This window comes from Acanthopagrus latus, chromosome 17 (assembly GCF_904848185.1).
Source record: "Acanthopagrus latus isolate v.2019 chromosome 17, fAcaLat1.1, whole genome shotgun sequence".
Classification (NCBI taxonomy): Eukaryota; Metazoa; Chordata; class Actinopteri; order Spariformes; family Sparidae; genus Acanthopagrus; species Acanthopagrus latus.
The window spans coordinates 4,717,119-4,839,014 of record NC_051055.1 but is presented as its reverse complement, the minus strand read 5'-3'; the positions used below and the strand labels follow the sequence as shown (position 1 = coordinate 4,839,014).

At 40.0% G+C, this 121,896-nt stretch overlaps 5 protein-coding genes and 1 long non-coding RNA gene across 8 annotated transcripts; 2 read left to right on the top strand and 4 right to left on the bottom strand.

The window, feature by feature from the left end:
• The first annotated feature begins 1,388 nt into the window (after positions 1-1,388).
• zdhhc3a (zinc finger DHHC-type palmitoyltransferase 3a) lies at positions 1,389-22,329 on the top strand. 3 transcript variants are annotated; one of them, XM_037074510.1, is made up of 7 exons: positions 1,389-1,601; positions 5,219-5,639; positions 5,859-5,983; positions 6,224-6,320; positions 6,524-6,605; positions 8,494-8,624; positions 15,286-18,288. In XM_037074510.1, exons 2-7 carry the CDS (start codon positions 5,298-5,300, stop codon positions 15,442-15,444), a joined length of 936 nt encoding a protein of 311 aa, XP_036930405.1. In that variant the 5' UTR covers positions 1,389-1,601; positions 5,219-5,297; the 3' UTR covers positions 15,445-18,288. The 3 variants fall into 3 exon arrangements, with proteins under 3 accessions (XP_036930405.1, XP_036930402.1, XP_036930403.1); XM_037074508.1 differs by lacking the exon at positions 15,286-18,288 and adding an exon at positions 21,534-21,882 and having other exon boundaries at positions 1,390-1,601; XM_037074507.1 differs by lacking the exons at positions 8,494-8,624; positions 15,286-18,288 and adding an exon at positions 21,534-22,329.
• Positions 22,330-23,941: 1,612 nt separating this feature from the next.
• Positions 23,942-28,102, bottom strand: tmem42a (transmembrane protein 42a). Its single transcript, XM_037074524.1, has 3 exons — positions 27,713-28,102; positions 24,721-24,867; positions 23,942-24,489 (listed from the first exon to the last, which is right to left on the bottom strand). The coding sequence occupies exons 1-3, from the start codon at positions 27,872-27,874 to the stop codon at positions 24,346-24,348; spliced, it is 453 nt and encodes a 150-aa protein (XP_036930419.1). The 5' UTR covers positions 27,875-28,102; the 3' UTR covers positions 23,942-24,345.
• A 154-nt stretch (positions 28,103-28,256) lies between these two features.
• On the top strand, positions 28,257-31,000 carry kiaa1143 (KIAA1143 ortholog). The gene is made up of 3 exons (XM_037074523.1): positions 28,257-28,474; positions 28,715-28,862; positions 29,047-31,000. The coding sequence occupies exons 1-3, from the start codon at positions 28,361-28,363 to the stop codon at positions 29,280-29,282; spliced, it is 498 nt and encodes a 165-aa protein (XP_036930418.1). The 5' UTR covers positions 28,257-28,360; the 3' UTR covers positions 29,283-31,000.
• A 1,883-nt stretch (positions 31,001-32,883) lies between these two features.
• LOC119006118 (dolichyl-diphosphooligosaccharide--protein glycosyltransferase subunit STT3B-like) lies at positions 32,884-84,616 on the bottom strand. Its single transcript, XM_037074497.1, has 16 exons — positions 83,364-84,616; positions 60,005-60,113; positions 58,473-58,760; positions 57,770-57,835; positions 55,377-55,476; positions 52,546-52,644; positions 51,810-51,956; positions 50,013-50,061; positions 48,993-49,147; positions 45,032-45,243; positions 43,389-43,576; positions 41,481-41,652; positions 40,476-40,649; positions 39,285-39,398; positions 38,978-39,187; positions 32,884-35,987 (listed from the first exon to the last, which is right to left on the bottom strand). Exons 1-16 carry the CDS (start codon positions 83,648-83,650, stop codon positions 35,907-35,909), a joined length of 2,451 nt encoding a protein of 816 aa, XP_036930392.1. The 5' UTR covers positions 83,651-84,616; the 3' UTR covers positions 32,884-35,906.
• LOC119006135 lies at positions 77,188-78,709 on the bottom strand. The gene is made up of 2 exons (XR_005070685.1): positions 78,578-78,709; positions 77,188-78,076 (listed from the first exon to the last, which is right to left on the bottom strand). It is a non-coding gene; the product is annotated as an uncharacterized LOC119006135 (long non-coding RNA).
• Positions 84,617-91,336: 6,720 nt separating the features above from the next.
• LOC119005685 (potassium voltage-gated channel subfamily G member 2-like) lies at positions 91,337-93,266 on the bottom strand. Its single transcript, XM_037073545.1, has 2 exons — positions 92,535-93,266; positions 91,337-92,212 (listed from the first exon to the last, which is right to left on the bottom strand). Exons 1-2 carry the CDS (start codon positions 93,264-93,266, stop codon positions 91,337-91,339), a joined length of 1,608 nt encoding a protein of 535 aa, XP_036929440.1.
• Positions 93,267-121,896: the final 28,630 nt, after the last annotated feature.

The following is a 121,896-nucleotide window of genomic DNA, read 5'->3' as shown; positions in this document are numbered from 1 at the left end:
AAAACACATGGTGAAGGACTTACAGTTCGGGGGCCATAAAAAGAGAACCACTGGTTTAAGATGTAGTTTCAGTAAAATTCAAGATATTTAGTTGAATCAACAGCTGTTTAGTGATACTGACAACCATTATAATTCAATTTGATTTCTTTACATTTGAAGAGTACTTTAAAGAATCAGTTCTTCATTTCCCACAAGAAACAGCAGTAGCTGCTCCTATTGGTGCTACTTTGTTCTGGCATTTGCACAAAGACATCGTGTTAACCAATTGACGATGATTTGATAAAAAGTATTAAAGTTTGATAAAGACTGTATTCTACCGACCTTTATCATGGTTAGCATGGTAGTTTTTCAGTTATTGTGAAAAAAAGAACCATGACTTCTCTCAAAATGTATTGAAGACAAATAGCGCATTTCCATAACTATAAAAAAGAAGAGTCTCAGGAGGGTTCTACCTCTCAAACAATGCATACTAGGACGTCTGCCAATGTGTTGATAATGTTTCTTTAAAAAAAAAATAAAAAATAAAAAATTCTATATATTTCTATTTCTTGATTGAACTCTGTACATTACAGTCATCCAACATTTAAGTCAAAAGACTTTAAGTTAAAGTTAAAATAACTAACTGGTCTGAATGTATATATCAATTCTGTCATCACTTTTTATAGTGTAATGGTGAATTTTGTTAGACTGTGAGAATGAAACAAGAGACCATTGGAACAACATTGGTAACTGGAACACATCAGCCATGATGCCCATTGCCGTGTTGACCCATAAGTACTCATTAATCATTATTACATTATTACATGAATACTCAGTAATGCAATGCACTGACAGACAGACATATCACCTGGCAAAATACTCATAATAGCTTCTGTGGCTGTAAGTGTCACTGGGACCACATTTTGCCATGATGACACACAAACACACACACACACACACACACACACACACACACACACACACACACACACGGTGAAATGCTGGTTACTTTTCAGAGTATCTGCTGCCAGGTGCCTCTTAGCACTTAAATGTTATCTTTGTAATTCTGTACACTCAAAGGAAAGGGCTCAAACATTGACTTTAAGTATTTTAATTACATGTAATTATATTTCTTAAGTGTAAATGGTCATGTGTAATGCAAGTTTTTCATCATGAGGAGGAGTCAATGTTTACAAGTACTAAATGTTTCAGGCTAAATATTAATATCAATTTGTTCAAAGTAAGTTTAACTATTTTCTTTAAGTAGCTTTAGTTTAGCAAACTAGACTATGTATTTGCGTATGTCACATAAGAGATAGATAGATAGATAGATAGATAGATAGATAGATAGGTAGATCCTTGAAACTTTGTGTTTATGCCATTGGCTCACTACTTTACGTCACGACGTCTTGTTGTTGGTGGAGGTGGAGGGCAGGAACAGGGCATCGAAGGGGAGCTAATGAGCAGCAGCATCACCGAGAGTATCCGAAAGGTGCTCGCGTTGCAGGTGAAATTAGACGGGATATTATGATAACTGATGTAAAGGGAAGGCCGACAGACACCCGGGGGCTTCTACCGCTTTACAGCTAACGGGAAGGACGCTGACAGGAACATGAAAACAGGTTAGTAAATGCTCAGTCTGAAACGTTCGCTAGCAGCTAGCGCAGGCTAATGGACTCACGCTAGTTAATGTGTATCGGCTCGTGATGATTTTCGTGTGGTTGCAGTATCATATAGGCCTATAAGCTGTTTAACCCGACAGACCGCTGGCGTGGGCGGATTTTTTAACCGAATTTTAGTAGCCGCTAAAAGATTAGCTTACCTGGCTAAAGATAACGCTGTTACCGTGTTTAGCAAGCAGTGAGATGGACACTGTACCACTATATGAAATTGCTGGAAACCAGTGACTGGCTGCTAAAGGCAGTCCATGCTCACTTGTATATTTGTTAATGTATACGTATTAATGTATTTGATTTATATTGCATCTCATATTGCGAATTAACTTGGACTGACATTACAATATTTTCTTGTTGGGTCAAAGTGTGTTAAGTGTTAAGTGTATTGTTGTGACAAGCACAGACTGCAGGTCACGGTTTACCACATTTTAGTGACCTCCCCATTTACTCAGTCATCTCTCATACAGCTGCAGGTGCTGTGACACTGAGTCAGACCACACTGCTCACTGCTGTGTTTAACCTTCCAGTTGATGCACCTATGACATCCCAACACATACAACCCCACTTTCACCCCTGGCTCCAGATTGCGTAGGACTCTTGAGGTTCTTATCCCCTGGGTGTTTTTCTTACACCTCAAGATAAAGTTATCGAAAGGATGTTTATGTGTTCGTTAAGTAGTTGGACCTGTTTTACTGTAGAACAGGAAAGTTCAGTTTCAGTCAGCATTTCCTGTGGAGATATTTTCATCCTCCTTCTTCGTCATGCTGCCCACTTTACTTCAGGTGTAGCACTTTATACATGCAATGTTCAGACAAGTACACAGCAGTGTGCCAGCCACTACTTTAATTTGCAGGTCAACTTCGAGTTGAGAAAATTCCAAGATTATTTAAGATGAAAACTTTCTGTGGGTAGTAAATGAAAGAAGAATAAGAAATGATATTGTGGCGATTTTTTTAGGGATGGGTGGTGGTACTTTTCCAAAATATTAATGCAACAAGATTTTTGATTTATGATCCACATAGCTGATGATTGAATCAACAGTAAAGTAGATATAATGACAAAACTAAAGGCAAATGTTAGAATAGCAAGAACATGGTCTGATAGTTTCAGCCTCTTACTGTAATGCAGCTGTTAAGACCAGGAAAAGACAAAACCTATACCGTATTACTATTTAACAATATTCAAAATGTAAGACATTAAGTGGTCTCATACCATTATAATGATATGATATTAATGATATTTCCCCTGTCTGAGTGAAAGGGTTACTTTCTCAGACTGTATTTAAAATGTTATATGCTGATAAAAAAGCAAACCTGTTACTATATCATAAGCAGACTTTATTGAAAATAGAAATTTTATATATATATATATACACACATAATAAAGCATTCAGTCATGCATTCATATATTGTAGTACGATGTTCACCATCATTGATACGTAAAGGTGTGCCAGGTGTTTCACGTCACGTAGGCTACAAGGAACGACACCAGTTGAAGTAAACACAAGCAGTAGGCAGCCTGAAGGCGAGTGATGATGGGTACCTCTTATTTTACCTAAATTGTTTCCACTTTTCTCTCACTTGCGTCTTTGTCCCCGCACTCTGAAGATTTGTAGAGACACACGAGGGCCATGGGAGGAGAGAGGACCAAGGAAATGTGTTTTAACAGAACTGAGATGTTTTTCCTCCTTTTCCTGTCAGTGGGCTTCATCAGCTGTCCATCATGTCAGATGGATAATGACAAAAATGCCATTATCTATACATTTTTTATATTATAACATGGAACTCAAATTGTTGAGATTTAAATAATGAATAAAATTAAACTGATGTGCTGTATGCGTAATTGTGCACAGCTCTATTAACGTAGAGATCCACCTGTCATTTCTTATAGTGCAGGTGGTGATGATGATGTTTTACTCCTTAATGAAATGTATCACTTGCACATCTAATATTAATCACAGTGTTTAGTTTTATGACAGATTTTTCCATGCTGTCCATGGATAAACCTGCAATTTGTGCATCACTACCATGATAAAAGCAAATGTGTTACTGCAGTTTAAACTGTAAACAGCTCAGACATTTATGTGATTTACGTTAAAGGGACAATAGTTTAGATTGTGATTGTGACTTGATTCACAGATGGCCTAGAATAAAGATAATTTCTTAGTTAGTACTAAGTTAGTACCTTGCTTTATTTCATCTACTGCCTGTGCCCTACATTATAACCTATCCTTTATACCTGTATAGATATCTTCGAAGCAGATGGCAAACACTTTGGCTGGATGATCACTTTATTTTTTCTGATCAGTCTGATCCACTCCAGCGTCCGTATATAACTAAGGGGGGGTGTTGGTTGGTAAAAAGACTTCTGTGAAGGTCACTGCTGGGTGTCCTTGCTCATTGTTCCTCTGACATCACTGCCACCACCTGATTACGTGTCATTATTTCACGAGTTGGGAAATGCGTCAGAATATTGCGTGTTCACCTGGTTGATAAGTTTAGATCAAAGCCGAGCTGAGATGATAAAAACATGCATTTACCTCAGTTGACCCGGGTGTAAATGTAGAGCATACACATTCCCATTGCCCACAAAAGCCTGATCTTAGTGGGTTTAAGTGGGATTTTTATTTATTTACCATTAAAAAATAACCAGGCAGGAGGAGACTTGATAAACTTATCAAGAAGGCCAGCTCCATCCTGGGATGCCCTCTTCACCCAGTGCGGGTGGTGGGAGAGAGCAGCATGATGGAGAAGCTGTCATTGCTGCTGGTGAAGGAGTCCACCCCCTGCAGGTCACTATCTCAGCACTGGGCAGCTCCTTCAGCAACAGACTGATACACCCCAAGTGTGAAGGAGAGGTATCTAAGTCCTTCCTCCCTGCTGCTGTCAGACTGTACAACCAGCACTGCTCCCTATAGACCTCACTGTGCAATACAACGTTACAAAAGTAATTTCTGGTTTGCACTATCTGGTCATTTTTTAAGACCCATATTTATTATTTGTATTTGTAAATAACAATTCACTGCCACTCTGTTTGATATATACAAATAAAGATGATATTGTACAAAATTAACATGTAATTATAGTCTATTCTGTTTCATAACTTTTTAATTATATTTCTTATTTTTTACCATTGTTATTGTTTTTGTAATATTCTGTCCTTTTGGCTGCTGTGGCAAACAAATTTCCCTGTTTGTGGGACAATAAAGGAATACTGATTCTGATTAGAAAAGGGCTATTGGTTAGAACTGAAGAGGCCTCTTGGGTGAGAGGTGAAACATCTTCAAGTAAGTGAACAAATCCAGTTGCCTACAATACAGCACTCAGAACTACCATGACCTGGATGTATGAGAACCTTCATCAAGAGACAATGATTTTACAGTTTGATGGTAGTTTAGGTATTCTTTGTTTCAGGTGAAGTTGCCAATCTCCTCTGTTAAACACTAGGTGAAACCTTGGGTTCTTTTGTTGGTGGAGTGAATTTTTAGTTTCAAGAGATGATAAAGTGCTTATCCAGAGAACCAAACTGTTGACTTGCCTCTAAGCTGTGACCATCTCCTCTAGCATGCGGTGACTGAGACTGAGGCCAAAAGTGGGTCCTGTGGTGGCAGAAGCAGCAGCAGGCAACAAGCTTAGATGAAGGATGAAGAGCCCAGTGCACAGATGCAGGGATGTGGAGCACAGTCGTGGGCAGGGTGGAGTCGGGGCAGGAACCAACTGTCTGCAGGCAGAACAGCGCATCCCTATCTCCAAAGACGTCATCACTTCTTCCTCTGCCTCCGCCATGTGGTTCATCAGGGACGCCTGTGGCATTATGTGCGCTGTTATCACCTGGCTGCTGGTGTTTTACGCAGAGTTTGTGGTGCTGTTTGTGATGCTGCTGCCCTCCAAGAATCTGACGTACAGCATTGTGAATGGGACGCTGTTCAACTTTCTGGCCTTTCTTGCCCTCGCCTCACACCTCAGGGCCATGTGCACCGACCCCGTAAGTCAGACTTGTTTGGTATTTCAAGCAAATTCTCTTGCTTACGTCTTATGTCATGCAGACCAGTTTAGCGTATTAAGCTTGATACAGTTCTGGTTAATGGAGCTTCACTTTCATAAAATTGTATGTAGTATGTTTAGCCTCTGCTTACTTGTTTCGTTATGGTGATTAATGACCCAAATTACACTGAATATACTGTGTGGTCATGTTTCTTGCTAGGGGGCAGTGCCCAAAGGGAATGCTACAAAGGAATACATAGAAAGCCTTCAGCTGAAACCAGGGCAGGTGGTCTACAAATGTCCCAAGTGTTGCAGCATCAAGCCTGATAGAGCACACCACTGCAGGTAGGACAAAAAGGACATGGACTTCTCACAATCCTGCACTTCCAGCTGCAGTGTTTTGGTGCAGTGAAAGAGTCAGACTGTAAATTCTGACTCTTGTCAATTTGTGCTTCTCCGAGAACTTAGTGCTACTGGTCTTGTTTTTTTGCACCATTGTTGTTGCTATTTGATGGTTGGTACAATGTTCATTTTAGTTGAATCCACTCCCTTTCCTTCACACTTAACTTGCAGTCTCTCTCACAGTGTTTGCAAACGCTGCATACGGAAGATGGACCACCACTGCCCCTGGGTTAATAACTGTGTTGGGGAGAACAACCAAAAGTACTTTGTGCTTTTCACAGTAAGTTCACCACAAGTCCGAGTCTCTCATAATGTGGATGACTTTCATATTCTAAATTGAAAAAGATTGCTAATGACCTATTTTCAACCTTTTGACAATAAGAGGTGCAGATGAGAAGGAATCCTCAGTGGGTAACTCTGTTCGCAGTGAATGTTTGTGGTGAATGGTTGGTCATTGTGTCCCTTTTTTTTCTTTTTACCTAGATGTACATTGCACTCATCTCTCTTCACGCTTTGGTCATGGTGATCTTCCATTTCCTTAACTGCTTTGAAGATGATTGGACAAGTAAGTGTTTGTTTTGTCTAAACCTCTGCAGCCCTACATTACCTATACTTGTGTAAAGAAAAGTCTTTCCTCTAGTACTCAAAACTGGAGGCTAAACTGACAGTCATCCTTTGAAATGTTTTTTTATTGAGATGAACATTTTCTGTCAGTGACATAAAATGATATACTATGATCCAGTGTTTCCCCTGGGGTGCTTGTAGCAGCAGAGGTGTCACATGCGCATAATTCTTTTTTGTAGGTTCACAAAGTGCGACGTCTGCAAGGTTTCTGTATCTGCCAGAATCATAATGGCTTTAAGTACATATGAGGTTTCATGAGCCAATTTTCAAACTCATCTTAAAATACAAACATGCAGATGCAAGCTTTGGAGGGGACAGTGTCAAAACATGATGGTTTTCTTAAGAGAAATTCCTTAAGGAACACCATAGAAAATGTCATGGTGCCCCTCAGGCACAGTAGGCAGGCCTCCAGGATGAAGATAAATCTGTGCATGATGAATACCTACCCTCTTTGTATCAACTTGGATCAACCAAATGTTGTTTATTCTACAAACTATTGTTAACATGTGTTTTCCATATACATGATTGTGTTTACTGTAACAGAACTGTAGAAGACGCATGTGAAGTTGCAGGACAGTTTTTTTTTTTGTTTGTTTTTTTACCCTTTTGCAGTGTGCAGCATTGCTTGCTTCAGTTTTGACATTTAACAGATGCTTGCTTTAATTGTTGAGCTGACATATTCAGGTAAGCACAAGTTCTTTGTTTGTATGCTTAATGCTTCACTTATAAGTGTATTTGTGTGTGTGAAAGGTCTGGATTTGAAGCATCAGCAGTGTAAAAACAACAACTTTTGCTTCTATGATGCTATACTGAGTGTGTGAAATAATGTAATGTTAGTTTTCTAAAATTATAAGATCGCGTCCTCTCTTTTCCGCTATATGGATTCTTGCGATGTGTTAATTGACCTGTAGCTAGGCTATATGAAGCAGCTAAAGGCCGGCTATATATGTAGGGCAAAATAATAATGTTATAATATTGTTAAATAATAACCCCCCCCCCGTTAAATCAGAATCAGAATCAGAATCAGAAAAAGCTTTATTGCCAAGTACGATTTTACACATACGAGGAATTTGTTGTGTTGATGTTGGTGCATGCATCAAATGACTATTAAGTGAAAATGTAACAAATTAACAATATAAACTAAATAATTTTAGCGCGGAGGTGCGCTTCTGCTGGCTGCATTTAGGGGAAACACTGGCCTCATTTAATATAATATAATAGAAAATAATAAAATACAATACTCATGGGTATGAATAAAATGTGTGCAATCAGATTGTTGCCTCATTGATGCATAAACAGTGTTGTTTGCCTACCCGCTGCTAAAACTAGTGATAAAAGTCACCCAGATGACAACATTGAAACTTCAACAGTAAGTCTAGAAGGAGACTTGAAATACTCAGTACATTTACATTATGTTTGAAAATGTTGTACTATTGTGTTAAACCGCCAGATTTAACTACACTTTTAAAGTCCATGTAAGCACATTAGTCCGACTGAAATCATGTTAAATTAAATTCGGACTAACGCACCCCGATAATGTGGTTGGAAGTCGATTTACTCTTTCATGTATCTAAATGTAATCTGGTAATCATTACTACTCAACAATCCAATCTAAACCTCCTGATCCTCAAGATGCACTAGCCTTCCTGGTGGCAGTTGGACATACTTGTGGACACAATTGCTTTGACACTTTGCATCCTCGCTAGTAGTGCTGCTGTAGACACTTACCAGTGGAGTCATTTCTTTACACGTAGTGTATAGCACTTCCTCATATAGCCCTCTCTCTTTGCCCCTTCACATCTCTCCCTCCATGTCCCTTAATTCCCTAGAGTGCAGTTCCTTTTCTCCTCCAGCAACAGTCATCCTCCTTATACTCCTGTGCTTTGAGGGTCTCCTCTTCCTCATCTTCACCTCTGTGATGTTCGGCACCCAGGTCCACTCCATTTGTACCGACGAGACAGTAAGTGATCCATTTAGTGACCAACAGTCCTTTTACTTTCTTTTTGTTTAACAACTTCCTTCTGCTCTTCTCCCTGCTACTGCCTCCCTTTGCATTTTAACACTAGCATCTTTGACCACCTGCTTCTAATCCAAACCGTTCACACTAAACAAGTGACGACTCATTCTGCTGAAGATAATAGTAGTTAGTAAATTATGTGCAAGTATGTACAGTGACTGGAGACATTGCCTGAAAAGTAACTGCCAAATTCAACATTTTAAAGGTGAATTGGTGGTGTCTGTGTAGCATTCACAGTGCTGATGGTAAGACCAGTAGTTCCGCAGAGCAACAAAATGTTAAATGTGTGGATGGTAGAAGCACAATGGTTGTGTAATCAAATTTTTCCAACTTTCCAAACGTTGCTGGACTGAATGGCCAAAATTATGATAGTGAAACTAGTAATTTGGTGGAGGTTTGGGCGCCAAGAAGAATTTATCCACAATTCTACAGACACTTTCAGAAGAGGCATATAATACTCCTTTCATACAGAAGATTCAAGTCTTCTTAACACACATTCAGTGTAACTTGGAGTTGGAACCTTATGAGACAACGTCAAAATCTCTTTATTGTCCAAATATGTAAGTTTGTATATCTCTCTAATGTTTATTTTTATTTTGGGGGGGATGGTTTTGACTAATTGTTGTTTACAAGTCTGTATCATTTAATTATAACAGACACACCATGGTCTGAAGGATATGATTGTTGTTGAGCAATTCAGAAAAGACCACAGATGTGGGTTTGACCTGTCAGTGAGTTGAGCATAACTTAGAGCATAGTAGACATTCAGTTCAGTCTCTCCCAGGCTGTTCCACTCAAAGTTACTACTCACTTTACCCACCAAGGTATTTGGTCTTTAGCTGATTCTCTTATCTTGGCTGTTACCTCAAAAGCACAATGTTTGACCCCAGTGTAAAAACAAAGTGTTCTGTAACCAATTATTTTAATTTTTTTTATATAAATGTTTTTGGAACCTGATGAGATTAGTTAACTACAGTTGTAAGCAAAAGTTTTTATATATATATATATATATATATATATATATATATATATATATATATATATATATATATATATATATATATATATATATATATATATATATATATATATATATATATATATATATATATATATATATATATATAACTTTTGTAAGGTAAGGTTATCCAAAACTGATAAATAATATACATTTCAGAATTATAAAAATGGCCTTCTTCTGGGAACAAGAAATGGGTAAACAACTTAAGGCTGTTCTGCAGCAATGGAGGTTGATCAAGCTTTGAAAGTTGGTGCTACCAATTCTTACAGGTGCCCCAACTTGTCTTGATTATTTACAACCCCCTCTGTCTGCATAAAGTAGTGTTGGAACACACCGTGGTACCATACCCTCATACCCAGTTTTGTACTGCAGAAAGTATTGTGTTGGTATTAAAATGGCGAGATAAAGGCAATTAACAATGGAAGAGAGACAGACCAACATAACACTGAGGTCTGGCAGACCCAAAGCCACAACAGAATCAGAAGACAAATTTCTGAGTGTCAACAGCTTGCGTGATAGGCAGCTCACAGGACAATAGCTTCAAGCACAGCTTTATAGCGATTGTAGTAAACAAGTCTCAGTTTCAACTGGGAAGAGAAGACTCTGAGTTGCAGGTTTGACAGGTCGAGTTGCAGTAAAAAAGCCATTGCTAAGTCGTCAGAATAAGAAAAAGAGGCAATGAAACAGCCAATGGTTGAACAAGGAATGGAAGAAGGTGTTTGTTACAGCCAACCTAATGGAAAAACTCGCAGAGAGGGTGTGACATATTTAAAAGGATGTGCAGACATCACATAAATGGTTGAACCATTTGTAAGTTTTATTGTGAAATCAAAAGAACAACAAATAAACTACATACCACAAAAAGGCTTGAGATCCCGGCTGAAATAAACAAAGGGGAAGTCACTGAACCAGCCACACAGTGGGCCGTTGCACCTTGCTATCCCTTCTAAACTAAGGGAGAAAAATTAATCTAGCCTTAAATTAGCCAAAGAAAACTGAAAACTTGACAACTGGTGATCTCCAAACCAAACTACAAGCAAACTAACAAAACAAAGCACTGAAAATCAGGTGGGGAAAAAGGCAAGAAGGAGACAAATGGAAAAATATCCCGCTTTCTGATGTGAGCTGGGCAGTGGCTCCAGAGAGAGTGAGACTTCCACTCAATCCTCCTTTAATGCTGTCATCAGGTAATTAATAATACCTGGAGAGATGTGTCTTCCTTACAGATAAAAACACTGACAAAGGTGCCAAAGAGCAAAGGGAGAGAGACAGAACAGGCAGAGGGAGAGAAAAAACAACCAGTACGGGCTCACATGTAACAGTGTTATGGACTGCTGAATCGAGATTTGAGATCTTTGGTTTATCAGGCAGGATTTTTGTACGCCATAGAGTAGGCGAAAGGATGGTTCCTCAGGAAGCCTGATGATCTGGGGGTGTTTTGCTGGAACCAGGGTCAGTGACTTGTACAGAGTTAGAGGCACCCTGAACCATGTGGATGCGCCATGCCGTACCCACTGATAAGTGCTTAGTTGGTCAGGGGTTCATCCTACAGCAAGATAATGACCCAAAACTTAAGTCCAAGCTATGCCAGAACTACCTAAGGTAAAAAGAACAAGATGGTAAGCTTGAAAACATGTAGTGGGCAGCACAATCTCCAGACTTAAACCCCATTGAGCTGGTAGTGGATGAACTTGACAGAAGATTGAAAGCAAAGCAACCTACAAGTGTCACACATTTATGGCAGCTTCTGCAACAGAGTTGGGAACTTTCTGAAGAAAATTTAATTTCCATTGTAGAAAGAACACCACGAAGGTGGCTACTTTGATGAGTCAAAAATGTAGAATACATTTTGGTCTATAAATTGATTCCATGATTTCTTTTTTAACTTGAATTGTTTATTTGTTCTATGCTTTCATTTCAGAGTACAATGAAACATTATACTACATATATTTCAATTAAAAACTGCTGCTAAAACTTTTGACCAGTAGTGTACAAATCTATTACAAAAACATTCATGAAGTTTGGTTCAATAACTACTTTATTATAAGTCTTCTGTACAGCAACTTGAAAAATTACATTAGGTGATTTTGTAAAGTTGTATCAATCAAATGTTCTTTGCAGCATGACCTCTTAACTTCCTCTCAGTGATTCTGATTGATAACGGCTGGTGACTTTTCTTGGCCCATTTAAATAGGGCTTGTTTGATGCGCCCAGTAGACTCAGACACAAATACTACAGTGGGATGGTCTTAGCAGCTCAGTATTGATCTGAAAAAGTGCATTGTTGACCAAGTCAGGCTGTAACAGCCATTTCAAAGCAGTTACAGGTCCCTAGATCAACTGTGCAAACAATTGTAAGTTTAAAGTGCATGGCACAGTTGTGTCACTGCTATCATCAGGAAGAAAACTCAGAGTATCACCTGCTACTGAGAGAAAATTCATCAGGATGGTCAAAAAACATCAAAAGTCAAGTCCACAATAAATTAGAGTTGCTCGAATGTCCACAGTGTCCACAATCATGGATGTTATGCATTGCCGTGGGCTGAGAAACTGTCGTACAAGAAAGAAGCCCTTGCTCCAGACATGGCACCTTAATGGAAGTTTGCTGCTGATCACATGGTAAAAGAAAAATCCATCCGTAGGAAAACTCTGAGGTCACATGAAACAAAAATGTAGTTGTTTTGCTATGTTTTCCAGTGAGATGCAACATGTTTGGAGGCGTGAAGGGAAAGCCTTTAACTGAAAGGTCACCACGCCTATTGTTGGTGCTGGTAGCATAATGCTGTGGAGCTGTTTTGCTGCCAGTGGATCTGTTGCTCTAAAGAAAGTAAATGGAACAATGAAGAAGGAGGATTATCTCCAAATATTTAATGAAAAACCTAAAATCATCAGCCAGAAGATTGTGTCTTTGGTGCCGTGAATGGACAATGATCCCAAACACAGATCAGTTGTAAAGGAACAGCAAAATCAGGCTCGACTTGAGATTTTGGAATGGCCTTCCCTGAGTCCTGACTTGAACCCCATCAAGAAAATCCGGACTGTGCTGAAGGAACATATCTGTGCCTGGAAGCTAACAAATTTACACTACTCAAATTTACACTACTCAAAATGTAGGGACATTGGGATATGGTAACGTATATGCATGTGCTGGATATGCAATAGTGGTGTGCATCTCTCCCTCATAAGACGATCCGATACGTATCTAGATACAGGGGCTACAGTATGATTCAGGGAGGATTGTTTTTTATAATTGAACAATGTAATTCCAATTCGATAGGGTTCAATCCAGTCTGGGTATGATGCAGTACAATCTGACCACAATTCAGTATCCTCATTGACTGCACAGGTTTTACCATGATGTCTCACCAGGTGAAGGCCAACATTTGTTATGCTACCACTGTACTTAAACACTGTTCTACAGGGCTTCCGAACGGCCCTCCAAAGTAGTCTGCATATCAATGTAGTTTTATGTTTAACTTTAAAGCCAATTTCCGATTCATATTGGACAATTTCTTCACCTGTTATGCAATTAAAGTCAAATGAAATATGTTGCATTATTTTTGGGGTCCAAAATTATTCACAGAATTAAATTTAAGATATGTCACTGAATAAATAATCAAGAGGAACACTAAAATATCCCAATAACCCTTACAAATTTTCAGTAGTGTAGCTGAACTTTAGTGGTGGTTAAAATCAGCCAGAGCTTGACCACAAGCTTGTGGATGGCTATTAAAAGCAGCTAATTAAGGGTGCAAATGACCATGGGACATTTAACAAAATGTCAAGAATTAATGTATGTATACTTTCGAACCAGCAGATTTGGTCACATTTTCTTAAGACCCATAATAAACTGAATATTGAACCAAACTTAAAGTTTTCTGTCTCTGAGAAAGAGTTGTAGAAATCATGGTAACTCAAGACCACCTTTACATACATGCATGATCTTTACGTGTAGGTAAACTTTTGTTCATGTGTATATATGATGATGCTGCTTATGGTTTATATCAGTTATGTTTGAAGACAGTAAAACTGGTGCCAATTGAGTGCAGTTTAATTATATATACACTGATCATGGATAACATTATGACCACCTGCCTAATATTGTCTTGGTCCCCCTTTTGCCCTAAACTGCCCTGATGCTAGCAGCAGATCTATGTCCAGTAAGTTGCGAGGTGGGGCCTCCATGGATTGGACGTGTTTGTCCTGCACATCCCACAGATGCTTGGTAGGATTGAGATCTGGGAAATTTGGAGACCAAGTCAACACCACCAACTCGTTGTTGAGCTCCTTAAACCATTCCTGAACCATTTTTGCTCTGTGGCACGGTGGTAGACAGGGGTCAGCATGGGCGGCTATGCAGCCCCATATACGCAACAAACTGCAATGCACTGTGTATTCTGACATCTTTATATCAGAACCAGCATTAACTTCTTCAGCACCTGGAGCAACAGTGAGTAGCTCATGTGTTGGATCAGACCACACGGACCAGCCTTCGCTCCCCTCATGCATCAGTGAGCCTTGGTTGTACATGACCCAGGTGATGGGTCATGTACAACCTGCAGAGCTGCAGTTTTGGAGATGCTCTGACCCAGTCGTCTAACCATCACAATTTGGCCCTTGTCAAACTCGCTCAAATTCTTACGCTTGCCCATTTTTTCTGCTTCCAGCACATCAACTTTGAGGCTAATATGTTCACTTGCTGCCTTTATATATTGCACCCACTGAAAGGTGCCTTGAGGAAGAGATAATTAGTGTTATTCAATTCACCTGTCAGTGGTCATAATGCTATGCTTGATCGATGTATATACCCCATGGTAAAGCTAATTAAATAACCAATTTTTACTACTGCATGTCATCAACAATGTTTCATGGAAGGCTTCCTTTAAAAAATGCATGCTTGCTGATGTCTGTGAGTGCCTGCACCTTTGTATTTAGTTGTTGAAAACTTTCAAAAGAATGTTCATGTTGCCTACTGCCACTTTAATACATGTCATTAATAAGGCACAAACATATCTATTTAGCCATTAATATCCACCAAAATACTGACTTTGTGTAACCTAAGTTTGTTTGCTGGTGTCATCACTTGTGTAGTCTCTACATCAGTGTCATATGGTAGTAGGGAAAGTATTCATTTTAATCTGCAGGAAAAACTGAGGCTGCAGCAAAAAGTGAAAGCTTCTGATGATGATTTTATCAGCTTTGTGCAAGAGGTAGTGAGTGTGCAAAACCACCAGTGATGAACTTGATGCAAATGCATTTTCCCAGAAAGGTAAATGTGTCAGTGTATCAGTAGAAGAAGGAATCAGTATCCCACCTATGTAGTTTGGTGCTGTCCTACAATCATTCTCTTGGTGTACCTGTGCAGCTCACTAGACCAAACTCTTTTTTCCTGCTTTGAACTTCTTTTTGTCTGCAACTCAAGGTCAGATATTTATGAGACTTCTGATCATTTCATGTCGGAGACATGTAGAGGACTGTACAACACAGGGATATTTTTAGAAATAAGTATTTGTAAATTGATTTGTGTCTTCTGACCGGGTCACAAAAGTCCACCAACTGAAGTTTGGTTGTCTCTCGTTTTCAGGGCATAGAGCAGTTGAAAAAGGAAGAGAGAAGATGGGCTAAAAAAACTAAGTGGATGAACATGAGGGCAGTATTTGGACACCCTTTCTCCTTATTGTGGTTTAGTCCCTTCTCCACCCCTGACCATGGGAAGGCTGAGACCTACCAATATGTGGTGTAGGCTCAGCACGGGAAATGAGATGGTTGGGGTCAAAACTAAAGTGGGAAGCCCTGTCCAGCCCCACAGAGCTCACCTTTGGCAGTCTGCTACTCCCAAAGCTGAACGTGATTTACACTGTATCCCCCACGCTAGCCATGGACGGCTTTCCACCTGCTTTTTGTGTTACCAACTAAGTGCGATATACGTTTATTTCTGTGTTGCCTTGAGTGAGTGGAGTTGCAGAGAAAAAGAAAACACCTTGAGTTTGTGAATCCTGTTTGCAAACACTGTGATGTATCTGTTTTTCTGAACTTCTTCTCTTACTGTTTTTGTATCAAAAGCCTTCTCTTTTCTTGCTCTGTATACTCTTGCTTTACTGTAAGGGTTAGTTCTGTTTACTCCCTGAAAACATGTTTTCATTTTCCTGCAGTGATAAAGCTGGCCACACTGATACTTTTTCGTTTTAGGTGTTGAGGATTTCAGCTACCACTGAAACCCCAACCACATCATTACAATCGGAGAGATTATACATTAATTTAAGGCTCCCACTAATAACTATTTTTTTATAAATAATTTTATGATATATCTATTATTTTCTAAAATGCCAGATAATAGTAAAAGAGTGCCCATCACGTGTTCCCAGATCTCAAAGTAATGTGCTTATTATTTAACCAACAGTCCAAAACCCAAAGATATTTAATTCACTGTCATAATAAACTAAGGAATCCAATAAACATTCACATATAAGGACCTGTAAACTGTAAAGTTACTTCAAGGGGCAAACTGTAAGATATGGCCAGAATTTTAGAAAAACATTCTAAAAAACACTGAAAGAATGAAATGGTTGGTCAAAAATGTCTGTGTACTGTGTTGCAATGTTTACCGAAGTTAGCATGCAAGCCCTGGCCCACCCTGTCTCCCAATACCCAGTATATCCCCTATATGCATCTAGTAGCAACACACCTCCACTGCTGAAATGTGACTGCCAGTGCTGGATTACACAGTACTGGCAGTTGCTGCTACACATTTTAGTAAAGCGTAGAAAAGGAAAGAACTTACAACTATAGCTAAATTGTATTTTTTCTTGCTACTGACACTTCACGTCCAGACTAATTCACACAAACAAGTATACCATTGAGCACATAACCATTCAACTTTACTGAATGTGTCAGCTCAACATTTCAAACAAAAAGCATTGGGTAAATTATATTACTGAAGCACACAATACTGAACACTGAGCCCCGATCATTATTCTTGCAGATGGGGAAGAAAACTGCCCTTCAATCTCACGAGTTGTGCCTAACGTTACAGTAAATGCAGTCATATGTCAGACAAGCAAGGGTTAACAATAATTTGTGAAATAAACATCATTTGGAAGATTTAAAAAAGATTTTAAAAAGGTTCCAGCTAGAATGTATGCACAAATCGTTACGTTGCAGAAGCTTCAGTCTCCACAATCAATTTTCTCTCTATTCTTCTATCTTCTACTTCTATTTGACGACACCTATCATAACCTACATGATGCTAGTCCATGCTAATATCGATGCTGTCACTAATCCATGCTAGTGATGTTTTTCTTGCCAGAAAGGCAGTCTGGTTGAAATAGGGGTGTCACGATCTCGACTGTTAGTCAAATATCGATCAAAATGACATTATGATTCTTGACCTTCGAAATCAAAGGTGGAATCAAGGATTTAGGCACGGCCCCAGTGTCATGTCTGGCAGACATGCCAGGAGGGGGAAAAAACTCACACACAGCATGTTGTTGCTCAGCGAGTTAACATCACCTCCTCTTACATGAAACTGCAGACAGTTTTAATACACCATGGCAACTGCTGATAAAGGAGACACCTCAGCTGAACTCAAACCCTCCTACTTCTCTGATACCAACAGTGTGGAAATATTTTGCATTCCTGGTGAGTAATGTTAATAACGTTTGTTTTTTTTGACAATAATACCACAGTTTATAAGCTATGCTATGCGCATGTAGCATACACGTCCAGAGGCAACACGGCAAATATAGCAGAACATCTCCGTAGGTATGGTAAAGAAATAGACTTAACTGAGAAAACAACACTGTTAACAAGTCAACCTTTCCGTCCCTCACATAGAGCTGAACATCCACAAAATTTAAAGCAATAACCAGCACTATGGGGCTATTTGTAGCATCACACATGCCACCTTATTCAGTGGTGGACAACCTTGGATGTAATCATGCTATGAAATGCCCTGAAGGTCACATCTTACCAAAAAGGTGCCCTCCATGTGTGATGATGTGAAGGAAGAAGTTATTAGAGGTCTGAGCAGTGCAGATTTAGTGGCCTTTAGTGGACCTCCAGAATGACAAGATCTTCACAACACAACATCAAGCATGCACTCTTCAAATCTGCTGTAAAGAGTGCACACTGCAGTTACAAGAAAGAGTCACTAGATGGCAGATACCGTCTATGACTTCTCTCCTTATGTTTACAGTTAGTTTCCAATTGACTGGTGAAGTTATTGTAACATTTATATTGTTGATCAATTATTTAAATCTGACAATAAGGCACAAATAATTGAGATTATATCACTACACTTTATAGACTATCTATATAAGAAAAAATAAGAAAAAAATAAATGATTTGTCATGGCATAAAACCAACGATCCTATACTAGACAAGTCTAAAAATGGCACAGACGTCTGTGCAACAAGAAAAAAACAAAACAAAGAAAAGAAGGAGATTCAAATTGAATTATGATCTTAAAAAAAAATAAAAATCAATTTGAGGTTCTGGAGAATCGTGACACCCCTAGGTTGCAATGGTAATGACTACATATGACTATTAACCATGTTCTCAGTCTCTCAGAAAGTTGACTTTTTAGACAGGAAGAAACATTACTGGAGGTGGGCTCTGAATGGTGCCAAATATAGCATGTAGAGAAACAGTTTAACAACATTATTGTGGATTTATGGTCAGTAATGATACTGAGGTTGGTAACCCTTATTCAGACATTATTCACAGCAGACATTTTGACTTGTCATTGCGGGAAAAGCACAGGTGAAACAATTTCAGTTAATGATGACTCAGTTTCATTAGATGTCTGCAAACGCCATGACAGTTAATCCAAACTAGGACCCTTAAACTAGCACACATGGATGGAGTATAGTCTTTTTTAATATTACCAATTGCAAAAAGTTTATTAAGACATGCAAGTTTCCTGCATTGTAGGTGGGTGATTAGTAGGCCCCTTCCTCTGTTTAAAGATGGTTGTTCCAGTTTGACATAGATGGATTATTTTAAGCCTCTTTCAAACCATCTGTCCTCTCTGGCCAAGATGTTTACATTGTCATCCTTAAAGGCCACACGTGACCTTGTTCCTTCAGATGTAAGTGGACAGCAGAGTCTTGACCTGAGGAACTGGCTCACCTATGTTGTGCCATTTGCATATGGATGGGTTTTTTCCCCAATGTACAAATCTGTGCAGTCCTGGCTGCATTGAACAGCAAAAACTACATCACTCCACCCCAAGGACAAATCACCCAGGTATAAGCAGCAACATCTTGGCAAGAGAGGACTGAGATGGTTTGATAGAGGCAGAAATTAATCTAGAATTTCAGACTGGAATGACCATCTTTGAACAGAGGAGTTGGCCTACGACACTACCTATCACCCACCTACAGTGAGTTCCCTCGCCAGCCGGCTTAATACCCATTCACACCTGGACCGTCCAAGCCCCAATGACTAAAAAATGAATGCTGGTTGAGTGAACAACTTACGTATAGCCTAAACGACCTTGTAAGGACATACCCACACAGGGTTTATCACTTACAACTCCCCTCCAGTTAGTTAGAAAGCTAGAACAAACAACCAACCCTGATTCATGGAGGCCCTGTCCCCAACATGCAGGACCCAAAGGATCCACTAAAAACATCTCAATGCCAGACACAACAGAACACCCTTAGATGTATTATGACCGTGCTTTAACGTGTCCGAGTGGTTTTGGCTGTACAAGGGGAACCTGCACCAGTAGGTGGTTTTAATGTTGAGGCTGATGGAGGAAATGTTTGATTGCCCATAGTTAAAATGTGTGCATGAAGACTTGTTAGTGAAACGGCTCCTGCGCTCTAAACTCCTGATTATTTGGGAAGCTTTTAAAAATAAATTCTAAAAAACAGACAGTGATTAGCACTGCACTAGCTTTAAAATGCTCTCTATTGGAGAAAACATATAAAATCCTGAGTCAAATGGAAACACTGTATGAAAAATGTGCCAATGCATACATCTTATCATGAAGTAGCCAGATATTGGATGTATTGTATTTGTGCGCTTTTCCAGATGACTGCAAAGCATTAAAGTATAAACTCTCATCATTGACATTTAGACATGTACTTCTGTAAAAAGGCTAACTCACACTTTGTATTTATAATTTGGGATTTTCTTCTGTGTGAATTGCTCTGTTCTGAATTGTGCATTTTATTCTTTTACTCTTTGTTGACATGATATTTTGTGTATCCTTTGTTATCTGAATGCATGGTACAGGTGAAGGCTAGTTTAGTGATGTATGTGAAACATTGCTGGTATGATGGTGGCAAGTCTCACTGGTGAAAGTGATGGTGGAGATGATTTGTTTTTTACAGAAATTTAAATTCTTTCTAAATATTCTGAAGATATTTCAGCACATGCACAGAGAATAAATACTTCTCAGTTGCAATGCAAAAACTGTTTGCTTGCTTTTTTTTTTAGTGTATTTATCTGTGTTTGTGCCTCTCATTTATTTATGTTCAGATATTGTTTAAAGGTGCAACATGTAAGAATTTTAAACATTAGAAAATTAACAAAAACTATATTTTAAGAAAACACGGTGTTGACATTATGTCAAAGACATTTTGCACTGTTGCAGAGATGTCAGCATGCTAGCTGGCTAGCCCATGTAGAGAACAGCTCAGGCCACCAGTTATGACCTCCGATACATTTGTTGATTATAGGGATTAAAAGTAAGTCTGTTTTTGAGCACTATGTCAAGGATCAAGAAATTATGGAATGATGAAGATGCTTTCATGTGACTCGTGAAGTTGTTTGGAAATATGTACTTTGAGTTATTATTACTCAACCCTAACCTTAACCCTAACCCTCCTTTGATTCAGGGCCTGGGAAAATTGTCCCAGTGGTCCCCTGCTGAGATAACTAGCTAGTGACAGCTACAGGTAACAACAGTTAGTGGTCACTCTGGTGATGCGCTGCCCCTTTTTTTTTTTTAGTTTGACAGGTGGCCAATTCTCACATATTGCACCTTTTTTAAGAAAAGGTATCCACTTCCCCTGCATACAGTCCTCTCACAGCCGCTCTTCTTTTCTTTCATTCTGTTCCCACTTTACTGTCTGTAAATCAGCGACTTTTCCAATCGGTGTTCTCTCCACACTCATGCATTTGCTTTGGTTGATTACTTGTTCTGCCAAAAGCTTTCTGAAGCAGACAACTCTTTATAATCTTGAGGAGAGGTAAGCTTGTAACATTAACTGTCCCATCAGGCTTAACGTAACACAAGCATGCAGATTTCAATCTGAAGGCCAAAGTGCGCTTCATGCCTTTTTTTTTGCCGTTTGAGATTCAACCAAACATTATGAATGAATGAGTGAGCTCCTTGTGTATCACGATGCATGCACCGTTTTATTCAGTTGATGTGTTTGCTTCTTCCACAGGTGTCATTCTTTATTTTTAAAGTGCATGTTAGTCATTATGTTTAGTGTTCTAGGAAATTTTGGGCATGTCTCTCGGGGGGGAAAAAAAAAAAATAAAAAACTAATAGAAAAGTATTAAAGGATATACTCACACTAAGACATGTAACCTCTTCACCATTCATATGGGAAATTCCTATTCTATTAAGCTACACTTGAAAAATCTGAATCTGTCCATTAATATAAATCTGAAGGCATTTTTTGTCCTGACATTTTTTATTCTGATTTCAAGAGACATATGCCCAAAGATCAAAACCATGGTATCGTTGCAGTTTTATAGTCATCAACTTTGTGTCATAGTTGTGATTGATATTGCATGTAGAATATGGTAGACTTCAGCCTCTTTTGCCTCAGCTCCTTTCACCTCAGACCAACACTGTTGTGTCCTCTGCAGGGAATCGAGCGTCTGAAGGGGGAGACAGGAAAGTGGGGAAAGGCGCCGTGCCGAGAGGCCATGCAGATGGCGTTCGGCGGCCCGTTATCTCTGTCCTGGTGCAGCCCCTTCTCAGGGCTGAGCTGCAAGAAGAGCCCGCCAGAGCACATCAGCATCCCACAGGGGGAGATCATCGACGAGGATGTCATAGAGATTCCCCTGGAGTAATGCTGCCTGCAGCCAGGAAGACCAGTCAACAAGAAAGTAAAGACCTTCGCCATTTGTGGACAGAAGCCTTCATTTTGGCTTTTTTAATTATGAAAATCAGAATTGGAATCAGAATTTGCATTTACTGCAGCCGAACCTGCAGTAATTTACTGAAATAATGATGTAATGGAACTAGCTGGTGAATTGAAAGAAACTGAAAGGACTCAGCGCTCCTGTTAGCACAACCCAAGTGTTTGCTACTGGAAGTAAGGAGAGGATGGATAGTGCATTGTGTCATTGAGCTATCTCAGGAGACCAGTAACAGTAGCACTAATGTGACACTTGAAGCTTGAGCTGTTTGCTTCCAACCACTTTGCTCTCTCTGATGCCTTTTTGTAAGGATTTAAATCCACTCTGTGCCTTATCTGTGTTGATGAGCAAATGCTCATATGGGGGGAAAACACACCCTGTGATAAACTGTTCGAGTACTCCTCTGTGCAAATGTGGCTGTCAGTGTCTGTATCTGCAGCTGCTGTTTTCATCTTCATGACTGTATATATGAATATATACATATATTAATGGAAAACACACACACACACACACACACACACACACACACACACACACACACACACACATATATATATATATATATATATATATATATATATATATATATATATATATATATATATATATATATATATATATATATATATATATATATATATATATATATATAAACTAAGCTGCGGGATAAGGGCTTTTGACTGCTAAACAGGTGCTGGATATCATAGGACCATTCATGTATTATCATGTTTACATTGTCTAAACACAGTTTCATTATTCTGTTGATTCCATTTTTTTAAATTCTAAAATAAATGAAAATATTCCATCCCTTTACAATAAGAACTGCATTGTCATTGTTTTTGCTGTTAATGATCAAAGAGACAGCATTGCAACAGTCGCACTTTAGTTTTACAAAGTCATCTGAACAGTTGTACCCGACATACAGACACTTAACAGAGGAACTCTTATCAGCCTGTCCTGAGCTGATGTTACACAGGTTGAGTCTGACATTTCTAGTTAGTAAGACTATACCGACTTAAATGCTTTAAACCATATAATATTAAACATTAAACTAAATATTTGAAACAATTTCAGTCCACACTTTCCAAAGTATTGACACCAGCCCTTTTCACACACATTGCCGCATTTTTGCTGCATTTCGCCAATTCACTGCCATTATTTCTTCTCACAGAGCCAAGCAACTTTGCCGTAAAGACGAATCCCTGTGTTATTCACATAGAAAGCCGGCGCTGAGGAGCCTAAAGAGCCATGATGGTACACGTCATGATGATGATGTCTGTTTCTTTCAAGGTGTTTCCCAGGTGTCATATGGATGCTGATATAATATGTATGTATATAATAAGTTATGTTTTTTGTTCTAAATTAGCTTTTGCTGATGACAGATGCAGGAAATGTGAAGAGTTGGAAGGACAGACGCTTCTCTGCATATTACTGTGGTACATTTTTCCTCATAAGTTGCATACAGTTACAGTTACTACGTTACTTTTGTTTGGTCTTGTAACGTTGCTTTGTGGGACATTTCTCTTTATTCTGGTAAGTGAAGGACCTGTGTAGTTATCAGACTGTCCGACCGACACACCCTCGATACACGCAGCCGGGTTATCCATTCACACTGGTTTGGTTCGCCACTACTGCGCCCCTGATACTACCTCCAGAGGCGGATCAGCGCCGGAGTGGAATATCACCCCTCGCTGCCTCTGAAACTTTCACACAGAGGATGATGCAGAATATTGGCGCAGGATCTCCGCATGCAAACAGCAGTGTGAATGGGGCTGCTGATATCAGCTGTGCTTTCTCACCCTCTCCTGTCTCTGATGGCAAGTCAACACACACACACACACACACACACACCGCTGCCTATGTCAACATGGACCCACCTTCTCCCACTCTTCTATAGGGCACCCTCTAGGGTCAAATGGTAGACAAAAAACTGGTTCTGGAAATCTGTGGGGAACCGAAAAGTAACCCGTGGGAACTGATTCACAATCCCTGTCCACAGATTTTACCCTCCTCTGTTCCTCAGCGTATGGATCGCTTGTGTTTGACCACATCCACGCAGTAAGGTCAGATTTTATGGAGCGTATTGCTGCCACACAAGAAAAAAAAAAAAGTAAAGGTAAAGAATCACATTATAGCGTCGAAAACTTTATTGTACAAAAATAAGTTTCACATTCTAACATGATGATTTATATTGTTATTTATCTCATTTATATGATTTGATTTCTTTGAGTTCTTCTACATGCTTGGGTTGAGTCAGGGCAAGATTTTGCTGTTATTGAGAACGACCAAGTGGGATTTCGATGCTACCAACACTCTCTCAGTGAGGACAAAATAAAGATAAATCAGTGCACGTTCATAGAGAAGCCTGGATTGGTCCCTGGGACTGATGGTGCTGAATCCACCATGAGCACTGTGCAAAGCAGTCTGCAGTTTTAACTGCACTTCACATAAGACATGTTGCTCCACAGGAGTGTTGCCACAGGTTGTCATGACTGTGACTTAAGAACAGCCGCTGCCCTCTCGTGATGAGCCTGCATCACTTGTCCTTTGTGCCGTCCTCCTGTGGAAACGTCTGAGGTAAGGATCCGTGAAGTACGAGCAGTCCACACAGAGTGAGAGAGATGCCCATCCACCACAGAGCTGCGTGGGCCTCGCCGAAAATCACTCTCCCCAGGATGGCCTGGACACAAACGAACAGACTCGCTGACAAACAAAGACACATACGCCTGAATGTTCTAAGTGCTGATTTGTAGGCAAATTGACTTATTTCAGTTTCTTGATGTGGGTTTCAACTCAACCAAGAGGCTTCCTCTGTTCTGGAGTGAACAGAGTGAACTGAAGAAGCCTCTTGGATGAGAGGTGACATGTCTTAAGACACACTAGAAGCATGATGGAGGACACCAGAGCTTACTGAGGAGATGAAGTTGGATGCAGTGGTAGTGACAGTGGCCCTGGCTGAAGAAGAGCAGTGTCGGAGAGCCTTGGAGAAGAAGGTCCACATGACAGCATTACATGTGAACAGCAGGCCTCCACAGAGCAGCCGCAGGGGGAGGTGGAGCTGCAAACACACACAGCTGACGTGAGCAAGCAGCAGCTGGACAGGTAGCTCAACTGTTCTTAAGTTATTTTGCTCCATTATTTAGTAATGCACATGGTCGACTGTATGAACTGAATATTGCCAAGACTATATTCTAAGGTTTTAAAAAGCTGACATTAAATGTGCATTGCTGGCTGCAAAAGTGAAATAACAAGAATCAAGAATAAGAATAAACAACGAGAATAAAATGTGAAAGGGTTTTAAAATATACTATCCATTTGGAGCTTACTTGAATTGTTGGCTTGAATTTCCTGAAAGAATTATTGTGGGAAAGAGTCAATTACTATGAACAGGACTGTAAAATTGAATACATTTCATAATGTATTAGAAATGGGGAACATTTCTTTAAATGGAGTTTCTGTTTACAGTCTTTACATGTGTACAGAAGTGGTAGAAGATGAAAGTACATCAAGTTCAGGGAATTTAATTTAAATGTTAATTTAAATGTACAGAGAGCAGGATGAAGAGAAGGAAGTGAAAGAATGGGGAAGAGTAGGATGAGGAGGACAGACGAGGGGAGGAGAACAAGGGAATAGGACAAAGTAGATAAAAAGAAAAGAGGAGATTAAGGAAGAGGAGCAAACAGACAAGTTGGAGTTGACTGAAGGCAAACAGTGTGTGTATGAGTGTGTGTGAGAGACAGACAGACAGAAAGACAGACAGGTGTGTCTGTGACAGGAAGACAGAAGAAACAGAGAGAGAGAGAAAACCTGAAACAGATCAGCTGAACTGTGATGTAATATATGTACACTGAGCTACGGAACTGAGAGTAATATTTTGTCCAGACACACAGAACAGGATGACATCACCTATATGCCGTTTCAAGTTTCAAGTTTCAAACCTCCAGAGCTCAACGAAGAACAGGCTTAACAGGTATCAGACAGAGAGAACAAAGCTTTACAGCCAGTAAATAACTCAACTCTATACACACATTCTGACATATACAACCCCCCCCCCCCCCAAAAAAAAAATATTCACAATGAAGGACTTATACAAGCAAAAACAATAACATGCAGAGTCCTACTGACCTTTGACATCTTCACACTTATTTAAAGCAAAAACCAACTTCCAGCTTCATGGTAACTGTGCCAGTGTGCAATATAAAAGGGAACTCACTCGTTCACTTTTTCATAAAGCATGAAACTTGGAACACTTGTACTTGGAACACACCCTGTCATTCAGCCATTGCAAAAAATGTCATGCAACCCATAACTGAATTCTGTATTATGCATCATAGCTCCTAACCAAACACGACACAGAAAAGCTGAGGAGCCTATGTTGTGATGGTCAAGGATTACAATGATACAATATGCAGCATCGTAAACAGTTCAGGTGGAGAGGTAATGCTGAATTCTGTAGCATTGCGAGAAAGAAACTTGAGACAATCTTGCCATGGGAACACACCAGTAATGCTTCCAATTAACATGTTGTTCCATGAGTCATTCGCTACTGAGTCATTACGACATTATTACATAAGTTCTCAGTAATCGTGGGTCAAAACTCATCCATCTTCAAACTCAGCCTTCATTTTGATCTCAACTACACAGCTGTGAAGTTACACAACTGTATCTTGCACAGTGATGGTGCTATGACACTGAATATATGGGTTCACGGACAGACAGACAGACAGACGGACAGACAGACAGACAGGCCTGGTAAGTACTCAGAACAGCTTCTGTGGCTGGTTCCCACGACAGTAACTGTCCAGGAGAACACACACACACACACACACACACACACACACACACACACACACACACAAGCCTGTACCTAACAGATTGGGTTGCTCTGTAGGCGTAATTTTGTTGAGAAGGCTGAAGTAATCAGCATTCCTGATCACATACTTGTCAAGGAGGAAGAGGGCTAAATCAGGACTGGTATAGAATCCTTTAAAATCCTGCAACTCTTTCACAAACAATGAGATACCATCTTGTGACTGATCACACCAGAACAAGGAATGTACAACAACAAACATCCTCAGGTCAAGACTCTGCTGTCCACTTACATCCGAAGGAGAGAAATCATTCCTTTGAGGACAACAATGTTAAAATCTTGTCCAGAGAAGACAGCCTGAAAGAGGAGTAAAACAATCTATCTAGCAACCCACACAAAGGTCAACAACTCACAAGTGGCCCTAACGACTCTGTAACTCAGAGTTCAAACATCCTTAATGACTCTGTAAGGACACTCCCACACAGAGTCTAAAAGCCTGCAAATACCCTACAGTTAGTTAGAAGTGAAGAAGCCTAATCGTCGTCTTGCACTGTTCACATCTCAGCAGGTCTCCAGATTTACCGAGCCTCATGTTTTAACTCAGCCACACACCGTCCATACGCAAGCTGCTATGGTCATACTGGGGGCCAGTGGTAGCCCGATGATCCCTGGACCAGCAGCACTTACCCCATCCTTATATCCACCACTGAGGTGCCCTTGAGCAGGGCCCTTAACCCCAACGCCAGTGGTGGACAGATGATACTGGGTTGTACTGTGGCTGTGAGACAGTGCCCTAAATAAATCAAGGCTAAAATACATATTGAATATTGTTCTACCCCTTACAGTCACTGTGTTAACAGGGTTTATGAAGAGAGAGAGAGAGAGGTTCCTACCTAAAAGCGCCTCAGTGCACCTGCTCAGAAAAAAACATGTTCGCTGCAAGCAGGAGACTGAATGGCAAGTCTGCGAACTTCAGAAGCAACTGCAGCAGATTTAACATGTAAGAGTACTTTAGAGAAGACACATAGAGTCGACTCTCTGAGCCTTGTATTGAGCAAGTGTAACGTTAATGCAGCATTGACAAGTTCCTCACCCAGTCACAGGTTGCACTCGGACTGTGTGTTGGAGTCCAGCCGCTGAACCCGGACTCACACATGTCTCTCAGGTAGTCTGCACCGAGCGACAGCTTGGCAGACAGAGATGCAGCGGCACCCAGAAAGCCCGCTAACAACGCGTAAAAAGTCCCTGATATCATATTTGAGGAGCCCCGAAGACATTGTAGTGACGCAATGCCGTAACCCCACTGGGCAACTGCGTCAGGCGTAAGACAATCGATATGGACCGTGGTAGAACTTTTCAAAATAAAAACCTGCTTGTCGAAGATTTGACAGCAGCTCCCTATATATTCCCTATATACTTGGTCAAAATTAATTTCTCGTAGTCTAAACCTACCATTTGAGTACACGTGTTGCCACTTTCGGTTGTTGGCAAGAAGCTGCTTATTATTGGCTCGATCAATTGCAAAGTTTTTACTTTGAAAGCAAAATCCTTTCCGCGTTCACATCTTCCCCATCTTGACTTCCCTTTCTTCGCTTGACCAATAGCAGCACGAGCTCCTTAAATCACGTGACTCGCGGCGGCGCATTTTAATGACGTCTGTTGTGTTTTGGTGCTATGTCCATCGAGTACCTCTTTAGACCCGCGATTCATTGAGTGTTTTTTGTTCTGTTAAGCATTTGCAATGAATAAGAATAAGGCCAGAGGCGTGTCATGGGTGAAACCAGAGGAACCGTCCTTTCTGAAGAAGTTTAAGAGTGATGTTGGTTACAAAGAAGGACCGACTGTCGACACCAAGGTATGATGGTTGGCTAGTTTGGCTAATCGGGTAAGCTAGCCAGAAGGCCGGATCCCCGGTAACTTTCCTTAAGAAGAATTAACACTAGCTAACGTTTGCCCGCTTTATGTTAAGTTATTTGAAGGGTGTAAGTTACCGTCTTTTGATTAAAAAAAACACTTTTGATAAAAGGGAACACGGTGTCAATGTGGCCGACTTGTAAATAAACCCTTTCGTCTATGTTTCGTATCCCCCTCTCAGCGCCAGGAGATGCCAACATTGGACGATGACAGCGGAAGTGATCGAGAGGATGAGTTACCTCAAGTTGTGGTCCTAAAAAGTGGAGACCTGACCGCAGAAGACGTGAAGAAGATAAAGGGCAAACTGCCTACTGGAGGCGCAGAGAAAGGTACAGCTAAGAGGGCCTCTTTGTTTCACTACACATGTGGAGATGTGTAATTCAGTTACACGTTTTAAACGCATCACTGCTGATAAACGTGGGATCTTTACTAAAATTCAGATTATCATCATTTAGCTAAAACGAGAGAAATCTGAAACAACCTGCCAAATTCATCATCCATTCCTTTCCACAGACGATGAAGCTCCTCCTGATGGGAAAATCTTGTTCAAGAAACCAGCCAAGCGCTCCTCCTCTGACAAATTCCAGGGCATCACCGCCAGCTCCAGCAAAAAGAAGAAGAGTGACAGAGGAGACAAGGAGGAGGAGGAGGATGAGGAGAAGAAGCAGAAGGAGGTGAATACTGGAAAGAAAGTAAAAAATAATAGCCTTCTGTCATTTGGAGGGGATGAGGAGGAAGAGGAGGATTAAATGTTACTGATGAGATGTAGGACTCATTAACTTCTGTGACAGAAAGGGATTAAAGTGATGTTTGAACTTTTAATGGTATTTTTTTTTTATTTTCCATAATATTGACAAATGTCAATGAACAGTGTATTCTATACAGACACTGTCCCGAGTTCATCAACTGTGTGCAGCCTGTTCATTCTGTAGCTCACAGTGCCAGTGTTTTTGTATTTTTTAATGTTTTTAGTCCACTGACTGCAGATAGCATTAGTCCAACTGTGATGTTATTGATGACTGTTCCATTAATTTTAGTAGACACTGAAAATCAACTTGCAGAAATAGAGATGAACATCTTGATTCCCATTTTTTTTGTGTGCTGTGTATGTGAAGGAGCAGAGGCATGACTTAAGGTTTAATTCCACCAATTTAACTCATTAAAGTGATAATTGCAGGTCCTGGACAGCACCACTGCATATACGAGAAGGGTCGAGGTACAAAGCTCTTTGTGGCTAAATTTGCTAAATTGCCTCCAGTGTTTGATGCATTTTGGGTAATGTAGGTGCCAGGGTTAGAATGAAAAAACTTTCTGCCTTAATGAGCTCTGTCTGAAAATATAATCCTTAAAATAAACAGAAAGCCTGTGCAGTTGTTGACTAAAATACTGTGTAATCTGACCATTTGCAGCATTTAAAATGTCTCATCTTACATTACATTATGGAGTAATGTCAAAATTGATTGTTGACCAACTTCCAACAATCTTAGTCTCTGCACATTTTGAGACTCCATTATTGAAATATTAAGCAATAACATGAAAGTTGACCCTCAGTACTATTAATGAATGGACACTGATATAAATACCGTTGGTGAATCTCAGATGTAGGCGATTAATCGCTAATGGGCTAAAAAAAATAAAATTAAGCACACCAGTCTGGTTCTCTGTTTAGTCCTTTTTCATTAAAGATATGACAAGAGAACATGAGCAGTAGTTAATGAGACAGTAAAGAAGTAAGAACCCAGGCATTTCTGCTGGCAGAACACAGGAGCAAAGTTGTAGCTTTTATTTGTCATGTGAATGTGCTCATCAAAATGTTTGGTTGGTACTCAGTGTAGCACAAACTATGCAACTTACTCTGATCAGTGGAAATCAGGCAAAAACAGGTGCAGAAACAGGACAAATTATTAGTTGAAATGAAATTATTGGTTGTTTGTGCCAAGTTTTACACAGAACAGTCACGTCCTCGTTATGGAGATTTTTTTTTCCCCCATGTAATGAAAAATGTAAAGTTGAGGTCTCCTCTGGTCAGATCCAGAGGACGGTAACCACCTTTTGATTAGGATATTTCCTGTGTTTTGGGTTGCTTTAGGAAACGGTAATTAAATTATTTCTATCAAAAAAGACCACAGTTGGAGGTCAATGACCACATGATTCAGGAACACCCGTCTCTCATATGTGCCAAGATCCCCCCTACTTGTGTTCATTTTTATCTCTGTGGTGTCGTCACAACTGTTAGTGTGTTTGCATGATTGAAGTAATCAGCGCATTCAATGATGTATTGGATGTATGAATATATTCTAGCTTCGACAAAGGAGCTGTAACAGTGTATGTACAAACGATGCATTCTTGTCAATGCAGTTGTATCATTTAAAAATGTGATTTGTTTTTTTTTTTATTTTGTGCATTTTTAGAGAATGGTTGTAACTGTAACATTTGAAATATAAAATATTAAATCGACTGTACGCCATCCTGTATGGAAAGCTTGTTGTTTCTCATGTGTTTACATCAGCTGCTTGGTTTATGACCAAATACTTGTAAAAAAAAAATAATGACAAGACTATTGCGTACTAAAGGTTTACTGCTAATAAGCAAATGTTGGCATGTTCACATGCAGGGATGCTTCTCTATATATTTTCAGAGTGGCCCTTTATTGTGGCCACCTGTGCAATATTCCTGCTGTCTAATCAGCATGTTGATATGCCACACCTGTGAGGTGGGATGGATTATCTCAGCAGAGGAGAAGTGCTCACTAACACACATTTAGACAGATGAGCAATACTTGAGAGAAATGGATCTTTTGTGTATATAGAAAAAGTTTTAGATCTTTGAGTTCAGCTCATGAAAAATGGGAGCAAAAGCAAAAGTGTTGCATTTATAATTTTGTTCAGGGTATTTACAGGGTACTCCATAGGGTTGTGCTCTTACCACTGTACAGTCAGATTATACTAAGGGCTTTATCATAGGCAACTGGACTTATTTCTGTTTCTTGAGTTTGGTGAAACAAGTGAACTCTGCCACGTTAATGTTGCTGATGAAGGTTCTCAGTCATCCAGGTCCTGGTAGTTCTAAGTGCTGTATCATAGGCAGCTGGACTTGTTTCAGTTTCCTGAAGAAGTTTCACCTCTCATCCAAGAGGCTTCTGCAGTTCTAACCAACTGGAGGGGAGTTCCAGGCTTTTAGACTCTGTGTGGGAGTGTCCTTATAGAGTCACTGAGGACACGTGTCATCTCTGAGTTTCAGAGTCGTTAGGGCCACTTGTTGGTCTTTGACCCAACAGGCCTTCATGTGAGCCCAGGTGTGAATGGTTGTTAAACTGTCTTGGGAGGAAGCTCAGTACTGCATTGTAGGTGGGTGAAAGGTAATGTCTTAGGCCACCTCCTCTGTTCAAGGACGGTCGTTCCTGTCTTCTCTGGCTAAAATGTTTACATTGTTGTCCTCACAGGAACAATTTTTGACAGGTCCAGTTTGGGTGGCCACAGGTTTTAAGTGCTCCCCTGATGTGCTTCTGTTCCTTCTCCTCCCCCTCTGTCTTTGTGGGCATGGTCTCAGCCTAAAGGTTTAGGGTTCTGATGACCTCAGCTTGAGCTCCACTGGGTGATGAGGGTCAAACAGCAAGTGTTGATCTGTGTGAAGGTTTTCTGTACACCTCAATGTTGAAGCTTCTGTCTTCTTCAGTGTGTACTGTACAGTCACCATTTCAATCGCTTCTTGGGTGGGAATGCATATAAAAAAAACTCCAGTGTTATTTCTCTCACCTTGTTGTTGAAATTCAGTTTTTTACATGGTGTTGAGTGTTACCAACCAAAGGAGCTAAGGTACTGGCTAGATGCTTGGATGTTATAAGTATCTGAGATGATGCTGTTTTGAAATGTCTTCTGTCTTCAAGAAACTGAAACAAGTCCAGTTGCCTATGATAAATCACTTTGTATTATCAGGACCTGGATAACTGAGAACCTTCATCAACATATAGTCAGATTGTTTTCTATTCACACTCTGAATATTGTCTTTTTAGTATTAGGAAAGATGTATTTTAAAGGTGTGTGAGGAGAACTGTAGTTGTAGATTGCAACCAGCTTAACACTCCTGGGCTCATGCTCCCCAATGGTAAAAGCACAAAAGTTCACTCTGTTTAGTCAGTGTCTGGTTTGTTTGTTCTGGGCCACTGTAAAAACATGATGGACTCTATGATTATACACTAACAAAACATAATTATGAATATTACTGTATGCTCAACTATCGCTAAATCCACCTAAATCGTAGACACACTGGACCTTTGAATGTACAGTAATTACGTGTAATTAGTAATACGTATATTACGAACATAGTTATGTGAGCTAAAAACAGTGAAACTGTTATTTCAACCTCTTTATTCAAAAAGCCATATTTCATTCTCATACCTGCATCCAGATCATTACAATTGATGGAAGAAACTTTGACTTAGAAAATCAAAAAATAAAATCCTTGCATTTTGCGATAGGAAACTACGCCTGCTGTAGTCAACGCAGCTTCCATTGTCTATGTAATAAATAAACTCATTGGCTCTGTCGAGCTCTGGAAATGATATTATTCTTTTAGTTTTTTCTGTTAAGGCCAATGCTGTCTGGAACTGCTTAAATTGGCATTCTTGTGACAAAAACAACTGAATCAAAGTTGGCTCACGCAGAATGGATACGTTTCATGTCTTCAAGAAACAAGAGTAAGGCAGATTAAATCAAAGAGAACAAGGAAACAAATTCCACTCAAATCATTATAAATCACACACTGAAAGAAACAGTCACCTTTATGCCACTAACCAGTGCATGACACAACTAAAAAAAAAAAAAGAAAAAAGAAAAAAGGAAATTCAGCCAATTACAAATAAGCAGTAGAGTGTAATGTTTTAACCCTCTGAATGTCCCCTTCCTGTGTTTGGAAACATGAATCCTCCTCGTCCTGACAGCTCAGAGGACGCCATAAAGTCCTCTCTGAATTTCACGATAACAATCAGGAGCCGAGTGTGATGCTGTCACTGTACCTGTGAAGAGGACGAGCAGGCTGTATCTACAGAGTGCAGTGGAACATTTGACAGATGAGTGTTAACGACACACTGCTGCTTTCCGTTCAGATTGTTTTTGACTGTAACAGTGTTTTAAAAGCTCCTGAAAGGGTTTCATATCTGATAAGAACAGTGCTAAACGTCAAATGGCTTCAATGGAAACACTCGCAGACACCCCCTGTTAGCGTATTCTACTAGCAACAAAAAATACGTACATGGGCCCAATTATTTCAAAGTGGTAGTGTCTCCCAAATGAATCAGATCCAGTAGCGCTCTACCCGATTCAGTCCAGTTTACCTTCAGGCTGTTTAGTAAACACTGCACACATATGTATTACACTGCTTCTTGTCTCTACATTCATTTTCCCACCCTGAGGCTCAGAAATCCATGTGCATGCATTCCCTTGGGGACATTGTGTGTGAGTAACGTATTCATACATTAATCACCATCATCATCATCATCATCATCAGTGATAACATGTAGACCTGGGGCTCGTGTCTTGGCTTCCCTACCGCATCTTAAACCAAGATATTTTCATACACACGTTTTACCCTCTGAGCTGGTCTGTTCAGTGTGGCTCTACAGTGTTACACAGCTTAAACATTAAATTGGGTTTATCATAACTTGATAACTATCTCCAGAGTTAAGCCATCGTTTCTATCGTTTATGATAATACTGTACCCATTTCAGTTAATGCTGAAATCTGGGAACACAGTGACATCAAAATGACATGAAAAACACAACAGCCTTGCTGCTCACACACCTTTCATGTTCTGTCTCTTCGGAGTCCTCCAGCTTAAAGGAAGTGCAGTACTACGTTTCTGGAAGAGCCTTTTAATTTGAGGAAAAACTGAAAGCGAGTGCATCTTAAATTGAAATATTCCTGGGATATTAATTTTGACAAGTTTTTATATAAAGTCCCCAAACTGATCAATTGATGATACAAATTAGCTGCAGATTAATTTAACAGTTAACACTTGGAGAAACCAGTTGAATCATTGCAGCTCTAATTTGCACAACTACAGCAAGTAAAGTGATCAAGTTGAACCATGAATTAGTGATCGATGTTTACAACAGACAGTTTGGTAATAAAGAGACAGTTTGCCTTTGTTAGTGTCTAACCTGGAGGCTTCTTTAAAACTGGTCCGACTTCCTGACTGTTTCTTCTCCTGATGTTGCTGTGTGTCCAGGTCTCAGCATTTACCTTGGTGAGTAAAGTGTGATTATTACTAATAGAATAAGTTGTAATGGACATTTCCTTTCACATAGTCTGGTTCTAAAGAGATATGTTAGGTTGTATGAAAAGTGGTGGCTTCTCCTTGTTGGCATGTGTTCATGCATGCTGCTGATAATAATGGATTCTAATGAGATTGTAAAGGAAAACAGGCTACTGAGAATCTTCCAACACCAGGTCCTTTCAAAAGCATCTAAGCACAAACTCATACATCTGAAAGGTACTGCCTCTGACTGCAGGTTAACAATAAAAAAGCAGGTACACTTCTGTTTCCATTTAACTGAATTTTGAAGAGAAGTGAATAAACTCCAACAAGGGGAAAACACCACTTCACCCTAACATCTCTCTTAACCTCTTTTTGAGCAGGTCTGGGGTTTCAGTATGAACTGGGGACATGGTAGAACCGTGGTGTATTCATGTTATTTTATATCTGAATGACAGAAGCAGTCCCGAACTGAATCCCTGGATTGAGGACAGCTAGTCTCTTTTGCTCTCTGTCTCCAATCATGTTCAAGTCCAAAAAGAAAAGCGGGTCAAAGGTCACAGTTCTTCAGCTTAAAACCACTGTGCGGAGGCCAACATCTCCCATTCTCTGCCTCCTTGACCCTGTTCATCAGGTCAGCTGAGGTTCAACACTTCCCCCAGGCGATAGCAAGTATCCTACGAAGAAGGAAGGGTCATAACGTCACACGATGTCACTTTGGGGCCAGACCCTCTGAAGTGTGGTCTTTCATTTCCAGGAGGCATTCTTTCATCAGAAATCATACTAGATATGTCAGGGTTTAGTGTGTTTCTCCATGCATCTCATTGACTTCAATACAGCTATCACCACAGTCTGGCCCCAAAGCAAGACTGTACAACATAATGACCCTTCCATCTTTTAGAGGTTCCTTGGGTGTTAATAACTTTTCCAGCCTGGACCTCCAGGTGAGTACACGTGGGATGACAGGGCCCTGGAGAACCTCTGGTGTTCCTTATTCATCTTGATTGGTGGATTTACCGTTGCTGCTTGTTTTTTTTTGTTGTTTTTTTTTATTTAAAGTTTTGTGTTTAAGATTTTTTCTTCCTCCCATCCTCAAAGTGCCTCTGTTGGTGGTGGACTCTCTATAAAGATTTGTTGGTCAGTTTCCTGCCCTTCTTGAGAGAAAGCTTGTTCTTGATGTATCCCCGCTTCCTCTTGGCTGTCTGCAGAGAGAAAAATGAGTAAAAATCCAGCCTTGCATTGACAGTCTTCATTAAGTGTTAATCTCACAAACATTTCTATATCCAACATTGGCAGGCCCCCTTACCAAAAGTTTACAAAGGTTTAGCTGCAGAAAAAAACACATGATTAGATATCTTAAATTGTTATTCCAAATTGAGTCTAAATGAAAGCTGTGAAACACATCATGGTCTGGCAATGGCATAAACTATTTTTGTAAGAGAACTCAACTGATTCGTATGGGATCACCCCCAACAGTTTCACAAGCATGAGAGCTGCGGATTATTGCAAAATGTAACCGTTATAATCTGGAATATAGTTTTAGTGCCAGTGTTTTGGAAAGACAGATGAGACATGTGCGCTGTGTTTTACTCTGAAGCCCAATGAGTGCCCTCACTCTGCTTCCACTGAGTAAAATCCCATTGGCTGTGCTGGGTACTTTCAGTAGTCTAAGTTACCTAACATACAATACTGAGCTATTAAATTAATAGACAGATTCATGTTTTTTTTTTTTTTAACATTTCTTTTAACATTAACATTAAGACATGTAGGGGGAAAGTGAATCTCCAAGCCATCTGTGGATGGAACACACAGGCCTACTCCCACATTAGTGAGATGTCTGACCCTGGTGGGTAGTACACAATTAATCTATCTTTGGATGGATGGAGGTTATAGGCAGATGGTCATATCAGACTCAGTCTCAGTCTTGACCTGTATCCCCCCATCTTAAGATTTTTTGAAAAAGCCTTCCATTCTGTCATACAGCTGAATGGCATGTGTATTGCCACCTTGCATAGAACTGTTAAGTTTGTTTAGCTCAGCCAAAATGTCAGTAAGATATGCAAGTTTGGTGACCCAGACATTGTCACTGGTAGTGCAGTGTGTTCTCTCTCAGCAGCACAGAGATTAGAGGTGAATTTGCAAAGCACTCTTCTTTACCATATTGACAACTTTGACAACCAAGTCCATGCACTCATGTCTTTGGCAACAAGTGACACCCTGTGTAGCATGCAGTGCATCCATATCACTTGTGGAGCCACATCCTTTACAAGCGCAATAGATCCACTTTCTAAACCAGCCATGGTTCACAGCACAGCACAATACATTTTGCCCATGGAGTCACATATTCTTTGAAAAAAAAACAACTGCTTTTAAGATTTCAGAACCAGATGTGCATTCAGGAAGTTCCTCCTGCATTTCATTTTCATTTTCATTGCCATCTAGTCAATACGGTGAGCAATGGTTGTGTCCAACACTAGAATAGTTTTCAATTTATTAATGTCGATATCATTGCCATACATTGTGTAAATGTGTCAATTGTTGAAGGCGTTAATAAGTCCTCTCCAAGTGTGTATGGCTGTTTCTTCTGGACAATCCGAAGAGCAACTTAAAAAGAGCATTTCAGAGCTCACCAACTTTGGCTGATTTCTCATCAATGTCTGTTTACCTTGGAGGGATTTGAGACTTGTTTGGAAGTCTTCAACAGGTTTGTCTTTTAAGTGGCTGTGGGTTGTCTCCAAGTGATGCTGCAGCTTGGATGGCTTCATAGATTCATTTGACAACACAGTAGAGCAAATGACACACTGATAATTTGATGCCATCTGTCTCCTTGAAGGTAAATCCAAACTTCAGATAATCATCTGTATATTTTCGTGTCTCCTCTCATTTGCGCTTTTCCTTATCAGCTGCTACATCAGCAGCAGGTGCCGCTTCGCTACTTGCATTTTTGCCAGTGGTTTCTGAGGTGGAGGGTATCTCTCTTGTGCTTGTGGAGTTTTTTAGTTGAGTTACAAAACGATCCATTTTTGCTCATTAAAATGTCCATACATGTGGCACAATAAGATACTGGCCGCAGTAGTTGGCTGTTGTGGATAGAAGCTGCAGCGTTTTAACACAAGTCTCGTGCTGTGAGTGAACCGGTGCCCAGCTTGAGAGCTCCTGTATGTCGCTGAATGTGTGCATTTCTGATCAAAGATAACAACATCTGCCTCCATTTATCCATTTATACGTTGGCTTTAAATTGGGGAAAAAAATATCAAAAATTTTCTAATCAACCAAAAATTGAACAACACCCCTGCAGTACCAAATGACGCAGACCCCCTGTTGAAGACCTCTGCCTTAAACTTCCAGCTTCAAATGAATGAAAGGTGCCCCACACAGATTCCACAGTGTCACTGCAGAGAAGGCTAGCCTTTACGCCACCTTTGCTTGTTCACATTCGCTGAGTATTTGTAAATGAATGGATGCTGTTATAATGTGTTGTGAATGAGATACCGGCCCACCGTGGAGAGTGACAAAGATACGTTTTTTACTCTAAATTACAAAATAATATTGCTTTGACTAATAAATCATTTTTATATTTCAAAAAGAAGTAGTTTATATGCAAAGGAGGGCAAGAAAGGCAAAACTGTAGTGAACTAAACTATTCTACAGTTCCAGTAAGATTTGTTTTAACAGAACTAGATTTTTTTTTCCGTTCTCTCTGAAGCCTTGTTGAACTGAATTGCAGATTGCAATCATGTAGCTATTCATCAGCTATAATTCATAACATTGGTGTACAAACGATAATATAGATTTCCTATCTCAAACTGATCATTTGGTGGTCCGATACATCGTGCATCACTACTATTGACAGTCCCTACATTGGCTTGTCTACTTAGAAATCACTAGAGGTGCCAGACTGCAATATCAGATCATGAGGTTAACAGCTTTCAAACACTAGTCTGGAGGGGAGATACCCAATATTACCACAAGAACCGGGACAGTGTTTATTCAGGTATGATAAGATAATCAGATTCAATTATTTTGTTTACATTTTCCCCAGATAGTACACACAGTTAACTTGGCTGTAAGTTCAAATGAGTTCTGACTGGATAACATAAAACAAACACAGCTGCTGTGACTTAACAGTTGTTTGTCCACTGAGACTGACTCTAGTCTAGTGCCAGTGATGGACAAGACACAATCTACTTACCTTTTTGGAGGTGTACTTCTGCTTAGTGGTGTCAGTGCCTCGCAGCTTGTGCTCCAAGCGGTCTCTGTTCTCCAGCTTTTTGACCTTATAAATCCTGACCAACCAGTGCTCTGAGGTGAAGGCCTCCTCCAGGTGCTTCAGCTTTATGTCCTTGTTGCCAATCTCGGCATTGCGTGTTCGGTCGAAGCCAGGTGGAGTCCGGAAGTCCAACTGAACAGAATATGAAGACAGATAAATTTGTCTGCAGTCAATTATTTTGTCGGCTAGCAAGGTATACAGTCCATAAGGATTATTAATGATGACATACCTGCATTTCTCCAAAGCGATAGTAAGACATCTTGTACATAAGGCAGTTGAGGAGGGTGGGGGAACCAGCTTTGTCCACTCTGAACTCTCCTTGCGGGGTGAAGTAGTCACTTTCCTGGGTTGACAGGAAAGGACATGCAAGTCAGCTCACACACACTTCGATTCATGACTTAAGTTAATTTTCGGGGGAAATAGCCTAAAGCATTATTGGTTACTGATCCATTGATTTTCCTCAGTGTCCCTCTCTTTGAGGGCATATCAAACATTTGTACGAAGACATCCCACCATCTCTGCAGTAAATATTTAACAGCTGCAGCAAATTTTACCTTCTATTGGTTTTTCCTGATAGAAGGTACCTACTACAGTGACTGAGATAAAGTGTGAAAGTCTCAGATGCGACAAGGGGAGGCATTTTGCTGTGCGTATGATGTCCCTCCAGAGGTAGTATCAGTGGCACAGCATTGATGCACCTCACCTGTGTGAATGGAAAAGCCAGCGGCGCGGAGTGGGAGCATAAAGAGAAATGTCCCACAAAGCAACGTTACAGGACCAAACAACATTAATGTGGTAACTGGTAATGTCTTCGGCAACTCTGGCAAAAATACCGCACTTATACGTGGAGAAGTGTCAGTCACCCTTTCTGTCCTACTGACTCTTGCTCACATTTCTGCCCCAAAAACAGCATCTGTCCCCAGCAAAAAGACTTTAACTCACAAGTGTTTGTCTCCTTCCACTATTGTGATGTTGTATTGACAGTCTTGAAAACAATCACCGCTACAGTCAGCCCTCCCAACCGAGACTTCAGTGAACTTTCCCCTTGAAAACAGCCTCCCTCCCCGAGAGGGAGAGAGTCATACGGCATCCTTTTTACTGATGTGATTATGAAATTATGTAATTTAGAGAAGAAAAACGTAACCTTGTCACTTTCCAGGATGTTTAGTGATTGATTATAAACTGTCAGCGGGTACATGTTTAGATTAACTGGAGGACACCAGGGAAACACGTTAAAAAAAACCACAGACGTCATCATCATGACGTGTACCGTCACACCTCTTTTGGATCTGCAGCACCAGCTTGCTATGTGAATTACATCGCAGTTATTTGGCTCTGTACGAACAGACAGAGGTGGAAAATTGGTGAACCGTTGCTGCGGTGATAATGCAGCGGCTAGAGTGTGGGACGTCTCTCTCACCCTGATGTCTCTGGGGTGCTCCCCCTCTGCGATGCGCACCATCCACAGGAACTTGTTGATGTCATCACCTGAGTAGCCAATCACACCTCCAAAGATGATCAGGACATAGTCAACATCCAATGACCTCATGATTTCATAGGCTGCAGACTCATTGGATGACATAGCTTTACCCACCTGTAGGAAGACAAAGAGTACATGGTTTTATAATGTACTTCCATTCAATAGAACACACATATAAAACTGCAGAATATTACAGGGCCAACATACTGATTTTACACACCAATATCAGTTTAATTCTGTTCAGCTTGTAAAAACATCTCCGCTTGGGCTTGATTTACTAGCCTGGAAAGGGTATCGCAAAGAGACCCAATCGAGTTGCATTAAAATGATATTTTGAAAAATGATCTTCTCTTTGCTTCACAGAACTTTATAGCGAGCTCCTGCTGGACTCTAGTAGTCCAGCAGACAAACACAGTCGGAGACTAGCTGTTGAATGAAGTGGAACATTTAGCAGCTAAAGAGACAGATATTCCCCTGAGGAAATGATAGAGACTACAAGTAGTGGAGAGGGTAGAGACTGGATTTACATCCATTAAGTGGCCAAAAACACAACTCCAACTGAATGGTACAGTTGAATGTACCAGTAAGTGCTAGATGTATAAATATGTTGATGTTTTGTCCACTACTTCTTTCACTATCTGCTTTGTATCACAGGATTAAAACAAATTTTTTTCGCACTGTTTTGTTATTTAGCTTTTAAAAAGAATTTAAATCCTCATTAATGCTATTCTGTCAACCATCCCAAGCCTTATCCAGGAGCACAGGAGACATTATACATCATTTTCACAGGCTGAGTAATAATAAAGTTCGCTTTTACTGTAAAAGGATCTTTGTGTGTAAAATCATGGGAGTGCCTCTTTATGCAAAGGTTGTTTTGATTAAATCAGCTGTCATAAAACAGAGGTTAAGTGTAGTGAAGAGTGTAACAGGTCCAGCAGCTCTCACCAGTGCTATGTGACTGTTGTTCCATGTGTTGTTGTCCACCAACGTTGTTCTATTTGCCATGCCGGCTATCTGGTAGCCATAGTCCCACCAGGACATCACTCTAGCATGCTCGTCTGTGTTCTGCCTCAGCCAATAGTAGGCCTCCCTGAAGTCATCAAGGATGTTACGGGAGCTGGATGAGAAAGATATAGAAGAGCAAGGTGATGACACAGTGGGAGCTGTAAGGTAAATCATTGATATGTAACCTGTAAAGTATGTACTATTCTGTAAATATTAGACCAAGACTCACACCGAAGTATATACTTTGTTAGCAGGCATTGCTATACTATTCTAAAAACAGTAAAACTCCTCAATGAAACCCATATCAATGTGCCCTACACGGTCACTTCACTCAAATTACAAAAACATATGCATGTTAGTGGAAGGAGAGGGACAAATAATAGTTTGATTCTATTTGAATTTTGCCATGAACTACACATATGATTTTTTCCATTTAAAAAGACAATTTTTCAAGTCAATGAAGTCATAGTTTGTCATAAAACTAGGAAAATATATGACTGTGAAAATACCTAATAATAAAAACTACACACCAAGCTGTCATGTTAATGACATCGTCTCATTAAACAGTCAACAAAACCCGCAACTTAACATTGTAAAGTTGATCCTTTCATTAGCAGCTGACAAAAATGAAGAACTCTCCTTTTACATGACTGCAGTTAGGCAGTATGGCCAGTTTTATTTAGACTTTCATCGATTTTGGTCCTTTTCTGAGCCAAGATGGCAGCCATCTTGATGTTAGTGGCGTGTGTTGAGTGAGGCAACGTAGTGCACTGAGCGGATAATGCAAAATATATTACTTTATGACAAACTGCGACTTTACTGACTTGGAAAATTATCTTTTAAATTAACGTCATATGTCATATCTGAGCCCCCCTATAGGGTCCAGGGTCCACCTATTCCGTCCTCACAAAATCTTGTGGGAAACACTGTGACATGTTACCCATCTCTGAGACAGTTGAAGTACTACTTGACAGCAGAAAAGTTCTTCTTGAGGAAGACAAAACCTGCATTACATTTTTTGTTTGATGCCTTTCACTTTTTATATTTAGTATATCATGCTGCAAAATTTTGTGCGATATCTGTCGCAAGGAGTATCAGTGTGGATCTGCTGTGCCAGGAAGGCTTGGGCAAGATTTAAACAGCCTATATTCATCTGCAGCATAAAGAAAACAACTTAAACCAACAGTAGACCTTCAGAGTTAACTTTTTTTAATATATATTAACACAGAAAAAAGATGCAAATCCATCTGCCAGGTAGGAGAAATTGCCTTTTATGCATCTGTGACCAGGGGGCCCAAAGTCTTATAATCCTCTTAAACTTGTGGTACTGAAAAAGGCCTTTGCTTCAATGGAAAGTAATTCTACTGAAAAGTGATGACAACACAGTCTCTGGATTATTGGGAACTCATTTTCAGGAAAAGACTCAACTGTTTTTCAATGCCATTTTTCAGTGCTGCGATGAGTGAAAAAAAACACTGCTTTACAGTGGAGGCAGAAATCTCAGAGATGTGTTCAGTATGTCAAAACCTGGCCAAAGCTTCATACTTTGCTACATACCACAGAAGTAGGGCAAAATAATTAATTACATTGGACTGATCCTCCAAAGCGCTGCCAACCTTACAAGAATTCCATTAGCATGGCTGTCAGTGGTTACTGTTCTCAGTTGGTATAAATGTTGCTTAACTTGTTGTGTATAACACAACAGAGCTGTAAAAAAGAATTAATTTAGTTTTGGTTTGTATAAAAATGTATTATTATCATACTAGTATTGTTAAAACTGCATTCTGGTAAAACCTTAGTTCATGTGACACATGGGAAATGTGTCAAAATGTGTTGTATAATTCTTACCCATCATGGTTGTATGATGCCAGCACCACACTGGGGCTGGAGTAGGCATTGCTGGTGACCCAGGTGCAGTGGACGGCAAACATCATGAGCAGCATCAACATCAGCATGGTGACTATGGACTTGATGTTGGGGCCGAGGCCCTCCTCAGCTTTCTCCTGCTCCAATACGTGTTTACGTACCTTGCCTGCCTGCAGGGGACAGCACACAACAACAAGACACTGTTTAGTAAGGTTACTGAAACTCTAGACGACAAGAGTGCTGAGAAAAATGAACTAATGATATACTGGAAGGCTGTTAATTGTGCCTGTTGAGTGAATTTTTGGGTGGACAATTAAAGCGAAACCTTTGTATAAAAGCAAAATTCCGATGAAAATGCACCTTCATGTTAAGTCACATTTGGAGATTGATACTTCTCACTGGCAGGACGGCGGTGAGCAGAACAAACGTCTGCTAACGTGAGTAGTTCAAAAAACATTCTTTTTAGTAAACTCTGTGTACACAAACAATGTTTTCAATGCTTGAGTTCATGCATAGACACCCTTGTGATACCACGAGTAAAGTTTGATGTTGTGTCGAGCCTTCTTAGTGTTTTAAAAAAAAAAGCGATTTTGATGCTACTGTAAAAGTGCCCCTTGCACTGAGAAAATGAGCTTGACTGAAAACGAAAATATGGTAAATCTTAAAAGTGCCTCTCTCGTTGTAATTATGCTTTTACACGAGGCTTTGACTCATATACATTCACACTGCATTTTGGCAAGAATTTCACTTTAAGGACTTTGTAGACTGGTGCAAGCAGAACCACCTCCAGCTCAATGCCAGGAAGACCAAAGAGCTTTTTGTCGCTTTCTGCAGGCACAGACAAACCTGCATACAGGTGAACATCCTGGGAACAGACGTTGAGATGGTGACATCTTACAAGTACCTGGGAGTTCACCTGAACAATAAACTGGACTGATCACACTGCAGCAACGTATAAGAAGGTCAGAGCAGACTCCATCTGCTGAGGAAGCTCAGGTACTTTGGAGTGCAGGGGGCACTCCTGACTTCTTTCTATGACTCTGTGGTGGCATCAACCATTTTCTATGGAGTAGTCTGCTGGAGCAGCAGCATCTCAGCTGCAGGGAGGACGAGACTTGACAAACTTATCAAGAAGGCCAGCTCCATCCTGGGATGACCTCTTGACCCAGTGCAGGTGGTGGGAGAGAGCAGGATGATGGAGAAGCTGTCATTGCTGCTGGTGCAGGACACTATCTCAGCACTGGGCAGCTCCTTCAGCAACAGACTGATACACCCCGAGCGTGTGAAGGAGAGGTATCATGGGTCCTTCCTCCCTGCTGCTGTCAGACTCTACAATCAGCACTGCTCCCTCTAGACCTCACATGTTTGCTATGACATAAAAAAACTCTACACACACATTTTTTTTTCTGGACCATTGTCATACTCATATTTATGATTCATTAACAACAACACACTGCTTACAATTACACTGTTCACAGTGTAAAGTATTATGTATATACAATGTATATGAGTCTATTTCGAACCTTTTTATTATATTCTTTGTTTTACTATAAATTTTGTATGTAATGAAAATATTTTTCTAAATATAAAAAAATGGGTATAGATTCTCTCTGATGACTGCTCACCTTGTCGTAGAGGTTCCCAGCATTCTTCCTGTCGTCCTCGTCACTGCTGTCCTCTGCAGGCGGGCTCTGCCTCTTCATGTCATCTCCCAGGTAGTGTTCAAAGACGCTTGAGAAGGCGACTGCCGACAGCATGCACACCACCGGAGTCAGAGTGAGCATCAGACGCACCATTACGCCAGCAAAATATACAGCGCTGATGGCATACAGGGCCACTGGTGTGAGAGAAGCAAAAAGGGAAAGAGAGAGATGAGGAGGTTACAGGTGACCAGGAGGTTTGATCCAAGCTTGACGAGTTCAGTTTGATTAGAATCTAAACTCATTTTTTCAGTTTACTTTCATTTAATGCTGTTGAGTCATACTACAGGTGCACTGCCTCTCTTCTCTGTCTACAACAGGTGGCAGCAACCTGAAATCCTGTATAAATACTTGGCTACAGGTCAAGGTAGATCTCATTGGCAGGTGGGACTGGGGTTGAAAATTCAACAGCAGTGAGAAAAGGGGCACATTTTTCTGTTAGTTCTGCAAGTGTGGCTGGCTTAATGGCATTTTTTTAGCAGAACTGAGATCAAAGAGCTTGGTGAAACAAGCAGGAGGCAATAGGTAAACAGCCAGACAGGAAGAGCATAAAAATGCAAGGCAGAGGAGAAACAGGGACATGAAAGGGGGTTCTTTCAGCCAAGGGAGGGCAGCAGAAGGCTGGACTTTATGTTGGCAAATAGAGCCTGACCCTGATATTATTAGCCAATTTCAGCTCATCAAAGATACATCATATTGGTGTTTATGTGTCACCTCATTAGTAACAAGAAGCTGAATTATAGAAGTGCCAAGGATGTGTTTTGAAAGGATGTTTTCAGTTGAAAATAATTCAGAAGCCCTTTCCTGTGAAAGATCAGTCTAACAATTACTATGAATTAGTCATTAATGATAATACAATCAAATGTAATGATGTAATTATCATTAGACATAATTTCATTGAGTGTTCAACTATTTATCATCATGGTTCTGATTTAAATCTTAAATCTAAGGTTCACAGACTGCATTTTTATGTTATTTTTCTTATCTCAACTTACATATATTTTGTTTTATTTCATTTTGACACTAATCAAATTTCCAGTGAAGCTTACTGACTCTTACTGTGTTTGTCTGGTCAAGAGGTGTTTTCGGAGAGATTTTATATGCAGTTTGCATAGTGCTGCAGTGATAGTCAACTTGCCTATTCTGATTTTTCTGTTTTTGTAGTACACTATATTACCAAAAGTATTCGCTCACCTGCCTTTACTCATTCTATGAACTGAAGTGCCATCCCATTCCTAACTCATAGAATTCAATATGATGTCGGTCCACCTTTTGCAGCTATTACAGCTTCAACTCTTCTGGGAAGACTGTCCACAAGGTTGAGGAGAGTGTTTATAGGAATTTTTGACCATTCTTCCAAAAGCGCATTGGTGAGGTCACACACTGATGTTGGTCGAGAAGGCCTGGCTCTCAGTCTCCGCTCTAATTCATCCCAAAGGTGTTCTGTCGGGTTCAGGTCAGGACTCTGTGCAGGCCAGTCAAGTTCATCCACACCAGACTCTGTCATCCACGTCTTTATGGACCTTGCTTTGTGCACTGGTGCACAGTCATGTTGGAAGAGGAAGGGGCCCGCTCCAAACTGTTCCCACAAGGTTGGGAGCATGGAATTGTCCAAAATGTTTTGGTATCCTGAAGCATTCAATGTTCCTTTCACTGGAACTAAGGGGCCAAGCCCAGCTCCTGAAAAACAACCCCATACCATAATTCCTCCTCCACCAAATTTCACAGTTGGCACAATGCAATCTGAAATGTACCGTTCTCCTGGCAACCTCCAAACCCAGACTCGTCCATCAGATTGCCAGATGGAAAAGCGTGATTCATCACTCCAGAGAACGCGTCTCCACTGCTCTAGAGGCCAGTGACGGCGTGCTTTACACCACTGCATCCGACGCCTTGCATTGCACTTGGTGATGTGTGGCTTGGCTGCAGCTGCTCGGCCATGGAAACCCATTCCATGAAGCTCTCTGCGTACTGTACTTGGGCTAATCTGAAGGTCACATGAAGTTTGTAGCTCTCTAGCAATTGACTGTGCAGAAAGTCGGCGACCTCTTTGCACTATGCGCTTCAGCATCCGCTGACCCCTCTCCGTCACTTTACGTGGCCTACCACTTCGTGGCTGAGTTGCTGTTGTTCCCAAACGCTTCCATTTTGTTATAATAGAGCTGACAGTTGACTGTGGAATATTTAGGAGCGAGGAAATTTCACGACTGTTAGACCTTCATCACAGTCTATCAAAAGTGAGTTATAAACATCACAAATACAACACACAAGTATATATAACTATTACAAATGAAATAACATTCATACTGTACATTGTAACAAATACTACAACTGAAAAGAAAGTAGTGAGTGATGGGCAAGGGCAATAACTGTCTTAAGCATATAAGTAGTAAAAAACACATTCATTTCATAATACATTTCTAGCATGAAGCATAATAGAAGAACATTTTTTATGGCATTTTCTATGTTAAATCAGTCCACTAAAACAGTAGTTCATGAGATATGACCAAGTAATAGTGCACATTGCCGAGTTCCCAAATGACTGTGAACATGCACACAGCCATAAATAAATGTGTCAGCTGTTACTGCAACCACCACAGTGCAGTTTTATTGGACAGTGTTCTGGATAAGGGACAGCCTAATTGACATGACTGGACTGATTCAAACTGTAACAAGATGAACGGAGAAAGAAAAAACAGAAGAACATGGACAGCCAAACCGATTTCACTGGCTGATGTTTTAGATTAAAATATTCACACGCTCACTGACACAAAAATCCCTTCTTAAAGTAAATCCCATAATGATGATCTGACTGTGGCATCCTTAGAGTGAGACAGTATTGTCAGGTCATAAAACTGACTTGCTGGCTGTATCATAGTTATCACAGGAAAATAATTAACTCATCAAATTTATAGAATATGCAGGAATCAAAACATTATATAAAGATACAAATAGACAGGCTCTTCTGAAAACATCTTTGCTTCAAAATGTCAAATGCTTTCATAACCAAACAGGGAATGGTCAAACCATCTAGATCCTTGGTCATTTTAAAGACACTATATTAGTGGTCAACCAAGTGACATTATCTGAAAAAAAATATTCTTCATCAATAGCAATATTCTTTTGTTACATTTGTGAGGAACTGTGCATGTGACAGTATGAACAGGCAGATATCTGCTAATAACCTGGTTGTAGCTTTTACAAATTCAGGCTTGTTCTTTTAAATTTGTGTTATTGTCAAACATCTGCTTGCAAATGTCTAACAAGTTTGAGTGTGTTATCAAAGCAGGATTCCTATTTTATTGTATAGTATATAATGGGATTTAAATAAAAACACATTAAATCATTAAAAACACAAAGGACAGATGTCCCAAAGATAGATATAGAGTATGATATTTCTAAATCCAGTGCAAAAGTTTCACTTGAGGATCAGCTATATGAAGAAACATAATACTGGTGAAAGCCTTCTTCCTGTTACTGATAACAATGGTCTCCATTTACATTTAGGGCATTTAGCAGATGCTAAAGGAGGGAGTCATGCTATGCGGGGTCGAGGTGAAGTCTGAATAAGTGAGCCTTGAGTCTGTTGCAGAGGATGGTGAGTGACTCTCAAAGCTCAAAATCTCCATAGTGAGAGAGGCATGTTAGACTGATATGAACCTTCACTGACATGAGAGACTTTTTAACCCATACTCTAAAAGTGCACTGTCTCCAGTTCTACCATATAAATTCTACCAACAAATACTGCTTTGTTTATCACCCCCTCAGTACTGGAATAGTAAACCAGTTAACACCAATTGTGTTACAACAACTTCGACACTTTTATCACCTTTGTAAATAACAGTGTTCTAATATATAACTAAAAAATAAATGATACAGCTCTTACCAAAGACACGTTCATCATTGATGTTCTTAATGCAGAACCAGAGGCCTGCTGGGAAGGTGCACACAAGGATATGGAGGTCAAAGAAGAAGGACACCCAGGTGGTGGGCTGGTGCTCAGATACTGATGCTATAATTGGAATGTGGATCTTAGCATAGCTGTGGATAACATGGAAGACAAAGAGAATCAAGACACCACAGAAAAAGTATGGTTAAACAAAGGAAGAGACAAAGCAGGTATTTTTTTATATTAGTATTCAGTCATGAATATTCTTTTGGTGTCAAACAATCCTTTCTTCAAGCATAATAGCTCATTTTATTCACTTATATTGCAACTTGACACACTGAAATAAACTCCTCTTACTGTCGTGAGATTATATTCAGAGTGGGATGACAAATGTCAAATTCAAGCTTGGCTGATGTCAGTTATGTTATCTATCTTGGGTCCATGTCAAGTGCATGTACACGCGTTTGTGCGTTTGTGCAGGGGTTTAAGAGTTTTACAGCTGATGCTGCCATCTGACAGTTCTCTGTGAGCCAAGAAATGAGAGGAGAATGGAAGCATAATCTTTTCAAGATTTTATGATAGGCCTGATTGACAGTCTGACAGACTCACTGTTCAACTGAAAACTAGAATCATAGGGATAGAATCAGTATATGGTTTGAGATGTCTGTCAGACTTGGATGAAACCTAAGAGTGTTAATTAATACATTTAGGGAAAAGTCATATGCTTTTGTAAAGATAGGCAACAGTTTTCAACTGTGCACAAGAAAAATCATTACTCCCTTGATCTTTCATTAAACACATACTCTGAGATGGTCTAAAGGTGAATAAATTACAAGTTGGGCTTCATAGTTAATCAACCAGTAGACAAGGTACAATAAATCTTCGCTGAAACATTCTGATAAAAGATTTTAAAAGATTTAAAGATAAAGGTGCTACTGAATTCAATTCAAATCAATATATTGTCAGTGCCCCGGTCAGGTACTTTAAATCCAGTACACAACAACTGTGATGACTTACCCAGTATCCCAGAGGGAGTAGAAGCGCCCACTCCATGGAGCAATGTACCCTTAAGTTGAGACATACAAACGATACAGACTCAGTTACTCAGTTACATCCATATAAACAAACACATGTCTAACCACCACTGACCTGTTAACACAAACGGCTGTGGACATTCCTACAGATCAACTAATCATGGTTCTAACTCATGACCAGCTACTGCCTTATATGTACAACTGTGGTACCGTGAAATCGTGGAAATGTACGTACATATGTGTATCATTGCAGTCATATATCTGTGATGGAATGAATGGCACACATACTACTTTGTCACAAAAACATTCATGAAGTTTGGTGTCTTCTAAAAATGTGACCAAATCTCCTGGATCAAAAATAAACATACAGCAACTTGAACATTCAGTTCTGGCAATTATAGAAAGTTATCTTAATGTCTTCTGACTGATTCTGATTAATAACCGCTGAAAATTTTTTGGGTCTATTTTAATATTGCTCATTTGATACACCCATTAGACTCAGCCACAAACACACTGATGTGAGAGAGAACATTATTGATTTGAACAAGTCAGAAAAGTCAAGAGCGATTTCAAAGCAGTTAGTTGTCCCAAGATCAAGTGTGCAAACATGGATAGGATGGTCAAGAGTCAACCAAATACCACCAACAGGTAAGTTCACAATAAATTAGAAGCTGGTGGAAGACAGGTGTAACTGTCCATAGTCAAGGGTGTTTTACATCAACATGAGCTGACAGGCTTGCTGTCTGGCCTTTCATTACTATAACCACACTGACCACGGGTGTCAAATGTGTCCTGCAATGTGGGGATGCAACAATTTTATGGCTTCCAGTCATTTTGGGCAAAATGTAACAGCATAGTATAAATAATAACACTCAACTGTCATTTTCAATAATACTGTAAGACACAAATATATACTTTTAAACCAAATGCATTTTTTTGGATGTCTATTATTCTACTGAATGTCTTGTCTTTTATAAACATTTCAATTGAATAAATAGAAAAAAATCAACATCAAATGCAATTGCTACATTACAATCTTTAAGGATGAGGCTGTGATCAAGTATGGTATGTGAATCAAAGCCTAATATATCTTCTTCCTCTGTGCAATAGAGCCCTAATCTACAAGCAGTCAGGGCTTTATTTGGAGCAATCACTTTTAGTTTAGTTTTTACTCCATTGTCGAATACAGCTCAACTGATAAAATAGGCCTTTGACTAAGTAATTGCTCAATCCTTAAAACTGCTATAATTGATGATAGTGAATTTCTCAATTTATGTCTAATGTAGCTTCACTTTATAAGCATCTCCCAGCCAATCTAGGTTTTATGTGTGAATATTGTTATCCAAGTAAGTTAGATTAAACTGCTTTTAGACAAAAGAAAAGAATTAAATGGTAAAATATCTCAATAGATAAAATGTTTGGTGCAATTCAGACCCACAAATTCAAATAACAGACTATTTAATTTTCTTTTAAGGTCATAAAATTTAATTAAAGACAATCTAAGACTTTTTAAGGACCTGTAGAAAAAATGTTATCTAAACAGCTCTGCATGTGTTCCTCCTGTGACACCAAACTTAAAATGTAAAAGTGAAACTAAGTGACTAACCAGCTATACTGTAGCTTGTGTGTACAGTAGTGTTGCATTTTGCAAACCCAGCTCTGTAACAAAAGTGCTGTTGCATCATTTTCACGTTTAAATATTGTGTTTCTGTTGCAAAAAATGTACAGTAGCTGAGAGCTAGTCAGTCGACCAGCCATCTAAAATACAATTTGAACCAACCTGTGTATGTCAGGTAGATGACAGAGAGAAAAACCACACCAGCAGCTACAGAGACTCCCAGGAAAAAGAGAGTCTGGAACTCCTGCCTGGTCAGTCTGTCCTTTAGGTACTGCAGGAAGGCATAGACCTGAAGCAGCACAAACACCCCTGCAGAGATACAGCATATATAACAACATTTGAAATATTCTCTGTTCAAGAGGTATATATAGGGTTTGTGTACAAAATCAGTGATGAAAAAAACATTAATTTCGTTTTTGAAATGTAAAGTCTGTGAAAGAGAAAATTCCAATTTACTGTTTGCTTTTACATGATTTGCTGTTTGTTTTAAATGTTGTTTTTAATGTTCATTTAATCAGTTATTCAAGCATTTTAAAACTTTTATGTTATTCACATGTGTAAACCAAATTTTTTTTAAAACAAGGAAATTAGTGTGCAATAACCATTACTGGCATAACTGCTACCATATAGATCGCAGATGTGAATTTGGTCCCAATTGGAAATCTGAAAAATGATATGGATACTTTAAGTCTAAAGCAAAACTGACATGCATATTCTAATAACACTGCCAATACACATATGGTCTCATGACAGAATGTAACCAGTACTACTGGTTACATTCTGTTTTAAGTAACAATAAGGCTTATCACAGAAGGTTATTACACAGGCCAGCAGAAAACACATACTCTTGGCTTTCAATGCTATTTTCAAGTTGGATCACATGTAATTGCTTTCTGACCTGCTGCAGCCATGTGCTCACTGGTCCTTATTGGCTGAAAGCCCACAAAGGGGATCTGCATAGACAAGACCAGGCCAATGATGTAGAAGGTGCTGTAGGCTGGAGAGACAAATCAACCAGTTAAGGGCAGTTAAACTGGAAACAGACAACGTTGACACATCATTCAGATTATTCAAATATCAGGAAATGCAAATAAAACAAATAAGAAAACTGTTTTATACTTCAAATGAGAGCTGTTCAAAATGAAGACAAAAGTACTACACCAACTTACTCAATCAAAATAAATGTTCAAACACTTGGTAGACTTAACAGCATAAATCATGCACAAGATGCTCTCTGTTTCCCTCAGAGTTGCAACTACCAACAACACAGGCCAAAAATGTGTTTATATATAAATGGGAAAATAGAAATGGTGCCAGTCATTTTCCTGGGAGATTTGGTGTCAGTTGGCAAAAAAGGCCATGAGAGGGAGGTTTATGGTCAAGTATAATAATGATATACTGCTCTATACTCAATGCAGAAACATGACCATTAGTGTTTCAATATAAAGAGTATTGTTTGAATATATTGTTATTGCCGATGCATTATTGTCAAATCATAATTTTGCTGGTGCAGTTGGCTGAGCTGAAATTAATTCAAACAAATTATTGTTATTATTATAAGAATATACATAGGTTCTTCAGAAATCTATAGGAAAAATCTTAAAGTTGTCTTCAAATCTAGGGTTAGTCCAAGTGCACTGTTGGGCATGTGTTGGGCATATTTGTGGTGGAAAGGGTGGTGCTGCATTCAGGTTTTTATTGTTCTTATTGTGTCAAGCACTTGTGTTGTACGTTGCTATATGAGAAGTGCGAAACAAATAAAGTTTAATCAATTGATGTACTTTGATATGTTTAACTAGAGTTTCACCTGTATTTCTTGCTGAGCCTACTCTGAAAACATATAACTTTTAACTAAAAAACCTGTCAGCCTACTCCAATGTGAGGTAACCATTTTTTTTAGCATGTACAGGTAGTTCAAATGAATCAAAATCGTCTTGCCTCAGGATCCATCTCTATGACAACTGAGCAAACTCAATCTGCAGATTAAGACTGAGTTGCTACTACAAGCAACATTAATATCATTGCTAAAACAGAATAAATTAGTTTATTAGGATTAATGCGGATTAATCCACATTTGGTGGAGAAGACAACTTTCAATTTGTCATTGTGCCATGCTGAGTTTAAAGTGACAAATATCTGATCTTAAAATATCAGGCTTTGATAAACACAATACTTGTTAGGGTAACAGTTAAAATCTCAGTGGCTTTCGTGTAATAATGGAATTTTTGGACTATAAGAGGAAAAGATATATAACACAGGCATAACATTAACATTAACATAACAACTTTGCCTGGTGGCACTCTGTGGCCACTTCACTTTGATTTGTTGATGACAGGTGAAAACTGGCATAAAATACTGGCCTGCATTTTCGGAACGTCATCCAAACAGAAAAATTATGATATGGATATGTGGTGTTCTACCTCTCCAAAAACCTCTCATCAATTCTAATCTTATCATTTAGTCCTGCTCCAGGATGCCAGACAGTGCTGTTCTGTAATGGATGAAGGCCCAGTGCCCCAGCAGGCAGCACATTGAACCTGCTCTCTAGACACTGGGTGATGTAATGGCCTTGACTAGTAAAGGAACCAGCAGCCAAACCGAGGCCCATTGGAGTCCAGCAGCATCCATAAGAGGAGTTTCTAGTTTAAGATTTTCATTCAGCAGCAGAGGAGACCCTGCTCATGAGATAATGAAATTTTAATAGATTCCTGTTTTATAAGACAGGTAAAATGTAGCTAGAGGTGGCTGTTCTGTGACAGCAGGTCACATGCTGGGCTCCAAATGACACTAAAGTGCATGGATCACCAAACACGGTGAGCAGTTACAACTTTGAACTAACTCAATTACTGTTCTGCTGCAGGCAGAGAGCATAATGCTGGTCTTCAGAGAGAGACAGGCACAGGTGGGAAGGTGGTGTGTGTGTATTATTCTCTGCTTGTCAGAAGTTCGAGCTGTCTTCAGTATGGCTTCTTTTTTATTCCACATTTCAGAACTTTCATGCAAAGTTAACCCCAGCCAGGATCATGACCAGGTACTGTCTGTATGGGCTATTCATTTGGATATGAAACAATGGTACACTGTCGTGGCATTAGGAGGAGGCTTTGAGCCTGGTGTAGGGACTTGATTCATGATCAGTGAGGCGAGTTCAGGCTGTGCAACGAGGCGCTTTCTTCTTTCTTCCTGCCTGCATTTTCACTTGCAATCTCTTTTACTTTTATCATGAACTCCTTCTCGTCTTCTCTGGGAGATTTTGTAAACCTAATATGATGTCTAATTACAGACACAACATCAGTGGATGACATTAATTATGTCATTATTAATAAGATGTCCTTGGGTACCCTGAAAAACGCTATATAAATTATTATTATTATTATTATTATTATTATTATTATTATTATTATTATTATTATTATTATTATTATTATTATTATTATTATGGTGCATGGCTTAGAGTCTTTTGAAGTAAGTACAGAAGTAGCGTGTGTGTGCGTGCGTGCGTGCGTGCACACGTGCGTCAGATTGTGTGCATCTGTGGTTGCTGTCTGTACAACTACCCTGCCCTTTAAAGTGGTTTTTTTTTTTTTGGATGTGCTACAATGAATGTCAAATGAGCATAATTATAAACCCCCAAATCATCCGTTTAGGAGCTTTAATTAATGTGAACATAAATAACATGTTTATGGGGGTGTGTGTGAGTGTGTGTGTGTGTGTGTCTGTGCTGCTTCTCACCTATGTAGACTCTCCTACTGAAGCGCTGCATGAGCAGCAGTACAAATACATGAAGAGGAATGAGGTTGATGATGAACACGTAACCCCCCCAAGCTGAAACCTGTGAAACAAACAAAGTGTGTTTAATGGGAGCATTTTCTTATTAATACAGCAGCCATTAATTCAGCATTAATTGTCAATAATACAAAGGTGTAACCATTGGGACTATGCATGCACATAGACATATGCGTGCACACATACACAGTCCCATACATGGTTGGTTTACTGCCTCTTGTCATAATGAGATTTTGATACCCGCTGAATCTGTGTAATGCTTTCAACTGCAGTGGATAATCAGTATTGTAACCAGCCTATGAGTCCCTGTAGCCTGGGAACTGAAGGGTGGATGTGACTTCGGTCTTATTCGCAACACACAAACATACACAATCATAATGAGATGGGTAGCAATAAGAGGGAGGTTGCAAAGCTGCACAGCCCACCTGAGAGCTGTGAAATCATTATGAGCAACAGCGGTAAGACTGCCATTCAGATTATGTTGTCTGTCCCAATCCTCAAAGGCACACAAGTGCACAGACACACATACACGCACACACACAGATCGACACATGTTCAGAACAAAGACACCGACACACATGCACCTCTTTTCAAGCTTTGTGAGTATTGTCTCCAAATGTCATGTAACTCCCAGTGGCTGCCGGAGAAAAGACGTCATAGCTTACAGCAGGAGACATTCAAATGATTCATCACAAACTCATCACAGTCTGGCTAAATGATAGGTGGGAGAGGGAAAAGGTTCCAATGAAATAGATATGTGAAGTATTTTTCTGGAGGAAGAAAGGTTCCCCAAAAGATCTTCTGTTGTCTGATAAAAATGGCTTTGGGTGATGTGAAGCCAGCTGTGCAGAGGATCCGTGTGTGGCACTTAAATCATTTTGAAGTACTTGTGTTTTCTTCTACATGTTGCTGTCATTTATAGTTTATGATGTGACGTTAGCATCTGTAGCAGACCAAACACAGGAATACAGAAAATCAGTGAAGGTTCTCAGTCATCCAGGTCATGATAATTCTGTATCGCAGGCAACTGGACGTGTTTCAGTTTCTTGAAGATAGCTTGATCCATCAATCTATCTAGCGATTCATGGATTGAGTACAAGCTTTTATAAACACTGCTGATTATAACTCAGCAATTGTTTGAGATAATTCTGCACAATCTATTATAATAACAGCTGGTTGGTAAGCTGGTTGGTAATTACCAATGAATAGCAATTACATTTAATATATTAACATTAATAACTTAATCAATAGTCAATAATCAATTGGTATTCCCCATTTATTTCAACAGGATTAACTTGCGGGCCTTTTTCTTAATTTCTTTAACTATGTTTTCTTATGTTTGCTAAAACCGTCATTATGATCTGACAGTAGAATAAGATACAGGTCAACTGTGAAAATATCCACCGTCTGTGGCTCCACCCAGTGGCTGTATTTTTGTTTGCAAGAATCCGCCGCTCCCGAATTAACACAACCAATCAGAGCGGAGGGGAGTGTCTGAGAAATGTCAATCATGTTAACGCATAATGCTGCTGGCAGCCCCCTCCCTCACACAGTGCGTACTGAACAGTGCCCCTCCCCCACGCAGAATCTGCTCTCACCTGGTCAGATAGGTTCAGCTCTAGCTTGAACTGTAAACAACGGGGCAGGGGCAAACAAGCAGAAAAATGCCCCACCATTGGCCATGTCAAAGAGCAGAAATAAGACTGACGAAGAAAGGCAGTGTAAAAAGAAAGAACAGGACCAAGCCAAAAAGAAAACAAGGATAAATATCAGAGTCTTTTCAGAGGTGGAAGGGGTGCAGGATTTGTAAGAATTCAAGAGCAATGCAGAGTTGGCTGCTTTTCTGCTGGACAAGTAAGGACCCCTGTTTGATATATGTTTCATTGTTTCAGTTAGTATTCAGTACGCTCTGAAGTGGTTGAATTGGTTTGGAGAAATAACGTTTTTCATGCTTCAGAAAGGCAGCATGGCAAAAATGTTGCACCGGGTAATGATTACCTGGTAACTACCGTGACGTGTGGAATGTTGTTTGTTACTTGTGATATCAGACAGACAGAGAAAGCAATGTAACCTTAAAGCTACACAACCTGTGAACTATTATTAGCAGCTACACGTTTCTAGGCGTCAGCCAAAAAGCACAGCAAAGAAAATTAGAAAATGCAGGCAGAGGACAGGGTCTCAATAGAATCAGATGCACATTCTTCTAGTGAGTCTTAAGTGAGGATTAAGAAAGATTATTTTTGAGTCTATACATTGCTTTCCCTGGAGAATCTTGCATAGTATACCTTTAAACTATCAGAATGGGACATAAATATGAAACATTGTGTGTATTTTCTCACCATGTAGAAATAGGAGAGGCAGCATCCGATGGTCCAGAAGACTGATCCTGTCTTCACTGACTTTACCTGCAGTATACAGAGGTTGTTATTAACCAATAACACACACATTCAGATTTTTCCGATGTCTTTCATACTTTCAGAAATATTACATATTGTAAAACATCTTTCAAAACTAAATTATTCATGCATGCTTTTAGCTACAAACTCAAAATTTTAAAATTTCCACAGTTTGTCTCATTCAGTCCCTCATACAACTTTCACATCCTTTAAAAACTTTTAAAGATATTAAACTTCCTTTGAGGCCAAGTCTTAGCTTCATTATAATGGAAGTCAAATAGAAATCCCTTAAAACCCACTCATTCTTTCTTAATCTTGACAATTTTTTTTTTTTTTACCATTTTTTTAATTGGTGCGTATGGGACAGAATTCTGACAGCCAGAATGGAGGACTGCTAACAACACATATATGTACACTTTTTAAAATGTTTTAATTGTGCAGCTCTTGTAGACTTTTAAATCTTATCGGACCAAATGGCTAAAATTTTGATAGTAAAACAACTAATTTTGTGGGGATTGTGAGGTAGATGGTCTGTGTGCACTATAAAAATACACACACACACACACACACACACACACATATAAATATATACATATATACGCACATATACGGATATAATGGACCACTAACATCTGTATAAGCATACCCAGAGATAGTAGGTAAATTGCAGGGCAAAGATGGCAATTCCTTCATTGTCGAAGGAGCCAGCAACAGACCGGGAGATGTAGCCAGGGACGATGGCAATGAAGCAGGCCGCAAGCAGCCCAGCACCCTGGTTCCACAGCTCCCTCGTCAGCAGGAAGGTGGAGATGGAGGTCAGGCCGCTGAACACTGGAGCGAGGAACACACATACGTCCCGGATGTGGACGGTGATGTGGAGCAGGTTGAGCACATAGTGGATGAGGCCTGCTGTGACCATCAGACCTGGGTATACCTGGATGAAAAGCGGGAGCAGAGGAGAGGGGCAAACAATAATTGAGGCTGTTTAATTACTTTTTCTGAAGATTTTACAAGAGTGAGGTAATAATGATAAATATCATTACTGTGATGAATTCATGAGAAGCAGCGTTATTTATGTACATCACAGTAAGAGCTCTGTGAAACTGAATCTGCTGCCTCACACAAAGTTTCACTGCTGTGACAGCAAAATGCCATTGTTAAGAGCTGGAATGAGAAATTCAACAGCAGACCAAAATAAAGAAAAGAGAGAAAGATTACAAGCTCACAGAGTTACTGGACTGAAAATGTACTTTCGCCAGCCTGCATCATTACCTTGATGAAACATAAAATTGGTACTGAATACAATGCAACAATCTGTTATTTGAAAAAAGGATACTTGAAGATTTTCTTTACACTGATGATGATAATTAAGCAGAGATACAAAGCTAGGATAGTCTAAATTAAAGCCTGGTAACTTGAATGGAAATGGAAAATTCAGCTTTTTTTTTGCAGTAATCCTGACATTACAATTCTGATTCAAACTGTTAATGTTACTATTCATTACAATTTACACACCTTCCCATGAACACATTGCATGCAAAGAACAATTCAAATTCTACAATACAAGATTAGACTATGTGGTAGTATAACAGTACAGCATCTAAAGTAGAGAATCTTCTTTGTACTTCATTTCTTTCCATTGCCACTCTATATGATGCAAAAAGGGGTGCTTCAGAGTCAAAACCACATACTTAAAGCCATTTTGTCAGCTAGTGTGAGTGTCCAAAAGTGCACTCTGGGGAGCAGATAAGTTACAAAGAATTAGTTCGAATCTTCATCAGCCAAGATAGAGATCCCACAGAGGGGTATAAACACACATGAGGAGATGAGTTTAAGTGTAATGAAGTGTTTAAAAATGACTGCAGCCTTTCTGTTTTTTAGCCGTTATTAAGACATCTAGTGTGTGCTGTACTCCCTGCCTTCCCCAAGACCAGAGCTGCTGACTCTGTGTGTGTGTGTGTGTGTGTGTGTGTGTGTGTGTGTGTGTGTGTGTGTGTGTGTGTGTGTGTAGGACCAGCAGTTCAGCGTGAGTTCAAGAGGGTGACTGAAGATTCATCACAATGACTCTTGAGAAATAAGGACAATGACAATGCAGGATGTGGCTGAGGCAGAAATTACAGACACTTCCAGAACACACACAACCATGTACCCCCCCAACCATGCATAAGAAACACTCACCGTGCCCCCAACTATCCTACCCAGAGGATACCAGGCTCTTTCATCAAACCAGTTGAGGAACTCATAGAAGCCATTGGTGGTGAGATGGTGAGTCGACCTGTAGTTGAACCTGAGACAGAGGCGAAGGGGAGGTTTAAGACAGGGCACATCACCAAAAGATCACATCTAACCTTTTTGGTATGCTTCATACAAACTATGGTGTGTGTGTGGGTCAATTTGTTTTGGTTCAGTCTAGGCCGGTGTAAAAGCTGTCAGTGATTCCACCACTGGATACGTGCACGAACTTCTGTTTTTGGTGGATGCTGGAGCACGATGCAGCAATTCAACCACATTCAGCACAAAACAGACAGGAAGTCACACACCGAAATAACTTAACATCCTGTTAATTTTCAAAATAAAATACTTTGTGTTGATGCCAGCTCAAAAGTCTCAAAAAAGACACAAATACAAGTACTTTAGTTAGGAACACTTTTTTTGTTGTGTTTATGACACATACCTATACCGCAGTTATAGGTATGTGTGATAAACACAACAACAAAAAGAAACGCTTGATTATGTAAATATCGGGTCCTCCTCCATCTCCCAACTCCAGCTGTCCACCGTGCCGGACTCAAAACGCAGCTGGTGGGGGTAGCCGGATGATGGATGATGGAGCAAAACCGTACCAGAGTGGGAATGCAGCAGACATGCATCCAGTCCATCTTTGGGTGTCTTAGTGCAGCCCAAACAACAGACCTAGCCTGCTTAAAAAGAAGGGTTCCATCTGGTTCCGGAATTTGAGTGCATTCATTTAAAAGCAAATAAAAAGTACAAATAAATCCTAGATTTTCTAGAAATGGGAGTTTCTTTTCCTTTTACTCTTCATTTGAATACTACCTATTAATCTTCTGTTGCAACATAATTCAACAAAACAGTCAGCTGGGCCAAGTTACTGTAGCTGTGCCAGACATACTGCAGTAAAAATATGAAAAGAACAAACACTGAGCAATGTGAGGTTTGGGAAAGGCTGACATCAAATAAGTTTCAACCTATTACATTTAACAGAATATTAAAGTTGCAGGACTAAAAAAAAATATTCAACAAAAGAAACTTCAAAGTCCCAAATATGGGTAAGTTTGGATATCTATGTCATAGCAAAGTCACGGCGTAAAGAAGATTTCAAAGCAAAAATACTATAGATGTAAAATTAGAAAATAATCATATGAAGGCCTGCAGAATGACTTCTACAAGTGCAACTGCAAAACTGAAGCTGAAATTACGGCGAGCATGTTAAAAGAAGAGATATACCAACAAGTCTACCAATGATCCCCCTCAGATTGGTAAAATTCAGTGAGAGAACATTTATTCCCTTAACTGGATAACTGCTTTAATCATGTGTTAAAGGAGGGCAGGGAAGCCCAGCTAGCCCTAGTCCCTTTAATTTATTTAATGAACTACTGTCTTAAGGAATTCGACAGGAGACAGGATTAAAAGCTATATACATAGGAGGAATGGAGTATAAAATAAGTTTGTACACAGACAACGCATTGGTCACAAAAATGGCTCAGGTTTCTGTTTCTTAATGAAAATGTTGGAAACATAGACAAATAAGACAATGGGATAAGCACATTTCATCAGTCAATCATTTGGAATAAAAAGAGACCATGGGTGAAATTCTCCAAACTTCAGCTGTCGGAATAGAGGGGGGGCATGACCCTTCAATCATTAAGAGATTATTTTTTGTCAGTTCATTTGAGATCTCTGGTATTCTAGTGTAACCCATCTTATGTTGTCAAATTGAAGAATACAGAGTTATCTTTGATAGACGCACCAATACAATCACTACTCAGCTGTGTTGACCAGGAGAATGACATATTACAGATGATAAGTCGTTGGGTGAATCTCCCACTCAGCATCTGGATGATGTGGTCAACTGTTTTCAACTTAATAAATTAGGACCCTGACTCTATGCAGCCATTGTAAGATCACTGTAAGGCACAGGCTGTATGATTACCATTATTGCTCAAAATATTAGAATTAATATGCCATTAACAAAGGTTATTATACAGATTATTATTAGTCTGTCAACCAGCAGGATGACCTTATAGTCAGTACAATAATGCAGTGAAAACACTTGCTGATCAGGCAAGTGGGAATTAACTGTAATTTAAGTAAAGCATCAGCAAAGCCAGAAAGCACTCAGTGATGGAACTGTAAAATGTCAAGAAACAACAAATAATGACTTATGGTCAAACATTTATTTTCTTAGCTAAAGACAAAGACATGACAGCAACAAAACATACTGGACTATGGCAACAAGACATTACATAAAGAGGTTCATGGGTTAGACCAGCTGTAAATGGAGCTGTGTTCATCAACAGAATAGAATGTGAATGAAGGAACCTCAAAACAGACTGCGCTTGCATCATTCAATGCTGAGAGTACTGAGAGTAACTGAAAAGAAATCAGAACTTCTAAGTTTGGACCTTATTCTCACCTACAGTTGTTGGACCTGTAAACAATCAACCATATTATTAAACCCTTACAAAGTTTGGTATATGTGTCAAGGCTGCAGGGGAAGGAGGAGACATTGCATCTATTCTCTAGTTGGCCTGCCTCTATCTTCTCATCTCATATGGGCCATGTCTGTAGGGCACATTAATGGAACCTTAATCAGTTGCTTTACCATCACATCCTGATCTCTGGGGTAAAATCAGAAATGCTGTAGAGGTGAAGATAGCCCTTGTTATTGTATCTTGACTTCAGCTGCTAATGAGCCTGCTCAAGATTTTCCACTTCAAAACCTGCCCTTTAAGACCTCTAACTCCAGCTTTGTTTATCTTGGCATACATATTTGTGACACGTTAGATAATCTTTATACAAAAATCTGTTTTTTTTACTTACAAAAATTACACAAGACTTTGAATGATAGTGCTTTCTTAATCTGTCCGTTGCGGCTAAAATACACATTATTAAGATTCATATTTTCCCTTATTTTTTCATATTTGCCAGCCAATATTTTTCTCTCTCTCCTTTTCCAAAAGGTGGATTTTCTTGTCTTGGCTTTGTATGGGATGAAAAAATCCCTAGGAGGGGATGTCAGATTTTCCAGAGACTTAAGACACTGGGTGGGGTGGTGCTTCCAAAAGTTCTGTTTTATTATGGGCAGCAAATGTAAGACACTTAAAAAACTTTGGCTCCAATATAAGGATACTAAAGCTCCCCTAATTTGTTTAGTTACTGAAGCCGACTCTGCTTCTCTGGTCAATTTGAAAGCCTTATTACATTAACCTCTTCTTTCTTCTACACCTATTTACACGAAAAATGTGATTGTTGCCCCCGGTCTTCAAATATGGGTTCAATTTAAACGCCATTTTGGAACAGACACTTTCCATTAGGGCACCACCAGCAACAAATCATGCATTTCCCCAGTCTTTGCACAACAGTATTTGTTTTGCCTTAGCCAGGAATAAAAATGTAGGACCTATATGTAGATAATTTTTTTGCACGCTTCAACAATTAGTTAAAAAGGACTCACTTGCCAAAGGACATTTTTACAGATGTATTGAGTTTGCAACTTTGCTCTTAATTCATTAGTTTTTTCCTAGTTTTTCCATCCCTTCCAACTAATATAGATGATCTCTGCCTCCCTCCAACATACCTCCTACATAAGTAATGTAGCCTAATGTCCGCCCAATATTAGAAGCATGGGAGCAACGTCGTGACATAACTTCAATTTCAGCTGACGCAAGACAATCAACAATCAACCTAAGCTATATACTCTCGATTTTGCTCAGTATCTGCATAGATGCAGAATCTTCAACGTCCAGATCACACTGCATCTTATGATTAAGAAATTTCCACTGCAGTGGACATAGATTCCACACTCCCAGTTTACACTCCCATATCTGTTAGCATAAGAGTGCCATTTTACTTTTATTTTTTAACATAATTTGATAATTATTTGGATAATACCATAAATTGCTGTAACTTTGCAGCATTTACTTTTCATATCATCCCATGCCTAATCATGAAAACATAGCGTGGATCGTACTGTATCATGGAATCTGTGATTCCCACCCCTAGCTCTGACGCACATACGACCCAGGTCCAACATAGCCCTCTGCCCATGCTGCTTGAAAAATCCTAAAGGAAAAAACTGCTGTTGGTAGCCAGTTGACTAATAATAATCTTGGGAAAAACCTGATTTACTTCCTTTTTAAAAAGTAGGTGCAACACACAGTACACTGTACTGTTTCAAGCTATTTTTAATGAGAACTTTGCAGCACAGCAAGTGCTCAGGAAGAGGCACAAACAGAAAGGGCAGAGAAAGCACTGGTCAATGTCAATTATTATCCCTAAGAGGGAGAATGAGCTGGCACAGGCAGCCACAGTTTCATACCATCACAGGACTGGAGGCGGGGGTCACAGGGGCAGCAGGCTCAAGTATACTGAGCTTCATACCATACTGGACAGAGCTAACACACATCCAGAGAGAAGTGGGCTGGGGTCAGAGACCTAGGTTAAATAGACAGAAACTATAAAAGCATGTTTTGTTTACCTAACTTGCCTGAGCTAATGTGTAAGCAGCCATTTTGGTAAGTGGTCAGGGCTCTGTGAATGCTGAGGAGATGAGATCATTTGTTGCATCACAAAAAGATATGAAAATACATAGTTATAAAAGCATGTTTTTAGGTCTTTCACAATACGTACATAATTTACTGTGTATCTTATTGACCTAAATCAATTTTTGCTGACTTCAATATTACCTGTTATGAGTACATGCAATTTTGTTTACATAAGAATGCTGTCGACACCATAGCGAACATGATGCCAGAATAACAAGTACGGTTTTCCATTCCATTATAAGAGTTGGGTGGATTGCTGAGGGTTTATTCACTTAACATAGTTATTGCTTTGGCTGTGTGTTTTAAGTTCATGTATGCTTTATTAATTTAGGATATTTCAGTTTTTTTCATATTACAATTCCAACGTGTTGACATGATGTCTCTCCATACAAAGGGTTGGGGTAGCTCAACAGAAGACCGTTCTGATCCACATTCCAAATCAAGTGGGTGGCAGTGATGCACCTGAAAGCTGTTTTTCTATCTGTATTTCAAGCACAAATACAGAAGCAAAGGAAAACCTTTAGCATAATGAACCTTTTGTTGCCTTGGTCATTCTGAAGAGCGGACCCAAAACCAAGCTATGTACTGAACTGTGTCTTCTGTGTACCATTATACCCCTGAAAAAACACACCATAAGGGGAACACAACAACAAAACCTGTCTGTAGCAAGGAGGCATGTAAGTCAGAGTGAAGACGTGTGACAGCCTGGCCCACACTGAGACCATCACACGACTGGTGTTTAGAGAGCTTGTAATTTAAGCAAAGGTTTGGTTTCAATTAGCATTTGATGTTTAAATGCCAATTTAGCAAAATGAAAGATATGAAAAACCTGGACAGCAATTAGTACTGAGAGAAGTTGAAACATGTGCCCTATGAGAGAAGAACCTTCTTCAAATTCCTACCTAACCAAACACAGGTTAGGCAGAGTTGGAGCAGTGTCCTGAGTCACAGTATTTTTGCCTTGCTAATACCATCATTTTTCAATCCTGACACTATAATATGTTCAATTAATTTCAAATTTTCTTTATTTTCATCAATATGATTGTTTTTTTCTTTTGTGCTGTGCCTCAACATCTTAAAATTTTGTGCTGAGTTCTTTCAGTCTTGTTTGCTTTCGTTTCTTTTCAAGGGCACAAAAAAAGATATAATTTTCCCCCTAATAACTTCTTTTAGGGTGGCCCATATTATAGCTGAGTCTACCTCTCCTGTATCATTGTCTTCAAGACATGCTTTTTATTTAATTTCGTATTTGAGTTTTGAAATGTGGGTTATTTAGAATATATGTTTAGTCTCCACAGTGTTCTTCCTGGATAATTGTTAATATGAACAGTGGAGGAGAGAGAGGCATGGTCTGACAAATCAATATAACCAGTATCACAGCTATGCATTCTATGACGGTCAGTCTCTCTTAAAAACAAAAAAATATAAAATATAAAATAATCCATTCTTGTGTATATGTTGTGACGGGGAAAGTAAAAGTTATTATCACGGTCTGATAGGTGAAGGTCTCCCCAGAGATCTTTTATACCCAACTCTGTCATTAGGAGGTTAATTATTTTTTGTAGGATTGTATCAGTTGAAGTTTTTGATGAGTTGTGGGTTGAGGCAAATGTTTCAATCTCCACCATATATCACAGTTCCCGTGGCCCTATCATTAAATCAAACAACCTTCTATAAAAAGTAAAGCTGCTTCCAGGGGTGGAATAAATATTACAGATTGTTGTAGTAACATTACCATTTCTTGCAGAAACTATTATATATCTCGCTTTCTTGTCTGTTATCTCTGAAATTTGTTCGAATAATATTTTCTGCGAGATTGAGATAGCTCCGCCTCTCCTTTGACCTGATTTATAAGATGAATAATATACCCTTTAACTATATAAATATGAGTATGAATGAAACATACTTATATATAAAATGAGCTGACAGTCTTTTGGATGAGTAGCAGGATTTAATACAAGCAAAACCAAGCAAAGCTTATCTGCTTAAGCCAGACTGCTGAGCTCTTGGGACAGAGTGGTGGAGGACCTCAGCACCTTAACTAGAACCCCTCGTTCAACCATGTCCCTTTGGAGCCTCTGAAGCATCCTGGAATACCACTGGAGTGCTGTCTTTGTGAAAGATGCGCATCCTTGCTGGATACGGCATCTGAAACTTGCTTTGTTTTTCTCTCAGCTCTTTCTTTTTTGGCTTTGGCGCATTCACTGCGTTTCACCTCAACCCTCCTGGTCTATTAGCTTAGCTTCAAGGTTACCTTTGCAATGTATTAGCTAATGTATTAAATAATGTATTCGCGTTGATGCTACTTCTGAAGTTCACTTAACATTTAATGCTTTGCAAGCAGGTGCCGGGTCCATCATTGCCATGTGGGTAAGGATCAGGAGAGCTGCTTCGGCTGTCTTGACTCATTTAAGGTGTATTTTCTATCATATTCGTTGTTGTGCTATTTCTGGTGGTAACCCCTTTCTCCATATTTAAACGGCATTCACCCATTTTTAAGAAATATGCAAGAAATAAGTCACTGGAAACCCCGTCCTTCCATTTCTTAATGATAGATTTAACTGAACTCCACAGGAAGTTCACTGACTTTGAAATGTTTTTGTATTCATCCACACTTTTCAACAACCTTTTCACAGAGTTGCTTGGAGTGTTCTTTAGTCTTCGTGGTGGAATTGTAGCCAGGAATACTGATTAAACAGTGACTGGACATTCAGACACAGATGTTACAATCATTTGAAATACATTAACTCCCATTTGTGAGACTGCTAGCACCAGGTCTGGTCCTCTTATACTTTTACATCATATAGTTATAATGTATTATATTTAAATTCATTTACATTATTTTGTGTTTTTCATTTATTTATTCATTTTCTACTATGATTCCATAAATATAAGCAATAAAAGGGGAAAAGATGGGGGTGAATATTTTTTATAGACACCGTACATATTAACATTTCCAAGTGTACACTATATTTTGAACATTTTGCCTCTGATAGCCGTTGAAAGTCCGACCCAAACAGCTGATCTGTGGCGTAATACAGTACAGTGATGATCCTAAGAGGGAAAGAGGAGGGAAACACATTAGCCTCCCAGAAGTACTTACTTTGCTGACTGGTTAGCCAAGAGACCCGCCACAATACAGTGAAAAAGCCTCTCCCATGGACAAGAGACACTATCAAATATACATTAAGGTAATTGAGTCTTTTGGAGCTAGTCAAGTCCTAAGACATAAATTTGAGGGGGGAGAGAAGAAGACAATTTTGAGCAGCTGAAAGTTCTGCATTGTACTGAATCGCAACTTTTTTTGCAACCTTTGACAACTTCAAGGGACTTCCAGTTTTGGTGTGGATGTACAGAGAACGCAAACAAAATTGTGCAACTTTACTTTTTAAGAATATTACTAACATTTGTGGCCACTGTGCAGAACTGAATTCTGAATCTGACTGAGTCATGGACAAGCAGATTTGCACAATTGCTATGCCTTAATAACAGCAAAGTTCACAGGGTTGGTTTGAGCTATTTTTTAGCAGTACTGGTTGGTCAGTCAGAAGCACTAACAGCCTTACAACAACACTGCCTCAGTCCATTGCAGTCATGATGATTATTTAATGAGGAGTTGCTTTGCTTCTCCAACCATCTGCAAATCTGAGTGCCTTAGGAGCAGATCGTAGGAGATGAGACAGACCAGCGCTGCAAACTATTATCTACAGCACACAAAGGACACTGCAAAGCACAGACTATTTACACAGCCTCTGGAAAAATAATACAAGCCTGCTGACCACACCATGTGCATAGAACACAGACAGTGCACCACCTCACCTTGACAAAGAAAACAGTATTGAGCAATACTTATATAATACTTAATACATTTAAGGCAAATGGACAATGACACAAGCATGTCCATATGCAAGTGATGCTATGGAGCAGTGCTAAGAAAAGGTGCTGAAAGAACAAATTTAGCAAAGCACCTGACAGACTAACATGTCAACTCTACCCTGCATAACAATTTTCAGGTTGGTAACAGCTCGTATGTCAACATCACTCACTTATTAAACAAGATGGCACAGTAAACTGGATTTGTTGGTGTCCAGTTGCTGGGCCAACAGCCATGTTTAATTTTTAAAGTTAATATAATTATAATATAATTATACATCTTGCACAATCCTTTTTACATTTATCTTTTGATGAAAATCTGAGATTTTTTCACTTTCACTCTCAAAGTAAATTTTCCCCTTGGTATCAAAAATCAAATATCTATCCATCCATCCATCCATCCATCCATCCATCCATCCAGGTTCTCAATGCAAGACCTAATGTTACAAGAATTGTTGAGTGGTACTGGTCCATCTATCCCCTCACAAACATACATTGCTGGAAGGAACTTGCAAATATTTTGTGATGGTTAAACCAAGAGGGCACTGAAAATCCATATTGACATTGGCAGTATCTGACTGGTGGGTTGATGCCCTTCTAGACCCTGTCCAGCTCTCTTCATGTTGCAGCTAATCTCCTGGTTTCTCCTCCATGCACTTGAGACTGTGCTAGGAGACACAGCAAACCTTCTTGTGACTGCATGTATGGCTGTGATATCCTGGAGGAGCAAATGCAGAATCTTTTCAGCTGTTCCTGCACCTCACAAGTCCAGTGCCATACTCCTCATATGACTTTATTTATTGTTAACATCCAGGACCTTTATAACACATCTGTCAGCAAAGGCACTAGTTTGTTCTGAAAACTATTACTTGCTCTGTTTCACAAGGTCATAAAGATTTGCTTCGCTTTGAGAACAGTTAATGGAGAAGCAGCTATTTCCTTAATATCTTTGATGGCAGCAGGATCAGACAAACACACCTCCAGCCACTGAGACGATTCCCAGAGAGACACAAAGTGAAGTCAATTAGCTGCTGACACGGGAAAATATAACAGGACAGGAATAGAGCAGGAAGCTCAAAGAGATGAGGTTGGTAGGATGAATGGAAAACAAGTTCACTGACATTCAGCGGTGTGTGTGTGTGTGTGTGTGTGTGTGTGTGTGTGTGTGTGTCTCAAGTTGGAGCTCCTTACACTGATTCACTTGCCTCTAGTTACAGAGCTTAAGTCAACAAACGACTGGCTGTGTAGAGAGTAGGCACAGTATGTTTAGGTGTAGAGAATATATCCTGAGGGGACATCTCAGATAACATAAAGAGGAAATAAAATACAAACAAACAAAATACTCCCTCTACACCCTTATACCCCCTTTTTGCCTCCCCTTGTGCTTCTTACTGTTCCTACTTAAATACTGCCCGAGACATTTCACTGACATTTTCACTGTGCCATTTTAATCAAGGCAGCAACATCACAGTGCAAATAGTCACTAGTTTACACTGGTGCAGGGCCATTTCACCCTCCTATTTGAATGATAGCTTTGAATGACTCATCCCCATCCGGAATGTTGTGCAATGAAACATCAGAATTGGTTTTATGTAATCTGTGTAAAGGGGATATTCCACATGTAGATGGTGGGAAGGATTTCCTGGTGAAAAACTAATTACTGAGACACAATAGAGCTTCCAAGCTCAAAAGTGTTTTTACTGTTCATTCAATTCAAGATTCAACGTGTTTACTCTCCTTTGCTGTCCACAGAATGCCAACTATGTAACAAAGAAATATATATACACAACAAAAACATACAAAATAAAGCAATTTTAAAAAGGCAGCAAGTGAAAAATAAATAAAAAAGCATCCGCAACAATAATAATAAAACAACGCACATGTGAGCTGTGAAATTATGCATGTGCAAGATGAAAATGTAAACAGTCGGATTGTGTATGTGTAATTTGAAAATGGAAACAGTCGTGACAGTGAATTGAGATAGACGTGATTGTAACTCCTATCTGCTCTTCAGGGGTCTGATGTCAGTGGGGAAAAAAAGAGTTCTTTACTCTGGTGGTCTTGGATTTAACACTTCTGTACCTCCAGTCTGAGGGTAGAAGTGTCAACAGTCCATGCTGAGGGTGGGTGGGGTCCTTCTGGATGGACGCAGCTCTCCTGTGGATTCTGCGGTGGTAGATGCTCTGCAGAGGGCAGTGGAGTCCTGGTGATGTTCTCAGTAGTCTCTACCACTCTCGGCAGGAGTTTGTGGTCCATGGCAGTATTGCTGCCATACCACAGTGATACATTTGGTCAAGATGCTTTCAACAATGCAGCTGTAGAAGTTGCTGAGGATCTTACATGCCAAACTTCCTCAGCCTCCTCAGAAAATACAGCTGCTGTTGGGCCCTCTTAACAAGCTGTGTGGTGCTGAGTGACCAAGTGAGGTCCTCACTGATGCCCAGATATTTAAAGCTGCTCACCCTCTCTACTTCAAGCTCCCAGATGTAAAGTGGCCCATGAGGTCTCTTCTTCTTCTTCTTCATGTCCACTATCACCACCTTCGTCTTGTCCGCGTTGAGGTCGAGGTTGTTACCCTGACACCATGACACCAGACTGGCCACCGCTCTCCTCTAGGCCGCTTCGTCCCCGCCAGTGATGTATCCTATCACTGTGGTGTCTTCCGCAAACTTTAGGATGATGCCCTCTTGCTGCACACTTCTTCCTGTCCCACCACCTTAAGAATGTGTCTTGCAGAAACTTGCAGAAGGTTTGGGAGTTGATTTACAGTTCATCTTTAACTCAATAAGGTTCATCTAGCTCATCCTTAATGATAGCAGCCCTTACCAGGACCACCACCTTGCTGCCGCCTGACTTGAAGTGTTGCCCTGTGTCCATTAGTGATCCAGCCACAAACCTTAACATCTGGTCCATCAAGAGATGCCCTCATTAAATCTGTCCATAAAACCATTGAAAAATCTGTCTTTTGTGACCGATATTCACCCCTCAGTAGTGTTTCTCTTTCAAGAGTGCTGCATCTGTCTGAAAGACAGTTCACAATTTGACTTTTCAGTGTCAGTTAATTCTCTTTTTTGGCCAGCGCACTTTGCAAACTGACAAAAAGAAAACTGATTGTGTGTGACACGTCAGTTGCTACTTCAACCATGTGGAAACACTGTATGTTTCACACTGTACATTCCATAACTGTGGTTATATCATGTTACATGCCTGTTAACATGCTTGTAAACATGAACGTGTCAAGTTCACTGCATCTTTTCATACTGTTTTTATCACAGGGGAAAATTATATGCCATATCAGTATCATACAGCCCTAAAAATACCAGGATTCTCAAAAAGACCAGACAATTGAATTCAGACAGGGGGGTAAATAATATCCTGATCGCTAGCACTGTTTAGAAAGGAGCTGTGCATGGACGGAAGCCATGAACGCAAGCCATGAACGCAAATGTAGCACGGGAATTTCAAAATAAACATGCATCCCAGCAATGGTGGTGATATGAATCGATGTTTTCACTTTGCATCACTGATACTGGATTGTTGATCACTGTTACATCCCCACCGCCCAGGTATACTGACAGCTACCCAAGTATTTGGTGATCCATTAAAAGTTACTTATACTTTTATTTATTTAAATCGATCATAGAGAATGATGCCAGCCGCAATTAATTAACTAGGTGCAGTCCTCTGTTTTCCCTCCCATCTACTTTCAATCACATATGCTCTGTTAAGAAAGATGTTCTCTGGTGTTACATCCTTCTTTTAAAACTCACTAATTGTGATGCGACCTCTCCTATTAAAGTAGGCCTGCTCATGTTGTTGTTTTGTGCAAACTTGTAAGTGCACCTGGTTATTGTGATGTGTTCAGTGCATGTAGCTTTTGATAGGTCATATAACTAACACCAAGATACGTCCATACGCTGCTAACCTGCTATAATGACAACGGAACCATGGATGAAAAAATCCTAAACACGAGTTGTGCATTTTGGTTGACTTTATTAGACTTATTGCTGATGGATAAGGCTGATAACATTGCTGATAAAGAGAAAACAGAATGGGGAGAGAAACAGAGGAGAGAAAAACATATATAACAGAAACAGAAATGCTAGGGTGTATAAAGTTCGACAGTTACAGCAACACTATATCATGTTGGCAAACTATTACAGTGATTCTGAAGAAAGATGAAAGTTATTTTTTGAATCTAATTCTCAAGTAGTTAAATTCCCCAAATAAGGAGTCATAAACAAGTACAACCTTTTTGTTGACCCTATGTCAAAGTTGAGAAAAGTTGACTAATCTCTATGCTAAATTAAAGCTTGCAATGATAAATAAGAGTGCATTAAATTAAAAGAAAAAATCAGAAATAACTTCAAATTTCACTCATCACTTCTGACTGACAGTCACACTGGAACTATGATTCTTTTCATAATGGGAATAGGGCAGCACATTCCAAAACTGAATGGGCAGTTAAGTCTTGTTTATTTATTCATAACCCCGCAAACGTTTTACATATAATAACATGTTGTGTATCTATGACATGCTCAGCATCATACCTGTGAGATGTTAAAGACAGAGAGCACAAGTAGAAGTAGAGCAATGATGTAGCAATGATATCATAGCAGTGATCATATTAATGCGGTAATGCAGCAACAGGCCCTGCCTTTGACAACAACCAAAAAAATCAGAAAAATGCCATCTATTTGGAAATAAATAATATATGTGCACCAAGTGTGGTGTAAAGTCCAAACTGTGCAAGGTTGCAGCCACCCTGGGGGGGTGTGCTGTGCATCAGCGTGCTGGGGTGTTAGCCAGGCAGTCTATCTGGCCCATCATCTCCATGCCTGTTAGTGACAGCCAGTAGGCCAATACATTTGCACTACTGTCAACTGAATTCATTTGTGTTTGGCAAAGTCACTGCCACTAAGCAATCAGGTTTTCAGGTGGACCAACTCTGTCTGTCGACAGAGCTGGCCAGAGGCAAAACCTGTCAAGAACCCTGTGACTGAGAAGAGTGCACATCTGAAGGTACCTGATGAGTGGGACTTTAGTTGCTCTCACAATTCATTGGCAAATATTCTAACATACATGCCTTGCAATGTAATGCTACAAAGCAATCTACGCTCCTCCATCATTTGACCTCAGCAGCAGTGAAAGTTGAGTTAACTGGGCAGAAACAAGTGAGAAAGAATCAGATCTGAAGAGGCAGAGAAAATTAAGCCAACCGGTCTGAATGTAGGATCTTCTTTCCTATTCTGTTTCAAATGGCACTTTCCATTTCTCCTCCCAGGGATGACTTCCTTCTCATTTTGAACCCTCAAAGCACATTTTTCCTCGTAAGAAAATACAGAGGAAGAACTCAATAACATCTCAGCAACATGGCCGTGGTACTTGATCATTACCGAACACAAAACCACGGATCAAGGAAGTGATTACAATTTATGCTGAGGGGACATGAGTGTCTGCACCAATATTCATTACAATCATTTACTGAGATATTACAATAGGACCAACAGACAGACAAACATATCAATCCTATTCCAAGTGTCACAAGCATGGCAAACGATCACTGCTTGGGGTGGGAAGAACCCGAACCATTGAGAACTAGTTCCAAATTGTCCAATCTGAGTCATTTACCACTGAGCTGATCATCTGATGCTGTCATGGTTTTTTGACTGACTTAACTGCACAACTGAGTAGCATGTCCACTACCAATGCAGCTATCTGGGTAAATATATTGTCTATCAGCGATGGGCTCAACACATTGCCGGTTGCTTTGTTGGAGCTGATACTTAAGTCTATTTCTGACATCAAATTTAGCTAAATTAATGGTGCACATATTTTAAAATTTCTCTAAATAAATAATTACCTGGATGTACCAAAAATAGGAAGGGGAAAAATCTGGGATTTCCTTACAGTGATTAGAAAGGAGTTGAGGAGGAGCAGAACGGACCAGTGCAAAGACATGCCGGCAGACCACCTTACGCGTTACTGGAGCAAACTGACGGACAGTGCCATTCCACCACTTGCACTGAAGAAGTGGGAATAAGTTAAATCTGTATGATAGTCCAAAAATTGTTAAAAATATGGATACAAGATGCACAATCCATTTTTTTATAGGTGCAAATCGACTTCATCTGTGCGCACTGAGGAGCACAGGGGTGTTGTACCACTTGTCTGGTGAGAGAAGAAAAACACTGTAGCCTACAAGATTAAGCACTCAGTCTGTCAGTGTATGAACGACGGTGACTAAACCAAACTGTCACATAAACCTACAAGTTTATATTCAAGCAGTCTTGTCAAAATAGCCTACAAGTCAAAAAGATCAGGGAGATTTATTAAAAAGTGTGACCTTAAACTCTGGGCTGTAATGTCTGAGTGAAATTATCTTCTCACATTAAAGACAGTGGATGTCACAGGGTAAATCAAAGGCAAATTCAATCAAACAAAATAATTATTTGGTCCACAGAATCACACAGCAATCACATAAGGTAATGATGATAATATAAAAATGCAAAAATATCAGAAAACATTGACTGTTATTGATTGACATATTGCTCAACTACGCGTCATGCGTCTGTGACACACTGAAATCCAAAAGGAGGCAGCGAACTCACTATCTATGGATTAAGAGTATGCATCACATTTTATCCCTGATATTACTACATCGTGAACAACAAATACTGACATAATAAGGAAAGGAAAACTCACTATCAAGAGATTCTCTGATGCTTTGCCATTCAGGAGGCTGTGTTAAACAAATATTTAGTTCATTCAAATGTTGGAGACAAATGTATCAGGTAAGGCCCTATCACATCATCCTGATACAGAATTTAATCAGACTAATCAGAGTTTGCTGTTCTATAAAATAATTTAACCAGTCATCTTTTTTTAAGTTATGCACCACACTAAACTTCTTTATCATCTTATATCGGTATATTTTACCTGCAGGCTCAGACTCACGTTTTAAGGTCTTTCTCCATCATCTGTGTAGTTGAGTCACAAAATCTTAATGCACCACCGAGCTCATGACAGTGTTGTCAGAGCAGGGCCAGCAATGCCTATTTTGGTGCCTTAAGCCTTAAAATGCAAATGTATTAACAAATGCAGCTACTGATTTAAAAATATATACATGTGGTTCCTTTATATCAAATTCTCATTGAGATGTTAGTTTTTTTTTTTACTATTATTGGGATTTCATTCGTATTTTTAGTGGTTTAATTTCAGATAGACTTTGTAACATACATGAATATAACCATGATAATATTATTTAACAAAAGTTTAACACTACAATTTGTCAAAAATCACAGATTTTATTGGGGACCCACTTCAGTTCCCTACAACCAACTTAAATGACCACCTGTGGATCCCAGGGACTCACTATATCAAAAAACCTATCAATATCCCTGTCAGTGCCATTCAGGCTTTTTGTTATGATCATGTAACCTTAAATGAAAACAAATGCTGTACAAATACAGTCTCATTCCATTGTTTTTAGATGACAGACTGTTGCTACAGCTACCTTCCAGGCTACAGCAAACTTGACAAAGACAGATCAGGATTCAATAAGGGAACTGATAAAGAAGTGGACCCATAAATACAACAGATAATGGGTATTGGCACCTAAGCAGCAGCAGAAGATATGAGCTGTTGTTTTCTGACATATAATAATGGCTGCATTTGCTTTGGCATGACAATGTTTTTTTTGAGATGCTCAAAATACTTGACATCTGTATTCAAAATATTAAAACTGATAAGCTTAAAATGATGCTATGATGTGGATGAAAATGTAAATGCTCAATAAGAAATCTGAAACCAATATCAATATCAATCGATAAAAAAAAAAAAAAAAACTACAAACATTGAGATTATTTCTGACAGAACTTGTGATTGCAATTTGATTCACAATTAAATTAAATATATAAACTATTAAATGATGATGTGACATTAGATGGGGTTGGCACCAATCAAACCGGTTTTTCTTACATCTAGAGAACAAGATTTGTGGGCCTAGAAATCTCTGCAGAACTACAAGCAAAAGTATTAAGGTTCAACATTCAGTCCTAGATTACCTCAGTTACTGAAGTTGTGAAGCATGTTTTGATTAGATCTCCTCTATTGGAGTGATGTATTGGTTTGATGACTGCATTGATATCAACCATGTAATCTACCTAAGAGACTTAAAGACCTAAAGACGTAGTGACACTAATTGCACTCAAAATGTCTTTGAGCCATTAACTCATAGACCTGGAGCTCTGAGCACAAGATGATCAGTGAATCAGAAGCATTCTGCATGTCAGACATTTGTCTCAGGGAGATAGAGCCTTTAGTACAACAGACAGAGACATAAGTACTTATGTAGTCATTTTTCTGTGCTTTCTGATGCAGCTCCATGCATGTATAACACAGCCCAATCTTAAAACATCAAATAACCATCAACAACGTGTCTGTCTAATGCCAGTCCCGACCTCTCTGCTGTCAGATCTAATAGCACCATCTAGCATATCATAAAGAAATGGATTATTAACTCGCCACATCAAAAGGACACATCGGCGAGCATGTGTGAGGGAGAAAGAGAGAACATAGTGGAGAGGTGATTTGACTGTTCCACAATCCTTAAGATTAGCTATAGAATGACAGCAAACTTGAAAACAGGTCATGGGGATGTTCATGGATGAAATGTGATCAAACAGTGGCCAGAGAAGGCTGTAAAGCACGCTGCTTTTATTCTCTTGAAAGCTTGACAATCGTGATGCTTGTTCAGTTTAACCTTTAAAAATCAGACTCTTTCCACACATCAGGTTCAAACTCCAAACTGATTTACATTTACAACAGTAGGGCAAAGAGTAGCTACTTCCCTTTCATGAACACACAAAGTAAACACACACAACTTTTTGATATTCAAATCAATTCATTGAATTCAATTCATTTGTGATACCATGTAGAAATTACAGACCAACTTGTGATTTTTGGGACTAATGACAACATAGGTATTAAGTAATGAATAAATAATAATCAAGTGTGGTTATAAAATATGTACTGGAGACAGGACATTTTACAATTTAAGAATAAAATGCATTGTCTAAAATAGATTTGTGCCAATTCAGATACCAGCATTGGAAATCCACCGATACTGCCAAAAATGCAGGTATCGGAATCAGCGAGTATGTGAGTCTATATACCTTTCAGATACCACATCATTTAGAAATAGGACCATGCTATTCCCCAGCTAGCTCAATTAGCACTGGAAATCAATTATTTTTGGCTTCTTTAGAAGCCAATACAGGAAGTTGCGCAGTGCTGCCTCTTGTAACAACTGTTTTTAGAGCGGCAAAGAAGTAGTTAAAACCGCAGCATGTTCAGTATGCAAGGCCGTAATTTCAAGGGGTGGCATGAATGTTGCTAACTTCAACATCAGCAACCTTATAAAGCATTGAAAGCTGCAGTCTGGAGTGTTGAGAAAAAAAAGTAGACTTGGTCAGAATATTAGTATGATCCAGCTCCCAGGTCCCTCCTTCTTCCTCTCTGCTGCCTGCAGTCCTGCCTTCAAAGCTCCTCCCCTCAGAGGAGCCTGCTGTGCATGAGCAGGCTTGTAACCCTGGTAACAGAGGACGCCAGATAACAACATAAGCCCCAATTGGTTTCCTTCTGACCAACACAACTAAATTAAAATGAGACGTGCCTCATGCCGAGTCACCGTAGATATCCCAAGTAACAAACAATATTCCTCACATCACCGTAGATGGAGTTACCAGCTAATCAATACCTGGTGCAACATTTTGCTATGCTGCCTTTCTGAAGCATGAGTAACGTTATTTCTCTAAACTAACTCAACCACATCAGAGTGTACCGAACACAAACTAACATTATAACTGCCCGGTTACTTGAAAGTCACTTTTGTTAACCAGTGGTCATAAAGTCAGAGCTAAATATCGGAGTTAGCATACAAGCTAACAAGCTAGAATTACCAGCAAGCTACTTCGCTCGACTGCAATACCATAAGGCAAAATGCGCTATTGCGAGTATAACTGTAACCGCCGCCATCTTAGCCTTGTGGTCAAAACATAGAATGAAACATATGTCAAGTAGGGGTCCTTACTTGTCCAGCAGATCGTATCAGAGTTCTTTATTGTCATTGTCACAGGTGTTACAACAAAACTGGTTGAGCAATTTATCCTCTGTGTTTATGTAAAAAGGTCTAAAAAAGAGGAAGAAAAAAAAAAGAAACAAATATCCACACATATGTAACCTTCATCCATATAAACACACACACTCACGCACCTACACAGTCTATTGCACATGTTCTCATGACCCACACTGATGATTGTGGTTGCTTAGCAGAGGGGGCTGGGGGAGTTAAGTGCTCCAAAGTCTGATTGCCGCTAACTCTGTGTCACTCTTGAGTCCTTACAAATTCTGCAGCTCCTTCTACCTCTGTTAAAAGGGATATTCCAGTGTAAATTTAATCCATGGTCTAACACACCATGACACCGAGTAAGACCCCCCCTCAAATGATCAAGTTTGTAGACCGCTAGCTTAAGCAGTTTTAGCAACCTCAGAAATGACCGCACGATAACAATACATTGCAGTATATACCTCCACCAAGAAACTGCCATCAAAAAGCCACAAATAATGCTCAGAACTGCATCAAACTTCAGCAACAGTAAAAATCAACAGCACATAGATCAAGGCATCAAACCTCAGCTGGCTTAGCCGGATTACTATAAAGTGAACAGAACTCACCACTCTCCTGCCACAGCTTCCTGTTGTGGGGAAGCCCTGCGAGTCGATTACTGAGTGCAATAGAGTTTCGCAGCTCAAGGATAAAAATGTATGATTATTACTCCATGGAAATGCAATAAAAGTTCATGTATGCCTTACCTACCAGTTTATAACAGTTATTATCAAGAGCGGACAGGGAAACGAACGGAATTGAGCATTTCTAACTGCACTTGGTAATCGACTCGCAGGGACTTCACAGCAGGTTTCAGTGCTCAAAGAATGTAATATTCGGTGCCACTTTGAGACTCATCATGGCGAAAAATACAACAGATTGCAAGGACAACTGAGATTGTAAAGACACATTTGTTCTTACCCCTAGCCGAGATATCAGTGATTTAGCAGTGAAAGCTAGCTACCTTAATGCTAGCAAACTAGCATTGGCATCAAAGCCATCGAGCTCTTGACATGGAAATAAAAATGGATCACGTCATGGAAATGGCTGTCCAACCTTAATTTCATCCCAGCCAGAGGTCTGAATCACCCTCGGTTTGCCAGCTTTCTCGGTGATAAAGACATTACCGGTGGAATGCCATACCACACCGAAGCAAGGCAGTTAAGCTGACATGCGGTGCTGAAGGGTTTCTTTGATCTACGAGAGGAAATTGGAAAGTTCATGGAGAAAAAAGGCAAACCAGTGGTGGAATTTCAATCCACAGAATGGCTGCAGGATCTAGCATTTATGGTGGATATTACAGAGCATTGAATAATCTGAACAAAATGCTGCAAGGCCATAAAAAAGTTGTCACACAGTGTTATGACAGCACACGTAGGTTCGAGTTGAAGCTGACTTTGTGGGAGACACAACTGTCAAGTGGTGACCCTGCTCATTTTCCCTGTCTAAAAGATGTGCATGTGACCAGAGTTAATGCTGACATGAAATGGTATAAAGACAAGATTAGAGGACTGCTGGGGGAGGTTGAGCGACGGTTTCAGATCTCCGGTCAACTTGAGACAGATCTCACAGTTTTTTGCTCACCATTCACAGTCAAGGCTTCTGATCTGCCCGTCAATATCCAATAATTGACCTGCAGTGTGATTCAGGTTTGAAGGACAAATTTGCCTCTGTAGGCTTGGACATGTTTTCTAAGTATCTCTTGCCAGGGTACCCACAATTGATAGCCCTTGCTGCAAAAGCTTTGTGCATGTTTGGGACTACCTACCTCTGTGAACAAGTTTTCTCTATGATGAGCAGCAATAAAACAAAGCTGCGCTCAAAGCTTACACACCGGCACTTAAATGTCATCCTGAAATCAGCTGCTACTCAGGAGTTGATGCCTGATATTGATGCACTTGTGAAGGCTAAAAGATGCCAAGTTTCCGGAGCATATTAAACGGCGAGAAACCCTACTTAATGTAAAATGCTGCTTCAGACACTTCTGCACCCTGAAGAATAGTTCTGTGAAAATGAATACTTACTGGGGAAATATTTAAAGACACTGAATACTGGGCAATATAATGTCAGTCAGCAGCTTCATTACAAAAGTTTTATGTATAAATCGTATTAATTTACAAGGCAGAGGGGATAACTTAATAGTTCCCACTTTAGTTCCCACTTTAGTTGATATAGTGTGTTGCGTCAGTGTCAGGATTACAATACAGATGAGGAAATGAAAACAATTTGAAATAATTTCTAGATCTTGACAAGTTGTCTATATTGTTCAGATCCAGATACCTGTGACTAAATGTTTTGTGCCTTTGTAAATACACTGTGAACTGTAAGTTGTAATGCACATGTCAGTGTTAAACTGATGCATGATATTGTTAAATTGCACTTATTTTTCTTAAGAAATTTCAGGTTGTTAATGATGTTTGCGTAAAAACATATTCAGAATGTACTTTTACTTTTCTGCACTAAAACAAAGGGGAAAATTTGAAGTTGTCATTATCTATAGGTTATTATGTTACTAAAATGAGCTCGACACCCTTGCATTAGATGATATACATCAAATATAACATGACCTTTAACATATTGCATCATTTGATTTTTTTTTCCTACAGAGAAAACACCGAGACACACAATCTCACATTGTCTCCTCAAACATCTAGTTTGTATACAAATGTCAGTCTGATAGTAAAAGGAGAATAATAGAACAATGAAGCAGCGTATGTATAAATTTCACTCCATGTCATGCCATATTAGGTGTTCAGACGGCGACGCACAGATACTAAAGCCTTCTCCCTCTGCCAAAGCCTCAAGCCTCCTTTTTTCCCAGAAGACAGACATGAAGCTGGCAGTTTAATCTACACTGCTGGTCTCAGAATAATCATTAAATGCTTTTAGTGATGCAATGCAGTCTTGGGCCAGGCAACAGTCCCTTGGAGTACAAATAAAAGGCTTGGACAATTTCTGGCACAAGCAAGCTGGTATTGGGCTGCAGAAGGGAGCATCCTTTCGGTTAGGAAAAGTGCTGGCCTCTTTAATCTGAGGTGCTTCACAACTTCTGAGGTAAAGTTTGAAAATCAATTTACTGGAAGGGAACACAAACATGTATAAGTGCAAAAATCTGACAATCACACCTTGTCTTGCAGTAAAGTCTGCCAACATCACTGTGCATCTGTCAGCTGATTCCTGGCTGCATTAATATATGAGACAGTGAAAGGAGGAAGGATGCACGCTGCCAAAGTATTCCCAGTGAAGTCTGATGGAAGTACTCCTATTGCATGAGCTAAATGACACTTTCAATGCCACTACTGTCATAAATACAAGTCCCAGTTTGTCAGAATTTGTTAGATATAATGTAGGTAGCCAACTACAAACAGAACTCTGTTATGTTGTGAAACATATCTTAAAAGTATGTAATGCCATCATCCTACCCTCTCACTGAAGTCAAATAGTGCAGAAACAAGTGAAACAAGGGCAGAGTCACTTCTCACCCTATTACAAGACACTGTACAATCAAAATGATTTAAGCTGTTAGTTTCAGGTTAAAAACAACTTTGCTTTGAAGGGGAAACTTTGTAGTTTTGAAGAATAAATTCAGCCTCAGAATTTTAATATTACTAATATTATTGAAGTAATAAGATAAACTCGGAAATGTTTATTTTTTTAACATAAGTAATAAACAAGCTGTTCTCAGTGGAAAATAAGGTCCCCAGAACTCTGTTTGAGGCTAGAAAGGTGGCAGGGTCCACCACATATAAACAAAGTAAAAACAGTATGAAACTGTGTTGTCCTTTAAGGTCAGTTCGCTTCTTCATTTTATTCAGTCATGATGTATCTATTTTAGTTTGTTTAGGCATAACATTCAATCAATGACGGTCTTTCTTTTCTGATTAAAATGTCCTATCCAAAACTACAAGGTGAACCTTTAAAGAGAATAGTATGAAAACATCATGCCAAAGCTGGCGTGAATAACTACTGCATTCAACGTGATCAGTTTGAAGTCAAACTCAGGACATGCTCCTATTGAAAAATGTGGGCACATGGTTGGCGCACAGACTATATTAGATCTTGAACCACCGACAGTGCTGTTGCAATGCAGCAAAAGCACCAGAGCTGACCAGAGGTGATCAGTGGCTAAACAGTGGACAGAGCTGTGTCAGGAGGACTTCAGCCAGTCAGCTTCTTTCCGGGTTCAACTCGCGTCAGATGAAGCTGTCAGCATTGTCCTCGTTTACTATGGCGCCCCCTCCTCCTCCTCCTCCTCCTCCTCCTCGGGCTTTTTACAATGTTTTACATAGTAACGAACTTCAATAGAGACGCCTGCTTCCCTCGGCAACAAAAAGGGGAGCCGTAATCAAGCGATGTGAGCTATTTTTAATCAGCATAATGGTCAGGGAATATGCAGGGAAAACGCCTAGACGTGTATTTGGACATGTGCGTCGAATGACTGGTGCTCAACTACTAATCACAATAAGTAGATATAAGCTCTGTCACCAGTGGTCCTATGTATCCCGCTAATGTTAGCAGATACATGCGGGTGTTGGATTATTGGTCGCATAACCAAAAAGGACATCGCAATGTGAAGTGAGTCTTGTGATAAGACACGCTACAAACCGTTCAGCTGACACGCTTTATAAGTAACTTCCTCACGGTGTATTTGTAGCAGTCTACACCTTGACAAACAGACTAATCACTGAGGTGTGAGGGGAGGCGAACTCACCAGGGGTCAAACTCGTGAATGATGCTCTCGAAGCGAATGACAGCGAAGAGCCTGGAGCTGAAACCGGCCAGCCAGGCCAGGAACAGGACGGTGAAAGACAGCAGGGACTGCCACCCGGCTGGCTGCGACAGGCCGCCGGATAGACCTCCTCCTCCTCCTCCTCCTGACCCGGCGGTGCTGCCCCTCTCTCCGACCGCCGTGCTGCTGCGCCCGTTCCCCGAGTACGACGCTCCGGAGTTGAGTGAGGATTTGTGTTTGTTGTCGGAAACCGGGTGATGCTCCGCCATATTCTACGTCAGTCCTGTCGTGGCAAGCAAGCGATGCGAGCTATCCTTTATGACACAGGAAAGAAAAGCCCCCCCTCCTTCTTCCTTTTCGCTGCCACGCTCCACTTCCGAAACTACTTGCACCACCTTGCCTACGCGGCCCCGCTCCCCCCCGAACACTGGCTGTGAACCGAAACTTTCTAACCTTGCTTCCCACCAACCGCAACGCGAGCTAAGTAGTCCCAGGGAGTCACATAGCAGCACGGTTTTGCAGCATACTCGAAGTGACACATGCGGCTAGAGCAGTTCCTCCTTCCTTCCTTGGAGCTGGATGGCGGGGCGGGAGCTGTTGGCGGAGCAGGAAGAGCTGTCAGCCTCTCACAGTGAGACAGGTACAGCCAAGAGGGACGCAGCTCCGGCAGAAACCCAATCCCACGATAGAGCGCGCTCGACGGACAACCGAAGCGGCCAATTACAATAGAGCACCCCGTTGAAGACGCTCCTGCGCGAGGGAGAGAAGTGAGCGACGGCGGGTGACAGACAGCGGGAGGAGCGCTGGAGTCGCACGAGCCAATGAAATAAATGAATTTCACAAGAGCCACACTGAGCACAGTGGTGTTAGTATAGTTAGAGTATGGTTCCTCATTCACGCAGGGATTAATTCCTCAGTGAGATATTTGTTGAAATTTGTAACAAGTTAGACAACAACCAGGTTTGATAGGCCACCACATTGTAATAGGCCACCATTAGAAACTTTCTGAGTCAGTGCAAATGTAATTTTTATTATCCATTCTTAGAACCTGGCAACCCAAAAATTCAGACAATTGTTGATATGTCAGTATAAGTAGCCAATGAATAGCCTAACCAATTCAGTAGACATCATAAAGCCATTGTTTTTTGTTTGTTTCTTTGTTTTATGGTGACATATCAAACAGCCTTACCCAATATGTATGTTTGTGTGTTGCTCAATATTAAATCCATTTACTAAATCCATCTACTCTGGTTCAGTCTTTTATTGTGTATCACTGAAAGCAGTGTGCCTTGGCGGAGCGATGAACCAACAAATCTATAATTCTTTATTTCCCTTCCAGGAAAAATCATCACAGGCCCATAAAGCAAAGCTGAATTCCTCAAGCGTTTTGGGGATTCTGAGATCATTATATTTATGTGTCTTGGATACAAGTAGAGGAATAGAGAGGTTCTGTTAAAACCCATTCTCACATTAAAAATAAATAAATAAATAAAAAAAAACAAGGAAAGGGATAGTCCTGAGCTGAAAGAAGTGAGCTGCTTGGGAAGTTTCTCCAGAGCTTGATAATTCATCACATATCTACTGGAGCAAAATGAAGACTGGACAAAAAGAAACCTTTGGAGATTGTAAATCAGATTCACCTTAGTTATCATTCTGCTAGCTTTTCCTGATATATTCTTTCAAAGTCTTTCCTGAGCACAGCAAGATGAGTGAGCAAATAGTGTTACTGGATTACTTATTACAAAAGGCCAGACACCTGTCTTTTTTTTTTTTCAATCGGCTATTTACTAGTTGTAAATTCTCACAGGAACACAACATTTTCTGCCAAAGTTATAATGGTTTATGTAATAAGTTTTCATGTTCTCGTGTCAGTGTCTGTGATTTTCATGCCAGTTTGAAATTGGCGGTATTAATTTGGAAGAAGGTGCTGTAACACATTTCTAAGCACCAATAAGTATTTTGCAAATGTTTTAATTAAAATTTGGCGACAGTGACAAGTTTGGTTGGCAGTAAAGCAGATTAACTGAGCTTTAAACATTTAATAATATTAAATATTTGAATATTTTAGCTGTTGCTTTCTCCAGACCAGACTTTATGTTAAGCAATGAAAACGTTATAGAAACAACTAAAACAACAACAAAAAACACATGAAATAGCTGCACACAGCTCAGATTAATCCAAGTGAGAAGCCCAGAGGTCATTTTGATTTTAAAAAAGAGTGTAAATAACGCTTATTTAAATCAATCCGAGGATTGGATCGAGGAAGTAACACAATAGATTCTCCACATTTACTTATAATGTGCTGCATGTGAAAATAAAACAAAAGGTAGATTGAATTAATTTTTCATATCAGGTCGAAGAATCTCCTAATTCCGGAGAATGAGCCTTAAACTCCAGCATAACAGTTTAATCATTTACATTTTATTACCAAACCCATTGAAACTGGTCTGATAGCTCTTGCTGTTGGTTTGTTTAAGAATTTTATTTTATTTCTTTTTTATCTTCCCTGTGGTTTTAATGCAATTTCTGCTTATCTGCTCTCCAGACTGCAGTTCAATGTCTTACTACTGGACTTTAAACTAACAGTCATATTTCAGTCCATCTCACCTTGCAGGCTCACTTCAAGTAGCATCCACATGAAAACATAACATGCTATGAAAGCATCCCATGAATCACCATTGAACTAATCCTAAATTACATGTTTTAACAGTGTCAGAGTTATTAATGAAGTAGTAGGGAGTGGCCTTTACAGCTAATGAGGCAAATTCATTAATTTGTCACATCTCTGCACAGCTCACTGAGAAGCTGCAGAATCAGCAACTATCTGGTTCACAGGAAACACTTTGTGGTGAGCTGTGTTCCTAGTAGCAGATTTGTAAACCGTGAATACCTTCACTTTAGTGAAAGTGTGATAACGCTTTCACGGTTTCGGTTGTGTGAGGCGGTCACATCCTGAAGCGATGCAGAAGTTCTAAAACAGTCAATCAGTTTTAACCTCTACATGATCCTTTTTTTGCATTTAAATTTTTTGATGTCCTTTTTTTTTTTTTTTTTTTTTTTTTTTGTTTCCTTAGGGGCAACAATGTTCCATATGGATAGGTTATAAACAGAACTACAGAGAAACTCTTTCAAATTTTACTGCTACCTATCTAGGCCAGGACTCTCTCTATCATTCTTGTGGCTCTGCTTCTTTAAAAATGTACTTCTTACTTTAACTTATGCTCATTGGATTAATCAGAAACATATCCTGAAATGTTACAACATTAAATTTAAATATAAAATATATGGGATCCTGTAGGGAAGGCAGAGGGCAGTGACATGCAGCACAATGTTGACATGCTTATCCAGAGTCCACAATTTTGCATGCACCTGCCTCCTCACTCTGTAAGGCAGTGCCGTTATCAGCCACCTGATGACAACCTAAATCTGTTTTTTCTCTTTTCAGAATGGTCAAATCATACATGGAAAGACTGTATCTGTATCACCTGTATCTTATTTTTTAGCAATATGTCTTTGAGACAGTCTTTTGGGAAAAATAGTGCCTTGAATATGCACAAGGTACAGCAGCTAAATTGAGAGATTCTTTATTTCAAATAATCTCAGGCCATTTTAACACCCTGTCAGAAATCATGATGAAAGGGGCAAAGTAGCATATCATAAAGGCTCTACACATGTATATGGAGACTAAGGCCAGAGACTGTTGTTTGTATATCCGGACCATGAGGGGAAACTGGTCTCTGCAAACAGCTGATGTGTTGAAAATGCACAGGCTGTTTTAACCATAACAGGCCTCACATCGAGGCGTTAAGCCTTCTGATCTGTTCATCCTCTGGATTTGTACTGACATGATGCCTACATTTTGTTGCTCTTCTCCGTGAACATTTATTGTCCCTCCCAAATACAGCAGTCTGACAAGATGCAAAGGTTCACTGTGACATAAACAGACACAAAAAAGAGAGAGATTTCTGGGATGGGTCACTTTGCTCAAATTTTGAGAGAACATTCTGTGTTGAGGCATTGCCATTTAGCAGGTAATGCAGAGACAATTATGTTAAAGACAAATTCATTCATGTGAATACATATGGGTTCAATGAACAGCCTAGATCTGCCTATATACAGACTATTAGATTGTGCAGGGGAGGTGAAAGCCACATTTTATGAACCAGAGCTACAGCTAGTGATTTTTGTTAAAAGCAAAGCTTTTAAAATAGAAGAAATAGTGTCCAGAAACAAAAAAAAGGTCATAAAAACATGGCCCTTGCTCAATGGCTGGGATGGCCTGAGAAATTTAACCCGTGGCTCCCTGAAAACGATATTAACGATGTGTGATAAAAGGAGTGTCCTTACCGCCTGCAGGAACACCTTTGAAAAGACCTCCTTCCAGACGTAGGCGTAGCCAAACTGTATCTAAAAACATAAAACAGTTGCTAAAAAGCACAAAGCCATCAAAAAAATCAGCCACCAAGACTTGCAGAGCTCTGATCAGACGCTCCGGGGCTTTGTCTAAAGACAGAATTCTAGGAAGAGGATCATGACTCTCATTTGAACTAGTCTGAGGAATGTGTGTGGACCAAGTTGGATCTGTTTGCCGTTCCTTACACTCAGACATCCACTGAGAAATCTACTTTGTAATCTACTACCTGTAAATCCCTCCAATAAAAGACACAGATCCTCTGGAATTTAACGTATCGACTGGTTGTGGAATTTCGGCTCGCTTGACCATTCAGGAGAGATGAAGAAGACTCAGAGACACCGGTGACTTAGGTTGAAGTAGTTTATACAAATTTGATCAAGGAGGAACTACAAAAACAGGACTTCTGTCTGTACAGATGTATATCACATTAATCCCATCTTCCCAAATGCTCAGCTTAAGGGAGCATCCATCCCATAAATCTGTTTAACAATATAGCAAGGTGGGTGAATGCAGAGTTTCTCACCTCTAGCCAGAGTGGATGGGTTGGAGGAAAATAGGTCAATGACACTTAAGGCCCCCACACACTGCCCAGACTCAAACCAACTGCCAACTGCCTTTATCCAACCACTCTGTTGCCTCTTGTCTGACCCGTTCAGTCTGCTAACAAAGATAGATGGCAGTCAGCTTTGCCTTGGCTTGACTTGTCAGACATCTTCTTTGTAGACATATATGCAGTAGCTTTGAATAACTAGGTTGCAGAGACTATGAGATAAAAACTCAGAGAATCATATTTTTCTCCCACAGATCGACACTAATCTCACCAAATTTAAAATTAGGTTAGGGAAGGCTTGGCAGGAATAACCGCACACACTTACATTCCCATTAAATACAAAATCAATGACATCTTAACATCTTCACACAGTTCAGCATACAGAAATTGTGGTGTATTTCAAAAACATTAAGACAAGTATTACCCATGTAATCTAACAGTATGTCCCAGGAGTTCTGCCCCCGAACCCAGCTTAATCTTTGGAAGAGGAAATGCAATTAAACAGAGCCCATGCAACACTAAGACTATTGAAGGAATAATGGGCAGAGGTCCCGAGACATACAGGCCTCCTGACATGAAGCCAAAAATCCCACTTCCAATATGAAGAGAGATGCAAAAAAAGACCTCTTGCAGTAACTACTCCATCTGGACAGAACATTACATAAACCTCAGATGACATAGAAAACCCTTATCGGCTTCATGTTTCCGGTTCTGCTCTTAGACAAATGTCGAGGGTCACACAACACTACTCCTAAATCTTTTAAAACAAAGAGAATACACATCATTCCTGGCAAGTTGGAAATTACTGATCATGTCATGTAATTATTTCCAACACCCAGAACACTGCCTATATTTGGATTCTTAAGCAAACACAGATTAATACAGTACATCAACACATGGTAATCATCTACGTTTCTTAAAACATTATTCACTTTATCAGGTTCAGACGCAGGGACGCAGGCTCGCTTCTCTGCAGCCCCTGTGTTGTGCATGCTTGGAGGGGCCAACACCTTTGAGAGGTTACTTGTTACCGTGCAGATTGTATTTCTAGGACCCAAATGCACATAATGGAGGCAGGAAGTAGTGAGCAAATGATTTATTCAACAAACAGTGCTGGAGGGTAATGTGGATGGCAGGCAGGCAGGCAGGCAGGCAGTTGACTGGAGCCAGCGTGGAGGAACTCAGGAGGGCAGGTGAGCAGGACACAAAGCAGAACGGTGCTGGAGATTTCTGTAAGAGCCAACAAAAAGAAGGGCAAGAGTGCACATCTGGGACATGCTGATGCATGTCTCACTTCTACTAGATTTGGCTCAATAATATTCCGTGTAGCTACATCATCCCCCTGTGTTATGATAAGGGGATGCTGGGAAACATTTTTTTCATTTAGCATCTGTTAATGGGGCAGTCAATGATCATCCTCCCCCCATCTCTCTTACCACTATGAAGGGATGAGACCAAAACATGTTTAACAGCCGTCCTTTTCACACAGAATCGCCGCATTATGGCAGCAGCAGCAGTTTGTGAATTCTCTGTAGCTAGGGTTTTATTCACACAGAGCCAAGCAGCTCCGGCGTGAAGACGATCCACTGTGTAATTCACACAGAGAGCCGGCACTGCTGCTCCTAAAGAGGTGAAACGGTACATGTCATGATGATGATGTCTTTGTGGGTTTTTTTTAACGTGTTTTCCTGGTGTCCTCCTGTTAATTTAAAACGTGTACTCGCTGACCAACTGCCTTTTTAAGGTGAGTACACCAGTTTTAAAGTGAGGAACTTACAGGCTCAAGTTTCAGGTTCCTTTGGAGTGGTCAAATGAAATCTGGCTTTGTGGATCTTTCAAATGTCTCATGGTAGTTCTCATTTATTCACGTAGACATTCATTTATGTATTTAGTAATGAAGTCATATTTTGTCCTCCATATCCATGGGGAAAGGCAGGAATTGATATTTGACCCCTGCCATTTGAGTCTGCAGGCTGCAAGTGCCTTATGAATTTGGCAGGTGGACATGGCATTGTTCATATCTGTTCTTTAATAGGGGTTTCATGAATTCAATTACTTAAAGCTAGAGTGCGCAGGGTAAGTCAGTTTTCTTTAGAGGATTCATAGATCTTTTCAAATCATATCACATTAGGTCAGTGTGCTGTGGCAGGTGGCACTCAGCAAGAAAAGGGGAGGTGCTCCACCTAGTGGGGTCTATAGTACATAGGTCTACCTGTGGTAGGCAAGTACACAGGTTGAGATGTGTGGTTTGAGCCGGTGACGTGAGGCAGGTGTCCCCTTCATTCCATCAGGTCCATTAGCTGCTGTTGCCATAGGACTGTTTTCATGTGTGGATTTTGTTTTGTTTGCCTCTTTTTCTGTACCTGCTCTCTTCTGGCAAGAGTGCTGGAAGTGGCCAACAAGATCCAGGTATTGCCCTTGGGGCAGACTAGTTTTCTTTTCTTTCTTTTTGTTTGTTGCTATCTCTTTTTTCCCCCAACCAAAACCAACTTTACACCAGTCCAATCCCAGTAGTTTAGTCAGTGCAGGCTTAAAGTGTGTTGTGATATTTTTGGTTTGCAGTGAATCAGTTGCATAATCTTCTGCAGTGTTGAATTTGATGTGTGAGACTTATTGATTGTAGTAGGTACTGGTGTGTTGTTGACACTTAAAAAAGCTTACCTTCTTCTGTAATAGAATTGATTATATCGGCCAACTTATATATATATATATATATATATATATATATATATATATATATATATATATATATATATATATATATATATATATATATATATATATATATATATATATGCAGTCAGCATTCAAGCAGCATTGTTTAGGGAAATACATTTTCTAGTTAGTGTCTACACCCTCTCAATCATTTAAAAGTCTTCTGGAAGACTATCTACAGTATTGAAGAAATTTCCTCCCACACATATATTGCAAGAGTGAAAAGTGAGGTTGGGTGTCATTTGATTGCCTACATTATGTATTTCTTCAGACTCATTAAGTAACAGGAGTCAACAGAGGTTGATCGCTCTTGCTCCGAGCCAGCACTGTAATGTCTTTCATGAAAAGATAAGAAGGATCATCTAGACCTGGTAAAAGATCAGTTTCTGGCCAGTTATCAGGCCAGGTTTCTCTTTCTTTCATGCTTTCTTCAGCCTCAGTGGCGAGCTCGGCCCCTCTCTCCTCTTTCCATAACCTGCAATGCTCGTCCGTCAGCTCAATGTAGGTGCGATGGAACGTGTGGAAGATAGATGTAGAAGGGAAAGACAGAATGAGGATCCCTGCTAAGATGCTGATTAGTGCCACCAGTTGACCGGGGATGCTGTGGGGCACCATGTCACCATACCCCACTGTGGTGACAGAGATGATGGACCACCAGTATGACGCCGGGATGCTGCTGAAGCTGAGCTGAGGTGTTCTGGCAGCGTTTGGAGCCAGCTCACTCTCAGCTAGATGTACCAATGGGGAAAAGAGAGTCACTGCGACACACATAAAGAGCATCAGCATGCTGAAGTCTGTCACACTGCGCTGGATAGTTAGCCCTAAGGTCTTCAGACCTATAGAGTGGCGGGCCAGTCTCATAAGATACAGGATCCGCAGGGCCCTCATCACACGCAGGATCAGACCAAGTTTATCCAGGGTGCTCTTTCCCGCTTCTGCCACAATATCCTGTACAGTCTCATCCCCGAGCTCCAGAAACAGTGAGACATAGTAGGGCAAGATAGCAGCAGCATCGATGATGTTCAGAGGGCTGCGGACAAACTCCAGCTTGCTCCTTGCGTGGAAAAATCGCACCAGAAACTCTATGCTGAACCAACTCACACAAACAGACTCCACCACAAACATTCTGCGGCACCTTTGGGAGCATGTACCCTGCGGAGACCAGAAAAGACAAAGGTCAATTTTACTCCTCCGCCTTTTGCTCCTCCACCCTTGTATCAAACTGTGCCTTCTACAACGTTTATTGTGCAATGTACTGAACTTAGAATACTGTAAACATTTCTTCCACACTTTCTTTTAGCACACTTCACTATTTAACCTCAGACTGCTCTAGCAAAACACTTAGCAAACAGTGTGTCTGTATGCAAATTAACCTTTAGACTAATGTAAACGTCAAAAACATTCTTAGTAGATTAAGATAAATGGTTAGCTGATGATGTCCCTAGTGCAAAGCGTTGCTTTGCTTCTTACATACCATGGCTTCCTCCTCTTGTTGGTCTGGCATGGTGCCAATGCACAGGCTGACCACAGTGACCATCACCATGATGACAGACAGGAAGGCAAACACTTTCCCTGCTAAACCTGAGTGAGGGTTCTCCACTGCTTCCCCCAGCTTGTGGAACAGGCTTCCCTCTCTCAGAGAAGCCCGGAGCGCCCTCCGTCTCTCCCGCCACTCGTCCTCCTTCTGCTGGTGCTTGGCCACCTCGTCTACACAGGACATCATGTGATGGCGGCAGCAGGGCTCCATCTGTCCTATATCGATGCCCCAGTACAGCAGCTCCCCGTGCAGGGCCACATTGCAGACCCCCTGCAGCAGACGCAACTTCCCTTTTGCTAGGAAGCTGTGGATGGCCTGAAAAGCTAAAGGGTCACGGTCAAAGAAGAATTCTTGTAGCATCTCATCATAGTCATCACAAAACTCTGCTATCTCTCTCAGTGTGGAGCAGGAGTGCAGACGACCCAGGCGGCTCTGGGGTACATCCTCCAGGGTGCCCCAGGGGAAGGAGTACCGGATGCCCCCTATATTGATGAGGGCCTGTTGGGAGGGATCAAAGTACCGGCGAGATGCCTCTGGCCCACGGAGCAGCTGAGCACGCTGAAAATACTGGCCTTTGACTGCGGCAGCCTCTGAGTCCATGAAGACATGGCTGTAACTATCATCACTACTAAAGGATTGGTCATCAAAGCCAGCACCAATGATGGCCATTGTGGGAGGACGGTGTTTGGCAGGCTTGTGCTGTTGTTACAGTACTGTACCCTGGTGGAGATTTGAGAAAAACCTGTAATTATGGGATATATTGATAATTCATACAAGTATCTAGATGTATATCTTACATTTTTAACACATTTTGCTGACTACTGCAAATTAACTTATTTTACACATTTCCATGCATTCAAAAAGCCAAACAACTATTGTTTTATGTTGCGAGCAAAGAAATTTCTGTTATAATAATTAAAAAAAAGGATTTTCAAAACACAGTTTGTGTATGTTTAAGTTGTCACCCACGGGTGGTGGTTGGTCTCCTCTCAGCAGGATATGCAGTTGAGTTGCTGGATGAGTTTACCAAAAAATAACATTTCTAAATATATAATAATATAATATATAAAAATATAATAATACATTTATAATGTATGTTTTAAAGTTCTATATTTACAGATAACACATAGAAACACACACAAACACGAACACACAAATAAGTCAGACAAATCTATCTCCATAATATGTCAAAGGTTGGGATTTCAGCTCGATCCACTGGTCAAGAGTGAACAAAAATTACTGAATGCAGCTCTAAGTTGCACTTTAATTGGATTTTTTTGTTGGTTAGTGTAAATAAGTTTCAGTAAATCCTTTCATTTATAACACCCTGACTATCTGAAGTTCCTCAGACTCCTTGATCAATGAAGATCAAAACTAATAATTCATCTAACAACTATTTATTGTTTGCGAGGAACACGTCTTTTTACTTTTTGGCAAAAAAACCAAAACAAAGACCTCTTACAGTATCATTCATGTAAACATGTGTACTACTGTACTCTTAAAAGCTCTATAACTCACCTTAAATTGTTGTTAGCGTATACAAATCCATTCAAGATGATGTTCAGAGGATTCCGAATCTTTCTGTTGTCATTTACAGTGGATGTGAGTGGATGTGATGTGCAGTAACAGCAATCAAAAGTGTCAACATACCTGCTCTAAATTCTGAAGTGAAACAAAACCAAACTCTCTCACATGATATGTCCACCCATCCTTTCCTGTCTTTCTCTCTTAATTCCAGGGCTTGGGTGACTAATGGATGACCCTGCAGTCAGCCTAAACATCATCACTGGGCTGGAACATCATCCATTAACTTTATCACACTAAGCTTTTGGCTTTAATGCATCAAAAGCCCAACAGACAATGTCAAAAGACTAACTTATCCACTGTGGGAGGGATTAATGACATTAATATTAAGAGGATAAAGAGCCAAAGACAAATGTAACAGAGTATATAATATAGACGTTATGCCAACAGTAGACAGATTATGGAATTATAAATGAAAAAGTGAAAAGGTATCGTGTATGGTTGTACTAAGTTGTTCATGATAAAACTACATTAGATACTCTGATAGAGAAGAATTCAAAGTATCCAAAACACATCACCAAATGCCCATTTGGTTCTATTTGTCCTGTCCTCCATGCTCCCAAAAAGCACCTGTGCACTGAAAAAAGTTTGCATTCTTGCTCCACATCATCTGAAAGGACAATGAGACAAAACATCTTTGTCTGTGCCTTAAACCTTGTCATAGTAAGGGTGTGTCCAACTCAAGTGATTTATTCAGCAGAGCTGTCCTGGATGTTTTGTTCTCCAAAAGTTTAGTTTATAACATTTTCAGGAACTAAAATAGACCTAATGAGCACATTTATTTATGGATGTAGCATTGGGTAGCGAGGTTAAGGACATGTACCTACCAGTACCCAGTGAGTAATACATTGCCCCCGGCAATGATTTTGTATAAACACAGTTAACAGATCTTGCTCTCTACTAGTGACGCCTCCCTAAATCAATAATACTAATATAAAAAAAATAAAAAAATAAATAAAAAGAAACGGATGGAGCCATGTGAGTGGCAGCCTGTTACAGAAGCTCTCACTCACCTTTGAGCTTTTTCCTCTTTTTATATGTCTTTCTGTACTTTTAAACTGTTTTAATTAGTTCTTTTTTGAGCTGTCTCTCCAGGCAGTATGGAGAACAGAGTTGCTTTGTTCGCTCTGGTATTATTTCTGCTTTTTTCGCTGTTGTTTGATGTGTCTGGGGACCCTATAAGCAGCTCTCTCTTGTTTACTGTTCCTGTTCACCTTGTACACTGCAGAATTCTCCCACCAATCACTCCATCACCACTTACAAATATTATCTGACAACTCTGATACTGTCAGCCTCATTAGGGATGGGACATGCAGGACTCTATTCTACAACCAGCACTGCTCCCAGTAGATCACTTGTGCGCTGTGCAATACAAACTCAACACATAACCCATTTCTCATTTTGGTTCACACTAACTGGATAATTTTTCATACCCATATTTATTATCTATTAACAGTAATACACTGCCATACTGTTTACAGTTACATTGTTCATATTGTACAATATTATGTATAAACAAGTCTATTCTACTTGTTACCTTTTTCTTATATTGTTTATTTTTTTTTACTATTATTGTTCATTGTAATATTACTGTCATTTGGCTGCTGTGACACAGTGTGTGTATATGTTAGAATTTCTTTCACCTCTGTCTCCAGCTCACCCTCCCAGTGATCGTCTGTGCCTCCCCCGTTGGCTTGTACATTTACAAAGGCAGCCATCATCAGTCAGAGTGGTTAAGTCAACTTTGTATTTCCTATAGTCCTGAATACATAAAGCAATGGCTCCACCAAGTGGCATAATTTGGCACAATTCTATGTTGCTGCCACTGTCCAAGGCAAACTTAACAACTCTGATTTGACCCATCATCAATCAAACAATGAATCTCTCAAACAAATCAAACTAACAATGGGACTACTGAAAAATATACAGACACTGATTACAGTTATACAAGAGATACAAGAGTGGTTGAAATTGGTTATGCTCTCAGCATATTATAATCATCCCAAACCACTTGTATTGTCCTGAGCTAAACCCCGAAGCACAGTGTACATACTACACAAATACAGGACTGTATGGTAAAGGCAGATTCAACCAACCAAACTATGAAATAATATTCTGCACCTACATTATCAAGGACATGCATGAACACAAATAAAGTCCCCACAGGATTAATATCAATCAATCAATCAACCAATCAATCAGTCCGTCCGTCCGTCCGTCCTTCTTTCTTTCTTTCTTTCTTTCTTTCTTTTGTTATTGTTATAGTGCCAGTTCACAACAAAGGTCATCCCACGACACTTTCCAAAAGCAAGTCTAGACCATGCTACCCCCCAACATTTCCCCAATGACCAAGCATCGGGTGAGAAAAAACTCCCTTTTCACAGGCAGAAACCTCGATACTCAATGCTGGGCATGGTTATCTTCAGTGTCAAATAGCTGAGATCTCTAATCACTGACCATATAAAATCAGCAAGTAAAATGACATTATTTCTAATTGTAACAAATGGTTTAAAAATATAAATAAATTATACAAATAAGAAACAGTTACAAAACTGAATGAAGCGACTAATCACACAAAAGTTATATACCAGCTGAAGTAGGGTAAAGGCTGAGATTTCACAATGAAGTAAAAAGTATGCGATAAATGTGCAAAACATCTTAAAGGCTCTTAAAGGTTACTCTAGCCCAACAAATTGAAACAATCCTGTAGGGTTTACCAAAAGCCCATTAAATTCAACCTACCACCCTACTAAGTGCACAGATCATTTATTGGAGAGCTGGACAGGGGTTACACTCAGGATGGAACACCAGTTGATAAGACAGAGTGCAGTCAGGAGTGCATGGACCCTCAGGACTCTGCTGCATGCTGCAAGGCATCTGCAGTTTCTCCACTCCTCTCTGTGCTCACCTTCTTGTTAGCAAAACAAGAGGAAATTGGTGATGTGGCGGACTTTTTTTTTCATTTTTTACAAATTAACATGGAAGCCATGTACATCACGTTCAGCAGCACACACATTGACTAATGTTGCGCATACACTACGCCAATGTCCGCTAATGTAATTCTCTCGCAGTTGTATGAAAATCATCATGAAAGCCATGATAACATGAAGGCTCAGGCTGACACTGCTTAAACTTGAACCTTACAGTATTAAAGCTGTAATCTGTGATTCTTTTTTGGTTATATTTACTAAAACTGTCTTCATGATCTGACAGTAGAATAAGATACAGGTCAGCTGTGTAAAAATCAACTGTCTGTGGCTCCACCCAGTGGCCCTAATTTGATTTGCAACAATGTGCTGCTCCCGGTAGAACAGGAGTGCCACAGCCATTTGTGATCAGCCATACCACAGTGCCCCTTTTGAAGACAGATCTAAGCATCAATTGGATTGATACAAAGGGATCAGTTTCAGTTTTACTTTTCTCTGAACATAAATTCTTATTTTACAAACTGCTCTTGCTCTTGGTCAGGTTAGGAGCGCTGGGCTTCTCTGACTATAGATTCCATCTGCCAGGTAGCTGCACCGACAATGCAGAGGGGAGAGAAGATGGTCACTGGGTAGTGGGCAGAATCTGGGGAGTAGGGACGAGAGAGTGCTTCAGATCAGGGATGATAGGATAGAGTGAATTTGAACCTCTTGTGAATGGGGACCAGCAGGCTTGCTTGGAGTTGAGTTGTTTGGCGGGGCTGTAGATAGGAAAGGTTCTTGTGGTTGGTCCAAATGTTAAGCTGAACTTCCTTCCCCTCGAGCCAGTGTCTCCATTCCTGAAGTTGACAGACAGCAACTCCAGGTTGCCTTTGTCATAGTTCTGTTCAGGATAGAACAGTCGTTGGGAGAAGAAGGCAAAGGGATGGGATTTTTTAGTGGCGGGGTTGAGAGAGAATGGCCCTGAGTGTTTCATTCATTTCCCTCTTTAATCCTGATGAAATGATAAACGTTATGGAGATTCGGTTTGATGAAATACTTTGCATGTCAGAAGGGCTCGAAAGATGGGTCAATGAGTGGAAGTCGATATTTGTCCTTGGTGGCAATGTCATTTAATCCACAGCCATCGATGCAGGGGCAACTTTTTTGTCTTTTTTGGCAGTCATAGGGGAGTCAGTTAGTTAGAACTGAAGAAGTCTTTTGAATGAGAGGTGAAACGTCTCCAAGAAACTGAAACAAGTCCAGATATCTACGATACAGAACTTACAATTACCATGACCGGGATGACCTGGATTATTACAAATGGCTGAGGAGATTAATTCTTCTAAGGACTATCTTTGATATCTCTTGTTATATTTTTCTCATCCTGTAGCTCCTCGTTGGGTGACGTTGGTGTTGAGTCTGTGAAGGGACTCCACAACCTCCCGGAAAATCTGGTCATGTCTGCTGACGAGTAAACCGTGTGCACTCAGCACATGCTTTAAGCTGTCAGAGTCTGCTGGGTCCATCTTTGACCAGATTGTTCTGTGATGATATGGTATTTTCACAGAACCCCAAACCAGACAGTCACGACTGGGAATTTTTAAAGGGAATTTATTAATAATTATTATTAAGAGTACAGGAGAATAGTAGTTGGCTCAGGCTGGGTTAGTGGCGAGGCTCCATGGGGAGGGAAGCCAGGGGAAGCAGCAGAAGGGTCGGTGGGCAAGGGTAAAGAGGTGCTGGTGGCTTGGATCCAGGTGATCCAGGACAAGTGAGGCAGGTGGCAGAGGTGCACAAGGCTGGTTCTAGTAGTAGCATCAACACTTGGAGGGTCAAGGAGAGACAAGAGTTCAATATCAAGGACCTTTAACATACAACAGATTAAGACTGGACTCGAAATAACTCTACTACAACAATGGGTAGTCAAAAACAATATGGCAGAAAGTGAGGAGGACCACTCCCTACTGCCTGTGTGTTTGAAGAAAAGTATCTTTAGTCCAGCTTCTAGCCTAACCTGATGTCATCACTTCAATCTCAACATCATGTGGCTGGATGGACATTTGGGAGTTTGGCTGGAAAAAAAATACATTTAACAGCTTTTATATCCAGTCAGCGGAACATGCCTTTGGGTAAATATGGCACAAACAGTTTGGCATTCATAGTGTGCTGTCATAAGGTGTTCTCTGCAGCTATCCCTCCAGGTGCAAAGATCTGTTTTGCTGCTGCTCAGTACACAAAACAGAGTCCAGCTGACACAGCAGTGTGGCAGTACTGAATAGATAAGACCAGATATGCATAATCTAAACAAAATGATGCATTTTTCTTTTTTTCACGAAGACTCATCTTACCATTTTGTCAAAAAGAGAATCAATCCACTACACCAGGACCCCCAGACTGATGGAGGGATGGAGCAGGGACCCCCTTCTATATATAATATAAAAAGTGGGCCTACTATACATATATTACATAAAAATGTATTATATTAAGCTGGGCCTAGTGCCGTGTATAAAGTTTGCATCTGCATAATGAAACTTCATATAATTATATATTATAATCAGGTCTTTTCTTATTTGTGCTTAACCTTATCAGCTGCTACATCAGCGGCACTTGCCGCTTTGCTACTTGCATTTTCACCGGGGGTTTCTGAATCAGATTCTGGCCTCAGTAGTTGGCTGCTGTGGATAGGAGCTGCAGAGTTTTAGTGCTAGTCTCGTGCTGTGAGTGAACCGGGGCCCAGCTTGAGATCTCCTGTATGTTGCTGAATGTGTGCATTTCTAACTGAAGGATAACATTTTCTGCCTCCATTTATCCAGTTGCAACAATACGTTGGCTTCATGTTTATGTGTATTTCAAGACATTTTAATTTGTGGGGAAAAAAAAACCCAAATAATTTACGATGCCCCTGCAGTACCTCGACCCCCGTTGAAGACCCCTGCATTAAGTGACAAAATACAATTTTAACCTGTTCCCAGTTAGAAATCTACATTCCAACCCAGGTAGCTGAAAATTATGAATATCAATGTTGATTTTGTACAATGCAAGAAAGTTATAATCTAACTAATGTGTTAGAAAATATGAAATAATGTAGTATATCAATGTGGGTTGGGAAAGTAAATCTCCCTCCCTCGTAACCCCCTTAACTCACCTGCTCCAGTGGAGCTGCTCAGTGGCTCAGATCAGACTGTGGTTGTACTGGGCAGCGTCCAGTTGTGAATATGTAACTGTGTGAATGTGGTCAGGGTGTACCTGAAATAGAGAGCAGTGCTCTCAGTGAACTCTATTATTATTATTATATACTCTATTATTAATGAATAAATAAATAAATGACTAAATAATTAAATGAATAGATAAAACTTATAATTTTGAATTACAAAATGACATTTACAAGTCTATCCAAGCTGATCTTGGGCTTTCAGCGATTTTACATGATCATCATGTGCAGGTGAGAGTAACAGATTTTTTTTTTTTAAAACAAAGAAGACGGACAGACAATCAGTCTAGCTTTTCAAACAACTTTTTTGTCTGTACACTTAATTATGGCTTTTTAATAAAATATAATTACTTTAATTAATCATCAAACAAATGATCACTTGATCACAGAAAATGGTTTGTTTGTTTGTCTTGGCCATCTGTATAAGGGAAAATGCATTCAGTGGGTTTCTTGTCATTCACCCATAGGGACAGGTAATTATATTACCCATAGGTAATATATTGTGTATTGATATAGACTAAAAATATTGCAAAATTGCCTAAATCAAATCTGGTGAGCAACACCGTGTTCAGTGACATGCCAGTTAGCATCATTGCAGGCAGTCTGTGGGGATTTCTCTGTCTCTCTGGCTCTTTTTTATTAATGACAGAAATTTAAACACAAATTATTTCCTCACATAATGATCAATGAGGCACAGTATAATTAAAATAAACATGTCGTTTGAACAGATACGTCTAGTGCATCATCAGCAACAGCAGCAGCTGTCTGTCAGTCCATATAGCCTCACATTATGTATTTTCTCACCCCAAATCCAAAGCCACCACCTGTGAGTCTACAGTTGTGGAGATAACTCAGAACTAAGAAGGCTCGACACAACATGAAACTTTGCTTGTAGTATCATCAGTAGCACCAGGAAACATCTGCTAATGTGAACTGTCCAAAAACCTTCTTTTTTAGTAAACTCTGTGTACACAAACAATGTTCTCAACACTCATGTTCATGTGTCGAGACCCTGGTGATACTAAGAGCAAAGTTTCATGTGTCCATCCTTCTTAGTGTTTTATCGCTAAAGTGCCGATAGTACTCCCATTTAAAATGAGTTTGACCCAAAAACGAAAATACGGTAAATCTTAAAAGTGCCTCTTTTGTTTTAATTACACGAAGGTTTGACTCGGGTACATTCACAAAAAAAGCCAAGGTTGCATTTTGGCGAGAGTTTACTTTAAATGGAAAATGGAAAACTCAATAAACACATTTGAAAAAGTACATTCAGTTTCCTTACTGAAATTACTTTTCAAATTTGGTTCAATTCTTACAAAGTGAGCAATTGCTGATATTGTTTCCAGCCACCATACTTTTACCTGGAGTCAGAAAACAGAGCTTAGACAAGTCAAAGCTAATTTTTACTCTAAAATTGACTTTAAAAAAACCTGACCATTCTTTACTCAGCAAGCGTTCCCTGAGAGCGATGCTCTCTTTTTCAGGAATGCCCTTATCACAGTCACAACCACAGTCTGATCTGTTGGCCGCTGAGCAGCTCCACTGGAGCAGTTGACGTCCTGGTGCCTTGCACAAGGGTGCCTCAGTGTTGGTTCAAGTAGTTCAAGTCCAGTTGCCAACACTAAAGCAACTAGAACTCAGTGGTGGTAATGACGGTTTAACAACTTTCTGGGTTTCGAAGCTTGCAAGATGTTTATTTTTCAGGCAAACTCAAGACCTTCAATGATCCTGTGGTCAAAAATAGGTTCTCCAAGTGTATGGAACTCTACTGAGGTGATGAAGAGCATTATACAAGCGTGCACTCCCTCCTCTAGTGTTTTGATGATGGGTAATGTCATCATGTTGCTCCATGATCTCCCATAGGTGTTGAAATGGACAATAGTTTTAAATTCACATAGTTTTCTTACTCATCAAACTATCCAGTGAGTTTTTGTGACCTGTGTGGAAGCGTCTGCCTTCACTGTGTTTTTTTTTTAAATGTAATCAGTACACTCCTGCTTTGATGAGCAACTCTTATTAATGTTCAATCTTCAGGGCCTCACATATTACCACAAGATGGTGTTAGAGGCCTGCAAAAGGGAGTTGGTGTTCAGCAACATGTATTTAGAGACAGACAGTGATCAGAAGAAGGAGGAAAGGGAACACTGCAGATTAATTAAAGCTTCTCTTATTGGCTAACATGAATGTATTCCCTCTGACATAGACTGGCTAATTAACTGTTTATCAGTTCTACCAGTAGTTCACAGTTCAAAATGATTCTTGATTTTCTTTAGAAATCAAGCCACTTGTAGAGTGCAGTGCAGTCAGAGTCTGTTGAATATAGCACATGGAACAAAGACCGAGTTCGGTCCCTTTAGGAAAATGTGATTCTTTTAAAGTTCCCAAATCACTCTGATGATATCTCTACTGAACACAAGCTGAATTGAGGTCTTTAGTCATACATCTTAAATTAACACATTTGTAAACAGCTGCTTCTTCGCTAATTTCTTTATAATGTCGATCCAGAGCTTGGGTATCATACAAACATTTTTGTTTCTTTTGGTATTTTGTTCATCTCGTCTGTTCAAACTTGAGCTCACACCCTGTTCACTTTCATAACAATTCCCCTCTGGATTCTTCACTGCTACATCTTATTCCCTCACTCCCCTGTCTTGCTTTAATTAATTGTCCTCATTACATTCCTCAGTAGGGCATCTACTGTCTTTTTCAATAGAAAGTTAATAGATTGTGGTTAAAATATGTAGCACTAAGGAACAGCAGGTGCTCAACACAGCAGGGGAAATACTGAGACACCATTATCGGGTGCAAAAAAACATCTTAGATAATGTTTGGCAAAATGAAGGATGGTAGAAGAAAGACTGCGGATTGTTCTGGATCCAGAACCCTTCTTCAGGTGGAGGTATACAGGATACACCTACATGACACAGACACAAGATTATAATCCAGTGAACAATCCGACTAAGTTTCCAAATACCAGATCCTTGGAAACGACCCCCCTCTAAAGGGGTAGAGTATAAAGAAATGAAGCTCTCTCACCAAAGACTCTCCACATGCAGAATCCATCATACTCCTGAAACCACTTCCTTTAAAGTTTTCTTTTAAAGATTAAATATTTCAGGATCGGGGATGGAAAGAAGGAAGGGTGACCGTGGTTGTCCTGTTTAAAAGGTTCTGAGAAATGTGGTTAAAATTCAGCCTTCTTTAACCTTATTCTGACTCACTGCTATTATTCCAACATGTTATGTAACTTTGGGAGATTTTCCCCGGAGTCTGTAAATTTAACTTGATTTGTATTGTCAACGTGGGTTCCAAGTTTAAGTGGGTGCGGATAAAAAAGCTTCACAATAAAATCACTGATTTGCATCAGTGAAAAAAATGCAAAGAGTCAGAGTTCCGTTCTAACATTCTACTTTACTGAGCCCTTCATGCATGAGCAGTCAGAGTTGAAGGAAGGTGGTTGTTTATTGTACAGATTGTGATGTGCCTTTAGACACATTTGTGATGCTGGGCTATAACCGGCAAATAAAATGTACCTGAGTTGACACTCTGCTCTATAATGGCAATGTTTTAGCATAGACTCCTTCAGAATCATTTTCGTTCAAACAACAGAAGATTTTTGCATCAAACACATCAAGTCTTATATATATATATATGTGTGTGTGTGTGTGTGTGTGTGTGTGTGTGTGTGTCAGAGCGCGTGGTGCTAGCCGGCTGAGGTCAGTGAAGGGGTGTAATAGAGGAACAGAAGCTTGATAATGGCTCAGCCAAAGACCTCCAGAGTCTGCAGCATATTCCCAAGTCCATATTCATCGGCATGCACACCACGTGACACCTCCCTCACTCTCAATCTTTCTCCTGCTCCTCCTCTGCCTTTTCCTCCTCCCTCCTCTCCTGCTGCGTGTTTCCCTCTCTCCACTTCTCCTCTGGCTCAGTGGTGTGTTTCCAAGAGATAAGACCCCTTGCTCATTTCACACATGAGCAGAGTAGAGTTGGGTAAGGCTGTGTGTCTGCGTGTGTGTGTGTCTGCGTGTGTGTGCGCCTATTGTGTGTGTATACCTGTGTTTGTGTCTGCATGTGTGTGGGGTGTGTGTATGGGTTTGCAAGCTTATGTATGCGTTGAAGGTTAGAGAAAAAGAGAGCAGACTCTGACTACAAGTTTTCTCCACTTGCTGCTTCTTACTTCAGCTTTTTGAGGTGTTGATTTGTCTATCCCCCAGAACTGTCTGGCAGAGGGTGAAAGTTGCATTAATTTCACTGTTAAACTCACAGTTTTCGCTTTGGTAAGTTTAGAATGGCTGAACAAATCACAGACCACCATTTCTTTACTGAAACAGGCGAACATAACTTAATGAGAAATACCATGTAGAGTAAGTCTTTAGCCCAACATAGCCTACAAAGACAATGTCACTCTAAGCACTCGTTTGAACTTTTACCTTAACATACATTAGCAAATTAGCTAATCAGTTTCCAAAGAGTTACAGCTTTTGCATTTTCTGGTTCATATTTTATATCTTCACAATTTAATGTTCAAAAAACACACATTTTCTCATACTGTCCAGTGCTGTAGCACCTCAATAAACCCTCCGTCTGAATGCTCACTTTTAGTACCTGTCTCTTTAAGGTCGCCCTCCTGACAAGCCCCATCTACTCTGATTGGTCAGCTCTCAGAGGACTGAGACCACCACCACCAGCTGTCTGAGCTGTCTGAGGCACTAAAAGTGAGCATTCAGTCTGAGCTCTGCCAGAGTTCCTGACATGCTTTAGATGTGGCTAAGGGCAGTAACTGTGCAGTTGTATCACAACCTTACAGAAGGTAAGTGAGTTTATACCATGGTGGCAAATATGTCAGTTAGTTGGTCTACTAATTTGGACCTGCCTGACATATCTCATTAACTACAGGATATGTTGTCATGTTGTCACAGTGTCTCTGTCTGGTGTTGGCAATGACCAGCATCTATCTGAATTTAGGAGCAGGAAGTTTTCTGACATCCATTTCTTCACCATGTACGAGCTGGTCTCTGATTTCATGATTTGAGATTAATCATCAACTTTTATGTGATGACACAACCCAGAGTTGTCAGCACAGCAGTGGCAATGTATTCCATAACTCACAATAATTTTGGCTGAGAGGTGAAATATATAAAGAGAAGAGCAAAGGACCCATAACTGAGCCCTGGGGAACACCATCCACAGAGAAATAAGCTGTTCTAGCAGTATTAAGAGCATGCTTCATCGAGGCTGAAAGAAGCTGAAGTTAAAGTTATTAAAAAGATGCATTAAATTCAGAAAAAAGCTGACAAACACCACCTAAGTTTGAAAGCCTAGGACTCCTAGAAAAAACACAGGTCCTTAATTTAAATCAGGGTTGAGCAGAGTTAAAAACCACAAGTCGAATCGACAGTGTACACAAGATTTATTACAATAAAAATAGATAAACCCAGCCCAAAGTCTGTCCTGAGGATCCCACAGTCTCTGGGTAGCCGCACTCTCAGACCAGGCTGAAGTGGCAGACCCCAAATTCCGGAAGTGGTGGACGAGGGCCTCAGTCACTCCAGAGCACATACACAGGGGACAGAGAAAGCTGCCGGGATAAACAGTCAGGCTAGAGTCATCCAAAATCAAAAGGAGAATCCAAAGGGTCTAAAATCCTGGTTAAAAATCCAACTGTTTTATTAAAATAGGCGAAAATGGTATTTAGTTGCAAGAGGGGTGCATTGCAACCACACCCCTCTACAAGCCCACGGTGCTTTCCCTCAACTCTGGTCGGTGATGGAAGTCGCCCTCTTCTTCGCTTTCAGTCAACACCCCGTTCCCTTCTCTGTGTCTGCCGCTCAACACTCAAAACAACACTCACACTTTTCCTGGGGAATAACGTCCTGTTATTCACCCAGGCTGGAGTTGTCAGACTGAACAGACACAGGCTGCTGCGCTTCAGGTGTGGGTGCTCCCCTTTAGTGGTGGTGGTCTGCTGGCTGTCTGGCCATTTGCTTGGGTTCTCTGTCCTTGGAGTCCAACATACTTGGCGTCCACCGTCCTTCGCGTTCCTCGCCTTCACTGTCACTTTCTGAATAAAAAGGGTTACACCTGCGCTCGCCACAGCCTGTGGTTCATTGTGCTAATCAGTCTGCTGCTGGGGAGTCCGTGTACTTCGACGTCAGTTTGTAAAAAAGAAACACTACATGCGATTCAACATGAATCCCAACTAAGTAACCAAACCCCATAAAAACACAAAGCAGCACAACATGCAATATAACATAAACATCCTTAAATCACAACAAAATGAACAAAATAACAAAACCCGCAACACTAACTGACCCCGTCATACTTATAATTAAGTACACTATCATGCCATGAAAGATAGTAAACGTCCAATTTGGATTTACGGCATGCTAATTCCATTTTCCTGCAGGCCTGCTTGAGATCTTGGGTTTTATCAGTAAACTGGGGATTAGATTTCTTTGGTCGTTTTGTCTTGGTAGAGACAGGTACCACAGAATTAAGGAGAGAAACAAGTACTGAATTAACTTTATTAGTGAATTTTTCCACAGGTTTTGTCACAATCGCGATCCAGGACCCCAGGCAATTTTTCATTGAGTGTCACAATGATTGCCGGGCTGATATGAGAAGTAAAAACATTTTTGATACTGGGAGAGGCTAATGACACTTCAAATGTAATGAGAGAGTCATCCGACACAGTGGAGGCGGAAGCAACGTTCAGGGCTGACACATCTAGTCCATAGGAAATAATCAGATCCAGAGTGTTATCACTGGAATGAGTTAGTTCATGAACAAGCTGGATAAAGTTAGAAGTCCCAAAAAAGCATTACTTAGAGGGTCAGAGAGCTTATTTAAGTAGCTATTGAAATCCCCAATAATCATGATCTTAAATGAACAAGTCACAAGGTCTGCAATAAATTCACCAAAAGTACACAAAGTAAATTTAATATCCTGGTTGGAGTTTAAACTAAAAAATAGATTTGTAGATTACAGCAACACCTCCCACCTGTTTAGAGGCCCGAGCAACATGGGCGTAGTTATATTCAGGAGGAGAGGCTTCATTTAATGGCAGAAAAGTATGAGGTTTCAGCTATGTTTCCCATAAGCCAATCATGTCCAGCTTATGCTCAGTAATCAAATCATTAATCAGTAAGGCTTTGGTTGACAGTGATCTAATATTAATAAAGCCAAATCTGAGAGTTCTGGAGCAGTTTCCAGTGACAGGTCGTTCAATGGAGTTTATGGTAGATAATTTAGGAATTGGAACAAGGTACCCTTTAGTAGTAGCAGGTTTGGGCTGTCTATTTATCTACACCAAATTTGGTGCTTGTGTCGTAAAGTGAAAGACTGTCCTGGAATTTGGACTTAATTTGCCGGACTATGAGCAGGTAGGGATGCTGGGATGCCGTAGTGATTAGCTTCAGATTTAGATTTTTTCCCTGTGGCCTGTGCCTGGCCTGTACTGCCTATGTTATTTTGAATTGTTATTATATATCCTAACTATCTTTCTGCTTCTGAGTCTGCTTCTGGGTCCATAATCTTTCCTGGCCTCACCGGCCCTGACACAGAGATGTTGTCCCACTGGCTAAAGCTGTCCACCGCAGAAAGGCAATGGCGATGAAGAGGATGCTGGTAAGTTAAGTTGTGACAATGGGAAATTTCATCAAAAGTCTTCAGTGCAGTCACGTTTATTTGACTTCCAGTGGCTGTGTGCTCACTCTTTTTACACAATGGGACAAAGTCAGGACATTTTCTTTGTGGACTTCCAGTTGGAAATCTGAGATTGATTTTGTGATTTCAATTGACAGTTGCTATGCAGCAACATTATCCTTCTCATGTGAGTTAAAAGTGACACAATGAAACATTACATAACATGTCATTCATACCCACTGTATCAGGATAAACTGTATGTGAGTGGTCTCAAAGACTGGGGTGAATCTCACCAATTTGTGGACTTGAGAGATTAGCGCCTTGTTTTATACCTTTAAATGGCTTGAATATAACACGGCAATGAGACCAGATGTGATGGATTGTAATAATAGCAACAAAACGCATGTGTTTATCCTGCATAGTCCTGGTGCCGAAGAAGGGATGCCTCCGTGCTCCAAACGACTTCAGACCTCTGGTTCTAACATAACATGTCATAAAAAACCTTTGAGAGGGCGGTCCTGCAGCATCTCAGACCCCTGGTGCGCCACTGCCCGGACCCACTGCAGTTTGTGTATCAGACTGATATCAATGTGGAGGATGCTATCATCTACCTGCTTCACAGAGCTAACATGCACCTGGAGAGGCCACAAAGCATGATGAGGAACACATTCTTTGACTTCTCTGGTGCTTTCAACACGGTACAGCCAGCAGGCTGGCTGGGAAGCTCTCAGTGATGCAGTTTGACCAGGACCTGGTGGCATGGATTACAGACTACCTCACAGACAGGCTGCAGTATGTCAGGCTGCAACACTGCCTGTCAGATGTAGTGACTAGCAACACTGGCACACCCCAGGGAGCTGTTCTTTCACCGTTTTTGTTCACACTCTACACCTCTGACTTCTGCTACAACTCCCAGGCTAGAAAGGTTTTCTGATGACTCCTCCACTGTTGGATGTATCACAGACAATAGGGAAGAGGAATACAGGGAACTAATCGAGAACTTTGTAGGATGGTGTGGTAGGAACCACATCGGGAGAATCAAGGAGCTAGTGGTGGAATTCCAGCGCAGGAGGAGCCTGCCAACACCTGTTTCCATGAATGGGGAGGGGGTGGAGATGGTGGACACCTACAAGTTCCTCTGGGTGCATCTGAACAATTTCATTGAGTAAAACAACTTTCTATCAAAGCACATCAAGTGTGCGGAGTGTGGCGAGCTGGGCAGAACAGGGGGCAAGAGCCGCTGCTCAGCTCTTAGACCAGGCTTGAGATTCTGGATTAGTGGCAGACACTCTGGAGAATGAACACCCGGTCATTAGAGACCTTCACAAGGACTGTTTCCATACTGTATCATTTTCTAGAACCAGACTGAAAACACATTAATATGTTGCTCATGGTCATTCCTGTTTACTCTCACTCCCACTACTCCAACAAGTCGTCGGAAGATGTAGCTTGACTTTTCCAGGAAATGTTTTCCGACAGTCAGATTGCAAGGAGATTTGCATGTGGTGAGAAAACGTGCAGTTATATATGCACATACGGGCTTGCCCCATATTTTATTTTTAAGGTGATAATGAAAGAGGTGTCGCAACAAATGGCATATGTTGTTTTATTTGACGAAAGTCTTAACAAACATTTACGCCCTACGGCCCTACAGATCCAAGGCCCCGAGCAACTGCCTGCCTTGCCTGTCAGCAAGCAGCGCCCCTGCTGGTATGTTTCTGGTTTTTGTTCCTCCTATTTTTTCACTGATTTGTATTTCGTCTTTTTGACTCATTTTTGTTTTTTCTGGTTCCCTTGTTTTTTTGGTTTTGTTTGTATTTCCGCTTTGTTTAATAAAGCTCGCCTTTTGTTCCCCTTTTCCTGCCTCCCGTGTGTGTCTGCATTTAGGTCCTCATCTCTGTTGAAATGTAGAGCGTAACAGTAACCAGTTGGGGGCTGGTGTCTTTTCTTTTTGTGAGCTGTATTGAAAAACAGAGCTGGCAGTTGCATGAAGTTAAATACTGATGTGTTAAAAAAATCTACGTTTCTTTGTTTTCAGTTTTCAGTTTTATGTTCTGACAATGATGTACTTATGGTCTGGTTAGGTTTGGTGTCTTGTTAAAAATACCTTTTTTGTTGAAAATTGTCCAGACATCTAGTCAAAATCCAGTTTTGTTGCCACTAGCAACGAAAATGTCACCACCCATTCTTCCTCTAGACATGAAGATCTGAGCGTGCTATGACACAAATTGTCGAAATGTAGTCACATATGAAACCTACAAGTTTTGAACAACAATGGGGACATCGAGAGATGACGCATGAAGAGAGTTATCCATGCAAATACAAAGCTAATGAAGAGTTTACTTCATCCACAGAGGAGCCCTTTTGTCTCTGCTGCTCATTCCTCTCTGAGAGGTGCTGGGCAGGAAGACAGTGCTCACAGCACTGTTTATTGGCCCAGACAGTCAAGTCCTTGGGGAGCAGAGAGTCAGCATTGATGCAGAGGAGCCCTCTGAGAGATTTGAGTGGTCTTCTTGGCCTGTGCTACAGTTAGCTGGCTCATTCCTGGCTTGATTATACTGGGATGCATTTACCCTCACTGTCAAACCTGGCAGGGGTGTTTGGAAAATAACAGTTTCCTTTATTTCGCACCAATGTGTGTGATATATATGTGTTTTATACACAGCCCCTAAAGGGACATGGGGGAAACAAAAAAAAGAAAACTTAAGTGTTTCTCGTGAGCACAAGAAACTTTTCTCATGAGCACGAGAAAATGTCTTGTGAGCACAAGAAAGGTTAACTTTTTATTCCACACACAAACTACATGAAAACTAAAATCCTATTCGGTGAAACATGCATACATTCATGCTATTGAAAGAAAAGCCTAAAAGCCTACTGTCCACTATGAGCTCAGATACGATGCTATTACAAATACAAGGTTAATGAAAATGCTCACAAGAAAAGTTTTGTGAGCACGTTTTCATAAACATTCAAATCAGAAGTGTTAGTTGATCAGGTTGTTGATTGTGGGCTGTGGAATGTTGGTCCACTCCTGTTCAGTGGCTGTTGCTGTTGCTGGATATTGTTGCTGCATAATATTGGAACACGCTGTCGTATACGTCATGAATTTGCGCTATGCTTCATTTTTGGCACTACATTTTCTCAACCGTAGAACCTCCGTATCCCTACGCATTAGCGCAACTGGGCCTTGCACTGTATTTCGCTGTTTGCAAATCACCTGTTTGGGTCAGAAAGTGCATTTGCGGACTACACAACAAAGGTGTGGATGTCTCTTTCCTCTGGGTTCCTGCCCACATGGGAGTCGAAGGAAATGAAGAAGCAGATATATTGGCCAAACAAGAGCTAAAATCAAACACAATAAACATCGAAATACCACTAAGCAAGGAAGAAATCAAATCTATTATCAGTAAACGCGTACAAAATCTTATTGTTTGGCAAGATCGTTACTTTTTTGGTGGGAATGATATTTTTTGGGAGGGTCGGCGATATGAGTTCCAGTTTGTTTACAGTTTTCTTTCTGTGGTCTATGGCAGTGGAAGCGTTTGCTCTGGTGTGAATTTAAACCAGGGTGAAAAACAGCGATTGGAACTCTCTGGGAAGGTAGAAAGGGTGGAGGGATATGGCCAGATGCTCATTGCTAGTGTTGCAATGCTCCTCTCTGTCGATGACCATTGAGCACCAGCGTGTGTTTACATAGAGACACACACCACCACCATGTTGTTTGCCGGTGAGCTCCTTGGCTGTGTCCCAATTCAGGGGCAGCATCCTTCAAAGACCCATCCTTCACCGCCAGCAAAGGCAGGGTCCTTCAGAGAGACCTGCAGGAGCATTTCCTGGTTGCGTCATCAGATGACACGAAGAGTAAAGTTTGACTGTCAGAAATGTTTGAGCTACAGGAATTCTTGATTTCCTTTTAATCCTCCTGCTTGTGGAGGAAGAGGAGAAGCGGCTCTAGTTTGTCTCGGGCTGAGAGGACCGTGGAGAGGTAAACCTGTTTGTAAGAGCCGCATTCAAGGTTACTTGGTCTATTCCTGTTAACAGGATATATTGATTATTTGTGATGAATTAATAACTAAAAACACTGGATTTTATTTGTAGCAGTATAGGTGAGCAATCCTCGCTCCTCAGGTAGTGAGGGCGGGGCCAAACCTTTAAGCTGAGAAGGCTGACGGCTTGGATCTTTTGTGACTGCGCATCAAACACACTGCTCACCCCTATGGAGAAAGGATACGAAAGGACAGGACAAAATTATTTGGATATTTTTTGGCCACTACAATGTTCAATACAATCAATAGTATCATTATTAGCTAGCTAACAGTTAGGGGTAATTAACGATGCATTACGTTAATGCTGACATATAAACTGTTGATCGCATGTGGTTTTTATTTTAATTCTGAAGGCATTATTCCTATTTAAATGGTTTTGTAGATAGTTTTGTTTATTGTAATGATTTATTATTATTATTATTATTATTATTATTATTATTATTATTATTATTATTATTATTAATAGTAATCAGCCTGTTATTGTAATCAGCCTGTTATTATTATTATTAATAATAGTAATAATAATAATAATAATAATAATAATAATAATAATAATAATAATAATACTGATAATAATAATAATAAATTATAATTCTTGCCTCTTTCTGAAAACATTCTTAGCAACATGGCAGCCATTGATCGAGTCAGAACTACAGACCTAGTTGATGGAGGATGCGGTGGACAGAAGAGACTGGACCCCCAAACACCCTGAGTACCGACCCAGATGATGTCCCACTGACACCATCCAGCCCAGCAGCACTGCAGGGACTCCTACTCAGCCTGTTACTATACATTATCTGTAACTGTTTTAATATTGTTCTTAATAATTATTATTTTTGTTAATAGTTAATAATAATCTGTAAATAGTTTATTTATACTGTCATTTTCTAAATAGTTCTAAATGTTAAGACCTTAATAACAAAAGAAAACATTCAATCCCTTGTTGTCCCTGAAAAGTAGCACTTGATGCTGTTTGCTGTTATAAATTGTACTTAAGTTGTAAATACTAAATGGAATAGACAATGTGTAACAATAGAACAATATCTTATTTAATGAATGATATAAAGTAAATAATAACAGAAATAATGTAATGATTGTCCTCTGGAGCAGAGAAGAGTCTCTCCATCCTCTCTGCAGCCTCATGTCTTCCTTCATCCTCCCTCCTCCTCTTCCTCCTCAGCCCTGGCTGGCTCTCCTCCTCCTCCTCCTCCTCCTGGTCATTTGGCCCTGGCGTGTCCTCAGGGATGGAGGCAGTTAGGACAGGGGGGGCAGTGGAAGGCCTCTGTCCTAACACCTCATCCAGGAGGACAAGCCAGGACCCAGTAGCAGCGCTGGGCCTCCCACTGACCCTCTCTTGTCCCTGGATATTAGCAATCCTAAAGGCAGTGGAAATCAGTCTCGTCAGCAATTTTTAGCAAATTATGTGTTAACTTGCATGAGTAAAACAAATATAATTTAGTTTCCACATCATCATTCAAATCTGCAGCTACTTTGTACTGGTTCTTTAAATGGTCCCACTTGTTTCTGGCCTGCTGGGGCTCGACCTTCCCCTGCAGGACCATCTTTTCCAGAACTGTTCCGAACACAGAGAGAAGCAAGAGAAAAGGTAAACACAAGATCACATTAACACAGGGATGCAAAGATTTACAAAAAGTGACATCAGGACTGACAAATTGGCTATTTATTATTTATTATTTATTATTGCATTACTTCCATCGAGCCACGGAATGTTTCACCATGTGAATAAATGTTGTTCTGACCTCGGACAGTGATGAAGCTCTCTGTTTGCTCTATAAAACATAATGAAATGTAAAAGAGGTGTTGAGTTGAAGTTGAAGCTGAAAAGTTTCAAAAAAGATTATTAAGATCATTAAATAGGTAGCCAGAAGGTTGCTGATAATAACTGACAGGCACTATCATGCGAGGACACGCACAGAGCGAGACTGAACATGGGAGCTCAGCGTCGTGGCTGAGATAATAAGATAATAAGATGAGATTATAAAATGATTATTAGACAAAAACATTGAAATATGCCAATTTTGATATGTTCATATACTTAAAACGTATGGAGCAACCTAACGCAGACGAATCAGCTTACCATTTTTAGGTGATATGCCATGTTTGTAGTCGAGCTGTGATATACAAACTGTTGTTTACAAACTTTGCATTCGACTCTTTTTCCGTTTTCTATTTTTATAAAATGCTGCCACACTGCTGATGTTTTTGACATGGTAGAATAGGAATGATTGTAAGTGGAACACTTAAAATTAGATAAATATTTAACAGCCCACCGGACCTAAGCCTTCTAGTACATTCTTCAGTCTGTTTGTTTGTAGTGGGCTGGGCTAGTCCAAAATAGTGAAAACAAGGGGAGTGTTCTGATAATACCCCCATAAACACTTGGTACTTTCCTCCTGATTAGGTTAAATATGCCATATGCAGAACACACAGCATTGAGATGGAGAGGACCCGCCACGTGTTTACGCATAGCCATAGCAGCATGTAATCAACATGCCAAAAATCTATCAGAATTTTGGTTGAGCCAGAACGTATCGACCAGTCGACTAGGAGATTACAGCCCTACAGTCCAGACCTCGGTCAGCTGATTAGAACAGGCCCTGAGGATGCGTCAGGGGACGCCATCAGGACTGGCAGCCATTCGCCTTTTTTTAATTGCTGTTCTCTTTATATATTATATTTCACCTCTTGGCCAAATTATTCTGAGCTATGGAATGCATTTCCACAGCTATGCGGAGAGAATACAGAATAGACAGATAATTTATTAGTTGAATTCAAACTTATCTCTTAATACTGCAATCATTGTTTTGGGTGTTTACAGACCACCAGTATCACCAGTGCAACTGATAAATTAGCAGACTTAGCACTGTAACTCAGAAATGCTGGTTCTAGGGGGACTTTATCCTAAACTGGTTAGCAAATGATTCAAACCATCTGAAAGAGATATGTGACAAATCTCAATCTGGCGCAGCTGATCGATGAACCGACCAGACCTAATTTGAAGGATCCCTCAGAGTCAACATTGATTGATCTGATTCTGTGTAATAAGAGGGAGAAATTGACTGCCTCTGGAGTTTTTGCACTTGGTCTAAGGTACCACTGTGATGTAGCCTGCATTAGCAGTGCTGGATTGACAAAATCAACATCAAGAATTTTATCAAAAGAAATTGGAAATTGGGAGCTTTTTTTTAACTAACATTGTTAACAGTAATAAACAGTATACTACTGAAATACTAGATGTAGAGCAGGCACTTGAACATGTTGTCATAATTGATGAACATGCAACATTCAAAAAGGTCAGGGTTAAAGATATGTCAAACCCATGGTTCAAGGGACAAAACCTGGGCTTTAGCAAGGCGTACTGTGAGGGAGCCCACAGGTTAACTTTTAGATAACTTAGAAATAAATGCATATCTCCATTGAGAAAAGCCCCTAACCCTAACTGAAACTATTGGCTATGTTTTTTTTTATATCTAAATGAAAAAAAATACAACCTGGAACTTGGAATAAAAAAAAAAAAGAAAAAAAAAAGTTTTTTCTCATGCCAACAGCAACTTATTGCTCACCAGATAATTACTGTGACATAAGAAACAGTCATAATATGGTGCATTTCACATGCAGTATTTGCATCTTCTTGTCATCTCCCACTGTAAATAGCCTTGGCCACATATCAAAGTGATATTCTATAGCACAAGCCTGGATTTTATGTGAAATTGCTTTTGTTTCATTTTTATAAAATGATTCATACAAAAAACATACACTGAGGTGATCATCCAAGTATAGAAATCAGGAAATACATTGTTATCGAACACCTAAACTTAACCCTGTGAATGTAAAAATATAGTGCAGATGCCAGTCCCAGCATAGCCTCTAGATAATGCAGTGCTGCGCACAATCTGAATTCTGTGCTTAGCTAACACTGAGGAAAGACTTGGCTAACCCTATCTTCTTAATAAAGACATCATGTCTGAAGCCAATTTTCTTTGAGACTTAAGTCTGATTAGAGTGGGAGATTCAAACTTCTTCAAAGCAGGTAGAGTCGTCACTGGTGGGTGGACACCTGGTCTCACCAAGCATCTGACACTTTCCTGACAAACAAAAACTTACCTGGCACAGGACCGGAGCAGAATATAGCAATCCAATCCTCAGCTATTTCAAGAAGCTCCAGTGTACTTATTACAGGAGCGCAACAGTGAGGCATGTCTCCTCTAAGCTTGGGAAGAGGAATATAGTGTGTATCAGTGCAATCATACACCCACAGTGAGTTATATTAAACCTATGTGGTTAGTGTCAAATAATACTTTCCAGCAGCTCTGCACCAACTGTTAATGCTGCCTACTCTCCTGAGGGGATATAATAATAGCCGTCCTTTTCATAATCATGTCAGTTATGTGAAAATCATGCAATAAGTAAATGCAATAATCAACTATGTTAGGTACTATTGTACCAGAACAATGTTATACATGTAAACTTGGGATATTGTCAATATTCAGAGGAAGAAATTATCAAGAAGATTGGTTTACACTTTGGACACTTCACAGACACTGTTTCCTCTACTGCATTCATCTAGAGAGGCCCTTTAAGTTGTAAACACTGTAGCGACTAATAATGTAATATTGGCTTATAATGTAATAAAGGCTCATAATGTAGGAATTTAAATGTAATAAAAGTTCATAATGTAATAAAATCACAGATGCATAACATTATAAGGGCTTTGCGCATAATGTAATAAAGTAATAACTTATTACATTAAGCTTATAATGTAATAACCGCTCATAATGTGATAATAGCTCATAGTGAGAAAAATGTTGCATATAATCATTTAGCCTCTCAAAGCTGCAAATAAAGCAAAAGGCATGGGCTTCAGTGCATTAATAAACTAAATTAGTGAAACCAAGTATTATTTTATAGTAATTGCACTCTCATTTAATTGATGTGTAAAGTTGAGCCCCTAGGTGGCACCCATGAGAGTTACTCCATGCTTACTTCTACTGTGACTATTGCGGGTAAGCAGCACTATTTGTGACCTTTACAGTTAAATTAATATCTTTGTTAAACCAAGTTTGTTAGAATAATGTTGTATATTTTAGCTGCAATTGCAATTCACCTGTAATGTGCCTATATATGTGCCTATATATCACCATCCATCACCTATATTATTTATATATTTTGTGTGTCAACACAAAATGTTATCAGCCATTTTTGTAATATAAAGAGCCAACAATCAGGGATAGGGGTGATTGGTAGGGGACGATGGTGGGTATACACCTTATCATCAAGCAAGTTTTCTCTGCTCTACCTCCTCAGTCTGCCATCTGCCATCAACCAGCAACACCATAAAGCAAAATTCACTGAATCAGTAGATGTTGAGGTGGAGTTTGCAGACATCTTTTTTCTTCAATATTCAGCATCACTAGATTAACATAAATATTTGTTTTTAACAAATATTTAATGTACATATATTTTAGGGTGTTGTGCACCCCTTCAAATAATTTGATAACAAAGAGTCTTCTCAGCCAAAGGTCTTGTTGTACCTCTACCTGTTGCTGGCTGATGGCAGATGGCAGACTGAAGCCCATGCCTTTTGCTTTACTTGAGAGGTAAAATGATGATAATGCAACACTTTTCTCACTATATGAGCTATTATTACATCATGAACTTTTATTACATTTAAATGATTACATTATGAGCCGTTATTACATTATTAGACATTATTACATTATTAGTTGCTACAACCCATGACATCCGTGGACCTTGTATAGCAAAAATTGGCCAGTTATCCTCTTTGATTGTTTAGCTAGATGCCTAAGGAAAGGACCGCAGGATCTTTAACCTGTGGTTGGGTTTGATTATCAAAGTCAGTATCATCAGTTTCATTCCCATTGCCATAACACAGCATTATTGGGACAACAATGACTAAACTCATTTGGAAGAAGAGCACAGACTGCCTCTTATTCCACATCCTGTTCTCCTGAATTTTGGCCACACGGGAGTTGACTTTTGTTTAATGCTCATGGTCTTGTGGTATGTGTTTATCAACCATGGACAGCAGCTGACTTTAGATGTTATGGAGGGAATGCCTAACCCCTTAGAAGCTGGAGGTGCTGACTGTGATCCAGCAACAATGCCTACTACAACGGAAATCAGGAGACTTGTGGCCACTAAGATTCAATTGAAATGGGGTGCTGTTCAGGGAGGCTGGCCTGAAAAAGATATGCCATATGACTGGGCAAATGGAAACCCATGAGCGCTCTTCTGGACAGTAACCCTTCCAGTCCACTAGGTACAGGAAACCCCTGCCCCGCTGGCGAACATCAAAAAGGCAATGAACAGAGTAGACTGGTTGGCCATCCATAGGCAGGGGAGATGCAGGGGCCTCAGCAGGAGGAGATGGGAGTCAGACCACGGCAGAACACAAATAAAATGAATTAATTGGATTCCAGATACTGCTGTGTTAGAAATACCATTTGGAACATGGGTGAATATTTGAGGCTGAGGATCTTTTAATGCCCATGCTTTAACCAATGCTTATAGAACTTTTTTTTTTTCTTCCAAAAAATAACCCTTGAAGAACCCTGTCTTTAAAAAATCAGCCCTTAGGAAAAACCTTTGGGAACCCTTATTTCTAAGTGTGGAGCTCTGACCAATTTCAACATTTTTTTCCTTCTCCATGCACCTTCGAAGTAGGTGACGTTGTGCCAAAACCCCCTACATATTCAAAAATATGCATAACAAGCCCTAAAACCGTGAATCAGTATATTTGAACTATTACTAGTGAGCTCATTGTTTTTATTTGAACTACTGGAAAGTGGCAACTTCTGGAGTGAGAAACTTCCAGGCGGTCCAGTACAAAAAGACACCATCACCACATCATCATTACAATATTCCACTCTAAACAAAAGAAAAGCTGTAGAAAATGCACCTCAATTCTTTCATCTGTTGTATCCTAAGCAAAGTGAGAGGAGAAAAAACAGATCTAGTTTAATTGAGCCCCCCCAAACACAGATGAGAACCCCTAAAACTTGTGCTTTTCCACACTTTACAAATGTAAGGGCTGAGCTCATTATAGTGTCCTCCAAGATAAGCTGTGGAAGGCTGCTTTAAAAATGATATATTTTGAGGTTCAACTAATTCAACTAAAATGTCACTCACTGCATACATTAACAGGTCCAGGCATGGTACAAACATAAATGGAGGAGAAAAACACCAGGTCATGCTTTTACAGATTTTGCCTTTACTTTCAGAGATTTGCTCTGTGAGAATTTCCCAATATGAATCACTGAAAGATTACCATTCACAGCACACAAGTAATAGGGGCTGAAAGGATGTAATTAAAGTAGCAGAATATAAATTATGGACTTAGGCAGGCAATAATGCACACAAGTGAGGTGCCAACAAACAATGGCCTAATTACCCGCCAATTACCTGGTTAATAATGCTTTTCCGGGGCCAGTCTGTTGACCTGTCGCTGAGATGATGTTCACCATAATGGATGTGTTATCCTCAACATGGAGGACAGCCAGTATCCATAGACTTACACTATCTTGAAGAATATAACCAGTAATTCTTAATCATTACATTGGTTTTCACCACACAGCACTTTAATATGGTAACTCTTTTAATATCATCGCCTGAAACCATATATTATGATAACAGGAAATGTTCAGGAGCGCCTTGATTATAAATTAAAAAAAATGATCAAAATGAGCCTTTATTTTCAACAACTGTAATCAAATGCAGTATCCGCATTTGGAACCATTTGCAAGTCATTTCTGTTGATCAGTGATTCGTTAGTGATGCTGAATGCACAGTGTAGCTTGAGATCATTTAGTGACCCTATCCACAGATGAATGTGGTTTTAATGTGGCTTATTTCCCTGTCATTGGCATTGTGGCAATGATAAATGCTAGAGACCATAGAAAAAGTGGTGTGTGTTGTTACTGATCAGTTCAGGCATGCTAAACTAGAGAATTTGCAATCACCTCCTAAGTCACAGATACTTGTGTCTCATTCTCTCCAGTGAACACAATCTACAATTGCTGTAAATGTAGTTGTAAGATTATATATCTGAGTCAGAATGTTAGAATGCATTGTCTTATTGTTCTTGTGTTTTTCCGTTTTATTTTGATATCATGCCCTCACGTGTCCACTCCTGCTTTTCAGTTCCTCCTGTGTTTCTCCCTCTCAGTGTTTTCCCATTCGTTCCCTCACCTATCCTTTTCCCTCCTCACTCCCCCTATTCCTCATCTCGTTCTCTCACTTGTCCTCGTCAGTTCGTTCTGTCTTGGTCTGCCTTCCCAGTGTTGCCACCAAGTATTTCACTTCTGATTTGAACTTATCCTAGTTTTGCACCATGTTTAGCTGTTAGTTGCTACTTTTCTCTTTTGTCCTTAGTGACTAATTTTTTTGGTTCCTTGGCATCTTGTTTTCTGTAGTTCAGCATTATTTAATAAAGCCTGCTTTTTGTTCCCCTATTTCCTGCCTCCTGTGTGTGTCTGTGTTTGGGTCCTTGTCTTGCAAAAACCATATAGTATAACACGGAAACATCTGCCAAGCCCCAAATGTGAGCATAATTTTTGTCTGGCAAGTAAATCTAGGAAGACTCTCAACCACACTGATAGTTTGCACAGAAAGTAAAAAACTGCTGCCATGTTTTGTCGTTTATCTCATTTGATTTATCTTAACCACTGAGAAATGAGAATAGTCAGGGCATTACATAAAAGTCTAACATTGCATAGCATCAGTGATGAAAAGATTTTTTAATCGGAAATTGAAGTCGCAAGTCAAACTGAATCTAGGATTTGTAGAATCCTAACATCTCTAGTATTTTTAAAGATCAATAAGTGTACGCCTTTTGCTAAGATGTAACCATATATGATTGGTTAGAGCAGGGGGGCCCGAAGTCTTCCTGGGGGGAACTCACAAGTGCAGCGAGGCCTGTTCTCTTACCGGGGCTCCATCAGTCGTGATGCTAGATAGGTTTTCCCACTTCAAACTGTTCTTGTCCATACCTTGCTGAACTTCTATAAAAATAGCAATACCTTTTGTTGTCCCTTTCAGTGTTTCAAGGCCCGCTAGTTCTTGGCGCACTTCAAAGTCCTCAGTGACAACTTATAAAATGGATAAAGAAAGCAGAAAACCGAGCTGCTCTTCGGGCTATCTGTCCCCAAACGTCTTTGGCCGTGTCCTCAGCGGAGCGGGTGCCCATGTTCCATGACAGGATAATCTGGGAAAAAGCCTGCGTCTGATTTGGATCCACACCCTCTGCTTACATACCAGACATGCTGCGGGAGTCGATCTTGGTGTGTTGGTGATTGGGACTGAGTGGTTGATTGATGATTTGGTAAATTAATCATTTGAATGAATGATTCAGTACACCGAACAGAACTGCTTCGCATTTCACACCTTTTACCCGTGCCTGCCCTGCACGTTTTATCACCTTCTGCACAAACAGAAAGTGAAATGACTATTCCCCACCTGAGTGAATTACATGTATTAAAACATGCATACATTGTGCTACCATATAGTTTCATCTAATTTCATGTCCTTGGCATATTCTCCTTCCCAGTGACTGACGAGTATGTGCTGACCTCATTTACATTCAGGGCATTTGGCAGACACTTTTGTCTAAAGAGATTTACAGTTATTCATACATACATACACTGATGGTGGTGGCTACCATGCAAGGTGCCGATCAGCACATCAGGAGCAGTTTGGGGTTCAGTATCTTGCCCAAAGACACTTTGACATGCAGACCAGGGGAATCGAACCAGCAACCTACCGATAACAAGACGCTGGCTTTACCTTTGAGCCTCTTTCGTCCTTTGTGGCTAGAGGAAAAACTGCCTGCTTATTAATTCATTTTTTTTAATTGAATTCCTCCCACC

Excerpts from the sequence above, each read along its gene's own strand:
- zdhhc3a (XM_037074507.1), top strand. The coding sequence starts at position 5,298 with ATGAAGAGCCCAGTGCACAGATGCAGGGATGTGGAGCACAGTCGTGGG. Across the intron at positions 5,984-6,223 it reads GATAGAGCACACCACTGCAG|TGTTTGCAAACGCTGCATAC; the intron begins GTAGGACAAAAA and ends TCTCTCTCACAG. Across the intron at positions 6,606-21,533 it reads CTTTGAAGATGATTGGACAA|GGAATCGAGCGTCTGAAGGG; the intron begins GTAAGTGTTTGT and ends TGTCCTCTGCAG.
- tmem42a (XM_037074524.1), bottom strand. The coding sequence starts at position 27,874 with ATGATATCAGGGACTTTTTACGCGTTGTTAGCGGGCTTTCTGGGTGCC. Across the intron at positions 24,868-27,712 it reads CGAGTGCAACCTGTGACTGG|CTCCACCTCCCCCTGCGGCT; the intron begins GTGAGGAACTTG and ends GTGTGTTTGCAG. Across the intron at positions 24,490-24,720 it reads CATCCAACTTCATCTCCTCA|GCCATCCTGGGGAGAGTGAT; the intron begins GTAAGCTCTGGT and ends GTTTGTGTCCAG.
- kiaa1143 (XM_037074523.1), top strand. The coding sequence starts at position 28,361 with ATGAATAAGAATAAGGCCAGAGGCGTGTCATGGGTGAAACCAGAGGAA. Across the intron at positions 28,475-28,714 it reads GACCGACTGTCGACACCAAG|CGCCAGGAGATGCCAACATT; the intron begins GTATGATGGTTG and ends TCCCCCTCTCAG. Across the intron at positions 28,863-29,046 it reads TACTGGAGGCGCAGAGAAAG|ACGATGAAGCTCCTCCTGAT; the intron begins GTACAGCTAAGA and ends TCCTTTCCACAG.
- LOC119006118 (XM_037074497.1), bottom strand. The coding sequence starts at position 83,650 with ATGGCGGAGCATCACCCGGTTTCCGACAACAAACACAAATCCTCACTC. Across the intron at positions 50,062-51,809 it reads CATCTACCTGACATACACAG|GGTACATTGCTCCATGGAGT; the intron begins GTTGGTTCAAAT and ends TCTCAACTTAAG. Across the intron at positions 39,188-39,284 it reads ATCGCTTTGGAGAAATGCAG|TTGGACTTCCGGACTCCACC; the intron begins GTATGTCATCAT and ends TATTCTGTTCAG.
- LOC119005685 (XM_037073545.1), bottom strand. The coding sequence starts at position 93,266 with ATGGCCATCATTGGTGCTGGCTTTGATGACCAATCCTTTAGTAGTGAT. Across the intron at positions 92,213-92,534 it reads AACAAGAGGAGGAAGCCATG|GGTACATGCTCCCAAAGGTG; the intron begins GTATGTAAGAAG and ends TGGTCTCCGCAG.